The 112,946-nt window shown below is 37.1% G+C and overlaps 2 protein-coding genes across 2 annotated transcripts; one reads left to right on the top strand and one right to left on the bottom strand.

The window, feature by feature from the left end:
* Positions 1–10,376: 10,376 nt before the first annotated feature.
* On the bottom strand, positions 10,377–89,035 carry VPS50 (VPS50 subunit of EARP/GARPII complex). Its single transcript, XM_030971315.1, has 28 exons — positions 88,924–89,035; positions 86,507–86,575; positions 78,664–78,786; positions 77,992–78,063; positions 73,509–73,562; positions 70,339–70,409; positions 69,816–69,933; positions 69,689–69,724; positions 67,210–67,292; positions 65,602–65,644; positions 62,730–62,828; positions 59,094–59,234; positions 55,870–56,005; positions 51,157–51,254; positions 50,374–50,468; positions 49,643–49,741; positions 46,318–46,408; positions 44,601–44,777; positions 40,120–40,238; positions 38,551–38,657; positions 31,336–31,457; positions 28,068–28,148; positions 19,572–19,720; positions 18,415–18,511; positions 18,124–18,282; positions 15,644–15,765; positions 12,577–12,766; positions 10,377–11,093 (listed from the first exon to the last, which is right to left on the bottom strand). Exons 1-28 carry the CDS (start codon positions 88,954–88,956, stop codon positions 10,974–10,976), a joined length of 2,904 nt encoding a protein of 967 aa, XP_030827175.1. The 5' UTR covers positions 88,957–89,035; the 3' UTR covers positions 10,377–10,973.
* Positions 89,036–91,554: 2,519 nt separating this feature from the next.
* Positions 91,555–111,840, top strand: HEPACAM2 (HEPACAM family member 2). The gene is made up of 9 exons (XM_030943312.1): positions 91,555–91,640; positions 96,998–97,348; positions 98,421–98,705; positions 104,709–105,005; positions 107,818–107,943; positions 108,023–108,047; positions 108,170–108,207; positions 109,505–109,578; positions 111,724–111,840. The coding sequence occupies exons 1-9, from the start codon at positions 91,571–91,573 to the stop codon at positions 111,838–111,840; spliced, it is 1,383 nt and encodes a 460-aa protein (XP_030799172.1). The 5' UTR covers positions 91,555–91,570.
* Positions 111,841–112,946: the final 1,106 nt, after the last annotated feature.

Raw genomic sequence — 112,946 nt, 5'->3', positions numbered from 1 at the left:
AATCATTTTAGCCCCACCTTTCTAGACATAATATGTTTTAATTCCTATTATATTGTTCCATGAATGAGATTTATTTTACTAATTGAATGCAGGTAAAATTTCAGAATGAATATATGGATTTTATCTATTTTGGAAGAGTCTTGGGGTTGTAGTATTTTTCCAGATTGTGGTGTTGTCAATTTATAAGATCAAACACCTGGGCTTTTAAAATAGCTGATAAGAAAATGAATAAAATGAGGTGGGCATCATTCTTCTTTCACAAGCAGAACAATCCATTCCAGGGCAGCCCTTTGATCATAGGGTCTGTGTTTGGCTGCACTCAGGACCTGCACAGAGAAGCTCCTCGTGGTATTGGACATGCGTGCATCTGAGCTGACTGGTTAGAAACCCACTGGATGGATCTCCTAAAGGTAATAAATAGAGCTCCTGCCTAATCAAAGGATTGTGTCGTTTCCCATAATAGCAATTCCTGTGTCAGCACTGCTGAAAGTACTGCTACAGTAGGGCTTAACAAAGGCAGAACAGTCAAGTCAACCTCGTTAAGCCCCTCCTAGGGCAAACTTGGCCATGGCCAAATCCTACAAATCTGCTTAAGAACCTCACAGCAGAAGATCTCTTGGCAAATTATAAAAGACAACACATTCTATTCTTCTGAGCCTTCAATTAAAATTTTTAAAAATCTGAAAGTAAAAGTGAAATGTAAAACCTACAATGTGGAAGTGACTTTAAAACAATAAATAATCAAACAAAAGAAACAAAATCAGGAATTTGTTTTTATAGATGCTGAACTCTTGCTCCTTCTGTGTCACCCAAAAAACCCAAAATTGACCCACATTCTCAACCAAGAAAAGGGCTGGAACTAATTCCTGCCCTTCACACAACACCCTACCCAGGGAAGTAGAGGATGAAGACCAACACTAAAGGTATAGAAATGTCTTCAGCAGCTCTAAGACCAAGGATAATGGCAATCTGAGCCCTGGTATTGGTGCATTAAAAAAAAAGATCGTTTTATAGGCTAAGGACCCAAGACTCCCCACAGATCTTTACATAAGTCTAAAAAAGAAAAAGCAAGGGGAAAAAAAAGAAAGAAAAAGGATAGTGTATTTAAAATTAATGACCTAATGGTAATTGGTACTTCACTGACTCAATTTGCAAATGGAGAAAAATGTCTTTCTGACAGAGTTCACATATAGCAATGGCCCTGAGTACATACGTGTCTCTATGGAATAAAAAGTACATTTGACTTTCAATGGAAGAAACCATTTCCTTCTCACTTTACTGGTAGATTTCATCTCAAAAGCTTATTTCAGAGTTTTTTTTGTATCTAATTAGAATTCAGTGTTTGATTTACTATTTCAAAGCATATTTTTACAGAAGGTTGTATTTCAACATTTTGTTTCAGGGTGTTTCTTGCCAATCCTTCCTTGCACTGTCAGTTTTTTCCTCACTGCCTTTTTGGTGGCTGAAGCCAGGCTCTGCCCCCTTCCTGTTCTTTCTGTGATCCACTGGTATTATGGAGAAACAATTCTGGGCTTCCATTGCTTCAGCCCTCTTCCCTTTATCTCTGTCATGACAGCGTCCTCCGTATTTTGCGATTTATTCCTTCCTACCTTTGAGAAAGTGTGAAAGCTTCAGTCATTCCTTTCTAGCCTAAAACAGCACAGCGACACTGAGGCTGTCTGGTATCACAGCAGATGGTTAACTTCACAGGAAAGCTGTGTGAAGAAAACCTAATGACCTTGTTTGCAAGATTGCAGGAAACAGGAACCCTCACCATTTCCTCCGGTCCCCTCCACAACTGTGGGCCATCCTATCCCTTGGGAATGGGAAATGATCTTCCAAGCTGGCTGACAGAATTATGTAGCTTCTGGCTGACATTCTGCATTTCTATATTGGACCAAGTGCCCCAATGTTCCAAAAACAGTTTTGTCCATTTTTCAGACACTTTATTCCTTGCTCAGGTTTCTTCCTCAGGTTTTCCAGTTGAGTGCACATGATTGAACCATGAGGGGACACTGGCAGTGATGGCTGCTGGTTGCAAGGGCAACACCAGGGACTTGATCCCACCTCTCCTCCTGTACAGGTGGAGCTGTTTGGGACCTTTAAATTTCACAGGGAAAATACAGGCCATGGTGCTTCAGGTAAACCTCGAGGCTGCCTTTAGGAAGATGGTGGGATGCATACATGTACAACCAAATTGACATTTGGGTAGAATGAAGGTTGGGGGAGGGTGGTTGAGTCAGAAGAGAGAATGATCTGACACAATGCATCAAAAAACCGGTCTGTCTTTTGTCCATGAGCTATTGTGAGAAGCAAAAATAAAAGAAATTTGTCAGAGTAGTCCACTTCCTTTTCAGATTATCTTACCTTTAGAGACTGCAATGGGAGGAATGAAATTCCAAATCTTCTTCCAAAGCGCATTCAGCCTTTTCATAGCACAAATATTGTGCTCACAAATATTCCTCTTCATTACACCCAATTATTTGGAACGGCCTAATTTTCACAAAATAAGTATTCTAAACAGACAATACATGTGCACCAAGTCTGCAAATGACTTTTCACTGATACCCAGGCAGGTATTTAATGCACAACAAAGAATGGCTGCTTATATAAGCACAATGTTTCCTGTACCTTCGAGAAGAAACTGTTCAACATTTCATTTTCATTCAATCGGTTTGAATACAAAATAATGATTAGAGATGAACATGAAAAACTAGGTATTAGTCTGACTTAATAGATCAGAGAGGAGGAACTAGAAGGGTTATTGTTTCCTCTCCATGGCAGGTGACAGAGAGGCCACTTTGCTCAGTTGTCTTCCTATTCCTTTCCACATATTGGGGTAGATAATGGGAGATTCTGTCAAATGAGCAGAGCATTTTGTATTTCTCTGGTCCCTCATTGTTTTAGTCCTGAATTTGATCACCACAAAACCTATATCAAAAGTCATCTATTTTGTAGTGAGATTTTTACCATTTGTTCCTCTCTTCAGCCCAGGACATATTGGAAATACGGTCTCTGGAAGATGGTGACTGTTCAGCCTGCAGCCTGGCTACTCTGCTCACTCTACATCCTAGACCCTCCAGATACCCTCCATCAGCCTTGCTCCAGGGCTGGCATGGAAATGCTTCTGTAGCCTGAGCCCATGATCCAACACATGCTGAAAGGCAAGTCCCTATTTCCTCCTTGGAGCATTCCATTAAAACCAATATCAGATTAATCAGATCGGATTAATTTCCTCCTCTGATTGCACTTGCATCTCCTCATTTGTCCCTACCAAACAAAGGTTGGTGTTTCAGAGTGATGCTCTAATTCAGACTCCACTAACACAAAGGGCAGGCAGCAGAGACTGGCTGGTGATTTCTTTAGGAGGAATATCCTCCCTGTGCACTGTGACAGAGAGCTTGTGACCCCATGAGAGAGAGGCAGCCCTCTGTGTGGTCCCCCAGGCTGCTCCCCTGCTTCAACAGCATGTGGATTGCAGTACAACAAACCAGATTATCTTCTCTTGGCAGTCAGGTGTCCTCTAGTCACCAGCCTCTGGATCCTTGTCATTCAGCCTGGGGTTTTTGCCCAGTTTCTCACAACCTTTCTTTAGCTGGCTGCCCCCACCCCTTCCAGCCCTCTTCTTGGAGGATCCACATGGCCAGGATGGGCACAATGCAGGTTCACAGATGTCCCATGAAGGCATGGCTCAACACCTCAACAATTTCAGGGCTGGATTCTGCTTTCCACTCCAAGGGCTGATGCCTCCAACCTTGCTGACACCAGTGCTAACTGGGCTATCTCAACAGAAGGTGCTCTAGGGGTTAATCTCTGGGGAGAGGGGAGTGAGGCATCTCCGATGGGTGACAAGGGGTGGCACCCCTTTGGGAGGAGGGATGAGGGGGATTCTGTGCTGTGGGTATACACAAACCAACAGAGATTACCAGACTTGGCTGCAATCTATGTCATTCTTAGATTCAAGCCCCCCTGAGGCAACAGAAATCATTAATTCCACATTTTAACTGAAACTCCAGCAGGGTGATGATGGTGTCCATGACCAGAGCTCCTGAGTGCTGCTGGCAAGACTCATATAAGTTGGAAGTGATGCCCACGGAAAGCATCCCCCCCCCTCAGACTGCCACTGACCTTTACTGTGATCTTTTTTGGTCTTGTAGTGTGCAGTAGGGTGTAAAAGAAAAAAATATGCCAAAAATTTACCTGTCAATTATATGCAAAAAGAAGCTAATGCTTTAATCTCTATTCTCCTCCACACTGTATAAGTAAAACAAGGTAGATATATTAAGAAAATATTTAAAGAAGTCCAGTGTTCTGCATTTTTTTGTAATTTTCTTTTCCTAAGAAATCATTGTTTATAAAACAGCAAATATGAACACTATCCCATTTTCAGGAAAACATTTGAGAGTACAGAGTAGAAGAGCCCAGTCTGAAAATCCTTCACTGACCTCATGAAATATTGAGAGCAGAAAGGTTCATCACAAAGTACCAGATAACCCCAGAGAAAATTATACTTCTATTTTCTAGGTTGTGATACAGGCGCATGCTGACCCCCAGAAAAATTTTTATCTACTTAAAGATTTTTTTTCTCATTCCTACAAAGAGCACAGTTCAAAACATCCCACATGCATGTCACTCAGTCCAATTTCCAGCTTCACTGACCATTCGTTAGTTAATGAATGTGGTTAAATTATTCATACAATTCCCTTCTTTCAAATGTAGAAAACTGACATTTAACACAGAAATGACTCTCAACCTAAGGACATGAGATAAGAGCACCCAAGTTCATGGGAGCTAATAATACAGAATCTTCAACAGAGCCTACCAGCTTAGAGTCTGCACACTCACCCAGGCAACCAAAGCTAATCAATTTACTGCCTCAAAAAAAAGTCTCTAGAGATATTATCCCATCATTTCTCATTATTGAAGACATAGATCTTAAAAAGTATGGATAGGCATAGAAAAAAATTTCCCCAATCTCTTTACCTGATTATTTCATTTGTAAGAGTTTCAGATATAGGCTTTACAAAAAAATAATATTTGTAAAAAAAAATAAATTACCAAGAATTTTATGTCCTAATTCTCTTGTGAGCAAGCAAGATTTTAAATCTCATCTACACTCTCCTTGAACCTCCTCGTCTAGCTTTTTTTGCACATTAATTCTGGTATTTAGGTCTTAACTCAGTACCTTAAGAAATATAACTTGAGCTTCAAAGAAAATAAGAATGTGATTCACAGTGGCTGTTTGCCTATTGTTACCCTGTGAAAAGAAACAGTTCATGTTTCAGCTTCCCCAGGGTTAAGTCACCAAAAGCTGGCTGAAAGTACAGCTTGTGCCTATGGCCTAACAGCACCTCACAAACTGTTATCAATAATGCTGTTTCTTTTATACCTAGGGGAGTTGAGAACAGGAAAATATAACAAACTTGTCTACATCAGGCACTGAGACAGAGCAGAACCCAAATCAAAGCTCAGGATGACTCTGTGACCTGGCTGCTGTGGTATGCAGTAGTTCTAAGGTGTTCCCACTGGGGCATCCTTTCTCCCAGCCAGGGTAGCCACAAACACCAAGAGCTCTCCTGGCACACAAGGCAAAAGCACTCGTGCATCACCCAGAGCCCTGCATCTCACTGCAGACATTTTGAGCAACTGAAGGCAGAAATAAACACCTCACTAAAAATAAACAGAGCTCAACATAAAGGTCTGAGAAGGAAAGGCCTTTTCGAACAGCAGAGACACCAGCACAGCACTGGGATGCATCTGCTAGGGGGAAAGAAGAGCTAATGGTATTACAGCCATGACACACCACTACTATTCATGGCAAATATTTTCTCTAGTGAAATTCAGCACATTATAAACCACCCATGACCACTCAGCTGGTTGGAACATTAGGCTGCTTAAATATTCTAACTGCGCTGGAGGAGACAGCTGAACTAGCAGCTCAGGGCCAGGAATTACCCCCAGGTCAAACTCATTTACATAAATGGCATTTTCCTACACTTCTGGAAATAAATGGTCCTGAAAACTCACAGATGCTTAGTACTGTGCTAAAAACTGCAGCAGGCATCTGAATTCCTGCATTTATTGGGGTCCAAGATTTCAAGCTCTCCCAGAGCAAGCTACATTTTCACCAGGCTGCCCTTCCCCTGCATTTCAGCTTGATCCACCCATGCCCTGACCCAGGAGTGTTGTACATCCAAAACAGATATGCTCCCCAGCAGCCAGGACAGCAAGCATGACTGTCCATGAGCCTTCCCTAAGGGCAAGAGCAACATGCTCCACCCACCAAGTGTCCAACCTGCAGCTTTCAATGTTTTGGGCTGTGCTGGAGCTCCTCTCCAGCAGGCTCGCCTGTGGTGCTTCCTGCAGACCACATATTAGCAGCACACACAGCCTGTGGCAGAGGGAGCAGAACAGTAACTCCGGTGTACCCCAAACTCAGATTATGTCCTTGTCCTCAACAGACACCCTTTACTCCCACATGCAAACACCTCCACACTACTTACCCAGGCTGCAGTGTCAGTGACAATGACAGCAGAGAAACCAGTAGCATGTGGCTTTTTGTTCAATTTTACCATTCTTTTCTTGTAGTCCCTTACATTGCACACAAAGCTCTCTGTGTGTATATATTTCCATAATAATATAAGGATGAATTTCAAGGAACACAAATTCATGGTGCATATTCCAAATGCCATCCCTGCAGCTCTCAGATAGCAGCCCCAGGATAATTTTCCTATACAGGGACCCTTTTTATTTTAAGGCTCAAGTGACATTTCTTTTTTATTGTTTACTGAAATACAGTGAATGGGATGACTTTCTATGTATGAATAAAAATTACTAGTGATGTAGGGCAGGAAATATATACAGGTACAAACTCTGGATTTATTTGTAAGAAACATCTTCAGAAATACCTGCAGTCATTTTGCACATCTGATCATTCATTTTGTGATTAGTGACAAGAGGTACCCCCCTGCATCTCTTGCCCTAGATCTTCAGCTTGCTTGTATATTTTGTTTTTCAAAGATCAACACATTTAGACAGATACTTGACAACTTAAATCTGACAATATTGAAATCTGTGCAAGATAATCCACAAATCAGTACATCTCTGTAACACAGATCTGTACATCTCTGCTCTGAATGTAGGTTTTCTTTTCACACGTGTATCCAGAGCTGCAGACCAAGCCAGCACATCTTCTACTGTAGAGAAGAACAGCCAAGCAGACTCAAGTTTAGTTCACATACAACCATTTTTAATTTAGCTTATACATGTAAAGTCTCTGGGACTGGATGGAATACTCCACAAAATTAAGCACTGGATCCACAACAAAAACTTAAGGTTACTCATGTCATCATTTTTTTCTCAGACGTGTTTTATCATATGGCATGCTATTGATTTATGCCTATTTAAAAAAACCAAAACACATGTTTGTGAAGCCCTGAGTATTAGTTAAAGATACTGTTCCACATAACACTTCATGATCTCATGGATGAACAGGAGATCCTTAAAAACCACGTCTCTGCTGTGATGAAAACCAGCTCTGGCAGTGCAAAAACAACACACTCACAAATATCCTTAAATAGCCATCAAGCACAGAAACCTTGCTGCTTGCAAATTGCATTATTTCCATATTTGCACCATAATCCCACTGTCAGTGCAATGTTTAGCCTTTATGCTACACTGTTTCAAACAGTGCTTAAAAATAAAAAAGATACCATCAAAAATACAATAAATCTGCATTTTTTGGACCATCTCCATTTGTGTCATTTACAATATAGCAGGTCGTAAACAGGAAAAGATCCCAAATAGATCACTTTCACAGTAAGAAGAGGGGATCCTTACAGTTTTGTGCATTCTGTGACACAATAGCAAGCACAACTCACATCCACAATTGTACATTTGGTATCTCTCACAAAACATACCTTTATCATTCACATCTGAAAAAAGTTCAGAGGGAGTGCAAAACTTTCACAGAGGCTTTGAGGCAGCCCTCTTTTATGCCCTCAGGGGATAAGGGCAAAGAAGGGAGGCTGTTCTTTCAGTGAACACAAGCTATAATTTACACCCCACATCTGGGGCTTGCTAAGCAGATCTGGACAGGGCCTGGTTTTTCCCACTGAAGATCAGAAGCAAGCCAAGTTTTTACTGTACACATGGGAAGACAGCCATGTGGGAAAGATGGAACCTGGAACAGTCAATCACCTGAAAATGTAGCTACTTGCCTGAAATCATGGCACATCCATGTTCCACCCTGATGAGCACTAGAATTCACACCTCCAGGGGCTGCTCTGTGTACTGTCCCACCAGCTGGTCCAAGATGGTCTTTTCCATCTGCTTTGAATAATTAAACCTATACCAAAGCAAGGACCTCAATCGTACATCAGGGCCACACAAGCAATCAGCTGGCTTCCTGCTATTTTTGTCCCAGTTCCATGCTTTTTGGAAGGACAGTGTCACCATGAGATATAGCTGAGAGAAGCTGACAGTAGAAATGCCAGTTGTGTGCTGTCAGTGTAGTGTAGGTATAGGCTTTGCCTAACCAGAGACTTGAAAACTGCTCAGCTATGTTCCAGGTGACTGTGACAAATATCAGAGGACCTAGGCACCAGGATTTAGCCTTCATCAGGCTAAAGAAGGATTGACAGATGCCCACTTCTGCGCTGCTGGTCAGTCTTCTTGGAGATCGGAGGCAATTTTCTTCTATTATTAAAGTTTTGCAAAATACTCCTCTAAAACATAAAGGATATTTAAGCTATATTTTTTGCTGCAGAAAAAGCAGTATAAGAGGCTTATTGCAGAGGAGAAGATGCACAAAGATGCTCAAAAATCAATTTTACAAAAAAAATCTCATATCAGAGGAGGGCAACTACCAAACATATCCTTAGTGAGATAACAATTTAGCACTCAGTGAAAACTTAGCTCCGTTAGTCAGTCAGAACCAAACAATATATGGAATATTCTGAGTTAGAACAGACCCACAAGGATCAATGAGTCCAACATCTGATTTCACACAGGGCAATCTAAAAACATGTGTCTAAGAGTGTATGTAGGCCATTTAGCCATGTGGTTTCCTGCTTGGCATCAATCCTGGGCAGCAAGGAAAAGTTATTTTCAAAAATATAATTATTTCTGAGGCATATACGATTGAAGATCATACAGTTGTTGCATAGGTTTAAAACTGCTTCTAGCACATTCTTTTATTTGGGGGCTTACTTAAAAACAGTAAGTCGAACTATAGATTTACTACCAAAAAAACCACTCCTGATTGTGGTTCATGCAATTGCTCACCTTGACCCTGTATTCCAATGACTATACCTCTACCTTTTGGTAAGAACTAAAATTACAGTGACCTAAGCAGCTCAGGAGAAATTAAATGTGTTCAGCTCACCAAATCTCTGGTAAAGATATTTGAATTTCTTATGTCATCCAAGAGATTAAAATGGAAAGATATTTTACACTAATAGTCCCCAACATGTTTCTGTTTCTTTCAAGAGCTCTTGCTCAGGATTTGACTCCAGGGCAGACAGGCTGACGCAGAAGTGCACACTTTCATCTGTCCCACCTCTTTAATTAGGATTAAAGTGATTCAGCTTCAACATATATGGTGACAAACCTCTAAGCAAGATTTGAACAGAACTAGGCAAGACAGCATGGTCAATAAAGAACAGTGTAAATTTTGTTTTAAATCTTATTTCCTTTAAAATACAGATAAACAAGGAAGCTGAATACCACACAGTCAATGTTTAAAATGTAATTTCTGTCATTCTTCTAAAACTGTATACAGGCTTTCTCTAAACTCACACAATGATGCTCAGTACACTTCTGAAGAGGAAACCAGGCCACAGAAATGAACAATCATAATTACTCCATGAGGCAATTTTCTGTCACAGCAGTACTGCTGATATTCACTAACTCCAGGTTCCCTCATGTCTGAATTAATGTACAATGGCAAGTATGAATCCCAAACTGAGAATTTAACATGCTGCACACACCAGCAGATAGCAGCCTCTGTAATTAATTTTACCTATTAGCTCAAAGTTTCCTTTAAAACAGTCTGAGAGCACTCCAGAAAGTTGATTGTGTAATAAAAAATAAAATTCCTGAAACTTTACATACTGAAAACCAAAGGTAAACCAGAAAATTTCAGTGAAGTCAGTGATGCTCTGACAAATTGATTTCTAGGGCACATACGCAGTCAAGCCATTTTGCTTTGCTCAAGATCACTCAGGATGCTACAGCAAAGCAGGAAACAGGAAGATTATCTTAGTATCAACCCAAAACTTAAGTCAGAAAAACATTACTCCAATTCCCTGGCATTATTGCTGACATTTTGCATTGTTGAATTGGAAAAACAAAGTCTCACAAACAAATCATATTAACATACAATGTTTATTATCTTCTATTAATCTGAAGTCAATCATTTTGATATGACTAAATTAATTCTGAAATAAACAGACATTTTTAAATACATATTAAGATGATGGGCTTCAACATGAGAGTACTTAGTTGGTCTGCACTCAATCCACATGCAGGTTACATAGATCAAATTATTATACATATCTTTTCACTTTACACTGGACTATAATACAGCACAATTTCTGGAGGTGAAAGCAGGGAGGAAAGAAATCATATTTTCAAGTAGCCCTTTTATTCAAAAAGAGCATCAATGATATATTAAGCCATTGTGTTTCTCTCTGATTTTGATTTTACTTACAGTATACACTTTTGTAAAACATATAGCTCATCAATGATACACAGTGGCCCTTCACTAAGGGCAAGTAACCAAAAAAAAAAAAAAGAAAAACGACAGAAAATAATTCTACAGATTAGAAAAGTCATATTTTAGAACATTTTCACTTCAGAGTGTCTCCAATGTTGCTAAGAAAGGTCATGCACAACATTTCTAATGTTGTCATTAGTCCATGAGAGAAATGTCTGCATGCTTCACATGTCAGAAAGAAAGCAGCTTTCTCCAGTTATCTCTTAGGCCTGTCTGTGTCATCAATGGTAGCTAACAGCTTCTGTCTTGCCTTTTTGTTGATGTAGGTGCCCAGACAAATATTCACCAGATTGGTCAGCTGCTTAGTGGAATATTCCTGGCAAACAAAAACAGATCATGTTAGGGCAGAGTAAAACACCAGACAAAGACAAAAAAATTTAAAATACACAGACATAGTCAGTGTGGATTTCACAACTGATAGAAGCATCAGTACACAGAGGAGATTTAAAGCTGTAGTTCAGTCATGTCTGGATAGTTTTCATAGTTGAGGCAGAGGACAAAACTGTATTTTGCTACATGGTGGCTTATAATGGAAAATGCTTATGACTTTAAAAGTACTGGAAAGAGCTCACATAAAGTAACTCTGTGAACATGTATATAAATCAAATTTTAATGTGTTTTCCATTCTTTGGGAGGCTTGGTGGGAAAACATATGCAAATGATTAAGCTTTCAACACAAAACCTTTTCTTTTTCCACAAACTGCGATAACTGTTGGTGATCTTTTTTATTTTAACTTCCCATTTCCAATAAGCTTCTAAATGCTTCTGTCAGCAGAGTCTCCAAACGATTTTGATTTCAGTACACGATAAAGGAGGAAAAAATGTCAAAAATGTGAAGAAAACAATTCTTAACACCTGTGAAAACACCGTATTTGCCAGTATTACCTTTATGTCTTGACACTATCCAAAACATAGTTTCCACCAATGTGTTTTAAAAAAGAGTTTTTCCCTGTAGGTCATCAAACCCCATAACTCACAATCTCTCTTGGGGCTCCAGGCAATACAAGGAAAATTCAATCAAAGACATATTTCTTTCCTGCATTTCTAGTGGGATTTAATCCCAAAATACAGATTTCAAGTGCTTCACTTTAAAAGACTTTTTACTTCAAAGATGGGTATCCCAAATAGCATGTGACTATTACTTACAAAGATCTGTTATAATTGTTAGTTCATGCTAGAGTGAAAGCATCTGAATATTTTCAAAACACAAATATAGACTTATCTCAGCAAGAAATTCTGATTAAGTATTATCAAATTAAGAAAGAAAAAGCAATGACTCTTCTCCATTGTGCCTTACAACTTAGTTTAAGCCATCTACTCCTAAAGGCAATACAAAACCTAATGGTGTGATCCCAAAACATAATTCTTGATTATCAAGTTGTGCACTCTGGCATATTCTGAAGAGCTCACAAATGTTTTCAATTTCCCTTTTCTCTAGTACTCTACACTTTTTGATACAATAGGCAGATGTGACTGGCTTAGTCATCCTCCCCAGTCAGCAGATGTTGAACCAGGTCAAACACATACTAACTTCATATCATAAAGTTGAACACATCCATGCACACAAACACTTATATTTATACTGCTTCCATTACAATAAATATTATTATAATAATATTTATTATAATGAAACTTCCTGTAAGTTTCATTATAATAAATGAAAATATACATATTTTCATATATGCCTATATACATTTTTAACACATAAAAGGATTGATTATTTATAGTTGTTAGCATGTTTTTATTATCAGGGTGAATTTTCTCCACAGAGAGGAAAAGAATGCAAATTTAACTCTTACCCTATGTTCTTTTATCCAGGACTCCATGTCATTTTCTGTCAGGTAGTATGCTTTAATGTAGGTTTCCACAAATTCTTTATCTGGAATAGGCCTAATGTCTGTTAACTTTTCTAGTTTCATTAAGAACTGTTGAAAATCCAGTTGCATCAAGGCACGTCCTTCATTGCTGCACTTCTTTACATTGGCATAACTAAAAAGAGAAACAGTGCAAAGCAGAACTTGAAATAAAAACTAATTTTGCTTCTCAAAGTTAACTTAGCATTTTGAACCTTGAGGAGGAGCAAAACTATGGTTTTAAGTCAAAAGCAGACAAAAACTTCTCTTAGGAGCAGACAAGAACTTCTCTTAGGATGTCTGCTGCAGACCTTTATTTGCATTAGTACAACACATTTTAGTCCAGTTATTGAACAGAACCCCACTGTATGCAGTGATACTTGGAAAAATCACACCCTCCTCTCTCAAAAGCCACAAAAAATCCTACATTGAACAATTTACTATAAGTAAGTTACAGGAAATTAAACCAATGCTAATTAGCACACTGGACAGAGGTTTCAAGTGATCACAACCATTGGAGTCTGAAAGGTAACACAGTAGCTTTAGGAATGGTCACCAGGAGCTTGCTGAACCAAGTGGGAGCAGCAAAGACACAAAGCTACTTGTACAAAAACAGCCACAGCAACCACAGGATGAAGGGCGGCAGCACCGGCTCATCTCTGTGAGAAGTAGAGGATTTAATGAGAACAGGTTGACAGCAAACTAGTGACAGGTTAGAGGAGACAGTAGATGAGTTTAAGGGCAGGGTAACACCAGCAAGGACCACAGTGGAGTGATAGGTAACAAACAAGGAAAACAATTTTTGCAGTTCTTCAAATGGATAAGGAACTGCATTTGTCAAGATCAAAGGAACTGACACTGCAATGCCCTTAAGAACACCAATTTCAACTGTGTGCAGGGTCGGGGGCACAGTGACTTGAGAGACTTAATCCAGCTCCCACAAGGGACAACCCTGCCTCACTCTTTCCCTCTACCAAATCTAAAAAAAGCTCACTTTTTCACTGGTTCACAAAGTTGATCCTAATTATTATACACTCCCTAGATGATTAGGTTTGATGCAAAAGAGGCAGCAGAAACATGCAGCTGGATGCACAGCAAAGTCAGGTTAAGAATATGAAGAAATTTCACACTTAGAGTTGGTACACAGAAAGCATTTGCAGAATGCAAAAGTAAGAGAGGCAAAAAGAAAGAGGGCCAAGGCAAAAGTCCTCTGGAGCTTCATAGAAGACTAGCAGATGTTTTGCAGCTGGCTTAAGTTGGGAAACAGGAAAAAACACAGAACTAGGAGATAGGGAAGGACTAAATTTAAAGAAAGATATAGCTGACTTCAGTGGAGGTAATTCTTCATTCAGTGAAGAGCCTGATGATAGTAATTTCAGTTAACTGGATGAGAAACATGTCCTTCATGGCTTTTAACTCCATACATTCATTGAATGCAAAGATAAAAGAAGTTACAAATTCAGAGAGTCAGCTATTCAGAACACCTTCCTTTCCTTTTCACAGTGGGGAAAGAACCTACAAGATACATAAAAATAACAGAACTGGCCAAGAATAAGAAATTATAGGCAAGTATTTGGGAGAAGATGATAATGAGTACTTTTTACACTCTCAGAAATGGTACAGGAGAAATTATATCAGGGAAGTATTCCTAGTCCAACCTGCTTAGGCAAAAGTAAAGGTCAAAGTTTCATGGAAAGTCACAAATATGAACCTAAACTGCAGCATGGAGCAAGACATATGAGTGATGATCTTCACAGATAAGGATTAAATGATTCATGAAAACTGAAGCCACAAAAGATGAATGAGATGTGATGTAAGAAAAGGAAACGAGTTGAAAAAACCACGAAGGCTGAGGTAGAAGACGTTGATAGTGACTGACAGTGTTATCAGCTTGAAAGGTAAGGGGAACTGAGAGGAGAAGAGCCTTTGTTTCACTTTCTTTTATCTGAAAGTAGAAAATAAAATTTCAAAAAGGAGAGATAGCTGTATAGGCCATATGTTATATGAATAGGAATTGAGAAGTCAGAGACAGATCATGCATAGATTTAGTTACCCTGAACATGAAATTGATCTCGCTAGAGACTGCAAAAGGATGATGGCATGAAAAAAATGGGCAGGAGATTAAAAAATGATGGCTTTATGGAAGCAGTGCACGCTGATGACTCTCAATAGGTAGCTAACACTTGGAGAATAAGGATGTTTTGTTGAGATCCTAATTTAGAGCAGACAGCAGGAGAGTGGGATGGAAAGAAGTAAAATAAGTAGTAGGGAGTGAATAGGCTAAAGATAACCAGGAAAGAAGTATGGAAACATGTAGAGGCAGTGGAAGACAGCACATATTCTATGATGCAGAAGTAGTTTTGGTAAGAGCCCAATCATATGTAGCCCAATCATATAGGACAAAACCATAAAAATAAATTCAGGGAATGAAAAGTCTACAATACTCAGGCTACAAAATTGAATCCAAAAAGACTGGGACACTGATTACAAGAGCGAGGGACAAGCAAGGTGTAGGTTCCTGACTAAGGTGCTTGTGCAAGCCAACTAACACATCTCTCTGTTCTTGATGAATTTGGAAAAATCATGTTCCATAGCTACTTTAAGAAAACTGATAGTGCTGATATCTCCATCTTTCTTCCTGGCAAAGAAAAATGGCATCACCATGGAAGTACTGACTATTATATTGTAACTCCCTTCTTTGCTTTGCTGGGAAATGATAATTTTCATATAGAAGTTTCTTTGAAAGAGTACTGTATTTTCAAATGCTTCAGTAAACCATTCCATGTCATTCTTCAGCAGTATCTAGGATCAAGACCACCCTCTTTAGGCTTAATGCTGCACCAAACTGTGAAACAACTGCTAAGGAGTCTGTTAAGCGCTGATAGTTTTTAGGTTCCCCAAAAGCACATGAACCCACAAGGACACTATAAAATTAGAACTTTTAACTATATAAAAATAAACATTATCATTATAGACATACCTACCCCAAAGTAAGACGTTCATAAATACTTACCCTTCCACAAGAGTTCTATTGGCCAAGCGTATGCAGTGCTCCCAAAGGATGTTGGAGACTGGCAATGGAATACGGACTCTCTTAGACACATCATTTAACCTCCTGTTAAATTCTTCAAATTCCTAATAGAACATAAAATATGTTTATTCCTTAAGGTAAAAGCAGATCATACTCTGTACATCCAACAGCAGCAACAACTAATTAGAAATGCACATGAAAGAGAATACTGAACAGTAAGAGCAAAGAAGAGAGGCTTAATAGGCACAAATTGTAGACAACTCAATGTGTAAAGTAGAAAACATTTCACTTACTAGTATATCACTCACAACATTACCTCAGTGATTTTTTTTAAAGGAACTGCTGCTCTGTTCCCCAGAGCTGTAGTTCTCTGTGAAACTGACACCTCTGAAAATGAACCAAGTAGCTTATCCTTCAAATGCCATTTTCATTGCCTTACTCCCTAAACTCATATTTAACTTCTTTAAGTCAAAATACAGCAACTGAAGAAAATTCAGTGATGATCTCTTTATCCCTCTAAATACCCATCCCACCGGCTTTCAAAGAGAAGCTCAGAAACATTGTAACCCCTTTTCATTCTTCAACCTTTCACATTAGGTAATTCCTCAGTGCTTCAGAAGGAGCTGAGAGAAGCCACTGAAAGAGGCCAAATCCAACAGTTTAGGACCACACTGCAGTACTAGATAACAGTTCGGGTTAAAGGAAGGCACTTGTTTCCACAAATCATTAATGGCCTGGATGGATTTCAGCTGATACTTTGAGTGAGAAACTAGTCATAACTGAAGGTAGTTTCTGCTACAATGATTTTTGTGACTTAAAGTGAAACAGAAGTTCTCTGCCAATGATAAAAGCCTTTATCATATAAAAAAGTATCAAATTACTTCAATATCAAGCAGAATGGTAATGAACTCCTCTGTATAACCAGCAAAAGTCATTTGCAGTGCAGTCTTTAGGACTATACTTGCCCAACATTATTTCCAAGGCTGTTAATCTAGGGCTTTTTCCTTTTCCTTTTTTCTTACAGCCCCTCTCAAAAATTCAGTAAGTGAAGAAAGTCAGAAGAGAACTACAGTAACCAACTGGCATTTAACACAAATTTTCTGAAAGATTAATTTGGCAACAACATGCAGGGTCCCACAATGTCATGCTTTAACTGGCATACAACTCATTCTTCTGTAGATGAAGATGCCTAATGCTCCATAACCTATTTCTTCAACCATCTTCTTTCCCCACTTTATCTGCTTCCAACATACTATGACTGAATGTAGAACTTTGTGTATGTGTGCACACGACTGAAAGTAGTTGATTATTACTTTAATCACTGTGGTCACATCTGATGTTCCTGGAGTCCCAGTGTACCCTGAAAATCCCTCATTGCTTAGCAGTTATTTAAAAGCTTTTGTAGCAACTAGTACTAGCTATAGAATAGAGAAACCAAAACTGGTTTTAAATGCTATTAGCTCTGATTGTCCTGAAGCAAGTTCATCAGCAGTCGCAAACTCAAAGAAGAAAAAAGCTTTTCCCCAAGATCAACTATTTTAAGCACAAACTGGTAACAGCAGCATAAACAAGGATAATCACAAAGATTTCATCAAATTCAGTGCAATGATACATCCTCTGTCAAATTCTTCCTTCTTTGCCTTGATTTTTTTTTTTATAGCAGAGAAGAGCTACAAAGTATGAAGGTGTTATCCAAACTGTTATTCCACACAGATGGCTTTTTCTGTGATTCACACTTCACATATCTTTAAAATAAAATTTTCAGTTTCTCTGAAAAGAATTAGTAACTAATATAGTATAATTAACTAGCATAATTATTCCACTGCCAGAACTTCCCTCTGAAGACCTTTAGAAACATTAATTAGGCATATATAAAAGGATGAGAAAGGGATTGTCCCAAGAACTAGTTCTGTACCATAAGACATGGCAATTGCATAATGACATCTACTGACTACAATTGACAAGTCAGATGAATAACTTCTCTTTAGCTTCCTTTTCAAATATTAACTTCTAAATATAGCAACTTCAATTAGATACTCCATGATCATTATTGGTGCTGATTTGACCTACAGCTCCTATGATACATCTCCAAGACAATCAGCAAAATTATTCAGAACAGTAAATAGTGTGTTTTGGGGTTTTTTTTAAATGTTATCTCTGGCCACTGAATCTCCCTCAGTGTTACTCTGTTTACTACACATTTCTCAACATTCAAGACTTTGATGTGAGACTCATTAAACCTCTTTAGTCACTTTCACATACCATGTAGTCAAAAAATCATCACTGAAAACAATGCTTTAGAAGCAAGAATAATGACACTTCTGGACAGATCTCATGGTAATTTCCCATTTGTAAGGATGATGTATTGTCCTAGCCATGCCACTTTAATAGTTTTAATGAAGTATTACATCAATTCAGTGTTTATACAAACTCTAGCACACCATTTCCCATAAACTATTCACCTTTAAAAGAGCATCTACATATACATTGTGCTGTGACATGATTTCCTTCACATCCCATTTCACATTAGCCATGAGAAGAAGCATTTGTTCATAATCAATGGCTTTAGCAGCAACAATCCAATAAACTGGTTTACGTAGTTCACTGGCAGTTGACACTGTCTGAAACAGAAAATAAATAAAATTCACTTCAGTAGGAGCAACATATAACTATGATATAGAAGTATCTTCACCATAATGTACAAGTTTCAAATCTTCTGTATGAAAATCAGCTGTGAATTACATCATTCTGACCTGAGAATAGAACTGCTGAAGAAAAGGCTTCTTGGCAGCTGGCATCACTGCATCAAGATGAGGCTGAAGAAATTCAAACTGCTCGGCCAGAAATACCCTTTGAAAGCAAAGAAAATTTACTGTGAACTAAGTGCAACATTTGGCAAGTCTCTTTACAATTTTTACTCTACAGCTGACATATCTGGCAATAACAATATGTAACCTTGGAAAATTTAGTCCCGAGAAGAACGGTATCAGTTGCATGCCAGCATATCAACTAGCAGTCTAAGTTCTGACAATTTTAAAATGCATTTGCAAACAAGAAAATATTTGAATAAAGAGACTAAGGCTTGAATATCAAAAATTCATATTTCTATTTTTCTTAGGATACATTGCAAAAGTCTGAGCCAAGGTCTAGTAAAGTCAGTGACCAAAAGTCACACAATTTCCACTGTAGGACAGTCAACATCAATGTTAATAAATCCATCTTAAATTTCAAAATAACATTCCAAATTAATTTTGTGCTAGTGAATCTATAAAATGGAACTTGACCTCATATTCTTAGGAAATATATTTCTAACTAAGCATAAATGAAAAAAAAAAAATTAACTCCTAATCTTTAAGTGTCATCTCATGTGAGGAAAAAATCATTCCTAGCTGACTCTTACTATTATTCTTATCAAATAAAAATCACTTTGTTACATTTGCATTGATTCTTTATAATGTCTTCTTCTCCTGAGGTGTGACATAGGTACACTTCTATCCATTGCAAAGAACATGGTGATTCATCCAAACTGATATGAACTAAGCAGCTCTGAGTCAAGTATTTAATATATGGTGAAAATTAAGCATACAGATTAAATATTAAATACAGCCTATATTAAATATTAAATATAGCCTCCTTCAAATTAAACTTTTTCATGAGAGATTTGGCCATGTACTGTCACAAATTACTGGATCATCTGCAGTAAAATTTCATTTATTGTGCTTGCATGTTGCCAGACCAAAGAATTAGACTCCAGTACCTTCAATTAAATCACCTTTATCACTCATACTTAAAATCATATTGAGAGGTAGGAATTCTTGACCTGTCAAGAAGGCTTTGAAATTTAACCACAATTTCTTAAACAATCAATAGCTTTCAGTGATCACAAATACAGTGTGTACAGTAAACCTACAGGGATTCCGTGGCCACCACTCTCTCTGCCAAGCCATACAGCGAATTGCCAGATGTCAAAACTACGAGATGACTGAGATGTGGGCTTGGCACCTTCTCTTTTCTCTCTTCAGCAGCTGTGAGAGTCCCTGAAGGATCAGCAGACACCTCCTGAAACAAAGAATTAAACAAATTACACTCCACAAAACCAGCAAGGATGGCTCCAGCTGAACAGTTTCAGATGCCAGATAAGATGAAGGAATATTTCAAATTCTAGGGTGTAATTTAAATCAAGCCTATTTTTATTTAAACAGTTTAATGAAATGGGTGAAAAAAATCAGATCATGTAGATCAGTAACCAAGGAAAAAATAAGTTAAAAGAAAAAGGCAGCAAACAATCTTCTCACTATGTCTTAATCTACAAACAGGCTTTAGCCCAATTCCCTTTTGGGAGACTGACTTCTCATTCTTGGAGAAAGTATCTTCAATCTGACAGCAACCAAATAAAGAGACATATCAAAATAATGTTACTTCTGTATGGGCTTTACTGGTTATATGAGCAGTGGCTAACTTAGGTAAAAAACAGCCAATGTTCTCAATCACAGAATCACTAGGTTGGAAGAGACCTTTAAGATCATCAAGACCAACCCATGCCCTAACACCTCAACTAATCCATTCCATGAAAACTTCTATCCTGAAGACATCCTGATGATAGAAAGCAAGGAAATATTCACAGCAAAGGAGTAGAATCTGTAGTGAGAAAGAGGTTGTATCAGTGCCTTGTTCCAGAATTAAAGGAAAAAAATAGAGAAAAAATTCTACTCCCACATTTGAAGGATCTAACCACAGGGTACAGCTAGAAGAGGAATCATAGAAGGAAGAAATTCCCAGAGCAGGTGTACAAAGGGTTACCCTCTGAAGCCTGGCTATTTCCCAGTCTTCAGAGGGTTTCAGGGCATGAAAACATAAAGGTAGTTCTGGTTGGCTTGAATTAATCATTCATACCATGATTATACACAGGCCACAGGAAGATGAGAAATGCTACAAAGGAAAGGCACAGCACCCAGAACAGGTAAGAAGGCAGGCAGGATACGGCACTGATTTTAGTAAGAGCCTTTCAAGACCCTGGGGATAGAAACCCTGGCCGGAGTCTACAGTCTATGGATGCTACAACATATCAGCCTGTAAGTATGGAATGAAAACAAATAAGAGCAACAGTGACAAAGTAGTGGAAAAAATAACTTTCACAAAAGTAAAATCAGTGGCTCAACATGGCTGCTGTAAACAGCATAGGAACCAATATGACAATAATAATGCTTAAACATAACATTTATGTTTGGACTCAAAAATACAAATTAATGTAATTCTGAAATTGCAGTTAAACAAGGGAAAAAGATAAACACAAAAACAACATAATGAAAAAAAGCAGTTTTCAGTTTTGTGAATTGTTTGTTTGTTTGTTTGTTTCAACTAGAGATAGAAATAAAACCAGAAGAAATTGCAGCGAAGTAACTATGGAAAGAGGGAGAAAAACAGACTCAAGCTAACCACAAGAGTAGCCATGAATTTCTTCTGGGCTCCACAGCAGAGAACAACTGTGAGAAGTGACCTAAAACACAGTACTTGCTATCAAACAGGTTTTGTTTGGACACTTGCTTAAGGACAGCAGTGAGCACCTGAAACACTGGTGGAAATTAGTAGTGGTGTCACTCATTCGATATGTCAGGATTGAGACAAGGAGGAATATTCCATTGCAGACCTTGAAACACCAAGTGAAGAAGTATTGCACATATGATCAGTTGACAACTGGAAAATCAACAGGGCACTTATTCTGATAGCAAAATATCTGACAGACCCATTGTGGTAGTGTTGCAGCAATTTAAGGTAGGGCAGGTGAAAATTGATTATGTCAAAATGTGTAAGGACCTGGTGAGAATTTAAGTGATACAGGATGAGCAGAAAGATCAAAACTTTGCTGCTATAGACAAAGCAGCACCAGAATGTGTTTACTGCCTGGATGAATGCCAAACCAAAAGTGACATTAAGAATATAAGACAACTGAGAAGATAATAGCGGCCAAGCTGTTAAAAATGGTTTGAGATGTGGAGGAACAAAAATTCACAAGTTCCACTTTAACTCTCCCATATTTTATTTGGCAGTTTCCTCCTGTGGTGTGACAGCCCAAGGCAATAGGAGGTGGATTTGCTATATCAGAAAGGCTCTTTCAGTTCTGCATCTGCAGAGACGTCAAACACAAACATAAAAATGGGCTACAGCAGATGGAACAATGCACAGCCTGGGAAAGCAGAGCTCTCACTAACATGGGTGAGGAAGTACCTTCAGACTTATTTAAAAAATATTCTAATTAGGTTACAGACATAAAAAGCTAATAAAGCAGGGAACCTTGATGGTTCCCCACAGAAATTCTGACACTAAAAACAAGGACTGCTGACTGAGAAATTCCATCAACACATCATTTGTAGCACTAAAAGATCTCACAGAAATACATCAGTGAACAGAAGATAAAACTTCTCAAAGAAGCTTATGGCAAATGTGACCAGATACAGTTGCACTGAGCATAAGAACAATTATAAATGCTAGCTACAATGTTATATTATTTGAAAAATTCATTTTCTTTGCTCTGATCTGTGCTCACACTCAGCCAGATAAATCTGGGATTAAAATGACTAGATGCTTCACAATACTATGAAGTTTGGATTCTGCTGAGTTTATCAGAATGGATAAGCAAGCCAAAGGGCCTGGATATTTGCTGAAGATCCTGTGACCTCTTTCAGAGAGTTCTAAGGTACTTCCTGAGCACATCCACACGTTTACTGCAGATGGGCAATGACATATAACCATCTAGCCACAACAATCAATTCTCTAAAAACATTAACTAAGGCAAAGACAATATTGATTAATTATTAAAATTTCCTCTTTATCTGTCCACTCTTCTATTTTTTCACTTCATTCCATTCTCAAAAACCCAGATTAAAAAAAAAACCAACAAAAAAAAACACCTGAAGCAACACCAAAAAACCCCACAAAAAACCAACCAACAAAAATTTTTACAATAAATCAATTTTGAAGTGTTTACACATGACAAAAGCAGCCAAACCCACAGCTCACCAAGCAATGCTATATCCTTAGGAGAGACAATGAGTGACAGAGCTGGGGGAAGAGTACCAGTAGTAAACATTTAAGAAGCTTTCTTTCTTTCAAAGACTAATTACAAATTATGTAAAAGCCAAATATTATGAAGACTTCATTTTGTATTTATTTAACTTCAAAGTTGCTTGTCACTTCAAACACATCTTAAACTTTTTTTTCTTCTTTTTTGCTTCTCCTGAAAGTAAGTAACATCTTTTAAATGCCAAAAATGGGTTGCATCTGAAGAACACAAAAGGTACATGAGAACTGGCTAAGTCAGAGATAATGCTACCTTCAACTAGGGAGTCAAACTCTGGTTCAAATATCGTGGCCAAACAGCATGAGCATTTCATTCTCCTAATTTGTTCTAAAATGCAGGCACTGCAAAAGCATGTTGAAAGCAAAAAGCAAACAGCCAGTTGTGCCAATACCCCAAAGAAGCACAGGATCACTCTGAAAGGGTCTCAGTGATGCATGTGTTTTTTCCTCCTGCCTTCATTAACAGAAATGATCAAATGACTGAAAGAGGAAAATAAAGGGGCAAAACACACAGGCTGGAGCAGGAAAAAAGGCCACAGACTATTTAAAGAAATCAGATGTTTTTCAGTGTACTGGACTTTGTTAAAGTTAATTCTTCCAGTAATGAAGAAAATCTGCAAGAAAATGTCCGTTGCCAGTGATTCCCTCTGTGTACCACAGCAAACAAGCAGGGTCCTCTAAAACTGCCAGCCTCAAGAGGAAGAGAGTAGAAGCCAGAAAATTAAATAGCAGCCAGTTGAACTTTAATTTCAAGAAATGTCAAGTTACACTGAGAACATATTGTAGCACCCAGCATTAAGCACGCAGAGAGCAATACTAAAGCAGAATAAACTTGCTTAGCTCCTCCCTGCATCAGAGTAGCAGGTCCTGCTGATCCAGCAGAACTGGGAAATGTCAGACATATCACAGCCTACACAACATCCATGTCAGAAAACTGCACAAAATAGATTTGATAAAATAATTTTCAAGGTATACATGGAACTGATGCAAACTACAACATGCTTTTCTCCTTCCTTGCCAAAAAAGAAAAAACTCAGAGTGTTAAAAAAAAATTTAAAAAATATTAAAAGCACCAGACTGATCTGAACAATAACCAAATAAACTGCAGTAGGCAGAGCAGGACAGGTTAACCAGTACTGCCTGCAGACACCTTACAGCAGGTCTTACCTATTAAATTTTCTCTAGTCTTAGTTTAATTTCCTCATCCTGTCACAGGAAAAGAACTGTGTGTTCTAACGCTATACATGATAGGCATACCCAACTAGCAATTATTTTTACAAGCTGCTTTGCTATAAAGACCTGAAAATATCAGGATGAAGTGGTAAAGCAGGCTTATGGCTGTTTCACCTATTTAAGGGTTGCTAATAACAGTAGTATGAGCTACAGTGTATGCTTTGGGAAGTATCTTTGCAAGATACCTACAGTTGAATTAAAACTCATCTGGAACGTGTTTTTACAACAAAAGGGTATGTATTAGCAAATAACAGGTACCAGATGAATGAGAGTGTGACATTGTTAAATTGTTGGGTACTTCACTTTATCATTTAATTGTTTACACCCAAGAAGAAAATTTTTAATGAACAGGTAGAAAAATAAAATCTATCTGTGTAAGGAACAAGCCTCTCCTTCAATCTCTTTTAAAAGTGTCATCTGTACCAAGAGAACATTTTCATTTCAAGTTTGGCTGAACCCAGTGGCAAGCCTTTGTTAAGCCTTCCATCTCAATGGGAAGAGGAGACTATAAACTAATTACCTAAATTGGAAGTATAAACTATATAAGATAATTATCTAAGTTAAAAATTTGACATTTAATTTGCAAGAGGGACATTTTCACACAGAGAACAAAAACACTTTTATTTCAGTTATCCAAAAGAACTTATGACTGAAGCAACTGATTATCTGCCAATTATGGTGAAATAGTTGACAGTTAATTACAATAATCCACCTCCACTAACTTTAAACAAAAACCAGTAAACTCTACAACCTGTCCCCAGCACATGAAGTTCTGCAGATCACACTCATAACCAATAATCTTTTAAAACTGCTCTTCTTCTGGCCTAATACTTTTTGCGTAAGATTTCAGTTTCAGAATTGTTTTGATTTAATATACATACACAATAACAAAAATTTTAGGTTTGATTTTGCAATAACTCTAAATGTTACTGAAGAAATCCCAATCTTAAAGGAGTAAGTGGTGTTCAAAAAGCATGGACAAAACTGCACTATCTGAAAAGGTTCTGGCAGAAGAACAGTCTACAGCAGCTGCAACATACCAACACTACTGCCAAGAACTTGATGTGTGCTGACGGACAAGGAAAAGCAGACTAACCCCAAATGTTTACATAAAACAGGACAGCTCCATCATCTCTGTTTAAAAACTGTAATTAACAGTTTCTGTAATATCATGAGCATCAATTACAAGAAAACAAACTGATCAAAGAAAGCATAACTTATTGTATTCAAAAGCTGACAGAAAATAGTTCAACTAACTCCAGGTAGATGCTTAACATACAAGAATTTTTGATCACAAGAAATTTACTGAAAGCAACCAATCAGTGTTTTTTTTTTCTCCCCTTTGAGCTTACAGATCCCTAACTGTTCTTGAAGCTGAATGCTGAAAATTATAGGTAGGGCCAATTGCAAAAGCACATTGCTTTCAAGGTAAAAGTATTTCTTCAATATGTTGTAAATGTGTTAAGGTTTTAAATGGTATTTTATAATACTCCTACTAGGTTTTAAGTTGCAAGATTAGTATTTTCATGCTGAGGGGCACAAAACTTACCAAGAAGGTAATCTTGACTCAACTTGCCAGAAAGTAAATCAAACATAAACAATGTAATCACCACTCTACAGGCTTTAAGAAACCATATCTTTAAAAACCAAACTACAAACCATCTTGAGAAACCATGCTAAACATTTTCTATTATTTACAATCCTTTTCATGCAAATGGTATCTTTAGAGCATTATTGAAGAGCCATAAAAGCGATGCCCAAACTTCCCAACATTTACAGTGCACACATTTCGCATTGTCCTCGGGGTTGAATTGATCAGCGTTGCCTCCCAGTAGGCATGAAGTTCTGGTTTCAAGAGTGGGGATCCTACATGCTCTTTGTCACAAAGCAAGCATGTCCCAAACCTCATTTGGGTCAGTCCCACTGACTTCAGTAAAACAGTTCAATTAAGTTTGCACCACTTCTGGGATCTTTGAGATTATTTTTTTTCCAACGGTAAATGGCAGATCTTTTGCATTAAAAAATTACAAGAATTTGGAAGGTTTATTTACTACTGGTTGTCTCAACCAATGCAACAATCCCTCTGTGAGGAATCACTGTGTGCTGACAGATAACTGAGAAAATGAGTCATGAACTATGTCCTAAAAAAATTAATGTCAAATGAGACTCCACAGAAAACCACACACACAGGCATCATTAGAACCTGAACCACTACCTCGCAAAAAGAACATATAAGCTGGTCTGACAGATTTGTGAAATTATTGTGATGTCTATGCAAGTCTGGCCAAGTTTGGGTCACAGACTCAGAATTGTCAGATTCAGACAATCTTTATGGAAATAAAATATTGATGCTGTCATCAGGAACTGAAATGTGACAGAAATCAAGCCCTTAATAAAGTTACCATGGGTAGAAGACAAGGCAACAACCCTAAATTCCCAACAGGCCATGAGACTGAATGCCACAACACAAACATGAATACTTTCAGAAAGCAGTTTACAAAAATTTAAAATAAGATAGGAGAATTCCTTGAGCAGTTCAAACCGTCCATGCAGTCTCAAGAAATACCCTTTTTATGACACAATGAAAATGAGCCTTGACTTTCACAAACTCTTAAAAATAAGCAAACAATAAACAAAAATATCCAGAATACTTTAACTTTCTCATAAATTAAAAAGTACCATTTATAGTATAAGACTAGCTTAAGTTCATAAGGTATTAATAAACCTCATGGAATGTCTTTAAGCTAACAGCAGTTAGCTAAGATTTCTTTCTTCTTTCAAATCTTACATTGAACATAGCTATTAATTTCAACTGGCAATAACATTATCTGTTAAAGTACTGTAAATGACTGAGGAAGAAAACAAACTGCTGCTATTTTTCCATTTCACTCCTAGAAATTTTTTCAATTATTTTAACTGCTAAAAAAAATGAAGTCTGTAAAGCACTGTCAGGAACCATCACTACAGAGAAATTTTAAAAAGTAATTCCATAACTTGCCATTTTCCCATAATCTTTAACTGATTCATTCAAGCAAGTAGTTCCTGTAATTAATTTTTCTTTCTGCATACACTCCCTTTGAGAGGAATATCAAGAAGCCTTTTTCTCCTTTACAGAGGTCTAGGGTTATTAGTTATCTTATGCTCCCTCTAGTGACTGTATAAGAAATGGCCTCCAAGCCTTTTAACATGCTTCTCTGAGAACAGTTTAGGATTTGATATAATGCTTCAAGGAATTAAAAAAGCATAAAGTACATTTCTTGGAGTGTCAAATCCTCATGCAAGTCAGAGTAGAACATCCTTTTCTTCTTTCTAAGATAGCATCCTCAGAAAATATAATCTTCCTGTAGCATCCTACTACACAAGCCATATATGATACCCTGAGGAAATTTCTTCAAAATGTTTCAAAGGTTTTATATTTAGGTGGAATATGAAAACTTCAAACTTCCATTTCTGGTGTAGATTTTAGCAATATTTCTTTATAAACTCTGCTGTTCAGCTGAATCCACAAAAACTACCTACAGTCTCCTTTACCATCCTCCTATGCAGGACAATAATCTACTGCCAGTGTGACACGAGCACCATATTTACTTTTCACACTTTCAAAATAAATCACAAAATGACCAATGGGATATAATCCAAAAAATACATCAGGGAAAGTTCCCCAAAATTAAGGAAGGTCTTAGTATACAACCTATGTTATCCTGAAAGGTGAACAATCTTCAGGAGAGCTTACTGTTTTGCTATTCTTTTACTGAAGAAAAATGAGTCATCTCTTTCTTTTTATAAAATGTCTCTTAGTAAAGATAATACTGAATTGTCTCTATTACATGAATCATAATAGAAGATTTAAATATTGAATTTCACTGTTACATCTAGCAAAATCTATTTCATTAGTTTTGCTGTACATTGGAAACAAGTGATTTAATACAATAATGACCTCACGAAACCAAGCCTTTGTTATTAGACAAAGGCTTATTAGATACATTCACTGAATATGAAAAGAGGAAAAAATCAAAAAGCCATGATGAAATATAATTCCTGAATGTCATACACAGTCCTTTATCCCACTGAGCATTAACAACATCCAGGTACTCACCAGATCAATGAGACTCTCCTGGATTCTGTTCAGTGTGGTGCGTAATCTGCTGCTACTGAGGCCCAGTCCTGTTGATTCAAACTGGAAGAAATGCATTCTACTTAAGTTGGGAAAGGAAATTTCTTTGGTTTAAACTTTAAAGTTATACAGCAAAATCTGAGCTTGCAAAGACTATCTACAACTTGCTCACATTAAAATTTTGGCACAAAATCACAACCACACAAAATGAAAAGAAAATCAACAGAGGTCACAGCACTCAACACTGCACTGGTGTGAAGAATGACCTCAGTATCTTCCATGAAGATGACAGAATATCATTCACATCAATAAAACATCCAGTATTTTTATTGTTATAATTCTGTATTTAACTGCAGGACTCTAGATTTTCTCATTTGGGTGATGAGCCTGGAATGGTTCCCCACAACACCATCTCTCACACCACATCCAAGTCAAATGGTTTTCACTCTTCTTTCCAGCTATACAGTCCCTTGTAATCATCAAATATATATTTTGCATAAGTAAAAATTATAACCACTGATCTTTATAAACAGTCATTATTACTTAATGTCTACAAAGATCTACGTCAGAAATGTGCCATCTTCATGCTCATGGCCCAGGAGTGTATGGGGCTAATGCTCAGCTGGGATATATAGTTAAATGTATATATACCTATGCTATATATATATATGTATTTATTTTATTTATATATATATACACACATATATATAGATACACTAATTTCCTGCTAAGAGCAATGGATTATACCAGCTGAGGGTCTGATTTGACATGCATAATTATTGTAACTTCTTAACTTCTACTGTTAATAAAACCCCCCAACAAACTAACATAACAAAGAAAGCGGAAACAGGATGTGTAACAAGCACAAATTTAAGTCAACAACCTGGAAGGATTTGAATACAGTTCTGGTATGTGATTCACACCAAAAGGCAATTTGCTGAACTTTATTTAGGGCACTGTTGTATGCTGCATTATTGGACTTCCTTTCAGTGGGCTGAACCAGGGAAGGAAGTATTTGAGTTTATGTGACCTCCTCCCCTCAGTGTGAATACAGGCAGATATAATTTAGGTCCCCATTTACTGCATTCAAAGTTTCTAATTTAAAATGTCTATCTGCCCCAATTCTTCTATATATTAAATGACAATTTACATCTGAGTTGAATTCCCACTAGAAGAGCACACTCTGATGAAATCTACAACCTGATCTAGGAGATGTTCACAAGAACAGAACCTCATGGCTCCACATTTCACTCATCAGTACATCTGACTCAATTCATACAAGGTTTTTGCATTTGCAGAACTATAGATTTTTAAATTCCATTAATTGATGACCTAGTAAGGGTAGTAAGGCATTAAACAATTTGTAGAATAATTCTGTTCATCACCAATTTTACCTCTTATCATTAAACTCTTATAATAACCTCCTATAGTTATTTTAAAAAGTAAGTTTACAAATTAGTGCAACGCCTTGTCAAAAAAAAAAAAAGAAAACTCACCTCTATTTGTTTCTACTAAGGAAAACTATTTTGTGGCATGTTCATGAATGTCTTAAATTTTAGTGAGTAGATGTTAAATACAGACAATCCTTTAAATTTTTTCTTGCTCCATAATCTGAGATAAGGCAGGCTTAATTTGCAGCCCACAAATAAAAAAGTTTTGAAAGCAATTCTGGTTACAACAATGTTTAATTTTTGGAAGCGAAGAAAGCTAATACTGATTACATAGCATAATGATTTGAACAAGGTCTGGAAAAAGCAATGACAGCATTATGAACAGACATAGAACTCAACATATATATTTTAAATCCTTGGTTTTCACTAAGCTGGCAATGAACTCTGTACAACCAACCACTCTCCTTATGTGTGTACTAACTCACATATACAAAATAACCATAATATTCACAAATAATTTTAAACATTTAAGGAAGTTATACCAGCATACTCTAAGACTTCCATTTGACATTATTTTCTGAATAAAAATAAAACGGGAACTCTTTGAATGGTCTAAATCACATACCATCACCCATCTCTAATTTCTAAAGGTTTAGAAACACTAGGGGGAGTGAGGACATTTAAGCAGCATTACAAGAGGGTTTATTACAATCACAAACCCTTGCAAGCATTGTGTTTCCCATGGAAAACAATTTGTCAAAAGAAATACTAGGCACAGTACAAAAACATCACAATTTTACCACCCATCTGCTAGAACATTTACCTGCCTAGCACTGTACTGTTCTCTGTTAGAAGCACAGAGTGAGGAAGCTGGTATGGGCTTTAGAAACAAAAACAGGAGGTGCAAAAAAATAACAATAAATGCAACACAATGTGAATAGCAGAGCAACTAAGCCAATGGAAATCAATTATCTTAAAAAACGAACCAAGAAGCCCCAAACCAAACCCCAAACAAAGAAACAAAAAAACCAAAACAAAAAACCCAACAAAAGGAAAACACCCTCCACCCATCTTGTAAACACAACTTACAAATACATTTGTCCTGCCAAACAGTTCAAAACCTTTTAGAACCATATGTTGAGTCTGAAAATTCATTACAATTTGCCAACAAATTACGATGGATTTGGCACCACTCGACACTATTACTTGTGGAGTAATTTAGGGGCCAAGATAGGAGAAAGTTGTTTTCACATGCAGCTATTAAGACAATTCTATTGACAGCTGATCTATGTTATGTAAAGACATTGCCAACAAGCATTTTTTTCAACTACAAGATCACTCAAAAAATGTTGTTTTCATTAATGCAAGTAGTTTGGCAGAAAAATACTGGATATGAAAAAGTGTCTTTCAAATTTCTTAAGTTTTCGTGGCCCCCTTTTTCTACATTTGCTATTCTCATGTAAACTAGAGAAATACATACAGAAAAACTCAATCACCTTATACTGCCTAGGCTGAAACCACCCTTCTGCAATCTCCTTTGCTACCCACTTTCTACTACTACTTCTAAGTATTTCACATTGTCTTTCCTCCTTTTCAATAGTGCTGGAAAAAAGAATAGAGAATATATCTATTCAAAACATATTATGATTAATGTCTCACTGACCATAATGCTTCCATTACTTCCTTCCCTTACTGCTGATCTAATCAGCCTTTTCTTATTCCTACATTAAAATCCATTTTATTGCCACTAATTTTTCTGGGAATTACATATTAGGTAGCATTTTAAGCAAAGAGATCTCCTCTGCATTTTCATTCCCTGGGTACATTGATACTTGAAAATGAAAAATGCTTCTACCTACCATGTCATTTCGGCCAAAAAATGTATAGACTGCATACAGATAGTAATCAAAGAGCTGGGACATGAAGTGGATCACATCAAATGCAATAGGCTTCAGAATATTCATCATCTGCATGTATTTCCCTTAAAAATTAAATACAGAAGATCAGTCTCCTCAGCACAAGTGCTACAAAGACAGTTCAGACAAACTCAAAGTCAACTTTGCGTATTATGGTATTATGGGTATTATGTAGCCTTCATCGTTTATTAGCAACAAATTAATAATAGTTTACAGATTGGAAAGGTTTAAAAACAAAGCTAAAATGATGGCTTAAGACACCACGACTTCTCAAAATATAGATGTTAATCCATATCAAAATGTACTCAACTGTTCTCAGCCTTCTGGTACCAAATTCAACACACAACTGTCTGGATCCTCTACAAGTTTCAGTTTAATTTAAGTAAAAAATAATAATCTGCTAAAGCAGTGTCTGGCAAATGCTGTATAGAGACACTGAAGATTTTATGCTTTAGTGTGTTTACATATGCACATATAGAGTTTTCAATCAATAGAAAAACACAGTATAAAAATGATATGTCCACGATTGGATTTTACCCAACAACTGTAGGAGTCACGTGCTTCACATCAGTGATACAGCATTTTCTGCTCTCCTTCCTTTCTATCCTGCGGTAAGAATCTCAAGTAGTTTTAAGTTTGAAATGTTTCCAGGAGGAGAGACTATGAGTAAAGGAGGATGTCAGTACCCTGGAACAATCAGGGTGAAGAACAATTCCTTCTCTTCCTTACTATTCTCTGTTGTAACATATTAGACTTCATAAAATAATTTTTTAAAAAATAATTTAAAAACCCCAGCCTCAGGATCTTCATATATATGTTATCTGAATCAAACTGATCATAGGATTTGGAGTCCAAAAGGGATTTTTCCCCACAGACCTAGTTCACAGGGCCTATAGTTTTCACCTATTTTTGTTTCCAGCATAGGACATGGCTCTTCACTGGGTCATAAAAGCAGCACACTTAATGAAAACCCTGATATTGCAGAGACCCCACATTTCCTGCTAGATACCTCAAAATAACATCTTGCTGGCCCTTTTACTGTTCTAAAAACATAACATATAACAAATGTTATTTTGTTACCAACAAACTGTTTGGCTATTACAGTAAGAGACAGACAGCAATTTTTTAACCAAAACACAAATGCAGTCCACCCCAGCACATAGGATACAGCAGGTCATTTCACAAATTGTCATATTCTAGACATGTTTAGATGTGACAGGTTGGAAAAATTACAGGAAGGTGCTAAAACAATTTCTTTTTCCTGTAGTCAACAACACTCATCTTCAAGTTAATACTATGCCCAGAGAAGTAATCTCCTAATAGATAGAGAAAATATTGGTTGAATCAGAGAAACTGGGGAGCAAAGAAACAAAAGCTAGCTTCTAATAAAGGGGGAGTTATTTGAATTTTTCAACCAAGTAATTGTGTAGGTCAGCAAAGATAACTAACCTGAAACATGCATGATACAGCTACATACCTGATAAAATGGTAGAGCACTACAGTAAGAACCAAGCAATAGCCTGACATTGCTACCTTCCAGGTTTCTATTTAATTTAGATTCCTTACTGAATGACTACGCCCCTGTTTGCTGAGACATGCAAGCATATGTTTTGTTATTTTTAGAGATTTGACACAGGTTGTAATAATTGATATTTGTCACTTTAGCCCTTTTGTTAACTCTATACTACTTAATTATTAATGTTTTGACCCATAGCATTATGAACAAACTGAAAAGTGGACTTAAAAATTCTATTTGTCTTCTACAAGGGAAAATCCAATGCACAGTCCAATGTGGAAATTTTTAGATGCTTGTGAAAGGATGGTACTGGCACCCTAATTAAAGCAAGCGTCACCTTCATCCGTACTATCTGAATGTTCTGTATTGGAAAGGCTGACTTTTTCCACTTACTCTGTGATAAACATATTTTTAAAGTTGCCTGTAACCCAATATGAGTGATGAGTCACAATCTGGACAGTTAAGACTTCCAAGTATCTGTGCAACTGGCATCAATATTGAACATAATCTCTTGGGCAGTGTCTCATACTTTTCCAAAGGGCTATGCACTACACACTGCCCAAGTACTGTACCTATAAAAATCTTCCAGTGCCAAGAACATTTCTCTATTACTACATCACTCAGCATCTTGACACAACAAGTGTTCCAAGAACATTTCCTCCTCATTGCTCTCTCTAACAGGACACCAGTTTTTAATGTCTACACATTGTTACCAATACTTGGGCTAAAGTTACTGTTTTCGGTTAAAAAGGCATATATAAGAATACTTCCAAACAGCACAAACAGTCCAAAGCCGTATCAAAATAGAAATTTCCAGAAATACTTGAAAAAACACTTAAAGTTTCAGCAACTGAAAGTAGCTTGAATTTCTAGAGGCTCTAGATAGCTTCAACTGCTAACATTTGCCAGGTTTCTTTTGAAGTATTGTTTGCAGAACTCCTTCTGTCCTTAAGGATAGCAAGTAGAGAGCATTCTTTATCAGACTAATCTATACAAAACTGATGCACCTCACAAATTAGCACAGGCAAATTTTTGCAATAAATCTTTACCAGGTCAACCTGGTAAAGTGAGCTTTAAACTAGGAAAGTTGGGGTAAGGGGAAAGTTACAGCGACAATGCACGCAGAAAAATAAGGTTTAAGTGGGATACCTCCAGCAGGTACAAGCAGCCAAAAACATAGGACTATGGGACATCCCCTTGCACTCCCACTGGGACATTGACACACTCAAATTACCTCTATGAAGTGCCTGTACACCAATGCATAGAGTAGGAACAAACAGGAGGAATTAGAGATGTGTATGCAGTCACAGGGCTTTGATCTCATTGCAGCTATGGAGGTATGTTGGGATAGCTTGTGTGACTGGAATATTGCCATGAAGGGCTACATGTTGCTTAGGAAAGACAGACCTGGAAAGCACAGTGCTGGAGTGGTGCTGTATGGGGGGCAACATCTGGAATGTATCGAGCTCTGTCTTGGGGTGGATGATGAGTCAGTCCAGAGCTCAAGTGTTAGGATAACAGGGCACACTAGTATGGGTGACACTGTCAGGGGTGTTTACTACAGGCCACCTGATGAGGAGAAAGAAGTGGATGAAGTCTTTTAACAGACAAGTAGAAGCAGCCTCATGGTCACGGGCCCTGGATCTCATAGGGAACTTCAGTCATCCTGACATCTGCTAGAACAAAACAGCAAAGCACAAACAGTAAAGCCCTGACAACAACTTCCTGACAGAGATGGTGGAAGATACCAATAAGGAATGGTGTGTTGCTCAACCTTATACCAATGAACAAGGAAGGCCTTGTTGAGGTGTGAAGGTTGGGGACAGCCTTGACTTGGATTGTGGAGTTCAGTATCCTGCATAAAGGAAGCAAGGCAGCAAGCCAAATTGCAACCCTGGGCTTCTTGAGAGCTAACTTCAGCATCTTTGGGGATGCTTTTGGAAGAATCCCACGGGGAAGGGCTCTGCAGGAAAAAAGGGTCCAAGAGAGATGGTCAATATTCAAGCACCACTTCCTCCAGGCTCAAGAATGGTGCATCCTGATGAGCAAGAAATTGGGCAAAGGGGGCAAGAGACCAGAATGGATGAACAAGGAACATCTGTCAAAAGTCACTAAAGCAGGACATATACAGGAGATAGAAGCAGGGACAGGCCACTTGGAATGAATACAGAGATGTTGTTGGAGTGAGCAGAAAAAGGAATGGTGGAAGGAAGACACACATTAAGAGCTAAAACACTGCTTTGAAGGAAGAAGTGCAAGGTCTGTTGAAAAGACTGTGTGATTTGAGGTTTTTTAAGTCACATGATTACCAATCACTCACTTCAGCTAACAACTTCTGCTGTGAGGTTTGTCATCACTATTATTATTTTCTTGCAAGATAATGGGGTTTAAAGCAAGCAAAATCTAAGAATTTGTCCTCAAAACCCATTCTTAACACAAGTAAAAATAAGGCCAAAAAAGCATTAAAATCTATCAATGTAAGAAATACCCACTAAACTACTTCTTAGATTAGAATTATATTAATTAAGAGATCACTGAATCAATATATACAATGACATAATCATTAATTATTCTTGTTGATATATAGTGCTTAGTTAAACTATTACATACAAATTTAACACAGGTTTATTCTTCCTTTACATTTGAAGTCAACATGCAATGTCTTGATAGGAAAAATTAATCTTATAAATTAGTCTAATGGCTACTTTATACTAGAAAGAGAACTAATTACCTTAGTTAATGTGAGAAAAATCTGATAAAATGAACTCTTCACTTGAAATTCAAACAAAATTGTAGCCACTCCCACTCCAATTATACATTAGCAACTCATTTATGTAGTTTACAAATATTAAACTACTTTTTAAATTATTCATTTACCTTCCATACAAAGCACACAGCACATAGAAATACTTCAAAATGGTTACAACAAACACTGTCATACTCATTCAGTATGACACAATGAGCACTGCTACTTTCCTAAAAGTAGTGGGCACTACTACTTTCCTAAAAAGTAAGGCAATCATTTCTGTTACTTGATTGGGCAACTTAAATCTGAATCTTCATCACTATGACTGAAAAACAGCAAAGAAAAACATAAAGAGGGAAAATAGTAATTCAAATAACTACTGATCCACTATTTTAATTTTTAGGATGCAGAATTTCAGATTGTTTTGAAGAAACTATGCAAATGACAGAAACAGAAATATGGAGGCAAAATTAAGATAAATCATGGATCTAAGAGAAGTGAACTGTACCAGACACTGCACATGAACCAGAACTATACATGATTTTCCACGCAAAGGACACAGTACATTTCATCTATCTGGGATTTGGTAAAAATATTAATATAACAACATTGCACAGTAAATAAATGAAGCTAAAGTGTGTTGGAAAGGGAAGTAACTAAAAAAGCTACTGGTGGACTTCCCAGCAATCAGCCATCTCATTAACATTTTCATGAATTACTCTGGCACAAAAATGAGAGTGATAATAGAAAAAAATAAAGATGCACCATCAAAACAGAAAAGGACTGACATAATGTACAGCAGTACTTGATGACTGTTACAATAAGAATTGGATGAAATTCAGTAGCACAAATTGTAAATCCATACATTAGGGCACAATTAATTAAAAAACATGCATCTTTCTACTATAAACTGGCAGGTTATCTCTTTGGAAAAAACTGGGAAAGTGAAGAATCTGCTGGCTGCACAAAGTCATTACACACTGGCAGTACAAGGAAGCTGTAAGAAATCAAAAGAGGTGCAAAACAGAAGGAACTTAGGACCATGATGCAAAAAGAATTGGAAAATGCAGGAAGATCTCATCCAAAGTATTGCATGTTTTTGGTAAGATTACAACAAGAGCAGAAAATTTAAAGTTTCTGGTGGATAAATACAGGGGACACTAGAAATCTTGGCACATTGTTTAGCAAATCAAAGACTCAGAAGAAATAGGATCAATTCCTGTAAAAACACCAGAACAGTGTGCATTGAAAAACAAAATTATCTGTTAAACCTCAAAATTTCTTTTGACATAAGATCAAGTCAGCAAAAAATAGGAGGATTTTTTTTTTTAATTCTTTAGGCTGACAAGGCTTCTGAAATAGAATTCCTATTAGAATGAGTGCTGAGAATAGAAGTATTTTTAGGCTGGAGCTCAAAACAAGCATATTTACAGGCAGTACTAAATCCTCCTCCCACAGGAGGTCCTTTCCAAGTCCATGTTTTAAATAACACCACTATCACTTATTGCCAGAACAATATAAAACACCCCAAACAGCAGAAAATTTAAAAATTAATTCCAGAAGAAGAAAAAAGATATATATGAGCTTTTTATTTTGGGGTTATCAATATAATCTACAAATAGGACTCCTTATGTAAAATTGGAAAACCAGACCTACTGCTTCACCTACTGGTGCAGTGTTTTATGGCAGGCACAGAGGCTGGAATTTGCATGTAAGTGCCATGAGTAGTTTTTATAGTCAATCCTCAATTTTCTCAGAGCAAAACCTTATAGCAGAAAGAGCAAACAAATCTCTCCAACCTAAGTCACAGAAAAGTCACAACAGAATGAACTCTCATTTCAGGTTTATAGGGTAAATTCTCAAGGAAAAAAAAAGGTTTTAGCAAACCTGCAAAGAAGATTTAGAAAATTAATTTCTGACTTTCATGCTGCCCTCAAAGACAGCAGAAGGTGCTATAACCATGTATTGGAGTAACCTTTTTTAAAAGGGTTTACTCTGAAGGGCAACAATAATTTTCAAACTTTGGAGGCAAACCTCATTCATGCAACACATATAGAATTCCTCTCTCCCCTGCGTACTCAGATAAATTTAGGCAGTTACTTTCCCTTCTCTATAAATAAAACAGAAGTCAGTAGCAGAAAATTGCTATTGTACAATTATCTAGATCATCACACAGAAAGCATGATTATGAAAAATCAATCCCATCACATCTAGAATTGGAGGCAAGTGTTTTCATAGAAAAGTTTGGTAAGAAAAGCCCTCAAGAAGTGGCCTGGTGCAACCTCCTGCTCAGAGCAGGCCTAAAGACACAAGGCTGCTCAGCAGCCTGTCCAGTCACATCTTGATGACCTGCAGGGATAGAGCTTCCCTAAACTCCCTAGGGATTACTAGGATGTATGAGAGCTCTTTTCTTCTAGTTGTTTGCTATGTAGTAAAAACAGTTATTCTGAGAGTGAGAATTTGAATAATGAAATGGAAAAAAAAAACTAGTCATAAAGTCCTTACTTTTGCAACTATTCTACTTTAAAATAAATCATTTCATAAAATACATCAGCAACACAGAGCATTAATCTTTCTGCTTGCTATATCCACTCTTCTAACATATTCAATATTTCAGACAAATTAACTACTATTATAGGTTAAAACCAACATATGCATGCAGATTATTTTTTTCCAGGTAAAAATAACACATAAGACATAAGCAAATTTGTCTATTTAATTAAAGAATTTGTTTAGCACTTTATTTTTATTTTATTAATATTTTCAAAGAGTAGAAATAGATCCTAAAGAAGTATATTGTACAGGGCCTTAAATATCATTTAACATTCTTGCTATAATCCATAAGTTTGCACAAAACTCGAAAACACTTATAAAAAACAACAATTATTCTACATACCAACAAGCCTTATTACATTCAGTGTAGTGTTGGTTAGAATAGGTGCATTCACTTTATTGAGGTTATAATCTGATCTCTTTCTGCTCCTCAGAGTTTCTCGAGAAACACTTAAAAAAAAAAAAACAAAACAAAATATAGCAAATGTGAAAACATTCAAAGACATACAAATGAAATTTAGTGGAAAATGTATTATTCCTCCCCCCTTCTTTCACATGACAGTATGTCTTCCAGTGCAGAATTTTGCTTATGCCAAAGCACAACAGGGTTAGGATTCTAGTATTTAAGAAAGAAGCCTGATCTAATTTACACAGAATTGTGCTACAGAAGGAATTTTTGGCTTTTATTCTAATGCTGGAGTTCTGCAGGCCTCTGTCTTGCCCAGTCATTTTAGTCACTCACTCTGAATCAAATTCATAATTCACAAAGAGAATAAAAACAACACAAGTCACAACAAAACAGAGGCAGATTTTTCAGCTACAGATGAAAGTTACTACCTAGAAATAGAAGCAATTTTGAGGAAGGTGAAACTAAAAAAGTCATTAACTTTTTCATAAATTTTAGTCCTGAAAGAGGCAGGAAGTTGGACTCAATGATATTTATCCAACAAGACACATTTTAATTTTCTTTAAGAAAAACCCTCTGCCAGCAGCCATACCTCAAAATTATATTCTTCCAAAAATTTCCATTTCACAGCACAAACCTATGGACAGCAACTCTTGTTTGTTCTAATTAAATGATTTTTAACTATATCTCCACCACTCCTTTGAAAGGAGGCAGTTAACATGGTATACCTCACAGAAAGAATCATGCTAACAATATTTTATCCTAAAGAGTTATCTTGTAACTACTCTGCTACTCTGCTTTGATCCAAGTGATGGCATTCTAGTTGTCCTGCAAACCCTACATAAAAAAATGTTAGCCTGCTTCACAAAATCCTAATGTACATCTAAGTTGTACAGTGTCCTAGACAGAAACTTGTTTTCAGATCCTTTTAGAGGATACAAAGTTGGCTTTTTTTATATGAATATATAAAAATAAAATACTTTTTATATACATCAAAATAGAATATGTATATTCATTTATATCCATGGTGTTTTAAAGAAAAAGAGAACTTAAAATTGAAAAGTACTGTCTTCAAGCTGTGGAATAATCTTTTTCTTTTTCTTAACCTGTAGAAGTTTATTGTTCTGCAGAAGCCCAAAACTCAAAGCATTTGTCTGCAAACAACCACTTTTGACATAATAAAAATTACACAATACACAAGAGCTGCTGTAGAAGGACCTTCAGTTAGCATCTAGTCCTTATTAACCAGTTTTCCACTACCTGCTTCAGAGATCCTTTAATCTCCTTTCAAAATGTTCCTTTCTGCAGGTTTCTCTGCAATAATGATAAGTGGTTTAATGCTCCTCCCCACTCTGGAGACCCAAGTGCTGAGCCTTCTAACTGTGCAGGCAGCATAATGTTTATTAGATTATTATCCCACTGTTGTAGATTACAGAAACTGAACTAATTAGAATACTGAGATGAAAAGCATGTGAATTAGACCAAGGACCCACACAACCAACTTACCTTTTTATTGGGGCATCTCCTGTCTGCTCATCCACATAATCTCTTTTCAACTCTTCAGGAACATCGCTGTCACTATCATACTCTTGATATGCACTTTTTTCTTGTTCATCTGATTCATACTGGTAAAAAAAAATAATTGACTACCATTATTTTTCTTATAATATTATCACTCACTTAATACTGCACTTTGGTCACTTTTTGGCTTTTACCTTGATTGGGATACAAATAACTTTGCTGGCTGAAAAGCTGCTGTATTTCAATATTCTTTAAAAATGCAGCAGGCAAATTATATTATGTTAATTAGGTAAATATCTGCATCATTCTATGTCAGCTACCAATAATTTGTGTTCCTTTCTAGTTGATGTATAAAATACCCATATATTTGAGCTTTTATTATTCTCTTATAATCTGAAAAAACAGTAATAAATCCTCAAAATTCATCTATATAGTGACAGTAAAAAAAAACCAAAAAAAACCCTGGCACTACATAATAGTTAATTATTATTATTATTGCAAGAAGAACTAAACTATTGCTTCACAAAAATACTTCTTTATACTGTACACATTTAATTAAGAAAATAATCCAATACCAAAAAAATAACTTGCAGTTATGCAGAATGCACCTGCACTTGAAGAGAGACACTTTTCCTTAACACATACTCTGCTTTGAAGCCACTTTATCCACACAGTGACACGGGTAACACACTCTGGTTCCAGGATCCTTAAGAAATGGCAGCCAAAACACACTAGGACATATAATTTTTCAGTCACACATGCTTTGGTCCCAAGTTGCTGAGAGTTTTCAAGGCTGGCACTATGAAAGCACTATGTACAAATGCAAGAACCCCACAGTACAAACAAATTCAAAACAAAACCAGCTCAGGTGGAAAAAAAAAAGAATGCAGTATAAGACACTCGAAAGAAATGTTCAGACCATTAGTAGTCCCAGGCAAAATATCTGCATCATGAACATTTTAGACAAAGGAAAGTTGTAAAGAAAGCAGCTCAGTTTTTATTTCAAAAAAGAGCTGAGTTCAGCCTTGACTAAGGACAAAAAGAACCACAGTTTATCTAACTTGACTGGAACAGTAGCACAGAGAATTACCACCACTTACTACACATTAACATAAAATAAATGATGTGCTGATTCAATTAAAATCCAGTGACAGTGAAATGACAAATTGACCACAAATTTTTAACTACAGTTCATATTGATGTAAGAATCTCTCAGTTGACATTAATGACCTGTCTTAACATCATAGAATAAGAGGGATTTTGAGATTTTTTTTTAACATGGAAAAATACTTTTATTAAGTCCCAGATCATTAATAGCATTAGATTGCGGGAACAGCTATTTATGAGATAAATGCATTTGTATTTTAAAGTATGCATTAAATAACAACTACTAATAGTGACCTCAATCTGAAGAGACCTTATAGACCTGTTTTGAATATACACAGTCTGCAGTAAAGTTCTGAAGTGCTAAAATGAATTCAGGTATCTTGTAGCAATAATGAGGTAAAGTGTTAAGGCAATGCCCTCAAACCAACCCACAGGAAGCTGTAAGATTCATCAAAGTTGAAGAGTGTTACAATACTGGAAGTTAACTGTGGCACAACAGACACATTTTAAGAAACTACAGAAAAGGGACATAAAGCATCTCACCAAAGCTCAAGATACAGAGCTGAGCTAATTGGGTCCAGGGGCCCCATTTTGCAACATCTAAGCACTTAAAGACTCTAAAATTCTCAAAAGAAATCCTGACAGGTCTTCCCACCCTACAGATAAACTGACAAGTAAATAAAATGTTTATGTCCTTATCGTGCTACTTCTTTCTATATTTGACAACATGCCTATATTCTCTGGAAACAAAATATTGCAACCTCCATCTGAGACAATTCCAATTTTCAGTGCTAAAATGTGCCTCCACCTTAATTGCTCAGTCACTGAAACACAAAGTCTTAGTAAAAATTTTATCCTGTGTTATTTAAGCAGGTTATTTATATTTCTATGTAAAGAATAACAAAATAGGTGTACCTTCTACATTTTAAACAGCAGCTCTCTGTGTGTCAGCACTTTGAAACAGACAGTTGTGAGACTGAAACGTTAAAGGTTAATGGCTCAAGCAAGCAGCAGTTTGCAAGAGCAGCAGGCACTCTGCTGAGGCCAGGTTTGCACAGCCAGCTATGCTGGCAAAACCTCTGATCTCCATAAGACAGAGGAGGTGCACACCCACCACCAAAGGATGACCATGAAAAACCAGCCTTTGTTTAGCAACAAGCCATTTTTTGACCCAGATACAGAAAAAGGTCAGTAATAAACAGATCCTGAGAGACAGGATAATGCTTTTTATCATGATGATGTCCTTCCCATGAGGAAGTATCACGTAAGCCTCAATGTATTCACCCCTTCTGATAATGCATAATTGGCTCAACTAAGCCAGGCCAAGCAGCAGTCAAGTTATTTAGAGGGGGCCACACATATCACAGACCCCCAAAATGCCCCCAGACTCATTTCTGCAGCCTTGCACGAGAGGACTGCACATGATCCACAGTGTTGCAGCAGCCAAAAACACCCCTGCAGTGGAGGTACCTGGCTTCTCCCCCCAGAACATGAATGTCTATTAACCCAGTGAACTTTCATGTTTGGTGGTTTCCCTCAGCCCCAACAGATCAAGATTGTGGCCATCACTTTGACCAATGGACACTGAAATTGTAAAAACTAAGTCCTGCTTGGATCCATGAGTTGTGTTATCTTTCCACTATCTACTCTTACCCTTTCCTTTTTTCTTTGGATATTTTGTTAAGTTATATCTTGATACTTTTATATTGTTCTATTACTGTAGATAACAACATGCTAGATAAAATGACTACATACGTCATATCCACCGAAACCTAATTGTTCTAAAATAAACCTTTCATTTATATGCATCATTCAGTGTTGTTTCACTCTAACCCATCCCAAAGGATCTATTAACATGAACCTCAGTTAGCCTGCCTCTGGGACAGAAATGCAGAGAGGAGACTAAAAATGTCAAAAGGGAAAGTAGGACAGTTATCTGTAGAGTAGAGTCACCTCAGTCATAAAATACCTTCATTCCAACACCAGCCCTGGGAGATATCCTGTACACAAGTTAATTAACTTGCTCTGCGTCTCCATTCAGAGAGACAAATCTCTGTCTGTTTGACACTTGTGTTTTGTAACTCATGTAGGTTTCAAAAAGTGCCAGTAAGACCTGCAGGACCACTATCTCTGTCATAAGCCTGCAGTCTCTGTGACAGAGGTCCCTTCGAACAATAACAATTCAGTGATTCTGTCTTACTGACAGAAGGCAGCATTGTAACACTTCATGCTGGCAAAAGCCAACAAAATAATGTCTCCAACACGTTCATCAGCATTTGCTACCTAGTTTTTCATCAAATGAATAAATGCTCGCAAAAGCTTAGCACAGAGTAAGACAATGTCTTCTAAATTTTTCTTCGAGCTAGGAGAAACAGATTCTGAAGTGTAAAATGTCAGAAACAGAAAGACCAAAGAAGGTCTGCCCTAACTTGTATACAGAGTTTTCATGTCTCATACAAATGTGCAGAGAGAAATAAAAACACCTCAACCTATCCATAGCCAAGAAATGAAGACAATTCTACAAATCCCTTCTACAAGTGTAAGTATGCTGCTTACAAGTTACTAAACACAAAATATGGGAACAATGCAGGCTCTCATTCACTAGCAGCAACCTGCAAGGTATCAGAGGAGTTTGAAATCACTAAGCAGCAATTGTTCTTTTTTGTTCTCAAGATGCTATCCAGCCTCAGTAGCACAAGTTAAGCCCAAGAAAACATCACTCCTCAAAGGAATAAAAAATAACAAAAGCTTAAACAAAAACATGATAATGTAGCATTTAAGAAAACGGTACAAAGTTTTACATTGAAACACACTTGATCATTGATACATTTTGACAGACCTCTGAAAAAAATCCACACGGTTATTGTTCAGTTTTGTGGAAGAACCCACAATAAAGACAGTGTCCTGAGCAGTTCAATTACAACTAAAAGTGATGTAACAAACATCAGAAAATCCACGGCAAATCACATTGGAGCGAACAAATACAACAAAAGGAGCAACCCACAACAGTTCTTTCCTATAAAGCCAGAAAACAAGTCCTAAAATGATAAAATTACCTCCACAAAGAATGCTAACTTAAACGCCTGGAAAAATACTAATTTAGGTAGAAACTGTCTTGCTAACCTTCAGGAATGCTTGACTTCAGTGGAAAAAAAGTGATTCAGTGCAAAACAAACAGAACTTTAAACAGGATGCCTGACTTTCTGGCATTTTTAAAAGCAAAGCAGCACAGTACTGCAGGCAACAGATTCTTGTACTAAGGCGCCTTACCACCATTGCCTCACAAAATAAACCATCATTTACTGAAGGCACTATTTGTCTTTTTTTTTTTTTTGCTTTTTTCCTGAAAGACTCCATACCCCATTGGAAGCTAACACATCCTCAGTCTCATCATCCTTGCTGTCGGCCTGAATTTCGAAGGGGTTTCCCCCGGCGCAGTACTGCTGGAACAGCGTCACGGCCGATGAAGCTGCAGAGGCAGGCTGCTTACTCGGCGACACCGACGGGGAACGCGACTGCTCCAAGAACTTAAATTCCTGTCAACAGGAATAAATCACATTGTCATCAGGCATTTTCAATATTATAAGGACTCCAGTTCCATAAAAACAAAGGGTAATAACAAACTTGTGGACAATTAACTTTTAGCCAAAGTTTGCTGCTTATTTAAACATGCTTTTCACGCTGGCTCAAGTTAACCTCAAAAGTGACAACCTTATGCTGCTTGTCTTTGTACTTTCAGAAGTTTTCTGCTACAACATGCAATACTACATCTGCATTCTGAAAGCATTTACTGTCTTAAACTAGGTGAACACTAATTGTGGTTTTTATTTCACAGAAATAAGGAGATAAAAAAATACTTAAATTCTATTTTAAAAATGCAGTTTTCTTTACACAAGTTACCTAGTAATTTACTAAAGCTGAAATTTTCTTGTTGATATTTTATTTTTAAAAGTTGTCAAGATTTTTTTACTTCTCAAACCCACTGCAGTTTCTGATTAATGGGTGAGTACACAAACTTTTGCAAGTGTATGGACCAAGCAGGATCCAAAAGGCATGATTCTTTTTACTTTTTCCTTAACAAAACACAACTTATCTCAGATTACATGCCATTTTTATCTATTAAACTCTAGCTATTGATATTCATAATGGCAAAATGTACATTTTCATTTAACTAAAGGTTCAAAGACTAAAACACATGCAGCAAAAAGGACTACAATGTTAGAATTCTGTTTGCTTAAACAAATCAGTAACTGTCTGCCATTTTCTGCTGCTCCAGTCCCTTGAGCAGTATGTACAGATTTTTAATCCCATTTCTTTATTAAAAATATTATTTCTTTTGCTGCTGAATGCTGCTGAGGGTCCTCCCTCCCTTTATCCACCATACTTTTAGTGACCCTGTAGCCTATTGCTTACTTCTACAGCTAATTCCACAGAGGTTGCAAAATGATCTTGCTTAACATTGCTGTGCTAAAACATTTCTGAACTTCAGTTATAGCTTTAACCACAGGCACCATGTTTTATTTGGCAAAACAAGTTAATTTCATCCACCACATGCTAAAAATAAAAAAAAACCACTTCAGATGATTAGAAGGTAAGTACAGTGATTACTTGCTTTCAGATGGACTTCACCACTGAAGAATATTTTTTTTCCTGTCCAAATGAGGCTGTATGACCTATGTTTCCAGAAACAGATGCCAAGTTGGTACAAGCTAGTGAGTGCTCATGCAACTACTTTCAGGCACTCATGTTTTAGCATCTTACTGTCAGATGAATAATTTAGAAATTAAAAACAGACATATTAACAGTACATTGAAACTAACATTACATTGAGGCTAACATTATGCTTACAACTCTAGCATCTTCCATAAAAACCTCTGCCTGCCTGAAACAGAAACACTATTCTTTCAAAACTATTTGACTCCTAAGTTTCTAATATCATGAAGTAAAACTGAGGAGCTTTTAGAAGCCATTAAAAACATTTGTACAATAGTTCATGGATCTTACTACTTCTTAGAACATTGTGACTCTTAGTTATTAAATATTAATAAATTTGTATACTTTATGCATAGAACATACATGAAGCTGCAAAATACTAAAGCTTGATTTAACAGGACAAAGTTCCCAGGTCTCATTCTCCAAAAACATTCTTAGTTCTTCAAGACGGGTTCTGAAACACAAATGAATACTCTTAATTGGCAGAAAGAGTAAATCACAAAATTGGCAATTACTTCGCTTCTGCAGTGAAGTAATTCTAAAACTGTACAAAAAGTTACACTTTAAAACAAGTATTTAGGCAATTCTTCTAACCAACAAACCACCAAAAGCTGTGGCTACCATAGCAGTCTATTTTTTATGACACCTCTGCAGAAAGATATTCTTTGAGACTATCTCCAAAATTTGTAAACTAATTCTTTTAGTCAAAACCGTAACACATTATAGAGGGACACGTACATATATGCAGAAATACTGGATCTTTTTCCTCTGTAAACTGTAGAAAGCAATATAATATACACAAACACTCCACTAGCAGTACAACAGGTTCTGAGAGTCCACATAAGACAGGTGTTTCTTTCAAACACACTGAAGGCAACAGAGAGCAAAGGGAAGTGGAAAGAAATCATATTCTACAGACATACCAACCTTTTAAAGAAAAAACTTAAATGGCTATTAGTCTCTAATTTTCTTCATAGCTTAATTTTACTTTGGTATCAGTAATACAGTAATAAGGAAAAGTAATCAAGCCATTACATGTCTATATTTCTTCTGTTGTTTTTAATCACTAGAAAAACCTCCACTCTGTCATAAGCAGAAACATCTTTGATAAAGAAAACAAAATCGCCACATAAATGGAACGTATAGGAAAAGACAGCAATGAATTCTTTTGGGATCACACTGCTCTATCTTTTCCTCTTAATATAGGGCATATTGTTTTGTTTAACAAGTAACAGTTGGTAAATTATGCACTGGGTTTCTAATTAGGCAATAAAATATTCTAGGAATACTACGACTTCAATAATAAACTACAACCACCACTAAAATTAAAATTTGCTTGCCACATTGAGATAAGCAATGTGTTGAATTGTGACTACAGTTTTCTGTGTTTATTTAAATTCCCAAGTTAAATACAAATAGACTATTTTCAGGGCATTGAACACCCATAGCTTGCAGATCTTCTCACAGTAAAGCCAACACAAACAACAGACAGAGATGCTGTGAAAACCAGCATTAGAGATTAAAAGTCTTTGTGAGGGAGACTGAGGTGAGAATCATAGAAAAGCAAACATTCAAAAGCCACACAACAGGTTTTGTAGAATTTAGAACCTGAAACCAAGGCTCTGACAGAGTACTTAAATTAATGTTCTTAATTTTTACCAGCATATACATTTAGGAAGGGGAATGCAAGAAGACCTGATGCATTCATTCTCTGAAAAGCTTAAGTGATCAGACACACCTTTTTACAAGTGTATCAGTACAAAAAGTAAATTGCATTTCAAAAATCATCTTATTGATGCTCTTTGCCAAAAGCCCATTCTCATTTATCAGATCAGCTTGCACTCAAAAAAAAGGCTTCCTGTATGCTCTAGTACTATATTCTCTTCTATGCTTTTTGAATCACACAGCCAATTCCTTTCAATATTTTCTCTGTGTTGGCAGTTCTCCATAACACCATACTGCCCAGGAGGCCACGTATGTCAAACTACACAAAGAACTGATTACCCCTGGACTCTAAGCATTTCAGCTCTGTGTAGCTTTCATGTACTAATGAATCTTTAAAAGCACTACAGCCTTCCCCCACCCTCCAATTAAATACCCAAGAGAAGTGAAAGCCACATTAGCTTGATCTGAAAAGGCAAGAGGCTTAAAGCTTTATATAAAACAACCTAGGGGATATAGCTGTGAGACAGGTTTTTTATGTTTTTCCTTCTGAGAATGAAAACATCAGCTAATTAATCTTCACAATATCCATGCAGCATAAAACATATAGAAAGTATTAAAAGGTTTCATATAATTTAATTCCTGTAAATAAATATTTAATTTTATTTTCACAAGAATTACATTATCTTAAAAAAAAACAAGTTATTACAAAAAATTACTATTTCTATACATATTCCAGCAGCGTTCCTTAACCAAAGATAATTCAGAAAATTAGCCTATGATTACGTAAGCAGTTAAACATACACAGAAATGTAACAGTTGAAATTACGTTTACTTAACCCAACAAGGCATTATGTGATACGTCAGTGTAGCAAAAGATGGTAAGGTTGACCAAAGTCAGTTCATGAAATTATGTCTAGGATTCAGAAAAATTTCAAGAAATAAAAATAGGTGGCATCTCCTGACAAGACATAATGTGGATCTGAGTAAGGCTCAAGTTTTTCAGACAATTGGAACTGAGGTCTTTATCAAATGATGAGAAAGAATTCCTAGCTACGAACTACCAAAGCTGGAAAAAATTCCAAACCACATTCTCATCTTCTGAATTCAGATACTGTTTCATGTCCTTCTTGCCGTAATTTTCATACTTCATGGATTTTAGGCAGAAAGCCTAAGACTTTTCAAACAGCTCTGGATGTATTAGCTTTATGATAGCTCCCAAACAAGAGGACAACAGATCAAGACTAGGAAAGTAAGCATTTCCTAGAACATGGAAGGCTGTATTTCTCCTCATATCTTCCTAGTTTTTACACACAGAAAGAACGTAATGCTAGACAACTAGAATTAAAAAGCTGTCAATCACCCAAACCAAAACATTTCTAAAATCAAGACAACTAACACAAACAAATAGAAAGATAGGTGTCGATGCTGTTATAGCCATAGATCATATCTGAGTCCAGAGAATGCCTGTCTGTGACAATACATGGCTGGCCTCATGTAATATAACAATAGAGCTGACTGAAATGTAATTACATCCTGCCAACAAACAAGCCATGAGACATGACTCAAAAGGATGGACTCAGTTCTAAATATCTTACTTGATTCAAGACAGAATTGTACATTGAAAAAACACTTCACAGTCATAAGTCTTCTCATGATGTCATAGTCATGATGAGTCTTCTTAAGCAACTTTGCTACCAAGTATGGACTTCAGAGGCATTCCTTCTCAGGATGCCAGGAGACAAGAAGCAACCTAAAAACTACTGAAATTCTACATTAAAATATTGTTCATCTTTATCTGACTTGCCTGCTGCAGAACTACAGTTTTCCACAAACACAGTGGAAACAAAGGCTTCTCTATCCTCTCCCTTTTTCTCCAGGGCTCAGAGCCTTACTGTCATCAGAAAACCTACTCTACAGTCAATCTCAATGCAGGAACATTATGCAGTGGAATTCCTTTGGAAAGCACTTACCCAACAATAATAAATGTCATTAGAATCATCTACTGCACATATAATAGCCTCACCTGTGGTATGTTTTGAAATAGTTAACGCTTTGTTTTCTGATAGATTCTTGCAAAACTTCAGACTTACTGCCACAAAATTCTTCTCCAACCTGCATCAGCCTAGAGTAATAAAACAAAGTTTAGACATATTTATTGATTTCTTAATACTGCTGTTCCAACTATGAGTGTAGATGAATCTTCATAAACACAGAGCACCAATGTTACATTGCAATGTTAAGGTTGCATTCCCAAAAGTTCATGTCTCATTTTCCTTCAAATCCTATCATTTTGCGCCATACACATAGAGATAAAGAGCCATAAGCAAAATAAATGTATTTTTGAGAGCCCGCTACACAGGGCAAGCTGTCAGTTCACAGTCTCAATCTGTCATTTTATTACCACAACAGAAGGATATAATATTGTACAGGTTGCAGTACCGCAGCATTTTTCTGCTTGACTCAGACCCCCTTTAAAAGCTCTTAGAAAAAAAATTGCTAGACCTGCACATACCTTATCTTAAAAGGAGACAATACTGAAATTATATCACACTTAAGCAGCACAGCAGTTCATGCTACCTCTCCTAAATAGATCCTCATAAACTCTCACATATAGAAGAACTGCTCTTCAAGCTATCAGCACACTTGAATGAAACTGGCATCAAAATGCAAATATCAGCCTTAATCAACAGTGCTATCTTATCAGAGCTCGTTTGTGGACATGTACTTAAAGGTCTTACAACCACACCAGCATACCTGCTGATAACATCAAGTACAAATATGAAGTCATCGTATTTGAAGTTAGACAAATCTGTCCCCAGAAGATATGTTTTCACTTTCAATTGAACATCCTACAAAACACAAACAAGTTTTTGTATACTTAATACGCTGAAAACAAAAAGTGAAGGCTTGGATGCCTGGTTCATTAACACTTGTCAGTTGCTTGCACTTAAAAATCCTTTTTTTGAGATTTAGAATAGAATTCCATTTTCTGTAACGTGAGTAATTTCTCTAAAACAATTTTATAATCAGTTTCTTTAGCACTTTGTAAAACAGATAGAGTCAATCCTAGATGCTTTATTGTCAATGCAAAAACAGAAATCAGCTTTTTCATTATACATTTTGGGTGACACTGCACACCAAACTGATCCAGCAATCACACCAGGAATATCATGAAACCAGTCAGGTTCACAAGGCTCCAGGTTCTCCAGAGCTATGGTTATACCAGAAATATAAAGCAGTATACAGAGAAAAGCACATGAGAAGAAAAGAGATTGTGTGGCAGCACACAGGTTGAAAGAAATGGGATCAGACAAAAGTCCTATTACTATCGTTTGGTATCTTGACTGAGTTTGGAAGCATTGAAATCACTGAGTCATAGAAATTATATATCCGTGGTCACTTTAAAAAAGTCCCTTTAAAAAAAATCTGGAGACATTTCTTTAAGAACATTAGTATAAATATAACCATAATTAATACTGGAGAGGCGAGAAGGGGGGGGAAAAATACTTAGAGGGAAATAAAATTCAAAACCCATACCTGCCATATTCGTGAAAGCCCATGCTCCAATTTCTTTTTGACATAGTTGCGGTCAAAACTGTTCTCTTCAGTTCCAATCACATTGTTTCCATCTGAAACTTCAGGTTAAAGACATTTTAAGTATTTCCAAAAGCTTTGAAAGTTATCCTACACAGAATTACATTTCCTTAGCTATTGCCATATTATTGATTATGCAAATTCCAGAAGAACTACTTTGCCCTAAACTTTTGAACAGAAATTAATAACACACATATAAGCACATAAGCATTATATGCTAATGCAGACCAGGGGAGTTTCATGGCCTGCATACCAAACACCTGTCCCAGTAGTGTTCCTTAGGTAGTAATGCACTGCAAAGATTACAGTGAGAGCTCATCCTAACTGACCCTTGCAGTTCTTCATTACTAGGCTTCACAGCTTTTTCCACACAAACTCCTGGCTTAGCTTCACCTTCCTTAGAGAAAAGAGCAATTTTTCATGTCTAATTTTGTTGTCTACTGAAGAAGAGCCCGGAAACATAAACTATGTACATATGTCCTCCATTTGTCAGCACCATGAAATTTTTATCAACAATATAAGTGTTCTTTCCTTGTCATGCCTTGCCCTGAATCCAGACCTTGTCATGCCTTGCCCTGAATCCAGAATATCATGTAAATATTGTGAACACCTTACTAAAGAGGCCAGTAAGGAATGGGAGGCTGGATACAAGATTTTTATCAGCCTTTTCAGGTATGCAGAACAGACCCTGCAGCATTGTCTGGACTACCACATATTTAAGAGAATGAAAGAAAAAACATCCACTAATAGGAATTGTTATTACTTGTATCAGACACTGACCATTCAATTAAACCAAAATAACAATAGAACACAGCAGTCTGACCATGTTTTGATTGTATCTCCTTCAGATCATCCAGTGCTCACTGTCAACAATCTGTAACAATCACTAATTATAAACAGCACTTAGCAGTGCCTCATTCTCCCAGTCCTAGGCCAGACTCTTTGTAAGTAGAACAGTGTCATGCACATCGTCCTTCTCCTCATCAACCATCTGGTTTCTGATTTAAACCTTTCCAGAGTATGTTTCTCAGAACAAGAACTATTGCCTATTATAATAATGTTTATATAAGCTTAACAGGAACAACAAAAATATTATATTTTCTACATCTGTACCTCCATTTAAATTCAAAAAACAGATTATGAATATTGAGAAGGATGCTAGTCTTGCTTGAATTCTTTCAGATGCAGCCATAAGGTGTGGCTGGACATGTTATTAAATTATGAACTTTATCTAACACTGAGAAAGCTTTATTTGTAAACTAGGGATTACAGCAGTGAACACACAAACACTACAAAGAACTACTGGCAAGCTAGTTGAATTAGTGTGCCCACAAGGCTGGAACTCAAGAACACAGAACCAGCACAATAACCAGCCAGAATGTCAAAGTTCCAGTACTGTGAATTGAATAACTCTCCATCAAAATTAAAAACACAATAAATACAGTCCGGAATTTGGGTTTATATTAGGGATATTCATTTTTCAAGGCTGTAAATCTGCGTTCCACTTTTTCCTGTGTTAAGACAGTGAGACTGTTTTAGCAGGTTAACTGAGAATCTACCCTAATAACTGAAAATGAGATTATAAGAGGCTGTTTTATGTGCAAACAAGACCTAAACTTAATTCTATACTATATCTACTGTTGCAGGGCATGCAAAAAATGTTCCTTAGGAAAGAAAAATAATAAAACAATTATTTGCCTACATAAATCATAATTTACTAACTGTACCTAAATATGCTCATCTTCTGAAAGTAATAATTCTGACAAATTCATTTTCCTGACCTTCCATGGAAGGTTAAATGAAACACAAACAGAAACAATCTAAGAATCTAATTTCTATGAACAGAAAACCTCTAAGTGGATTTAACCTTTCCCAGACTATGAAGGAAACAAAACCAGCAATCTTAGCCAGAGCACACTCTTTGTGTTTCTGCAACCTCCTCTCTTTGAACTTCTGCAAACTGAAGGCAATGCTCAACAAGGCAGTGTCTTTGACCTGTTCTCTAGATTAAGACCATAGACCCTGTACTCCCAAACTGCAATTCATGAAGGAATGGTTGGACAGACACTGCAATATAGATGTTATTGTTCACTAAAAAAATCAGTGGAATATTATCTCTCTGTCAGTCTCCCAATGGTCTTGGTTTATGGTCAGTCATGCTAAGAGGTCTTGTTTCCAGTCTTTTAATGAACTGCACTGCAGCTAATTTCACACATGCAAACACATTAATTTAGGATAATTTCCTTGAAAATCAAGGACTGCACAAGCATTTACACATTTCGCATTGAGGAATTTGAAACAGGCAGAGAACACATATATTCATAACTACACATAAAAAGAAGGATCAAAACCACCCAGGAGTTATTATTCTAGATGCCTGATTTAAATAGAGTGATTCTTCAGGTTTTTCAGTATTTCTCAAAATTCAAAAAGGCAGTTTTCAGTAATAACAAAAGGTTTTTGTTTAATCCCTGCATGATAGAGGAAAGCAAGAAAAAGAACTCAATCAAATCTGTCTTCTAGCTTCACTCTTTGAATACGAAGCAGGTCTTGCACAGAATTTACACAGTACTATAAAGGAAACATTTTAAAAATTAAAATGGTTGAAATTGAATTTACATCCTACACCATTTTCTTCTCGCTTTTCTTTGAATCATTTACAGATCCTAGAGCTGTTACCAACTTTTACTCCTAGGATCACACATGTGAAATCAGAAGTTTAAATGCTATAGCAATCATTTTACCACTCACTTTCAGGTCTTCTGTTAAATCACTGTCTCACTAATACCTGTAAATTACATCAACATCACAGTAAATTTCATGCTATGTGCTGAACCAGGGAAGCCCTCACACAAACCAGTGTGATCTACAAAGATCACTTTGCTTTGAGCAGGGAAAACAAAAAATTATCTGCATAGGTCCCTTTAAAATTCATTTTCTGATTGATTTTTTACTAAAAACACAAACAATGCTCTGACCACAACAAACAGTGTAATGGAAAATTTTCCATTATGTAGTTTATTTTGAGGGATGAAGCCCCATATTACAGCAATTTGCTGTTTAGCATGCAAACAACAAAATCACAGACTAAATAGTAGCTCATTAAATATGACATAGATATAGATAAATACAACATTCATTTCATGTTATGTTGATAATTTTCGTTCACTAATTTTATCTTCAGTTTGATGAAACAAGTTCTATATATACTTAATTCTGTCTTTCCAAGGACTTTTTGTATAAGTTTCACTACTAAAATACAAAGAGCTTTATTTATAATGTCTTTCAAGTCCAGCTTCTCACTTCCACAGTTGTACTTGTGCCCTAGGATCAAGAGTCCCTTGACACATTTAAGGTACTTTCTAAGAGTGCTGAGATTAACTGGGACAATACTGGGACACCCATGAGTTCCCAAAACTATAAAAGCCAGATATAGTGGTGCATCTACAGCTCCAGTCTGTGGGGCTTATATGAAGAACAACTTCAGCATAACCTCCTGAACTGCCTCCCTGGTTCCCTCTGACATATATGCCCATTCTACAGGAATTTTACTCTTTGACTTTACCACATATCACAGCCATCAAATCAATAAGTATGAAATGAGAATTCCCGGTACAGTTTCACTAATTGCTGTAGAATAAGCAATGAGCTTTAGAAAAACAACAACCAGTAGATATTTACAGTCCCTCTGAAATTAAACTGTACTTCTAAAATTCCTTTCGGTGTGCTTAGTCATCGCTGAGGTATTTGAAAAAGTGATTCAGCAGATCACTACATTTCATTTGTACATTATAGCTAAGCCGTGTGTCCAAGAAGATTAAAAACTGTGTAACAGAAGTTTAGTAGTAAACATATCAGAACATTCTGGCATGCATTTAAAAGCAGTGTGTCTAAAATTATGCATCTGACTGTACAGATGACTTTATTAGGCTCAATGGCTCCTGTAGAAGGCTTTAGAGTGCAGATTATTTTCTTTCCTCAGGATGTCACGAGTAACAACTCTAAGGGGAACTAGTTTTATAAGTGCATATGTAGCCGAATTAGGAGTCTACTGCGATCATTTTTCCATGAAGTAAGTTCTTTATGGTACCTGCTTGATTTTACACCTGCAAAAACCACAGCAAAATGGACACAAGAGAAGAAAATGTAACTACCTTATTTAAACTGTAAATGTAAAAATATTGAGAATGGGCAATTCAATCAAAACTCTAGACTCTTTCTTCACACCACATTGCAAAAGCAAATATTTCAACTCTGAATTTCACATCTAATACAGCTATAAAAACTTTCAACTCAAGCAATGGCTTCAACTCAAAAAACAGCTCCAGCAATCCAAAGTAATTTTTTTAACACAAAAAATTGATTTTTTTTTTTTAAGATTCAACCCAAAAGGGAAGGACACTTCCCCTAAGCACTGTTTAAAATAAAATCATTTCTATCTGCAAGACCAGCATATACAAATACTCATTAAAAATTAACCTTATACCGAAGAGTAAAAATATCCAGTGAGTGCTTTAGTCCTTACTGCACACTATCAACAAAAATGCTGAAGGCACTGGGGCAAGACCACAAAGATACCAACATATAAATTAATAAATTGAGCACAAGAAACATTATTTCCAAATATCAGAAGTTTTGCTCCCAGAGGTTTCTTACCAGAAGACACAACTGCTGCCTCATCTTGGTCATGGTTCTCATGCCACTGCATCGTTCGGTAGTAACTGAGCATGACTTCCCAGAGAGCTTTGCAGAGATCAGCAAGGCATGGAATGTAGCTGTCTGATGTGATGTGCTACAGAACAACAAACAGCATTGGAAAACTTCAAAATGGTGTTCATTTTTTGCTGCAGCAACACAAACCATAAGAAACTCTTCAAATTTATATAGCGGAGCTGACATACATCAGTTTCATTTTCAAATGTATTTTACGAAGTGACAGATTCCTGATTTTGGTCAACTAATCAAATGCCATCCAAAAGTACAAAGTGTATTTGTTAGCATCTTTTTAATTTTCTCAAATGGCCTGTATGCTAACTAACTCTTACATTTATTTTACAGTGACACAGATGTAGAAGTAAGGCCATCTCATTATCAGAGGGATGCAGCCACCCCATGTGTCAGTTCAAGGACGCAGAGTTTTGTGCTGCAGTGCTACAGAGAAGTCTTCCTGGCAAATACTCCATTGGGTTGAATGAGCTTTAAAGTAGTAGTTAAAAAAATAACAAACTTGCTGATTGAGCAATTTTCTCTACTAACTTATCAGGATTGTTATTCTTACTGTATTTCAGGGCTTGTAGTATCTAAAATCTAAAGTTCCTGTGCAAATCACTATACTGACTTTCAGGTGAACAGGAAGAAAGGATTACTTACTAAATACCATGGTAATTCAATTTAAACTAAGGAAACAACCTAATTTCTTTGAGCTTATACTAGAATAAAGAAAATCAAAACTTGAGACTGAAGCAGCAAAGCTTTGCCCTGCTCCAGAAATATTCAAAAAGAGAAAACATGTAAAAGCATGGCATATTGCTAAGAAAAGAAAGACTCAACAATGAATCAGTGACCCTGAGTAGACAGGCACTAACTTTCATAAATGCTTAAGAATTTTTGAAAACATTACTCTTTTTTAAAAGATTCACATTATTATAATATCCAGTATCTGACTTCCAAAAAGATGCAAACAAACCAAAGAAAAAAGCCACTGTAGTCCCCCACTACCCATGTACAATGGAAATCAGGTAGATGAGTTCAATTTGACAGGTTTTCAGGAGCACACAGCAGCATACCTGCCTCAAAAGGAATACTTCAATTTTTATATGACTTCCCTTGCTTAATTAGAGTAAGTACTCCATAACCCCTTTACATGTTAAGGGCATCCTGGCTTAACAGCATTGGCAGCCTGAAGAAGGTTCTCACTTGAACTAAACTAAGAAAAAGAGGGCTCATCTTTCAGTCTTGAACAATTTATTCCTCAACAACTGAGTGCAAGGGATGAAAACCTGCTGGTTTTTCTACAGGAAGTTAGATATTGAATTGCTATAACAGCTCATCTTATTCAGCACCCTGATTCCACAAATGCATTACAACAGGCAACAACCAACACTGAACAGCATAGTAAGAGACCAAAATTTCCCATCTGCACCCTGTTCCTAAATATCTAATGGTTACCAATCTAGTAATGAAAATTTAAAAAGTAAATTTCAATGCAATTGCAGCAATATTCACAGTAGAATAAAGTCCCAAAATCTGAGCACCTTCATTTATACAGAATGCCAGCTATTGCAGGGTCACATTAACTTAAGCATCATGTCATTAAGGCTTTGCATAAGTAAAGACTAACAGAAACAATAAGGTAATAATTTTGTAACCATGCAGTTAAAGCCACCCTCTTTCTGTGTATTACAAAATGTGGTATTTCCAAGTACCTGAAAGATTCTTCCACACACTCAAGTATAAGGATAAACAGCAACACTGAATCTGGATTTTAGAACTGGTCAGAAGCAGCTCAGTAGTAGTTTGTAAGTGTAAATAAGCAGGCTTAGTATCATTAGTATTAGCAAGGAATGAGAAATAAACTGAAAGACATACAGAAGCATAAAGAAAAAAAAAAGAAAAACCTGGAAGAAAAGTTCATTAGAAACTAAGAAACAAAAATAAAACCACACTCTGAAGGCTTATAGCGGAAAGATGAAAGGACTGCAGTTTGGAGAAAAAGATCAGGGTTTGTTGGCTTTCTGCAACTAGAATTCATCTCAGTGAAGTGGAAATACCAACTATCCAGAAACTTACTCATCATATTCATGAATACTTAAGTCAATTATTCCCACTAAATTTATTTTGCTTATCACACTTTTATTTATACGAAGGCTCTTAGATAATGTTAACTTTTTAAGTCAAAGAGGAACTTCTTTAAAATGAAATGGTTTACAATGCAGATGTGTTGATTATTAGTGGTAGCTACATGATCCCAGGAGATAAGTGAAAGAACAGAAAATGGATCAGAATATGAACTTTAATCTCCTTGTGACTGTATTTCAATTTAATAAATTGCAACTGATGGGGTGGGTCCTTAAGTTGATGAAGTATGAGGAGGGCTTTGTCTGTGACTGAAACAAACATCCTAAAGAACATTCAAGACGGAAACATAATTTCAAATGGTAATTCTACATTAGAACCACCTAAAATATCTCACATACTTCTTCCCCATCACTGAAATTTTAGAAAATTTCTCAGGGTGTAACAGTAAAATCCCAAGTGAAAAAATTAAGAGAGTGAATTAAAAATTTGTATCTTCATTCTAAAAACATTACAAAATATGCAAGAAACTGCATTTAAAATTTGCAGTAGAGGAAAATATATGTATATTCCCAGCCCATGATCTGCCTATCATCAGGCTTTCTCATCTCAATATTATAGCTGTCCCTTATCCTGGTATCAAAAGTGCAAAATTAAATCTGAGAATGAAAAGTGAATGATATAAAGTCATGAATAATGGGAAGACACCAATTAAATTAGAAACTTTACAAGAATTCTTACTGAAATGCAGTATAAAGAGAAATGGTGAAAACTAGTTAAATGCACTGGAATGAAGTTCAAAGATAATAGTTATTCCAAACTAGTACATCATACTGAAAACACAAACATTTTGAAATGTTGGTCTTTGTTAGATGGAGTGCACAAAATCTCCAAGGTGCTAAGATTTAGTGTAATCAAAATCAACCTTAAGTTATGAGTAACAAATAGCTCAAATAGTCATAAGCTATATTAAGAAACTAGAGTAGCTATAGGCTTAACAAATGAGTCCCTACTGACAAAAGGTACACCTACAGCAGTGAAAAAATTCAGACTAAAAACAATAGATATATGCAAGAATTACATACTGTACAGAGGTCTTTGTACTGTAACTTCTGGAACTTGGTGTCTGTGTTTCCTGCACACAGCTCCACATATCCAAGGACTACTTGAAACACAGTGTTGTGAATGGCTTGGGTGAAGTGCATATGTAACTGGTCCATTGCTGTCTGAAAGAAATGCAGTAACACAAAACCAAACAGTAAAAATTCAATTTGTCATCTGCCATCATCTTTTAGCCATCTTCTTTTAACATACATCTTTTTCAGTACTGAACGCTTGTAAGCCTGTCCTCCAATCTCTGTCTCAAAAATACCGAACACAGATCTTGGCAATATTACAATATGGCCACATAAAAGAGTTCAGGTATTCCAAGTAAAATCAGTTTCCCCTGCCATCTTGCCTCTTTACCTTTTTTTGTACACTTTCACTAGGAAATATTAATATAATATAGCTAATTATAGAATTTACTCACTCATTTACCCTCCTCCCAATCATTGATAATGCGTCAAAAAGAAATTAGTTGAGATTCATGCTCTTTCTCCCACTGGAAACACTGCCAACTAAATCAAAAATACTTCCTTTGCAATCATTAAAATTAAAAGCAAAGTCTTTATCCACTTGCCAGAGTGAAGAACCCAAAGTACAATTAAGCATTACAGAAAGGCATGCACCTCATATAAATAAATTTCCTATAAAACTCCTCATTTTGGTAGAGGAAAAAAAAAGACATTTGTTTTAAAATAAAAAGACTACCTTTTCCAGGAAAAAGTAACATGTACTAAGGACTAATGACTATGTAACACATTAGTTTTGCCATAATCATGTCTGAGTTTCAGGTCAGGATGCTTCCCAAGTGTCCTTGTTCTTAATAAATTATATGTAACGTTATTCCATTTCAGAAACTGAATTTTCTCACTGTTTTCACATATATGTAATCAGCAGATTTGAAAGCGTTCAGTTTCACTACTTCCTATTTGATATTTTTAGCTACCAACAAGAGCTGAGAACTCAATCAATCCACAAAAAATGAAGCAAGTCTGCTTAAATCCTATTGAAAAACAGCCCATTTCCTATAGCTAGTCCTAACCTGAATTAGCTAAAGAAAACAGAATGACAAATGAAAAAATGAAAAGTACTGAAGATACTGAAAAACCTTGACATTTTGTTTACTGAGAAGAGGTCAATATGGGAGAGATTCGAATAAAAATGCAACAAAATTATTTTCAGACAAGTTCAAAATACGTGCTTTACTCGTAATAAAATGAATGCCAAAACCAAGTCACTCTACAATGGAAAAAAGCAAGCAAAAGCATGCAGTAACAAATAACATTTTTGTTTTGTCAGAAACTTCATTCCTCTCAAACAAATATCTGCCTTTCTCAACATGGCATGTGCCTGACATGCAGTGAATGCATTATACCTATTTTTCTTCAGTAAATAAGAAACTGAATACAGCACACTAAAATAATCTTCTGCCCTGATTTTAAGTTGCAGTCTTTAGGCATTCCAATAGTTCTGCACATTAACAAAGTATGGGAAGATAAATCCACTTCTATCCTTTTGCAGAGCTGCACTGGTTTTACAGCCAAGCCAGGAAAAAAAAGAACCCAACTTTGCTAGAAAGGTTCTTATTAGAAAGATGCAAAACAAACTTTAAAACAAATCCAAGAGAAGGCAATCTTATATCAGATGTGCTCCTGAAATCTGGAAAGAGCATTAAAAAAGCCAAGCATAATAAAAATTATTTGGGTTCTTATCCTGTCTTCAGCAGGGAACATGTGCTTTGACTTGATCTTTATGAACTAAAGCTTTCTGGGGGAATAAACTCTTCCCTAAGTAAATCAATCCCTGTTACACTGCTACCACCACGTTCAGCCTGTATTATGAGCACTGATCACCGCCAAGTCTCCAAGACATTCCTAACTCCTTATGCCCCTTACTTCACAGGACCTTGCTATTAGCTGCCATACTTCATACCTTCTTAAGGAAACTGATTAATTGCCTTCTCAGAGAAACAAACCAGTATGAAGTATTGGTTTCTCTGGGTCTGGATTGAAGGCACTTGAGACAGTAGTTCATGTTCAGACTCAGGTGTTCATTATTTCTTATCAATAAAACAGCCTCATTACTGTGAGTTCAGCAGCTTTTCATTAGAAGGCACAAAATGGCCAACAATCTCTTGTTACAAAGTCCTTTAATACAAAATTAACCAATAAAGAACTGACACCTAGATTATTTTCCCTTTTAACCCAATAACTGATCCCACAGAGCCCGCAATGTGGACTTTTCTGCCCAATTACAAAATGCCACCCAAACCCAAGAAAAAGAAGGAAGAAGAAAAGCATGAAGAAGAAACCCAGGATGACACCCTATGCCCTCCATCTTGCTTCCATCAGCAACATACTAAAAATCCCAAAACCTAAATTTCTCACCAAGTGATACACCTACACTACTCTCTATAATCTATTTCACACTTTTGTGGATTCTAGTCTATCTTGAAGTCTAGGAAATTTTCTCCATGAATGAGGGTCAAAGTCAGTGCTGCCCTGGGGGTCAGGACACCCCAGAGCAGACAGAGAAATATTCCCTGTGCTCTGGGTTTCCACAATGAAGCCTCAACGCAGTGCACCAAATAGAAGAGAACTCCATCCTATGGGAGAACCTAGGTCTACTCTTATTTACACAGAAAGTGCTCTAGGCACACACAGATGTAACTTTCAGGACATGTTCACAGTATGTGTTTGACATGCCATGGGATGTACTTTACTGCAAAAATCGATCTCCTCACATGTTCCATTGTCGTCATGTTAACAGTACAATACAAAATGGAAATATTCAAGGGAGCGGTAGCGCACAACCCAGAAAAACAGATCTAGCAATAAAAAATAGTATTCACATCACCAAATAGAATGAATAGTGCAAACAGCCGTATAAACAGAGCTGAAATATGGAACTTTTACTGTTATGATCTGTCCAAAAAACTACAGGTTGCAATAACACAGAGCTTACCTTTAGCAAGTACTGTTAAATTACATGAGCATTATAAAAACCTTTGTATACATATATTTGGCAAGATCCATCAGCATTAGTGTGCTGGTTTTGGCTGGCATAGAGTTAATTTTCTTCACAGTAGCTGGTATGGGGCATGGGGCTGTGTTTTTGATTTGTGCTGCAAACAGTGTTGATAGTTCAGGGATGTTTTAGCCATTGCTGAGCACGGCTTACACAGGGTCAAAGTCTTTTGTGCTTCTCATCCCAACCCTCCAGAGGGGGCTGGGGGTGCACAAGGATTTGGGAGGAGACACAGCCAGGACAGCTGACCCCAACTGAGCAAAGGGATATTCTATAACACGTAGTGTCATGCCCAGTAATAAAAGCTGGGGCAAGAAGGAAGAACAGGGGGATATTTGGAGTGATGAAGTTTATCTTCACAAGTCACTGTTACACATGATGGAGTCCTGCTGTCCTGGGGATGACTGAACACCTGCCTGCCCTCTGACGTAGCCATCGCACCAAGGAGGAAGCGAGCAGCTGTGTGGGGCTCAGCTGCCACCTGGGATTAAACCACAACAACTAGGGAGGTAGATTTCCATCACAGTACTCAAAGCTTCATGCTGTGACATGACTATTCTTTGTGACTTCCTCAGAAGATAAGTACTAACCTGTGTTTTTCCAAGCAGCCTGTAAGCCTGCTGAACCTTTGTATAATGATTGATATCAAAATTCTTGCATATTTTGGAAAGCGCTACATCCAATTGTTCCTATAAAAATGAAAGAAAAAATGCATTAAACACTAAAAAAAAACAGGCCAAGCAATACATCACTTAAACAACAAGTGAGGAAGGTGTTTATTTAAACAGTGTGATAATTATGGTTGTAAAGTAACCAAGACTGTGTGTGACTGGACTGTTCTGAGGTGCTTAAGTGTTAGTTCTTGCAGTGTAAGTACTTCAATGTCAGCCAACGAGTTTCACCACTCCCAAGAACAAGCAAGAACTCTGCAGTCAAATTCAAAGTGATGTTTACTTTGAGAAAGCCAGGAACATCAATCTGGGAGAGCTGGGATTTCTAAGCTGGTCTACTTCCACCCCTAAGAAAAACCCGATTTAGGGGTTTCAGCTCAATCAATTCCATTACAGAATTCTTAACCCTCTGACTGCATCTCGTAAATGGATCTAACACTGCCTGAATTTAAAGTTCATTGGCAAGACAGCCATGTATAAATACTACATCAGCAGTATTGTATACACAACAATCAGTACCTGAGAGAGTCAAAAAAGAAAGGAGACACACAACTACAGGTTCTGCCAGCAGAGCTGTGTCTGAGCATACTGAACAGCTCTGCAAGAAATGAAGTTGACCTACTATGTAAACTAAGTGGGGAAAAAACTTCAATAGGATCATGTATTTAATGACTAATAAAGCTTTCAGAATTTAAAGAATTTAAAGAATTTGACTATGTAGCTTAATAACATAATTCTCATGTAGACACTGTAATACATTCAGATGCACAACCTAATCCTAGTTGTTTTCAACCAATAATAAATAAAAACAAAAAGAATCAATAACATAACATACACAGTTAACAAGTATTTTCTTTCCTTGCTAAATATTAAACCAATTTTAATTCTTATTATTTAATGATCTTGCAATACAGTCTTGCTCTTAAAAATAGAAACCACGGTAGATGGGTGTTCAGCCTCTTATGTACTTTTACTTAATCCATTGGAAAATTTTCATTAATTACATCATTAGCCACAAAATATTTTTGGTGCTAATCCTAGAGATTTGGTGGGGGTTGTTATTGTACTTTCTTCCCTAAGCCAAACGGTAAAAGGACCAGTAACCTAAAGATCCAGAACTTCTCTAAAACAATACTCAGCAATTTGAATTTCAGACATACACAGATTTTTTTTATTCTTTCTCTTGTTTCTTGCAGAACACCTGTACAAGAAGAAAACTGCCCATGAACAGAGCTATTAAACAGAGAACATCAATCTTTTCTATTATTTTTCAATAGCCCTTCCACTAAAGCCATCTTGCATTTGTAAAAACCATCATTGTATGTAACATAGTATAAAAGTAAGATCTATATTAAAACCTAAATTTAAAAAAATATTAAAAAAAGGAAAAAGGAATGCACTTAATCAGAGGCATTCAACTATTGAAAAGACTCATTATGGAATTCCTAACTAGCAGAATATTATTGTATATTAATTAGACCATGTATTTTTCAGCAATACTCCATGGACCCCAGGATGACTTCATGTTTCATGACCCCATGATGTTTCTTCCATATGCACAGGCATAACTCCAGTAAAAAATAAGACACTTTCATGGGAAGAAAGTAAGATATTATTATACATTCACAAGTAATAAATAAAAATCTTGAATGTGATTATTTAGTTAGCTGTGAATTGCTTTCACCAAACAATATGGCACATTTTATATTTTGATAAGATCGTAATTTGCTCCTCAAAGCTGTTACTGGAAGGAAGTAAAAATGCAGTCTCCTTCCAAGCAACGTCAGTATTTGCTCACAAGGGAAAAATGAGTGCTCACTCTAACAAGGCCCGTGTTAGAGTGGTAAGAAAACAGTCATTCCACCAGCTTTTGTGAACAAGACATGCTCTGAATAAAGCACTATCAGAGAAAGACTAAAAGAACAAAAAAAGCTTTGCATAAAAGCTGAAGTACAAAGACATACTCGAAGGAAATTGATGAAATTTTAGTTTTACAGGGAATTAAATAACAAGGTATGATAAAACATGTGCTAGTCTGACTTTCTGAAGACATGTGACAACGGGTGTAGACAGCTGCTCAAATAGCTAATTTAGGTTCCTGCTAAACATTACATGTGTATGCATCACATGCACCACATACACATCATACATACCTGCATTGCTAGACCTCCTACAAAACGCTTGCCAAGTTCCAGCTCAAAATTACCTAGTAGCGGAACTCAAAGCATTCCCTTTTTTTGCCAGCAGTTTCCAGGAAGACACTTCACATTTTATATTCCTTTGCTTTTGTGATACTATCTACCAGCTTAAACCAACCTTAGTCTCATCCTTCACAGCTATTCAAGTCTTATTTCCTGCAGCTTAGCATGGTCCTATCCAGCAGTTTCCAGTTTGCTAACCTCTAAAATTTCCTGTGAAACTGTGTACAACTCTTGTACAGCCTATCCAAACCTACTGGCTTCTTATTAATTTACTTTTCACAACCATTTGGAAGTTCAATACTTCAAATGTTATGTACTTCTTTAATTTTACTCCTCTACCACTTACAGTGAGCACAACTAGTGGACTGTGTCATAACACGTTATAGAGCATTTAGGTTGATTACAGCACTAAAGTCTACATGAGCAGCAATGGCTACAGCATCCAAAGAGAGTATTTGAAAGAAATGTACACATTCTATAATTGCTAACAACATTTTACTAGAAAGCTCTAGTACTTAGAGATTAAATAGCAGCACATACTTAGAGGTTAAATATTAGCATATACTGAACATCAGTATAATAATTCTTACCTCTATTTGTTCCAAGGTGTCTTGCAGTTTTGAATTTAACTCACTATTGATGAATGAAAAAATGTTTAGAATAAAATTACTGATTATATAAACATTTCAGACCATTTCTTACTTCTAAAAACCCTACTGCTGAGTCACAACATAGCAATTCATCATAAACCATTAAGCTGCTGTTGCTGTGTCAGACTAGCACCATCACACCACTGCTATGTTGAAAGGCAGATTGTTCTAGGTTTATAATGCAACAGTGTTAAGAGGGTTTATACAAGACTCCATCCTGCTAGGATTTAACCAAAAATTCAAAGATATTCCCAACCCCCAAAAAACTTGCTTTAAGTGTTTTGGTTTGGCACTGTGGTCTACACCAGAGCATACCCAATAGGCTCAGGGCTGTCAATCTTTGCAAACTACAGCAATTTTTATTTGTTACTGAGGAACCCCTTACAGAAATGCTATCAGAAAAAGAGAATTTAAGCTTCCTCAGAAAAAATGTAAAATTTGGTATAAAAAAATTAACAAAAACAGCTACCATAAGAGAAACTATTTAGGACAAAGAAAGACACCACTGCACCTTTGCAACAACCAGCTTTAAAAATCTCAGAACAGCAGCAATAAAAAAAAAAGAAAAAAAAAGACTACTATGTTTTTGTTTGGAAGGGTCAAAGCAACAAAGAATTAGGCAGGATACTCTCTTCTTGCACAGAAAGCACAGTTTTCATTAAATAATCACCTCATCATCTCATTTTAGACAACCTCCCTCTGTGCTGTGAATCTTCTTCTTAGGGGCCTACACTAATTATCAAGACAGATTTTAGAATCTCTGCTTAGTTCCCTACACTTAAATGATACACCCATCACCCTCCTTTTTTTGTTTCCTTGGATAAATCGGGTACAACACCCTGCAAAAAAAGTTCAAATAGAAAAAAATGGCATTAAAAACAACAGCCATTAAACGCTAAAGAGAGTAGCCAGCATTTCTTCATTCTTTCTCCACATGCAAACAGAAGGACCTCCATAATAATCTGAAGTTACTGCATCTCCTGCTGGAGTTTGTGAGTATTTCCTGCTATTTTTTTTTTTTTTTTTAAGCAATGGAAACATTAAGTCTTTCTAAGTTAGAAACTGCAGATATTTGTATTAGTTTCAGTTCTGAAAGCAATTTCTTCATGGCAGCATGAAACTCTGCACTTGCTAATTTCATTGACACGGATCAGGGTAAGTTAGCTTGCAGAAGCCATCTTGCTATAGGCAAATTAATTCCAGAATAAAAACTTCTCATTAAAAACTCAGTTCAGGTATCTCTAGGCGGGAGGCTGTAGCACAGTTATAACTCACTTTAATTTGAAACTTTACCTGCCAACATATTACAACAGTTACAAAACAATTATCTAGTCTAAACATTCATTATGTGCTGTTATTACTGAAGACTCCTTAGTCGTGGTAGAGGGAGGTGGGAAACTACAGAGGATATTTAGACTTTTACAACTGCCTCTGTTTTACTTCTCTAAGCTGAAAATTGCTCTTCAATTAAACTTTCTTTAGAGAATGAGAATCAATGATCACAAATAAAATCATATAAAAGCTGACGTCTGCACAATGTCACCCTACCTTATACAGCTGTAGTGTTTGAAAGTGCTGGCAGCTTTCTGGCATTCCAAGCATAGTTGAATAGCTCCTGGATAATCCTCTTCCTTAAGATAAAATAGAATTGAAAGCTCATCTGAAGTAACAGTGCAATACCCATTTTTCCTGCATGCTTATGTATAAACATTAGTAATACAATATTTTGCCTCTCCTGTCTCTACAGTAAAGTTAAAGAGTGAGGGTCTACTGTAGCACTTAATGTGCAGGTAGTTTAGAATTAGCAATATCTGAAAACACTAGGTATTACATTACATTACTTTATGCAAACAACTTGCTGTATTGTTTCCTTATCCGTACATAAAAAAATACATCACAAAGTTTTTATTACAGAACGAATAACATCTTCCCAGTAATCTATTCATGAGCATAGAAAGAGGTTAATTCAGGCACTGGCAGGCTATTCCCATTGTTTATAAAACATAAAGGGAGACAACAAAGACACTCCCAACATTATGCCCAAATAAACACTACTTAAATTCACACATCCAGCTCATTAGAAATTAGCTTCAACACAACTGACTCACAGAAGGCCTCAGGAAATAAAGAACACACTATGGATGCACTGTCCTAATATTTAAGAAGAATATCCAATAGGTAGACAGCTCAATCAGGAAGTATTATGAGGACATCAGGACAAAACAAAAATGTACACACAAAAATGTAAAACCCAAGCATCCTACCAACAACATGGGCATTGCCTTAATATACCAGTTGTTCTGGTATTCTATTAGACAGGAGACCAGAAGGAATCTTGGAAGAAGAGAAACCCTCTTTAATAGCTAAGAGCTTCTGTTTTTTGTCATAATTACATCTGTTATATTACATGCTTTAGAGAGCTCAAATGCAAAGCCGTTACTGGAATTTCAGTCATTGACTGAAGAGCAAAAACGCAAGGGTAATTTATATTCAGCTATTATCATAGAGGAGGTTCTGAAATGAAATTGGTTTTAACAGCAATGTTCTAATGCAGATCTAATTTAACTAAAACACAAAAAAACCCAAATACATAATCCATTATACGAAAACAGAACAGCACATTGGTCTAAAGAGCATTATTAGCTCTTTATATCTCTCTCCACTGGAAACCTGGTACTTGTTCCAGTAAGTCTAACAGGGCTCAAATCAGAAAGCCTGCTTGCATAACATATACTACTAATATATTCCAGATGCAGCTCATCCCTGTAAGCTACCATAAATTCATTCCAGGTCTTTTTTTAATTAGGAACCCTTTCAAAATTCTCTTCTCTGAGTGGCTACTAATAGCTCTCATCCATATTCCAACCTACTAACTTCTAGGAATACAGAAAATAAATGGGCTGGGATAACTTATTGGGAGTAGACACTGAGCACAGCTCTACAACTGCACTCTGCCAAAACAGCAGTTGCAGCCCTTTAAAATCACTGACCAATTATGGTAATCAGACATTAGGGTCTGTGTGTGAATGCAACAGCAACTACACCTCCTCAGGACAATTCCTGCCAGTGGACAGTGAAGAGTTAATTTCTTGTGTATCAAAACACAGCGCAGAAATTAAAAGCTAATCATTGTACAGGGCTTACTGAGCAGAAAGCCTTTATGCCACCTGAAAACGAGTGCAGTTTTGCTTGGTAAAAAGTAAGAAAGTTTGCTGACACAAAGTGACTTACTCAAGATAGAATTAAGTTCACAGAATCTTGAAAGCTGAAACTCTTAAGATTCAATTTCCAAATTTAATAACTGGGGATTGTCATCATGACATTCCATCCAGTATTAGCTGTAAATATTTGGCAGACTTGCAAGTCGAAATTGTTACACTACAAGTACTATAGCTGTCAATAAAATCCTGAGGCTTTCTTTCATACAATTCATCACCTTAAGACAAGATCCTATTTTGCTCTGTGCAATATCTACTGCATTTTTAACCAGTATACATAACAGCATCAGAATTTTCAGTGTCACGGCCTGCCTGTTGCAATCTTTTCTACAATTGAATTAAAAAGCCAACCCAATGAATAAGGATAAAAAGGCCACTACATTTACAAATTATTTACAGGGAGCCCATCTATAAATTTGTATAGTAATATATCAATAGAAATTCTTTATCCAGACCCAGCTTATCAACAATCAGCTAAATATCATCTTTTTTTTTTTCCCCAAATATCAAGCTAAAGAAAAGAGGTATAAGTTGAGAGCAGGGATAAGTGAAGATCCCACAACATTTTTGCTGAACTAACTCAAGCTTCAGTGCCCAGATGTAAAGGCAGGAATGAGTTTTTGATAGAAAATACTCTCCCCTGGCAGCAGGGCTATCTAATTTGATATGAAACTTTTCTCAATTTAAAAGAAAAACAAAAATATAACTTCATCCCATGCACACACCCTGTTTGCACAACAAAAATTAAGATGACTGACAAATGTAGACTTAGAATAGCTTCAAATTATACCAGTCTGGTGGGGACTTACCTCCAACATCTCACTCAAACGCACATCAGTTCTTTGCTAAAAAAAAAAAAAAACAAAAAAAATCCAGTCATTACTATGCAGAAATTAAGAAACATATTTGTCACTGAACAAAGACAACTGTACATACCAGTGTTTTTATTGTTCTCAGAGATTTTAGCAGTCCAATAAGCAACTGTCGTTTCCTCTGATTTGCAAGGAGCCCCAAACTAGTTTGTGTGAACCCTTCCTTTGCTATATTCAGGTGTCTGCAAGGTAAAATTAACATAATCTTCAACAATTCATAAAATAAAACTTACTTCTAATCAATTCTAACAAGTCCAACAAAATACATGGTAGAAAATAAGATTATCAGCGTTGTTAGGGGAACTCAGAAAATGAGATTGTACCAAGAGACAGCTAAGAAGGTACATCCTCCCTTCTGCACTTGTCTGTGGATCAGTGGTATATCTACAAAGCTTTCTGTTTCAAAGGGAAATACCAATCATAAAAGTGAGAGCTGCAAGTGTTTGCAACTGTTTCAGTAACTACTACCGCTAACAGCATTCAACTCATGAACAGGAAATACCATCAGCAAGCACACTTCCTGGGTTTACAGATTTCCTGTTAAACACTTCCCCACTTTCAATCTCTGCAGTTCCTTAAGCAAATACCTTCTTCCATTTGTGCAAATAACCGCTGCCAGCTGAAGGCCACTCTGCAATGATGTAACACGTTCAAGCTCCTACAGAGAGACAACAGGTTAAAGAAATATACAAGTTAAACAAATATACAAGTTACACACCACTGAAGACTACTGATTAATACATTTCTCTTGAGATGTTATAATGACTTTGTGGAGTTACTTCATATATTATATGTTTCATCATTTTATATACACTAAGTCCTGCAATGTAACATTAACATAAACTGTATTTTGAAATGCAATTCTCTTTTGAAGATAAGATAGTTGAAATCTGTTTTCACTGCAGTGGGACTCTCTACACTCATATATTGCACATTTAGCCTAAGAATTTCTATACCATTAATGCATTACAACAGAATGATCAAAGCTTCAGGGATAGAAGCACAGGGCTTAATTTGCATTAATATGCCAGAGAGCAGCAAAACAAAAAACACAAATTGTGTTTCACACAGCATTTTCTTGTTTAGAAGCACTTGTGTTCTACCAATTTAATAGATGTCACATCATAATGAATGTTAATTGTATCCTGTTGACTTTCAGCTGAAAACTCTTCAGCAGAGGTGACCTGAATTTAGCTTGATTTTGACTTAGTGAAGTGCCTAGCATAATCTCAACTCCTTGAAAAAAATAAATGTTTTAATACAACTATTAGGGTTTCTTGTGTTAGAACAGCCCTGCAGAAAAGTGCATTCTCTCCTCAGGCTACAGAAAAAGAGTTTTGTTTGTTTGTTTGAGGGGTATTTTTGGGTTTTGGGGATTGTTTGGGTTTTTTTTTTGCAGGGGAGGTTTATTTTATTTTTTAATTCTGCTCATCATTTCAAAATGTATCAAGTGCTTCCATGAGAAGGGAGATTTTCACTTTGAAAACTCATCTAACTCTAATAATATGACAAGCAAAAATGAGTTCAAAGTTCAGTTCAGTTTTAGATCAGCTCCTGGTCAGTCTCCAAATCACTATGCTGCACCTTCCATCACAACCTGCTCCTTTATGTTACCAGTGTTGCTTTCTTATAAATGACAGCCTAGCTGCTGATATGCAAAAAAGAAACCAAACTCGAAGATTACTTTCTTCAGTACCTACTTCTCTCTAAAAACATACTTTGCAAATACCAGAGCTATTCAAAAAGCCATTGTTCCCTTGTTCAAGAGGAAACACGTACAATAAGGAGCTACTCCACTCCAGTCCTGCTTCTTGCAAAGACTCTGTAAAATCTCTCCTTTGAACACAACTGGATGGAGAGGAATGAGGAGAGAGTGCAGCCTAAATATTTCCAAAGAGGGAGTCTTCTGCCCACCATTTAGGGCTGAATAGAATTTTTCTCTTCTCAGAAACAGTCTTTCACCCACTGGTTGCTCCTAAAGCACTTCTTTCTTCCAAGAACAGAAAACTGTAAATCCCTTAGCTGTGTCTGTGCCATGTCTCTTGTGGCCACAGGAGTGCCTGTCAGACCAGTACTTGACACTAGGCATGGGCTTCAAACCATGATATCCCTAAACTACACTTTGCACAGTGAAAATGTGCCCAGGACATGTGTTCAACTGCATTTTTGGTTCTTGTAATGAATTGTTACTGTAGTTTAGCACTGAACTGGAGCTGCCATTACAAGTTCACACAGCACAGCAGGAGGTTCATTTCATGTATCAGTGGGAAAGTGAGACCTAGAATGCCCACCAGAAATCTCCAGTACTGACAAGAATAACTGTGCAGGCCTGTGCCCCTAAGTAACACTGAAGGATTATTGACTTAATCAGGCACAAAAGCATTTAAGGAAAGTTTTTAAAATATTTTTACTGGCACAATAGATTTTTAACTGTCCTTTTGGAATATCTGAAAGCACTGCTAGGTATGAAACAGGTTCACCTCACTAAGATGTCTGCAAAAGGAACCTTAGCATTACACAGCAAAATGCAAGAACATTTGCTGCAGTTCCATTATGCAGTGAGAGGTTTTCAAAGTGAAGCTGCTGGATTCAGGAAAAGCAGCACTCACTCAAAACTATCAATTTCAAACCCACATAACAGTGAAATAACACCAGAATATTTTTTATACCATACAATTACCCTTTCTCCCCCTTCTACACTGTCTTGTGAAGACTCGACCAGTAGCACTTACTTTACAGTAGCACTGACCAGCCTCCTTCTGCAACAGCCTCCCACTTCATCACCCCTTTAACTAAAACTGAAACAACTTTACTTTTACAGCCTTTTTCTTCCACCTGCTATTGCAGGAGATGACGCAAGCAATGGTCACTTCTCTCCCCACTATTGTTCTCTAAACAGCAGCACTCCTTTCCCCAGGCAATGATCCCAGAACACAGATGGCAACTTCACTAAGGCTGGATGCACTGGCCATAAGAACAAGAGAACAAAAAGGCTGTTCTGTCCTCTGGATAAGAGGAAAATGATCGCAGCTCCATGACATCTACTACAGGTTAATAGCCAGGAAGCCATCTTTGTTCTTCCACACTCTCTCCAGCTTCTTGCCCAAAGAATTGCCATAATCACCAGTACAACAATGGTGATGTAAGGTGCTACACACAAACAGAAGTATTCACCACAGGATCATCCTCAGGCTAACTTAATAACAATCACCATTTTCACTTTGCAGAATTGTTTGGACATTACTCCCAGACACATGGTGTGACTTTTGGGGATGGTTCTCTGCAGAGAGGGGAGTTGGACTTGATGATCCTAGTGGGCCCTTTCCAACACAACATATTCTGTGACTCTGTGATTCTCACAACTGCCTGAGATTAGTGGCAGTTAAGTGATCTTAAGAAAGATCACTACTGCTTTCTCTTATGGAATAAGATGTGACACCACTCCTAAACAAGGGCAATAAAGCAGCTCCTGCTCCAAGTCCATTACAGGTATTAGCCAAGCCTGTGAATTCCTGAATTTTGAATTCTTCACAAGGCCTTGTAAAATGACCATATTACAAAACCTTTATCATCCTAAGGACTTTCAACTCAATACACCGTTGGCTTTCACTATAGAGACAGAGCTTTAGCATACAAAAATAGCTGGTTCCAACCAGGCACTAGCACCCCTACTACAAATCACTATAACAACACAACTGCAGCATTATAGCAGCACAAAATTGAGCAGTTTATTCTTGAAAAGTGTTAGTTGTCTTACCTCAACATATGCAGGCTGTTTTTCAAGGATTAAATCTGCAACTTTCTTAGATACCTTAAAAAGAAGAACACTCCATGTGATACACAGCAATCTCAATTAAGTAGGCCATGCCCATACCAAAATTCTACAAGCTTATCATTCTCTACCATTAAGTTCTGCATTTTTCAAATTTATTAATAAATATTCCACAACAACATATAAAAAATTGTTAAAATTATGATCAGCTTTCTATAGAACCAAGATAAGAGAAATGTTCACAAGTCCATCTAGCAATTAGTGGGCATTTTTAGACTACTCACTTAACTCTGCTTGTTAAGGAACGTGCTAGAAAAGCAAATAGAAATAATTTGAGGCACTGCGAGTGTTTACACTTTGCTCATGCTATTGCTAGAGTTCAAATTTAAGTCAATGATACAGCATGGTGTGCTGGCTTGGGCTGGATTATTCGATTTTCTCCAAAGTACCAAAAGGTATGGGGCTGTTCTGGACTTGGGCTGACACCAGTTTTGGTAACACAGAGGTGTTTCAGTTGAGCAGCGCCTGCAGAGAATCAAGGCCTTTTTTACTCCTCAAACCACCTCACCAGCAAGTGGGCTGGGGATGCACAAACCTTTGAGAGGGGACAAAGTAGAGGCAGATGACCCCAACTGACCTATGGAACATCCTAAATGTACAGTGTCATGATCAGCATACACAGTTTAGGGAAAAGAAGGAAGGGAAGGATGCTCAGAGTGATGGCATTTGTCTTCACAAATAAATGCCACACATGATAGAATCCTGCTCTCCTGGAGAAAGCTGCCTGAACAGCTGCCTGCCTATGAAAAGCAGTGAATTAATTCCCTGTTTTGCTTCACTTGCTTTTGCTCTACCTATTTTTTAGCTATTTCTTCTGCATTATCTACCTTTATCTCAACTCATGAGCTTTTTCACTTTCACTCCTCCCATTCTCCCCCCTGGAGAAGTGAGTGAGAGGCTGTGTGATACTTCATTGCCATCTAGAGTTAAATCACAACATGTTTAACACCTACCTTTGAGACTGATACTGCATTAGACTATGTGAAAATGAGTATGCATCCTCTATATATTATACCCTTTCTTTAGAACACCGAATATGTATATTTTAAAATGTTCTCCACTGCTCTGAGTGTAACTCTAAATAGAATGCTCCTGAAAGCTGCTGTCTGTATTGAATTTAAAAACTGGGCATTGCTACCTTAATCAATCTCTTGTCCACAAACATAGAAGCTTAAAAAGAAATCCAACAGTGACAGTCTTATAAATGCCAGCTTGAGAATAGTGTATTTAGTTTTGTTTTTTATCAGGGACTAAAAATATTTAAGAAATGGTTTCATACATGACAAAGCAAATATTGGTATTGCTCTATATTCTTTTAGGGGAACAATACTCCCAGGAATGGAAATAAAATAAAACTGGCTATGACAGCCAGCCCACAAGGCACTACTGGCAAAGAGAAACAGGTTTTTGTAAACTTGACTGCTTGAATGCTATGTCTGCCTAAACATAGCACAGATTTGAAATCTTCAATCAGCATTCCTGAAACAACCTTATATTGGCTCCACCAGCATAATTCCCATCCTCTGGAAGAGCACATGCACATAAATGGTCTTTGAAGTATTCCAGTGTCATCAGGGGGCAAGTTGGACAAGGATCATATACCCAGCTATGCTTTCCTCCTTCCATATCAAAAGCAGGCCAGAACCACAGAGCCATTTTAAAACTGTTCAGTTGTTCTTAACCTTTTAGTTGTTCCATAACTAATAAATCTTTCCTCTGCAAGACAGCAGAAAAACCACTCCAGAGTGAGGTTAGGGTCAGGATAGGATAATATCAAGCTGAATGCTACACAAGCCTACATGACCCTGGGGCACTTAAGAAATTTTGTTCACTCCACAGTCTATGCACTGTGAAATGTTCACCTTCTTTGTTCAACATATTCTTCATATTAGCCCTGTACCTGTAAAAAACTTTAGAACATGGATATACCTGCTAGCTATTCAATGCTCTAGTATTGTTAAGCAATGTTCAAGCAGTACACATGAATAAAAGATACATTTCTTTTCAGTTTTTACACTTTTTGTTTTGCAAGTCCTCAGTTACCCTTGACTAATAACGATCTCAACATCAACAAGCACCTGCCACAGGCACTTTTTTTTCTTTTCCAGTAATTAGTGGTACTACTTTTCCATCTGAGGTTCCAAACTCTCAAATACTTTTTCAGATGAGCAATACTATTCGCAGTTACTTCATTTATTTCCAAACTGTCACACCTCTTTTGGCATCTTCCATACAATTGTGCTGTGCTAAGTCTTGGAATCCTGAACTGCAGCTGCTAGCACTAAATGTGACCATGGTTATCAATGCCTGCCAACATTATTTCCTGAAGGGATAAACAATTTTCTCTTTCTTAATCGCATCAGTAAAAAATATTTCATCTCCTGAAGAAAAAACAACATAGCTAAGGATATTAGACTACTAATGAAAATGAAGTCTAGAAGACATACAACTAAAAAGCCCTTCTAATTCAAACTGTCTGTAACAAGACAATTATAAATTAAAGTTGTTATGATACATACATTAAAAATGTTTGAGCAAGTTGGGATCTTTCTGGTGGAATGGAAAACTATTGAGAAAACTACAGAAGTCTATAGTGACCCTAAAAACAATAGGATGACCAAGATCAGCTGTGCAAAGGCAGTAAATCAGTGAAGACCAGAGCTCTAGTACCTGTAATTCACACACATATAAGTGCTTTGGATTAGAGAAATTTAGAATTTGGTGTTATCTCCAAACTATTATTGTAAATTCCTCTGCCAGTTGTAGGTACAGACACTGAAGTGAGAAAGGCAGTATTAGTTTTTTGCAAGAGCAGAGCCATTGTGTAATATGTCAACAGGCTTCTTGAATCCTCTGTCTAATAATCTATTCACGATTAAAATATTTTTAGGACTGAACTAACAGCATACAACATTCTGCAGTTTTGTCTTCCATGAAAGACACTAACGTCCTTTAAGGCAAGTAGGTCTAAATGACCTATCACAAGATAAATGGGTAACAACTGAGACACAAGAAGCAAACAGTCTCTCACACTCTACCTGAAAATATGACATAAGGACATGAAACACAACATATGAGAAATTTTAGCACTTTGGCACATGCTTAAGCAGGGAATAATTCCTTCCTACACATGAAACACATTTTGACGAAATTAAGAAAGAAACAAGCAAGGACCAATCCTGACTGGGGGAAGTTGGTGAGGGAAGAACTGGACATATGTTTCTTGTCAAAAGCTTTGGGTTTGAGAGTTTTTACCTGTTTGTATTCTAAAAGAAAGCCACATCTGACCATATTTACTGGAAGCCCTGTGCTCAGTTCTCTCCCCTATTATTCATTAGCTGCATGCACTTTCCTGTTCAAATGTTTTGGCAGCAGCCATGTCCTGAAACTACTCCCTCAGCTGCAGCCAGTTCCCATCCTGCAAGCAAATAATGGCCAAGACATTGATAACACATATCAGGATTATGCAGCATATCTCACTGAAGTTGTCTCAGTCTTGAGAGCACTTCCTTGCAAAACAAGATCACTACCAGATGTCCTCTTAAAACTAAAAAAAATGCCACCACCCAAACAAACACACCAAAAAATTACTACCTCTCACCCACTTTCAACTTCTTTCCTTATAAATCTTGGTGAGAAACATGGAATATTTATTTCCTCAACTTCTCACTAATCTTTCACAAAACTTCATAGGTATATTATGGGGAAAACAACTTAAAGCAGAAGACACTTGGTTTATGTATTGTTATCAATGCAAGATTCTCCTACACATATCATTTATTTGAAGACATGAATTAGGATTATTACTTCTATTTTACTTGCAGGTATTCTCCAAATGCCACAGTTAACAGATTAGTTTCCTGTACCATGTTATTCATCTCAAAAGATTAATGGAACAATAATTAATACATGAATAGAACATTTAAGAGTCTGCAACATAACAAGCACTTTTAAAACACTGCAATTCTGATTTCTCCCCAGTCCTCGTAGTTACTACTCATTACATTTCATTTGGTTTATTACATAATAAGTCTGTATCAGTGTTCACTAAAAACCCTTGTGAACAATTAACACATTGGCAAATGAAAAGTAAGAGAAAATATCATCTTCAAGGAGAGAGTTTTTAAAACATTTTAAGTCTTACATTGCCAGAAATCCCTCAAAGAGATACTACTCCACTATTCAGCTAAGATTTACTTACTATATTTAAGATTTACTTCCATGATTTCATATGATTGTATGATTTAGTCATGATTTTCCACCATAAAGGCACACACCATAATGTTAAAAAATTATTTAGTATCTAATGTGTTAAGAAATCAATTTTTTTTATCAGTTACACTTCTTGCTAGACTTATAGCAAAGACAACAAATTGTGTAAGGGTACAGAGGAAAAAACTTTACTTACAGCAGCTTGCTGTTGTTTTAGTTTGTCTCTGTAGTCTTCCAGTTCTTGAAGACTAAGTACTGGAGGAAGCCTCTACATTTAAATAATAAATTAAAATCAGTAAGAAATTAAAGGTTGTTAACGCACACACAGCATTAGCTAGGAAATCAGTTTCATTAAAGAAACATTCTTGTGGCTTCTGTAATCTAATTTGCAGAATCAATCAATTTCTTCAAATGATGGATACTGAAATCAATTAGTGTTAAAATATACAACATATGATCATAAGTGCCTCATGTAGCATTATAATTACCTCAAAGTTATTTCATTTTACGTCATATATGTATACACACAACCACCCAATCACAGAAATTGTCTCTGTCAGTTCGGTAAAAAAATACATAAAATATAGAACAGATTTGTCTCCTCAGCCATCTTGACTTTTTCACTTCAGTTTAAATTACAAAATGCCTGTTAGCATATTCTACTACATTAAAAGAAGAGACTATATACTATATATATGCACCAATACTCTATGCTAGAAGCTGCACACAACTGCAAGATAACCTAGGGGAGTTCAGTGTTGTATTCATACAAGATCTAAGAAACAAAAAATAGCTCATTGAAACAAACATACTTTTGATCTTCATTTTTTGTTATGTTACTATTTTTTCTTTCAAGATGACAGCTTACCTCTAACTCATACTTCACAATATCAAAGGAGTCATTGGAAAAATAAACTTCTTCAATGCTGTTAATTATTTCCTGTTGTGCCTGAGGATCAGGTGGTTCTTCATGTAGTTCTCTGAGCTCCTCCTGCACGAAACAAAACAGAATTTCCATCATGTAATAACACATCCCAGGAAGAACGACCTTTTAACAAAACTAACATCTTCCAAAAGCCACTTCCAACATTAGCACAAGAAGCAATGGCAACATACAGAAAGTACAGAACACTGTGGCTTGCATTTCCCATTAGGGAGAGCAAGACATTCAAAACTTCTCAAAAAACATAATGTAGACGTCAATGCTGCAGCCCACTTAAACACTTCTTCACTGATTTATGGTACCAAGTGCATGCTGAGTCCAGTTTTTTCCTCCTCACCTTTAGAAATTCTCATAATAAACTAAAAATAAACTGGCACACTATTTCTCCAGAAGGAGAAAAAAAATTTGCACAAAACCAAAACAAATAAAACCTGAATTTTTTAAAAACACAAGAGCCCTCTTTGTAAATGACAGGTAGACAGTGCCATTACAAATGCATAACTTTTCAATTCAGCCCACACATTCACTGAAATAAAAGATATGCCATTAAACACTTGATTTCTACAGGTAAAACCAGAACAGATCTGCCTTCTTTGCACAAGATTAACAGCTCTCGGATTTTAGCACAGAGGTCTAAGCAGAGATGTGCTGTCAGCCTTCTGAAAGCCAATATTCCAGAGATAAGCATGCCCCTCCTTGCTGTCACAATCTCCTCTGGAAGGTCCCCCCAACAACCAAGATGCTTCCAGTGGTTGACGCAAACCAAGGCCTCAGCCTGACCCTCCTCTTCCTGTGCTGCACTGGACATTGCAACTAACACTGGCCCTCTCCTGGATGTCGTTCACTCAAAAAGAATGAAAAATCGTTTATCAGAGACTCAAAAGGGAGAAGTGCTAGAATGTTCTTTCATCAAAAGCAAATATAAAATGGATCAAATTGCTTGAAAACGAAATTAAACTGTGGTGAAGCAATGCAGCAGACTGAAGAGTCCCATAATGACCCTGAGCCTCCCAGCAATGCTGAGTTGTTCCAGTGGGGCAAGGTGCTGGTATTTTCATCACAAAGAGTTCAAAGGTTTATTTCACCTGTGTGGTACCCAATTTTAGATTAAATGACTGAACAACCACTAATTTGCTTATTTTGCACATCAGCTGAGGTAAGGTCAATGTGCAGACATCCCGAGGCAAAGTGACCCTTACAGCACACAGCAAGGCGCTGCTTCTATGCAGTAAGAGGCAGCCAAGGGTTCACAAGTGGGTGGTTTGGAAGAGCATCAGAGGAACCACTGCTCCTCTGAAATACTTCTCACAAGAAAAAGAAGAGGAAGGGAAAAGAAGGAGAAAGGAGAGGGAAAGGAGAGGAAAAGGAGAGGAAAAGGAGAGGAAAAGGAGAGGAAAAGGTAGGGCGGTGGGGAAATAAAAAGCAACGACTCCGATACAGAGAAAAACGGGTTCCAAGCGTATCTCGCGTCCCCGAGCGGCCGCAGCGAGGCCGAGGGAGGCCCCAGGCGCGGCCGCCGGCGGTGCTCGGGCGCCCCCACCGGGCCGCGGGCCAGGCCGCAGCCGGGAGGCTCCGAGCCGCCACGGGGCAGCGGGGAACGGGAGGAAAGCTCTCCAGCAGCCACCTTCTCCCGCCCAGGCGCCTCCGACCTCCCTCTGAAACGCCTGGTGCAGTCACTGCCACCAGCGCGGGTAAACGCAGCAACCCACGGCCAGCCAGAGAAAGGACATGGACTGCACCGACAGACTGAGAGAAACAAGGAAATAATACAGTTTTATCGTTATATAGCTGTAATGGTAGCTCCATAATGTACACTCCACTGTAAATCAATTTCACATATTACACTACATTGAGTTTTAGCTATATGAAACTAAAATTAAAAATTATCCAAGACAGGCAACAGGGTCCACTTGTGAAAAGTGCATATTATATAGCTCTACACAGATATTTATTATATGTATTTTGTTCTATGGATTAGTAGTGCTGTATTAACATATTAATAATATGATAAATGTAGTCTTGTAGTTAAAAGGTAATTCTTGTAGTTAAAATAGGAACTACGTAAGTGGGATATTTTTTTAAGAAAGGAATGAGGCACTCACACAAGATAACAGCCACAGGACACCTAAATCTTTCAGAGAAAAGGAATTTATTGTTCTCTTATCAGAAGAAACTGACTTCTTCCTGCCTGGCTAAGGATCAAAGGCACCTTAGGATTAGGAGGAAGAAGTTGACAATGACCAGACCGAATCCTTTGTTTGAATGGAATTTATGCATCATGTATGAGATGTATGAATATTCAACAGGCTATTGGTTTTAAGGGTTAATCCTTTGTTAACGGGTGTCCTTTTTCGGGCTTGTGCAGCCCAGAAAAAGGTACCCAGAAAAAGTTACCTCTGTAACTCTTTGTTTCTATTGTGTCATATTGTCCTAATTCGAATTGTCCAAATTATTATTACTCTAATTGTATTACTATTTTTATAACCATTTTATTACTATCAAACTTTTAAATAAATTTTAAAAACAAGTGGTTGGCATTTTTCACACACTGAACCACTGCAAATGGAATAACTGAATTTATCATCCAATATTTGCCTACAAGCTCCTGCATGGCTATTTCCTAAAAGAAAAAAAGATTAAAAACTAACCACAGAAGAAATGCTTAGGATCATTTGAAATTCTGGACTACTGATACCTTGTCATGTTGGTGAAACAGTATCTCAATACCATAGGTCAGTGGTGATTTACATCTGCTAAAGATGCATTAAGAAAGCCATTATGGACACAAATTCTGGATTTGATGTTGGAGTGCCTAGGAAAATTGCTAAGAAACCAGTTTATTCTGTCTCAAAGATCACTCATCTGAGTGTGTTCTTGCCAAAACACTACTCGGGAAAATATTTATTAAATGACAAGGTTTTTCTTTACCTTGTTCATTTTTTTCTAGAAAAGCAGTCTAGTTATAACTTTCCAGGATAAACTTTAGCTCCCCCATAAATTACATTATCTGACACCAGATTTTCTGCCATGATAACCTGCAGCTTTCAGCACATCACGCTCCAGTAGTTTGAAATAACAAACATAGAGAAGGCAAATTTCTTCATTCACCACTAAAGGAGGCAACTATCCCGAGCTAAAGTTTATTTGCTGATATTCTATTTTCCTCATCCTTTCAATCAGATACACAAAAACAATTTTACTATGTAGAAATAAGCCCATAGTTTCAGTGGTCTTGGCAAAGGGCCGGTTTAGCTCTGTGGACTTGGTACTCATACACTTAGTAGAAGGAAAGAGAGAAGCTCTATTAAATCCCTCAAGGTAGTTTTTCACCCCAAAAACTTGTCTAACTATTGCCATATAAGTATTTTCCTTAAAAAGAAAAAAAAGTCAGCATTAAAACACATTTAACATCTTACATTTTATGTTAATTCAGCAATTCCGAGTGCTATTCTGAACAGAAAAACCTGTCAAAAATTGTGACAGCAGGAATCTCATGATAATACCCTTGCAGAGAACTTTGCCATTGCTAAACAGAATTAATTAGATCCACAGGAGGTCAGGAAGAAGAGCATATTGGCAAGGTGGACACCACAATATGCATTTCAATCCACCTGTCCAGGTTAACACATGCATTCAGTAGTAGGAACTCTAGTAGGAACAATAATGGGCCAACACAGCCTGGTAAGATACTGTTTCACAGGCTACTCATTTTTCCAAAGTTTTATTCAGCAAGAGGCCTCACCTCCTACCTAAAACTCGTGTCACTTGTGGTGCCAACTGCACCTTTTTTTCGCCACTACTTTGGGATCACACTTTCATAGAAAAACAATTTATCCTGTCAGGTTACCACTAGTGCAACCGTCAGCAGCAGGCCTCTCTCATTATGTCACCTAAATAGATCAGTGAAAGACAGCAGCTGGAAAGGAAAAGAAAGAAGGAAAAAGAAGTCTGACAGCTTTGCGTGCTCGAAGAAGCCATTGCTAAATAAAACACAGTGCTTACATCCACACACATCTCACATCATTTTGTGTTTCTGTTCTATGGAAATAGGAGTTTTCAGTGTAGAAGCCTGTGGCAATTCCTTGAAATGTATTTGACAAGAGTCATCTCATTACAGACTCCTCTGAAATGCAGTTCAGCAAGTTTTAGATGTCTACCCAGCTATTTCCCAGTGCATCACACTCTCCTTGTATGCTATGTTGCCTGTAGCAGCATCACCAATATTGCCCTGTTGAATGAAGCATTACTTGTAAGGAGTAGAAGCAAACACTTTCTGCACTCCAGTCACTATCACCTAAAAGACTGGGAAGTGAAGACATTGAAAAAAGTTAACTGATAGTACTCAGAGAAAAACATTCTAAACAGTTTCTAATCTAGTTAAAAACTGAAGCTCAGCAACAGCCTATGCACTTTTATCTGGAGATTACCAGGGACCAAGTCTGCCCCGGTAATCTCCAGATTGAACCAAAAGCACACCAATGAATTTGCTTCTGATTTATATCCCTCCATTCTGAGCATAAATAACACTTGTGCTAAAATCCAATCCTAAATACAAGCATAAGGGCTGTGCTCAACAGATTCAATCAGCAGCTATACTGCAACACTTCACCACTGTGAAATAAAAGTATTAAAGCATTTATATATGTATCTGTATACACACATGCAAACACAATCTTTGACTTCTATCTATATACAAAGATGTATTTAGACATTATAGTTGTCTTATAATCACAGAATACACTGAGTTTGAATGGACCCACAAGGATCATCAAGTCCAGCTCCTGGCCGCGCACAGGACCATCCCCAAAAGTCACACCATGTGCCTGAGAGCATTGTCCAAATGCTTTTTGAACTCTGTCAGGCTTGGTGCTGTGACCACTTCTCTGGAGAGCTTTCCAGTACTCAACCACCCCTGGGTGAAGAACCTTTATCTAGAATCTAATCTAATGTGTATATATATTATATTATACTATCACAGTATATATTCAATATAACAGCATACATATATAACTATGTATATATAACAATCTAATATTTCTCTATATGTTTTATATAACAATTAATGTCTATAATACCATAAAATACAATGTATAACTACATCAATAAACTTACTTTGGTTTTCCTCCCTGCTCCTCCTTCCCCAGCTAGGGAAGGCAGTACCACAGAGAAGTTTGTGGTATTCCCTATCTTTCATAGAAAATGCTCAGAACCTCCTTTTGATCTTCCCTTGTTCAATATGTGTAGAGAGTACCTACTAAAAAGCTCTCACTCTGCCAAAACAAACATTATACCTTGAAAACAACTCTCTTAATGGACAGAACAACAAAGTTGGATATGTTCTATCCATAGAACACATGTTAGCCACACTACTACTTAATGCACTCCTGAAAATCACTCAGCTACTGCTTGGGAAACAGAAACCCACATTCCTTTATCTATAGGAAAAACATTTTTAAATAGTCTCAGTGTTATTTACCATGATAATCTACAAAGTCAAATAATATTTGTATATTGCACATGAGCTGATTATCATCAAAATAAACATAATCTAATTCAAAGTCAATTCACCATTAATCCAACACACTTGAATTCAAGCATGCAAAATATCTACCTCAACCTTTTGTGACAGAATCTGCTAACAAAACTGTTATCAGCTTTGGAAACAACAATAACAGAATGATTCAAAAAGAATTAGTTTCCCTGGGTAATCAGGGTATGCCAATGAAGTAAGGGATCTTGAATGATTATCTAGTTCCAGCTCTCCTGCCATGGACACCTTTCACTAGACCAGGTTGCTCAGAGCTCCATCCAAGGGGTCCTTGAACACTGCCAGGGATGGGGCATCCACAACTTCTCTGGGCAACCTGTCATATCCAGCCCTGCAGTTCAGATTTGGCTTCTCTACTTTATGAGACTTTACGAGACTCAAACTATTACACACTTACTTCCTACTGAGGTACTTCCCTATGTGAGTGAGCTGGCTGCATGAGTCTGTATTAAAAAGTTAAGCAAGTTTGCTGGTGATTTGCCTTCATATTAAGAAATTGAACTTTTTCAAAATAGTTGCAGAACTTATTGGAGTACCAGTTAAAGTGAGTGAATACACTCAGGTACTTCACTAAAATGTCCAAATGCCTAGCAATTTTATTGCCTGAAAATAAAACATTGAGTACAGTCATCACTTCATCATGCTGGCCACAGTCAGCAAATAGTCAGCAAATCAACTTCCTAATATCAAGACCTAAAAGAATTTTGCTGGTTTTGCTCTCAGGGAACGGAATATCAGCAGATTCTTCTTCCTGTCCTCCATATTTCCCATTTGATCTCCAAACTAATGTGATAGTTCCTCATCTCAAAAAACATGGGTTTGTATGTAGGGTTGTCTAACCAATGGCTTGTCCTTTTACCAGTAACTCATACTGGCCCTAATTAATGCTGACGCTGCAGCCTTTCATTCTGTATACTTCTGTATAGCTTTAATGCAGCTTTTGAAGTTTTCAGTAACATTTGCCCTAAATCAGTCTGGAGATACCTATTTGAATGTGGAAGTGTGATTATGAAAGTGCAGCATCATAACCATTCTGTCATCAAAACAGCTTGAGACGTTAATGATTCAAGAGTTAAATAAAACCAGTTATTGCTACACAGTATAGACTTATCAGACATATAACATCAAACCATTACAGAATGGAAATCCAGCCAAGATACCCTACATCTGCTTTCACCTGGAGAGCCAACTTGGCAAAAAACTGGTTGCTCAGGGAGTGGCAGGAGTCTGCAATTGTGAAATTTAAGTGATGGAGATGTGACAGGTTTTTCAACATTGCTGCAACTGAATACTTTTGCTCTTTGATATCAATATATTTGCCACTGTTTCACAAAATACAATGTACCAATTCAGAGACTCTTACCTGATTTTTGAAATTTACAGCAATGCTAATTTTCTCATCTGCCTCAGCACAAGCAATGCATTACAGAGTACTTAGACAAAGAAACACAAGGGCTCTTTCAGTTTGATTTTTTAACTATTGTAAAATAGGTCATCTAAATTCAAGTCAGTAATTTAAGTATCTTATTGGTTAAAGGCAAAGACCAAATTCATAGAAAATAATAGACAACAACCACAGAAGTCTTGTGAATCCTCCCCTCAGAACAACAGGAACAGCCAATTATTGTGACAATTTTACCCTCACACACAGATTACTCAGCATGACTTGTGAGATGACAGTGAGGTGGCTTCATTTAAATAGTGAGACCTAAAAAAATACCAAAAACTACTGCTATTATAAAGATCTAACTTTTGAAATAGAACATGAAGTTAATTACACATGCTGAAGATTAAAACTATGAAATTACAAAAGATACTTACAGCACCAAAATAATGAATAAACTAAATGTTCTGACTAGAATTATACAGGCCTTTCACACAGCATCTACTTCCCAAAGTAAACTCAAAAAGGCATTTTTCTTTTTTCTTCTTTTTTTTTTAATTCACTCCAGCAAGAAACCTAAATAATATTAAGATCAGCATCCAGAGACAACTGAAAAGTTTCAAGAAAAAATTTTCATGCAAATTCATTTGAAGTTGTCTCACAGCTCTTAATTTTTTCATTAAAACACTCTAAAAGACTTTCAGCAAGAAATAAAACTGAAAAAAGAACAACAGTAAGCCTGGCGTTAAGGAAAAAAAAAAGACACAGCTAAGTGTCATTTAACTATAAAAAGAAAAACTAAAAGGGAGTGGGAGGGGAGGGATGTTGTATCATACCTTAGTAGGAATCCGTAAGTTTTCAATTGGACTGAGGTCATTAACACTCTCCTGAGGACTTCTTAGACCCTTTAAAAGAATTTTAATAATCAGTTCAGTTTGATTCCTTTATGCATCTTGCAATCAAGTCTTACCTGATGTTGAATAGGTATCTACAGGTCCCTTAATAAACACTCTGACATGTAGCTGGAAGGCTAAGACCTCATTCTAGCAACATTTAAGCAAGACCATTGGTATATAAATTATGCTCCACAAACATCTAAGCATTTCCAGTTTTATGCTGCAATATTTACCTTTTCAATACAGTTCACTAACATTTTCTTTATCAAACTCACTCACATCCTCCTGTCAATGCCCAGATGTTACCTTAAATTTTAGAATGAACGTGTGTCCAAAAAACATAGCATACTTTGTTCCACTAACTTAATGATTTAATGGAATCAAATAACTGAATTCAAGTTAGGTGCCAGCTACTCTAATGCAAGATTATTTCTGCTTGATGGCATATTTTTCTACTTACCATATTCCACTACTAGGACTGGCTTTCCCTATGTGTAATTGAACTGAAAAGGTTGCATAATCCACACTACCTTCTTTATATAATTATTACTCCTTAAAACACATATAGCCACATAAATAGCATGTATGTTTGTTGAATATCAAACATATTCACAGTTTTCATAGGAAGGTTTGGGTTAGAAGGAATCTAAAGTTCATGTAGTTCCAAGCCCTGCCATGGGCAGGGACACCTTCCACTAGATCAGGCTGCTCAGGGCCCCATCCAGCTCAGCCTTGAACACTTCCAGGGATGGGGCACCCACTTCTCCTGACAACCTGAAACAGCATCTCACCATTTCAAGCAGCAATACCACAGAACAGGCTGCTTAGCACATTTTCTGCCAGCTCCCTAGGCAGAAATGAATCTACGCATTCAAGTTTCAGATATGGTTCTGACTCTGGTTTCCCTTGAGACTTCAGTGTGCTCCTGTGAGTCAAAAGTTTCAGGCAGACTTTCTTCCTTCTCTTGTGATCAATGTTAACAGTATTTTTTCCAAGCCCCTTTCTGGTCCTGGGTACCTAAATTTCTAAAAGGACCTACTATATCAGTTTATGGTGAGAAAGTTTGTATTTATTCTTTGAAACTGACAAAAGTGTTGTACATCATTTTAGTGCTAACTACTACATTTTACAACTGTTTCATCCTCCCAAGACTCCCAAGATGCAAAATCTCTCCATTTTGGTTTTGATTCTCAGATTTTGTCACGCATCACCTCAAAACATCCTCCCTCTGCAGTTGCCACCATCAAAGATGACTCACCTCTATGCATCAGAAATTCAAAGTAAGAAACAAGCAAAGCAACTGCTGCAGTTTCTCATACTTCACACAAAATCTTCCTCGAGTCCTTTCAAAAATATGCAGTTCTAGTGACTTACCTCCAGAAGAAATATAATGTTTCACTTAGCAAATGGTAAATAGAACCTAATCCTTTCAAATGACTGAAAATTGCCTAAGTTGTTATCATTTGCAGAAAACATCACCTCCACACTGGGCAGGCTTCCCAGCACTCCTCGCAGTCAAGCTGAAAACGAATCATGTAACCCTCTACTGAAGCAGAACAGAACATTATTCTGGCAGTTCCACTTTCACACAAGTGTTCATTTTTAAGTCCTGCCTCCTGCATAAGGATCACAACTCTGAGGGCAAAGTTCTAGGGCAAAAAAAGCTTCTGACTTTCCCATGATTTACTTTAACTATCTAGAATATCTGATGTGAGTGACACAAGTGATTTTTTTAAGTTCTCCAATTAGACACAAATAAAGTGGCTTCTTTTCAGGGGTATCTTATATTTGTGAATAACTGAATGTTCTGCTGATACACTTCTCAATGTTAGAAATATTGGTCCAAAAGGAGGTTAGATCTACATAATCCTGGAGACAACCGGTACAAGTAGCAGACAGGAGTGAGGTGACAGACACACACCGAGTGCTCTAGCACACACTCACTATGTGCCCACCCAAATCTGTCCCTGGCATCTTCTCAGCCTCGCCTCCCTTTGGACCAAAAGCACTTACTGCCAGACAAAGCCATGTTACAGAACCACAGCCCAGCGCTCAAAATTATATGTCAAAAAAGCAAACTGACACGGGCCCGCCCTGTCATCTTCAACAACGATTTCTCTCTCTGTTGTGACAAGAGCTACGCGTTGGCACCTGCGCACGTTTCCATTTCTCGGAGGAGAAAACAAGGCGGATGCGTGGGCAGCAGGAGCCCACACGCCCCAAGCCCTCCCTCCCTCCCTCCCTCCCCGGCAGGACAGAGGGCGATGCCCGCGCACCGGCGGCTCTCCGGAGTGCCCGGGCGCGGCGGCCCCGAGGAGAGCCCGGTATCCTGCCGGCCCCCGAGAAGAGCCGCTCACCTGGCGGGTCATCAGCGACTTGATCTTCTGCATGATGGCCCCGCCGCCGCCCCGACTGCGCTCAGCGGCCGCGCAAGGCGCCGGGGCACGGCGCAGCCATGTTGGGCGCCACCTGACCGCGCCCGCCCGCGGCTCCCTGGGAGCGGTAGTTCCCGAGCGGCAGCCACGACTACAAGTCCCGGCAGCGCGGGCGGCAGGGCGGGCTGTGGAGTCTGAGTGTTGAGGCTCGGCTGTGTACATTCGGACGTGCTTATGTCTGGAGATAAAACGCATTTCTGTGTATGGAGACAAGCTAGAGCGTACACGTAGACGAGGAGAATTTCCTGGTTGTCTCGGGTTCTTTCGAGCGTTAGGCACAGAGCGCGTCTGGCCTGATCACGGGTGATGGATGTAGTTTGCGTCGGCAAAAGAGGCTTGTATCATTCTTATTTAGTTGTATTGATAGCCATTTTAAAAACACACACACACACCAAAACCCACCAGATAGCTTTTAAAATCTAATTTATATCCGCACAAGAAAAGAAAGAATTTATCCTACAGTCGAGGCAGCGTTCGAGGGTGAGGCCACCTGCGCATGGACTGTGGCATGGTTGTGCCTGTAGGAAAAAGGGTTTTTTCCTTCTCCAGGGCACGTAGGTCAGCTCCGTGTGTTTCCTGATCCTGCTGTTACCCAGCGCCGCAGCTGCTGCTGGGTTGTTGCAGGGTAGGGCAGGTAGGAGCAGGTGCCTTTGAAACCACACACTGACAAAGGGAGGGACAGCAGCCATGGTCCCTCCCTGCTTCCCTTGGCAGGACCTCGCTACTTCTGGCTACCATTGAGAATATCGTGTAATTGTTTCGTGGAAAACCTCTAACAACTTTAGCACATAACAAAGTTACTTCTAATTAATAAAATAATTAAAATTTGCAGATTGTTGGTGCTGCAAATAGTGTTGCTTTAATGTAGTTGCTTCTATTCAAAAGGAGGGGTGTTTGATTTGTATTAAGTCTAAATGCCATTTAACAACTGGCGCAAGCTACTGGAAAGAAAATCAATTTTTCACATGCATGACATTTGTGTGAGTTTGTGTAAAAACTTGCAGTATGTTAACATCAAGAATATATTAAAATGCTGGAAATGACAGGACACAATTGAAAAACATAACTGTGCTTATCTGTTTCTTTTTTATTATTACTATTTTTTGCCCATATGGGGTATTTAAAGTGCCAACACAAGTTTTATTCCAGTACTAAACATCCCATTATTTCAGTTAGAACTCAGTTGGAATCTATGACCAATATTTTGTTACATGGTGAAGTCAAGTAGATGATAATTTCTAACCTGGGTTTTATAAAAGGTTGCAATTTGATATATCAAGCCTACAGTTAGGTGGATTAAGCAGCTTCCAAACAACAACATTCAGGTGGACAGGATAATGGAAAGCTTTTGGGAATATGTCAAATACCCTCTTCATCTCCTGACATATGTCAGGTGGTGATATTATTTCTGGTGGGATCACTGTACTTCTGCTTTATTAACCTGGAATAACCCTTGTATTTCTTATATTGGACCTGGAAGCACCTGGGTGTTTTAACCTCTCTTTAACTAAGGTAAAAATTGAGTGCTTATCCCTTCTGATGGGGGCTTAGCACCTTGCTGGACCCCTGCTCCTAGCACACAGTGAGGGGGAGGCAATTCCTTCCTACCAGTTGCTCCTGCACAAAGTGGAATGCAGTCTAGCCTAATGTTTGTTAGTCCATAATAGTCTGGCTAAGTGCTGTTTAGTGAAAAATATTGTGTGGTTTTGTATGGATAAACCGTCTCTGTCACTGCTAGTATTTGCTGTTGCAAACTGTTACTGCACAGCTCTGGGAGGGTTTGTCCAGTTTGCTGCTGATTTGTATGATGAGTGACAGCTTTGGACAAAATCCAAACCCTACATTAATGTTAATTTAAACTGATGTAAGTTAATGGAGAAGAAACAATAATCAGCAGTTAACAACTGTAGTAAGCTGTCCACTCTAGCCATAGGATTTTCATTTCAAAGATGTGTCATAGGCACTTGACATCACATGTTGTTTAGACAAAGGGAGTTTATTCTTTGCTGAGTTATACTTATGTTAAGGAAAAAAATGCAGAAGAGTTATGGGCTTGAAAGGGCTAAGAAAAAAATTAGAAAGGCTTTTTAACAGCTGTTCAACAGGGGGGTTTTTGTAACAGAAAATGAGAGGCTGTCATTTAAAAAGTTCTGAAAAAATATTCTGAATACTAATTTTAGTTTGAAATAAGCATGTAGCATCACAGTATTTTTTATGAAACTATAACTAAAGGAAGTTAATCACTGTATAACCTGTTCACCTGGTGCGTTTACTTACTTCTATTAATTAAATGTACTTTGTATTGTGTGCCCCATTTATTACATTCTGTGTCATATTTGCTGTGACCGCTGGGGAAGGGTTATGATAAAGTCAGAGGCAATGAAGATGGGTCCTCATCTAACAGGTGCTCCACTCCCTTTGTTCTTTGTATACACATATTCAAATCACCTAAGGCAGGGGACAGGATAGGACCTGTTAACTCATTGCTGATTTCCCTAGCAAATAAACCAGCAGCTGCAGGTCCAAGCCCTGGCTTAGTGCTGAGAGGGTGGCATTTGTGTGGGACAGGATGCTTTCATGGAGCCCTTTAGCCAACTTCTTTTGGGACTTACAGTGCAAAATATATTTTCTGCTTGTAGGTAAGATACAGTATGAATTATATTTGATTGTCATTGTGGAAATGTGAATTGGTTCTATTAGATGTATCTTTATAAATTTAAAGATGTTTCTGTTGTATTGTCAGATGTTTCATTTCAGGAAGGTAGCCTAAAAGCTTTGCCTCAGATAGTGGCACTTTGTTTTATGAGCGAAGCTAAAGTTTTAGCAGCTGAACAAAAATGAGTGCTGTACATAATCTCTATGTAAAACTTGGCATTGATTAATACACCTAATCTACATGTAAAACATGGGTATTGATTAAATACATACTATAACATTTTATTGAGTAACATATACATTGTGTGTTCTTTTTAACAAGTAAGGCTGGACAGGTTCTAAACCAAAGATTATACAGAAGCTGTTACACACTTGTTTAAAAATTTACTGAGACAGCACTGAAACATTATTTTTCACTTCTTTATTATTAATTCATTTATATGTAACATCTAAATGTGATTGGTATTGAAACTAAATTAAGCTTTTAGTCAGCTGAAGAATATCTCCCCATTAATAGTGTGTTTGTTTGGTGTCTGGGTGCAGTTTTTGTAAGTGTGCATTTGTTATCCATGCAATGGATAAAAAATAGATGTTCTATGTACTTTGACAGAAATATCCTGTGATCAAATGTTAGATAAGCTTATTTCTACAAACTACTGTAATTACCTTTTTCTATATTTAATTGTTTTTGTAAATGTCAACTGAGGAAGTACATAATATTATAAATTAAGTGCATCCTCTAATCCTTCATGTATAGGAATAACTTTTATATGCTTTGTGAACCTCACAGTTCTAGCTTATTATAGACTCACCTAGTTTCCTTGATTTTGAGCTCAATACTTCTTCAAGACTTTTGGCTTCATAATGATTGATGTTTTATATGACAATTATTGGATCTCTTCTTTAAAAATGAAAAATATTTGGTTGATAAAAAGTAGTGCTTTCATGCTTTATCTGCTTTACCACGTTATTGGATATTTTTCATTAAAATCTACGAGAGTTATTGTCATGCAAACAGAGTGCTTAGAGTACAGGTTTATTCACCATGAAGTCTTACATCCTTACCCAGATATACACATTTTCTAGCAAAGGAAATGTGCTGCCCATAGTTCATATCATGGTGAAATCAGGTGCATTGGAGACGACACAAAGACCACTGAAGGTACTGACCACAGTAAATGAAATTAAATCCTGTAACAAATCTCAGTGGAACTTTTTCTTGGGGAAAAATCCTAATTTAGGGAAGAATATTCCCAAATTTTCCGTTGAAATTACAGCTTTCCTGGGCATTTTGCACGAAGTTCAGGAGAGCTGAAGAGCTAAATGAACACTGGTGAAAAGCAGTTGAGAATCCAAACTCACTTTGACAAGGAGATGTGCATGTTAAATTCAGAGAATGCCAAAATCTCGCTAAGCAGGTTTCAGTTTATGCCATAAACTCAAAAGTTATGTCATAGTTTTTTATTTAAACTAAAACTGCAGCCCTTGTTTTATGTCAACAGCAGTTCTGTTGTGCTTGCTAATACTGGTGATAGCAATGTGAAATGGAAGCACAGCACAGATCACTGAGCCTCAAATGGAGGTCGTTATGGTACAGCCCTTACAATCATCATACAAAAGTTAGGTCTTGGAATTTCATCATCTTAGGGAAAAAAGTGTATTATATTTGTAAAGCAATAGGGATAGGCTTGAATTTTATGGAATTTGGGCCTGAAAAATATGAATTTAATATTAACTTTAATTCAAGGATTAGTCATAACAGTCCCCAGTTTAAATTAAAAATCAAAATTAGTCTAATACAAGTGAATCATAGAACCCTTTAGGTTGGGGAAGACCCTAAAGAGCATCAAGTCCAGCCATAAACCTAAAACTGCAAATTCCTCCATTAAAGCATGTTCCTGGGTGCCGTGTCTGCATCTTTGAAGTATCCCCAGGGAGATGACTCTTCCACTTCCCTGGGTGTCCCATTCTAATGCCTGACAACACTTTTGATGAAGAGGATAGCCCTCTCAATAAAGAATATTCCAGACTGCAGAAGACATGATCTCTGCTAAGACTGGAATATTTCCGTCACTGTAAAATAGTGCCATTGACAGAACACCATTATCTAATAACTTGCCCCAGTATCAGCCTGCCTTCTGCCTTGCCCTGCCAGCCATGGGGAAGCTCCTGTGGGATGTTGGCACTCCACAAAATCACCCCAGCAGAGCCAGAGAGAGCAACAAGAACTGGAGTTATCCAAAGCCACTCCTGAAGGAGCTGAGGGGAAAATGGGGTTTCTGCCCTCACCACCTCCAGTCCCAGCTAAAAGAATTTCCTTAATTGCAGATCAAAATGTCTTTCCAAGACACTACACAGAGCAAATTTTGTAAATCAGGTGGAACAAAGTTAATTTGCAGGTTTTATTCCAACAGGTTTTAGCTGCTACAAAAGTACATTTTCTAGCCCTGATTCTGTTTTCATTACTCTATTATGCTGTCACCTTCCATACTGGTGGTCCCAGTTATCCTGGTGCTCACAAGACCTGCTTAGGTTATGCTAAGTTTTTGCATGAACAGATCTGTGAGAAATATTATTTGTTTTCTATATTTTATGATTGTACTGCTTCTTTTACTGGCGTGTTGTCCAACAGCACAATCACCTATTGACAGCTAAATAAACCCAAAAATTGAACAGCATCATACATAAAGAATGAGTAAGTATATGGACAGATCTTTTAATTACAGATCTCTCTGTGTTTGAGAGATGTGTTTGACTTTATTCCAGTTGATCTAAAAATTGAAATGGGTGGTTATATAATTGGTAGGTTATATGAAATAGATCTCTAGCATTAAATATTTCATGAAGGATTCTACTGAGGAGTTACTATCTTTCTCTCTTTTTCAAGTGGACAACAGCAGTTTAAATCTGATTTGCAGTGTAATGTTGTCAGGGAGTATATTAACATCAGAGAAGTGTTAGAATGACCAACAAAATACTTCATGTGTCCTGTTAACCAGAGTCTAGCAAGCCTTGAAGAGTTGTGCAGTGTTAGAAAATTGCAAGAATAGCAGGCTACAAATACTGTTAGAAAGGGGTAGAGGAGCAGGTTTCAATTTGATGTGCATCATCTGGTTAAGGTTTTTCGTCTAGAAAGTTAAGCATGTAAACACCTCCATCCTATGTATCCTCCACTTAAGCCATTCTAGTTTTTTCTACACTCTTCCTCTTTTTTTAGCCTGTGCTCCTTCTATCTCAGCTGAGCCCCAGCCAGTCCTTTGCAAATTAAAGTCCATGCATCTTGAAGCCCTCTGTCTGCTTCCTCCTTAGCCCCATTAATGGGGGCTTGCCAGGCTTTCTGTCAAAGGATTTCACTGTCTTTTTGTATATTTCCCCGTTAGTATTCTGCAGTGTTTTCCTTTGGCTTCCCTGCCATGCCCTCAGAAATGCTGTAAGCTATCTTTAGCTGAGTGTAATATTGCTCAGCTTTATGAAAAGGGAAGCCAGCCACAAAATTACTTTTTTGGGGTAGATTCTGTACAGCACCGCTGGCTACCCATGAGCCAGTCCACTCACACTCCAGAGTACCTCTGACATTAATTACTGGCATTACTGCTGCATCTGTAACCACCACTCCCTTTTTGTGTCCCCACCCTCATCCCCAACAAGTTTGCTTTGCCATTACCTCATGGCAAACAACTGTGCACTGAAATTTGATGATTCTGACCCAAAGGACGTGTACAGATATCACATTATGCTGCTGAATTGATTTTTTTTTTCTGTACGTAACCTAGGAAATTAGACATAAATGAACCTTTAACAATTTCTGTCATAAAGAATAATGAGATGAAAGTAGGAAATGTAAGAAACAAAGTTAACTCTGTATTATATTAGTGAGCACAGTCATATATTTTTCATACATTGCTCCTTCTGCCCTTCCCTACCCACCCAGCTCTTTCCAGGTAGAAACACATTCCATGTACATCAGCTGGGAAGTTACTTTTTCATTATAGGTATTTGGAAGCCTGCCAAGAATCACAGAATCTCAGGTTTGAGGGACATCAAGGATCATCAAGTCCAACCAAAAATGATCATTAGCAGGAAAAGGATAGATGGTGCATGGTGAAAGTGTTGCATGTTAATCAGGGCAGTGCATTCTCAATCTTCAGTGTGTTCTTACACAGTAGCACATAGCTTACTTACATCACAGTTTTTACTTTTCTTGCTTATAAGAGGTTGCTTTTTTCCTAGGTTTTTTTTACCACTTGCAGTCACAAATCTGAACAATCAAACCTGCAACTAGAGTCAATTAGAGTTGCATCTTGAACATACCAAAATGTTTTTATATGTATTTTGAACAATTGTATCCTTTATATTTCAAATTGTTCATTCAAAATGAGTCTGTATTTTTGCTGTTAATTTTCTCTGGGCTTAAATTCTTCATTTCTAAAGTCCTATCAGTTAAAATGGTGTTGTGAGGTCCGTTCATTAATGTCAATTCTTTACATCATTGCTGTTCTCATGAGTGCCATGGAAGTTTATGTGAAAATCAATCACTTAGTTCCAAGACTAAAGCTTTAATAGTGTTCTATAAATATGTCTTAGGCCAGCACAAGGAAAAATTATTTTAAAAAATGTATGGGAATGACAGTGATTAACCAAGGAGTGGCCTTTTTGCACTGTGATAGAGACAAAATTCTTGGAAAACAGAATTAATCATATGGCTGCAAATTTCACTTTTGTGCATATCAACAGCAGGGCTTAATTCTGGCAATTTCCTAAGGCTGGAATACTTGAATTTTGCAAGCTTTATATTGTTTCTTGAATTTAGTCTTCCAAGTACAGAGCAGTCAGCAATAATAATCATATATAGTTTTAGTCAGAATTCATGAAAGTGCTGCTTGTCAGATTTTCAGTCAGTTTCTTAGTATAACTGGTAGGGTATCTAAGAAGCCCCTCTGCAGCCAAACCAACCCAGAAAAAGTCATAAAAACTGAGTTTACAATCCAAGACTGTTAGACAGTGTAAGACCTAGAAATATGAAATATTTTAAAGGGAATATATTTTATACATTAAGGTAAATATACATTATCTCATTTTTCTCAGACTTTCATCAGTAAAAGATCCTTCCTTTGGCTTTTTGTGCAATATGAGGCTAGAGCTCTGTAGTTAGATGCACCTTCACCGAGGTCAATGAGCTCTTGCCCTTTTTGTATTTAAAATCTGAATTATAACCAGGCATAAAAATGTAAGTTTTAGCCTAGAGAGTTTTTTCACTGTGAGAATTTCTCATTTGAGTTTTCTGAGGTTTCCATTTGTGTTTTGGGTTTGTTTATTCGTTTATTCTTTCATTTTTATGCAGGTATTTGTTCTGCCTTAAAATTGACAGTACCATCTCATACCATCCATGGTATTGAGGGACAACCACTTCATCTTTCTGTTGACTACAATTTCAATGCTACAGCTTCTGAAATCCAGATAATTTGGCTTTTTGAGAGGTCACAAAGTAATCCAAAATACTTGCTTGGCTCTGTAAATCAAAGAGTAGTTCCAGACTTGGAATACCAGCACAAGTTTACCCTTATGCCACCGAATGCATCTTTGAGGATTAACCCATTGCATCTCAGTGATGAGGGCAATTACATTGTAAAAGTCAATGTCCGTGGAAATGGGACCATAGCTGCAAGTCAAAAGATTCAAGTAGCTGTTGATGGTAAGTTAGTAAAAGATAGTATCTTCATTTTGAAAATAAAATTACAAAAGTTTTGAAGTCCTGGTTTTTAGTATCCAGTTGCAATGGAGTCTCAATTAATGAAACCATACATGAATAAATGCATACAAGTAAGCTATGTTTTTTTCTACTGCTACTGGAGGGAATACAAAGAAAATCAATATATTGATTGAGGTTTCTATATCATAAGTAAAAACCTGAAGAGGCATAGAAACATTTAAGATCATATTAGACATTAGACAAAAAATAAGATTTCATAAATTTCTGCTGTGCTATCACGAGGATGCATTGAATTTCAAATAGTCTTTTTCCCTGAACAACTTTACCTCCTGTAACAGAGGAGCCATTGACTTTTGCTGGTGGCTATAGTCTGTAAAAGAAGAAAAGATGTCCAGATCTGAATTCATAAGTTTACTAAATTTCCCTCTTTAGACTCTGCTCTTTGTATTGGAGACTTAAAAAAACATGGAAAAGAATTATCTAAAAGGATGACAAGAGACTTCTGTAATTTCTGGATTATACAGAAGGAATCCTGTAACTGAAGGGTTCAGGGTTGGGAGGAATGAGATGAACGGCATCTTGAGGTGACAAAGTTGTAGCTGCCATTTAACTCCCAAACCCATCCCAATCTGCAGACATCCTCATGACAGGTTGCCCAGATTTCAGGGGTGCCCAGTGTGGGCAAAGCTGTGGGCAGTCATGCTGAGAGCTCACACACGATGGGCCGTGTCATACTTTGTGCTCTTTTCATTTCTGTGGACTCAGTGACTTGTATATGAGGCAAGAGGCCATGGTACACATGACTGAAGCCTTTATCCTATTACCAGTGATATAAACAGTCTGGTTTTATTTATGTCCCATAACAATTCTTAACAGTCACCCGCTGAGAATATGGCCTTCTTTTTTAACCTTTAAGTGCATTTAAGAGATAAAATTTAAAATATTAGCAATTTCCAGAGAGAATGATGATTGCTATTTGAATCACCTTGACCATGAAGATTGTAATATAATGGCTTGACACTTTAACAACTCTTCATATCTCTTTATTTTACAGTTCCAGTCACAAAGCCAACTGTACATACTGAACCATCCTCAGGAGTAGTGGAGTATGTAGGGAATATTACCCTAAAATGTATTGTGGATAGAGGTACAAGGGTAGCTTACCAGTGGATGAAAAATGGGAAGCGTCTTCATGCTGGCCCTAATTATATATTTTCATCAAACAATGCTACACTTCTAATTGTTCCTGCAGTAAAAGAAGACATTGGCAATTACAGCTGTCTAGTATCTAACCCTGTCAGTGCAATGGAAAGTGAGATAATTGCACCAACCATATATTGTGAGTATATGAAATATTCATTATTATCTTTGTATGGATGATTTTGCTGGAAGGAGTGCCTCCAAATATGAAAACAGGCAGAAAACAATGGAGTCAACATTGTATGTGAGCTTGCATTCAAAATGAGCTTGTTTGTAATAGCTCTAACATAAGACAGGATCATAAAATTATTTAGCGCTGTGTAGTTGTAAAGATCAGTCTCAACTGCAGAATTCAAATGGAAGCTTCAAAATTTCCACAGATTTCTTCAGATGTGACTCAAAGGAAAAAAATAATGAGATGATTATACATGAAAATATTGTTATAAATGAAGACACCAAATAGTATCAAAAAGCTAAGCACAGGAAGTGCCAGGCTGAAGAACTGGTATTAGTGGGTTTCCTCAAGATCATTTCAAGTCCAGTCTTTTTTAGTACTTCCATTAAAGGCACCAGAAAGAAGATAGGGAGTATGTCAATGGAGTTAATTTACAACATTAAATAGGAGAACTGAATGACTTTGACAGAGTAATAGAGCTGGGATGAGATTTGCTAGTAAAAAACTAAATGGGCATGCCCTTTCAGAGAATAAAAAACATGAACTTCTGCTGATAAGATCGAGATTGATTAGAAAATAATCAAGGCAGTGACCCTAGGTGATTGAGCTGCCACAAGATATCTATGAACTGACAGCATGATTCAGGCATGAGAAAGACATATTTAATTCTAGGGGAGTGGGAAATGTATTTCCAACCAGGAAACAAAGAAAATGCTAATGGCACACAGAAGATAACACCACATGTGCAATACTTCATGCTGTCCCTGCAGATCCCAGAACGCTGATCTTGAACTGGAAAGAAAGAAAGGAATGGAGAAGAGACACAGAGACCTCAGTCAGGCTTAGCAAAATTAGAGCTGAAAGTTATTGCATTCCACATCAAATGGGAAACATGAGGGAGCAAGAAGAGTTGCATAAAGACCATTTTTGACAGAAGAATAAACCATAAGGTAGCCAGGTATTTTGACTGGAAATGAAGGCACCTGAGAAACTAATTGTGTTGGAGGAAACAAAAGATTTATTTAATCACCGTTCAACAATTATACAATAAAACTTAGAGCCTTCTCATTTTGGTTCATGTCAGGAATTTCCAGTGCATCCTCAGTTTTCAAATAGCACATGCTACACGTATGTCATCTGCCATGCTCTAATCCTCATGTCCTCAGGGGTCAAATTATCCTTCTCAGAGGAGAGCTGAAATTTGAAAGGCCAGGACCTACTTTGCCACCAGTTCTATTCAGATATAGCCAGTTTACCCCATGGCCCAGTCTGGAAGGGACACTGCAAGGACTGGAACTGAATTCCTGTCCAGCCAAGGGCTGGTGCCCATTCCTGCTTGCCCCAGGCTCTGACAGCTGGTAGGCAGCCCATGCTCAACTTGTTATGATTGCACAACCAACATATTCAGAACCTACATCTCTTACATCTTTACCGCTTATATTTTCCTCCTCCTCCTTTCATCTCCTTAGATTTCTGATTGTCTATTCTGCTAGTTGTTCAGAGGTTTTTGTTATAACTTGGAAGAATTCATTGGATAAGGGGATGACTTCCATCTAAAGTATTGGGGGAGGGGGTGGTCTCTACACTGCACCAGGAGAAGAGAAAAGGACTGCCTAAATTAGCAAAGATTACGAGGACATTGTTAGATATGAGCTGATATAAGCTTATGTGTAGCTTATAAAATTGACAGCAGTGCAGACTTGAAGATGAAGAAGCAGTTGCAGAGTCCTAAACAGGGCAAATATTAATTGAGCTTCCATCTCATTAGACAGAGGAATCATGATAAACAAGGAAATAACCAGCACTGATAGAGCTTTAACTTATCATTACTGTAATTTAAAAAAAAAAAATCAATCACATTCTTTCCTCAAGGTAGCACATTTTTATATGCCAGCTTTTGTAAAGTCCCAATCTCAGCTCACTTATGTGCTTAAAGTGATAAGAATGACACCTGAAGGTGTATGAATGCAGCTCCTCTACTAGGTTTCTCACTTTTATGAGCTGGGAATTGGCTTTATAAAGGTCTGTCTTCAAAGAGTACCTACACAGAACATGGGACATTGCGTCCAGCCTGACAGCCCCTTCCCATGCAATGAGGTCAGGTCAGGCTAGAAAAGCATCTGCTACCCTTGCTACCTTTCAGACAGCTCTGTTTGCACAGCTCGTGTGAGATTTGAATTTCAGACCTGTTACACATGAGATTGTCTCCAAAGCACTGATGGGACTGGCAGGTGTCTGGGAGACTCTCTGACAATGTGTGTGCCCTTCAGTCCCAGCTCTGGTACTGCTTCCCCCCTTCTTCCCACTCAAATACTTGCATTTTTCAGTAAATTTGAAAAATCTGTCTAAGTTCTAAACTAGAAACCTGGTTTTGACCTACTGTTTACCAGAATTTTAAAATCTCAAAGTTATTTATGTGTCAATATTTCTTGAATCTTTTGCTGTTTAAATGGTTGTGATATACAGCTTTATCAAAAACCTTGAGATTCACTTTTTCTCTATGTGTGTAAATATTATTGTATATGTATTTTCTGAATGTCCTTCATCAGAACTGAGGGTTTGCTTTGTGCATAATGCAAAATCTGAAAAAAGGTATTAAGAGCAAACAACACAATGCTGAAAGACTTCAAATACCTGCAGTATTCTCTATATCCAAGTCAGTGCTGGGAGTTGGGGTCTTACTTCCTGAGCTATATGAAGTCACCTAATTTGGTTCAGACTGTGCCTGCAGAAGTCCTTTGTCTCCCAGCTCCCAGTTGTCAATAACAATCCAGAACAGGCCCCAGGATCTCTCTCTGCCATATGTCATTGCTGTGGGGGAGTTACTGGAGGTGATAAAGAAAAGGTCGCTCACGGTAAATACCTGCCATCTGCTTGGAAACTGCACTAGTTTCGTAGTGATGGGAGCAATTGGAACTATTCCCATGGAGCAGTAAATTGTTACTCAGAAAGATTGATTTATTCTTTTACACATCATTTAGTTAACTGGTTTTACTGAGACGAGGCAGTCTTCTATAGAGAGCAATAATGGAAAGGGAAAATAGAGCTGGGGGATCCATGAAGGCTATCATTGTGGATTGTTACTGAGTAGGAAAAGTGGTTTTTAATTCATGTCTTATTAATATTATCCTGCTTCTCCATTAGTTATGATGATAATGCAGCCTGGAACATGTCTATTGCAATCATGTGACTCAGAAACAAATTATTTCAAGACTGGAAGAAGCTGCTGTCCTGTAGGCTGCAGCAGACACTGTTGTACTGTGTTGACGGAGTTGAACTCAACAGACTAAGTGGAATTTTCTTCCTCAAGTCTTCCAAAAGATAGAATATACTTAGTACTTGTGAGAGAATGGTTAATTGCCTACTTTTCAGAATCATCCTTGAAGCTGTGTAAAACTGTCAGTTACCCATTGTTTAGGGACCTTGATGTTCACAATGTCCAGGAGAGGCAAAATATTGCTCCGGGCGAAGCAGAAGGGTTACCCAATCCTTGTGTTGACTTCAGCAAAGAATGTCACTTTTCAGATTTTGCCAAGATTTGGCTATTTCTTAAGATAACCCCTCTGGTTTTTTACAATTTACTTCCCCAGCCAGTGTGTGTGAGTGTTTGTATAATGATTTCTTTCAACTTGCAGCTTCCATTAAAATATAGTTATCGGTGTTATCTCTTTATGCTGCACAATTATGATACTGATAGAAGAGCAGAACTCAGTTCCAATTATTTTGCAGACTGTGGCAAACCACCCACTACAGTGAGGAGACATGGAAACCAGTCAGCTATTCTTACCAATAATCCCTGCTAACACATATCAGTGTCATATTACCTGTGAAAATAAAATATAATTCTCCTAAGAAGGGAGAATTGGATTGGAAGAACCATTGAATTGCTCTGAAAAGTAAAAAAAAGTATGCTCCTGCCTATACATAGTTTGTGAGGGGCTTTAATTCTTTTATGAAAAACATCAAAGGCCAGTACATCCCTTCTCCTTTCAGATCTGAAAAAAGGGAAGTAAATACCTGTAAGAGGTGAGCCACTGTGAAAAGCTCCCCTTCCACAGAAACATGCAGCCCAAGTGAGTCCAGCCAAGCCAAAAGAGTGGGGTATAGGTCTGTACTTCACAGAAATGGTCATTACAGGATCACTGGCTTTATTGGCTCTTGGATACAATAAAGCAAGTACTCAGGAACTGCAGAGCCTGTGAGGAAGCAGCCCATCATCTAGAACTTAAAGAAAAGCCATGATTCTTCAGAGTGGCCACTGTAATGTAGGTGGGAGTAGCACTAATTCATGCTGAAGTGAATTTGTGTTGCATTTCTCAAGAAAATATTATGCATGATGTTGGCCATTCCTTAAAATGAGACTGGAAAAGGCTTACCTCTAGGAAATAAATAATGAAAATTAAAAGATTGACGAGTTTATGTTGTGAAATATGGATATTTACTTAAAAGTGAACTAAATTGAGGTCATACATGGTGGTCTATAGTCTCTTGTGTAAGCCTGAACAGAAAAAAACACAGAGGTGCACACAAAATGGCCTGGTTTGTGCTATGTGCTTGTGGCTTAGGTGTTCTTTAAGAATAAATGAGTCTCATAAAAAAAGGCAAGCAGTAAATAGAAGTGTGTATTAGAGAACATTCTAACATGGTCCTGAATTTCCTGGTGGGAAATAAAGTCTGAAATATACAAGTGTGCAGCTTCATGTAGCAGGGATTTTCCCATTTAAACCCAGCTACATTATCTTAATTCTCGCAGACAACCACAGGAAGGTGGAAATTTTACTAGATTCCACTGTCTGCAATGGGCACAGTAGTGTGCCTGTTTTGTGTTACACCATTGTGTATGAGGTAGCTTTACTGATCTTCAGGGATGCTACCAAAAGGATACTCTGTATATTTTCTTCTTTTGCTCTGTCATATTAGGTCTGCACATTTCTGATTATTCATGCAAGTCCTCAGGGAGTCAACAACATTAAAATGATTAGGGATTTTTGGTTTTGTTTTTTTAATGAGAAAAAGTTATTTAATGAGGCACACTTCAATTATTATATTCTCTACATAAATTTCTATACTTAAATAACTGTAAAAATAATTCTAAAGTGTAAAGATATAAAAGCCCCAATGAACTGAAATGTTCAAGTAAAAACAGTATGAGAAATATTCTTATAAAATTTAAGTATATTGTTTCTCTTCTCATTTTCCTATGCAGATTGCACTAAAAATACTCATCTGCTCAATATTTTGAGTAATGAACACATGACTTTAGAACAACATATGCTTCTTCTAATTATGTTCAGAAAAGCAACTTGCAGTGCAAGAACTTGCTCTTGAAAAAAGCATAATTACAGTAGTAATTATTTAAGTATTTTAAATTATTTAATTATTTAAAATATTATTTAGTATTACAAACCTACTAAAATAGGGGGAAAGTTAAAGTTTATTCTAGCAGTCATTTATGGAAAAATTTTTCTGAATTTATCTAAAGCACACCCCACTCAATATTATACCTGTAAGTTAGTTTCCTAAATAATTTTTACACTGTAAATTATTGCACTGAAGGTAACATTGCAAGGCAAATTTGTTCACTTTTAAATTTGTTGGGAAATTACTTATGCCATTAAGTTTGGCATTGAAGTAGAAATCAAATATGCTCCTGAAGACATGCTCCTTTACTTCATAGACATCAAACTGATTTCAGTTTTCATTCTTTTTATCATACTGAGAAATACATAGACCCATATTTTTTCCTTAAACAGCAATTAGACCAGTATTAAGTGGGTGTAGCCTGAGCTAAGCCTAGCACAGATCCAGTTATTGAACTGAAAGCCTTTTCATTGAAATGACTGAATGCCAGCCATTCTAAAGTCTAACTTAAATATTCTAACTTTAGAGATACGCTTCTGATTAATTTTTAATTATATACTTTGATTTTCATTTTCTCACTGTATTTCCCTTTTTTTCACAATGCAGATGGACCTTATGGACTTAGAGTCAAATCAGACAAAGGTCTGAATATAGGGGCAGTGTTTACAGTGGACATGGGGCAAGTTGTACTGTTTGACTGCTCAGCAGATTCAAATCCACCAAATACTTATTCATGGATTCAAAGGGATGACAATACCACTCAAGTAATCAAATATGGACCCCATCTGGAAGTTGTATCTGATAAAGTGGCCCAGAAGACAATGGATTACATGTGCTGTGCTTTCAATAATGTGACTGGGAAACGAGATGAAACTCACTTCACAGTTGTTGTTACATCTGTAGGTAAGAATGTAACTTTACTGCTGTAAAGTGTAACCTCTGAGTGGATGCCCCAGAAAAAGGAAGTCGTTCTTAGAATATGTGTTGAAATTTAGGTCTTGCTAAGAATATGGTAAAGGGGCTTTTGGACATTCTGTGGGATAAGGTTTTACTTGCTGTATCGCACAGCTTGGAACACAACCCACTAAGACACTGAAATTTTGTGGGATTTTATTACAATGTTCGTGTAAACTATTTCCTTGTCCTATTTATGAATCTCTGGATTGATTGCTGGGTTCTGAAGAACACATACCTTCATTGCTCCTACAGTATAACCTCAGCTCCTGTATGATTGTGTTCAATAGCAACAAAGCAGCTTTTCAGAAAATTTCCAGAAGCATAGAGCAAAGAACAAGATATCAAGGAGGTCTGATGTCTCTTCTCAATACAGATGGATACAAGTATTTTCAGATAAGGAACATATGCTATTAATGTTCAGCAAGAATTACTAGATGGCCTGTTAGAAAATTTAACAAAGCAATTTCGCGTGGGCTGAGCAAAGAGCTAACAAATTTGTTAGTCTGGTAAACAAGGAGATAAGTCCATGATTCAGACTATTTACTGATTCATCATGAATCCAGGGCTTTCAGTATGCTGGGAGGAATACAGGTTGCAATTTCATAGTAAGAATACCACACTCAAAAACTAAATATTGTGGTTACTAGTGAAAGAAAATGCAACCAGAACCGTGTGTTTATAGAAATAAACATGACATTTCTCCAGGAAGTTCATGTAATATTTATCTAAGATTTCCTTTCAAAGGCCAAAAAGGAGGGAAGACTCCACAGCTTCATGGTTGATTGCACTTAAAATAGTAGATTTCCTAATTACAGATATTTTACTTACGTCTTATTAAAACATTTTATCTAGTGTATTTAAAAATAGGAGAAGATCTTTGCCCCCCTCTGGAGTGATTTTCTTTTAGATGAGTGTTTATTCAAATAGCACTAAATGGAGATGTCAAGGCTACACTTTGCAGAGCAGCACTGACTGATTCTAAGAGGTATGAATTCACACACAGTTCATTCTCAGTGATGCTGCTCAGGCTAAATTCACATTGCAAGTGAATAAACATAGTAAGCAAAGACTATGAAAATTGTCCATATTCCTTTTCCTTACCCGCATAATCCTACAGATACAGAGGCTGGACTATGGCATTCAAAATACCAGAAACCCCACTTTCAGTAGCAAGAGGAACACTGATGTTTCAGAAGACCTTATACAACTTCCCCATGGGACAGAAACTCACCTATATGGTGCTATAGACAGCTGCCTAATTAATCCTAAAAATTATCTAGGAAACAATTATTTTAATAAGTTATAGTTATATCAATAGTTGCACTAAGTTGTTACCCATTTTCAGCCAAGATTCTAAAATAGGATGAGGTATCTCACGTATACCTGTCATTGCTCACTTTTCAGGGTTAGTCAGCTTGAGTGTGTTAAATGCATGCAGAGAGCATGTCTTTGTTTTCTGCACTGATATATCTATGGAGATGTGATTTAATGAGTCTACATTTGAAATTACTCACTTTAAGGAACAATTTTAAGGACTCATCTGATTCTCCAGCATTTGGGCTTTTTCTTCCTAAGGAAAGCAGTATACCAAAGGACTATTTCAAAAATTGGTGAAATTGTAGTGATTTATTTTCATGTATCTTTAGGACACATCTGTCTAGAAATCCTCATATTTAGTCTTCATGAAAACCACTGTGCATGTAGCCAGCACAATGCCAGTGAATTACATGGAGGTCTAAGCAGATGTAAGCAGCCCTCTGCACAAGAGTTCATCCAAACATATCCAGCTAAATAATACATATTTTAATCATAGTAATAAATCTGGCACTAGCAAATATGCAACATTAATTTACCTTTGTGGATTGTGGCTTGTCCTTTAATTACATGAATTCTGCACAATTCAGAGCAAAAGGAGGAAATTAAGAGTGCACAAGAAAATATGTCTGGCATTTCCTAACTTTCACATTCTTGTTTTGCAAATTCATTACAAATGTTTTCCATGTGCATGTGTTGTATCAGAATATCCTGCTGGAATAGTCCTGCTAATGCATATCCCAGCAAAAGACTTGAGCAAAGGAAAGAAATATTTTGAAAATATTTAGATACAAATACAAACAACATGGTGGAGTCCCCATCCTTGGAGGTGTTTAAGGAAAGACTGGACATAGAACTTAATGCCAGGTTGATCTTTGGTCATAGGTTAGACTTAATGGTCTTAGAGGTCTTTTCCAGCCAACTGACTCTCTGATTCTTTGATAATTTATTGGTTTCAGATGTGGTTTGATAAATAACCAGACTGTCAATGATCTAAAAATCTTTACAAAAAGTCAAATGGATCTTTTGTCTTCTTCTACTTTATAGCTCCCATATACTAGGAGGATTTCCCTCCAATCTAGCACAAGTCGCTCTCTCACTCTCTTTTTTGGTAGTTCAGTGTCTCTATACCTCAAGTTATAATATGCATTTTCCTTTTTTGATGCTGTAATTTGTGGCTTACATTTACTGACTTCCATTTAGCTCCAGGGACTAATCTGCTTTGAAGTCTTTTCTGATATGCATATTGTTGCTTTTTCAGTTCAGGAAATCTGTGGGGAAAAATAAATATTACCCATTCACAAGACCCAAATATTGCATCTGATTTGTATCTATATGCAGGTTTACTAGTTTCAGAATAATTATAAAATATGCATTTTTCAGTGTCATTGTAGCACATTGTAAGGAACAAGAAACTAAATACAGTACATCTTTTTTGTCACAGGGTTGGAAAAGTTGGCCCAGAAAGGAAAATCTTTGTCTTCTCTTGCAGTAATAACAGGAATTTCATTATTTTTGATCCTAGCTATGGCCTTTTTATTCCTATGGAAAAGGTATCAGCCACATAAAGGTATGTAAAAGTTAAGCACTGTCCAGCTCTTCTTTTGGACCCTTGAAGCAAAAAGAATAATTTTTTTTCTTCTTTTCAGTGATACAACAGAAGTTACAGAGCAGGTAAAAAAACAATTTATCTTACATCTAAAAGTACTTTCCATCCAGAGAGTTGCATTTTATTGTATTAATTTTCTTTCCATGGCTTATGACGTCAAACTGAGAAACATGTTTATGTTTTCTAGGGCAGAGGCTGATTACAGAAAGGCACAGGCATTTTCAGGTAATGCTAATGAAATAAATGTGAGCATAAGGTCAAAGTCCATTCCTGAAAAAGAAAAATAGCATCACAAAATACAGATAAAAAATAAAAGGAAAAGAAGAAAAGTGTGTTTTTATGTTGGGTTGCACACCTCTATGATAGCTCAATTAAGATCAGACCTAAATGAGAAGTCAGCATGGGTTTAGCTCATGTCTGGAGCTCATAGCAGTATGTACCGTTGTCTTGAATTCTACCTATCAATCCCAGTATTCTGGGATTGGAACACCTCTATTCCACTGTTGTCACTAATATGACTTAAATCAGTGTTATTGTGGGATAGCAGTAAGAGGTGATACACCATGGGAGGATTACAACTTAAAATGTTCATGGCATCAGTTGTTATCAAAATCATGAGTTAATGACATTGCAGTATACATATATAACCTTCTATCATATTCTGTACTGCCTTTCTCTGTGTTATCAGGACCCAGAGTGGTTTTTTCACTGCCTCTTTTCCCTCCACAATGCTTCCCACCTGGTCCTAGGCAGGAGACGCCAGAGACGCCAGCTATCCTCTGGAAAGATATCACTTTTATTCCTATTCCTTTCTACCAAAGCATCAAAGCAGACCATAAACTGCTACATGTACAAGTAGAGGGAAGTATATGAAGCTTAGGAGGGTAAGACATTTACCTGAGCACAGAAGGTCCATCAAAGTCATAGCAAAGGATAGAAATTCATCATTGTTTGTAGTGCTGCAACCTTTGATGTGGAATGATGCCCAAGAGACAACCAAGAGCCTCACATCTCCTGGACAGTGAGAGGGGAGACTAACTACACCTAAATATACCTAAATACAAGGTGTATCTGAAGTACCAAATAATAATGGGACATCTATAGGTACCATGTTCTCTTTTATTATTCTCAGAATTGTAAAACATTCTGGTGGTACTGCTTCACTACACTGTAGATATATCGAGTTTATTTATTCAGCCTCTTTTCTATGGGAAATGAAAGTAAATTGGCCAATTTAGCCTTCCAGAATAGAGAGTATGAATGTCTCTACCAAAATTGTTGCTGAGGTTAGCAAGAGGCTCCTCACTTGGTCCAAGGTGTGGGAAATCACCAAGTACTAAGCACCAGCTCTGCAGCTGTCCTGCCTCACTCCACACCAGTTTAGGAGCTCAGCAGGGAAGTGCTCTAAAGCAGATCACACAAGTATTTGGGTGTTTTAAAAATTAGGGCAAAATACCTTGCCAGTCATTATTTGACAGTTTCATATTACATCTCTTTTTTTAAATCTTTGTTCTAACTTTAGGACATGAAAGTGCTTTGGATGATTTTGGGATATATGAGTTCATCTCTTTTCCAGATCTTACCAGTGGCTCTAGGGTATGTGATTTTACATCATAAACAGACAGTTTCTCTTCTATTTCTCTAGGTATACTAAATATGTGTACCAGAATCCTTCTGTAGGTTTGCTTCTGTTGCTTTTTATGGATGTGTGCATGACACCATATTCATGGCTGTTGTTCACACAGTACTTGCTCTTTCTTTCCTGTGTTACTAGTTCAGTACTTCATAATCAACATAATGAAGTAAGGAATAACCAAGCTCTAAAGACAGCAATCTCCATTCAACTACCCTTATTATTATTAAAAGAATAATAAAAGAATATTAATGATATTGGGTAGTTTAGTAGCACTGAACAACTTGTGTCACACAGGGAAGCATACTATTGGGATGCCACTTTCTCCCTTCACCCTAATATTTCTGCTCATACAACATTCAGCCCTGGCAGTGCAGAAAAGGTCTCAGGGAGTTATTTAAAGTGTAGATGTAAGGTAAGTTTCGGCTGTATTTCACAAAAATTATTTGGTTGTAGGGTAGGAGTTAAGCACAGGAATTTTGCTAGCAGAAAAGAAATCCTGCAACATTTGCTGCTTCCTTGCACTGTCTTTGCTGACATTACTGCATAGCAGTTGGAGACCATTCTGATATGGTGTAAAAGGACAAAAAAAGATCAGAAACAGGGCCACAAAATTTAGGGACAATGGTAAAACTGTGAGGAAAGAAAAGAAAGACTTTGCTTTTGCTAGGGAAAATTGTCAGCAATGTAATCTTGTAACTTTGGAGAGCATCAATCTGGTTAGATAAGGGAGAGCTCTTAAAGCATGGTCACAAGGTCACATTGTCACACCTAATTTGTTTTTATGATTAGTACTCATAATACATGATGTCAAAAACCAGTTATAGATTAATTTCTATTCTCTGATGGAGTTAGATGTTTGAAATATACATTTATAGGGCTAAAGTGCTACTGCAAATGTTAGTGGAGAGGACAGACTTTTACAGCAGCAGAGATAAAAGACTTTTAGAAAACAGAGCAGCTGAACTGCTTCTGCCACAGTTTGTGCCAGTAAGGGGCTTATTAAGTTTAGAGATCAGGCCCTAGATCATCACAGCCTTAAGCACACTGCAATATTATTTTATTACTAAAGAGGGTATATTTAGATTAAATAAATACTTTACTTGTGAGGATGGTGAGGCAACTGAAAGTTGTCTCAGTTACAGGTGCCTCATCCTGGAAGTGTTCAGAGTCAGATTGGATTGTGAGCAACCTGGTCTAGTGAAAGATGTCCCTGCCTGTGGCAGAGGGGTTGGAACTGGATGATCATTAGGGACTTCCAACCCAGACCTTCTATGATCCTATATCCCTTAAGCTGATCATATCACAACATCACATTCTTGCAGGATCAGGGCCTTAGTAGGTCAGGAGGGAGAGAGCAGTGACAAGAACAACAGGATGGATGTACAAGCAATGAAATCTAGTATAATTTCCAGTAAAATTTCAAGAAACAGGAGAAACTCCCCCGTTTATGTTCAGCTACTATACTTACCTGTATAGCATTACAGGTAAAGTCAGCATTTGATCCACTGATTCATTTTAGTCAGCAGAGAAAGGGGAAAATAAGAAAGTGTAGGTAATGAAGAACTGGAGGTTGGGTATAGGCAGAAAGACTGATAATTCCTTATGGATGTAGAGTCTAGGTTTAATCTGTTGTCATGACATAAGAGGACATTAATATACTTAACATGCTGAACAATCAATATTACTTGGTTTATGGAAATTCCATGCATTTGTCTCTCTTTGACAGGCCAGTGGGAACTTTATGCTGAATCCAAGCCCTGAATATTTACTGCTTTTTTACTGTCTGTTCTCCTGCTTTGCTCTTTATTAAATGTTCCTTTCTTGACTTGTGGTACATTGATATAAAGCATTTGCAGTATTAAATGCAAAAGCTGCATCCTAAATCTTTAAAGGGGCTAAATGAATTCAAAACTAATACTTGCCTTACTATTAATGTGACAAGAACTTACTGAAAATTAAATGTAAACTAGCAGAGATTTCCTGTTCAATCCACAAGCAAAATTTTGGTGAAAATTCTAAAAATTACAAGTTACATTAACAGTTTAATTTCTGTTGAATCTTTTCATATTTGTACTTACAGTAGGAATACACTTTGTTGGTTTTAGGTTTCAAGCCAATCTGTTCCTGGCCCTGACTTTGTTGCAGGCCAGGATATGCTAAGTACGGTTTATGAAGTTATTCAGCACATTCCTGAGCAGCCAGAACAAGACCACCAACAGTAAGTTACAGACTGTGTTCACTCACGTGGTAGCTCAAAGACAAATACTTTTGCATCCAGAACAATTTACATTTTGGTAGCTGTTTTTTGATTCCACTGAGAGAATTATGGAAGGAAAGATAAAAGCTACCTTAATTCCTCCACCATTTCCTGTCCAATCCCCATCTTTTCCTCAAGGCTCCATTACGTTGTTTCATTACACCAGTTTTGTCAAAGTGTAAAAAACAAAAGGTGAGATCTTCAAACACAGCTTCAAATTAAAATTCCCACTGAATTTAATAGGACACTGAAACATCAGCACTTCCTACTGAATAGGTTAAATATTCAATCAAAGCAGTTTAATTGGTAGCATGGCCTCCAGACCTCTCAGCCATGTGCCAAGTAAAGTTAGAGCAGGGGTTTTTGCAATGTTGAAACTGGCCAGTTGAATAATAATCAGTGGTTGTTAAAATAGTCACTGAAATGCTAACAGACATACTTAAGTAAGCAATGTCTCTCTAGCAAAAGAATTCTTGTGTGGTACCCTGGCTGGGAACTCCACAGACACACTTGCTGAGTTCAGTACCAGGAAGGCCACAGCACGTTGTGCTTATGCCTCATAGACCTGATTTTGTTCAAATCATCTCCTGTATATCACTTCCTAGCATAAGGGTGAATACACTAAAGTCTTTGTAATTCTGGTATAGCTGCCATAAATCTATTGTGAATATAGCCTTTCTTACAAATTAAGAACAGCACACGACTTAATTTGGTAACAAGCCTATTATATGTCATTTTCCATGGTTTTTTAATGTGTTCTGTTTCTTTTATAGCTGAAAAGACAAATACACACTCTTAACAATATGCTAATCAGTTGGCTGAGTAATCACAATGTTTATGTGACTGCATTCCCACGCAGTACTTGCCCTACAAAAAATGTCCTTATATCTTTGTTTATCTTCAATTGTGTGTCCAAGTTATGTATGTAAACACGCAGCCATGCCTGTCAAAACAAGCTGGTCAGTGAGAAAGCAACACCTAATTACTAGTGACGTTTTCTTCTGCTCAGAATTTTTCACTTTGAACCCTAGGATTTTTAAAGCCAGATGTGAAAAATACCATTCATAAAGT

This window comes from Camarhynchus parvulus, chromosome 2, assembly GCF_901933205.1.
Source record: "Camarhynchus parvulus chromosome 2, STF_HiC, whole genome shotgun sequence".
NCBI classification, from domain to species: Eukaryota; Metazoa; Chordata; class Aves; order Passeriformes; family Thraupidae; genus Camarhynchus; species Camarhynchus parvulus.
The sequence above is the reverse complement of the archived record's forward strand: the minus strand, read 5'-3'. Positions and strand labels throughout refer to the sequence as shown.

Coding starts and splice junctions, on each gene's coding strand:
- VPS50 (XM_030971315.1), bottom strand. CDS start 88,956: ATGCAGAAGATCAAGTCGCTGATGACCCGCCAG. Junction 78,064..78,663: donor TTGTGAAGTATGAGTTAGAG/GTAAGCTGTCAT, acceptor ATTTAAATGTAG/AGGCTTCCTCCAGTACTTAG. Junction 69,725..69,815: donor TGAGAACAATAAAAACACTG/GTATGTACAGTT, acceptor TTTTTTTTTTAG/CAAAGAACTGATGTGCGTTT.
- HEPACAM2 (XM_030943312.1), top strand. CDS start 91,571: ATGCTTTCATGGAGCCCTTTAGCCAACTTCTTTTGGGACTTACAGTGC. Junction 98,706..104,708: donor AATTGCACCAACCATATATT/GTGAGTATATGA, acceptor TTCACAATGCAG/ATGGACCTTATGGACTTAGA. Junction 105,006..107,817: donor AGTTGTTGTTACATCTGTAG/GTAAGAATGTAA, acceptor TTTTTGTCACAG/GGTTGGAAAAGTTGGCCCAG.